This window comes from Argopecten irradians, chromosome 6, assembly GCF_041381155.1.
Source record: "Argopecten irradians isolate NY chromosome 6, Ai_NY, whole genome shotgun sequence".
NCBI lineage: Eukaryota > Metazoa > Mollusca > Bivalvia > Pectinida > Pectinidae > Argopecten > Argopecten irradians.
The window spans coordinates 8,372,763-8,502,565 of NC_091139.1; the positions used below are offsets into that span (position 1 = coordinate 8,372,763).

Sequence of the window (129,803 nt, forward strand, 5' to 3'; positions counted from 1 at the left end):
AGAAAATCACGTCTCAGCAATTTAAAATTTCCGCAATATGGATTTAAGTGTAGATATCGTTCAACTATTTTTCAATAATTCGCAAATCAAATTTTCTTGATTCTAGCAATGTCCCACGAAATCGTGAAAATATAATCTCCTCAAAAGTAACTAGCCAAAATGTAGCTTACAGAAATTAGTTATTCAATTTATCATACAATGATTTTCAGTATTTACATTATACAAAGTGATTTTCAGTATTTACATCATACAAAGTGATTTTCAGTATTTACATCATACAAAGTGATTTTCAGTATTTACATCATACAAAGTGATTTTCAGTATTTACATCATACAAAGTGATTTTAAGTATTTACATCAAACAAAGTGGAACTTTATGTACAAATTTCATTAGCTATTCATTTCTGGTTAAACAGTATTAAAATCATTATCTATTTTATGTACATATGGTACAAAGTTATCATAACTTCCACATTCACGAGCTTCCATACACAAAACCAAACTAGGGATGATATGGCAGATTTGTTGTGAATAGCCTTCACAGTATCCAGGATAAGGGAAAATATTATGCAATTTCAAGATTAAAAAGCACAATGACAGGTCAGCATTGAGTCTTGGATTCTGCACAGGGCCCACAATCCTATTTAAAAATTGGGCCATATTACAAAATTTGTAAAGTTGGTATGGTGTGTTTATCTAATTGCAAAAATATAAAATCTCATCACGAAGTCAAGGTAGGAAGACTAGAATGCTAAGATAAATTGTTTAACCACCTTCAATACTCCAGGGGTTCTGATCACTTACAATCTCTACACCCCTGAATTATCTTATAGTAAAAATGGAGGAAACAGAACAGAACATGGAGTACTGAGGACGTTGTTTAACCTGTATTGGATATTCTCTATAAGGCAAATAATTTATAAAAGATCAGAGATGATTTATCCCCCTATTGTAGCAATCAAACACTCTCTATCAGTCATTCAATACACACACCATTGCAATCACTCATATATCTGTATCACGTCGTCCCACTGGTCTTTAGGCCAGAAGCCGTTCTGTTTTACGTTAGTAGGACTATCTTTCCAGCTCCATTCCTTCACTGGAGTAGCCCATCCTTTACCATAGTTGGCCTCTATGTATGGTAATGTTGGACAAGGAACTCGTACATGAAGGTTCAGTAAGGTCGTCCAACACAGTCGGAACTTTGGAAAGACATACCTGACAAAGGCAAAATATCTGACATTGTACAAAACAGGAAAATCTACAAAGTTTTATTCTATTTTTATTTCTAATTAGTTTTCTAAATAATCACAAGAGTTTTACAGCCTGTAAGTTCAAAGTATTTCATTCTATAACTAAAATTAAAATTTTGTAATGTACAAAAGCATTTTGATTTTTAGGTGGACTGAACAGAATACAGTGGAACCGTTATAATCTGGACGCTGTTAGTCAATAAAACTCACAATCCAGAAGGAAATGTCTGGGAACGGATATGATTATTGACTTAGTTGACAGAATGGTTTGGCCAAGGAACATAAGTGTCCGGATTATCAGTGGTATACTGCAATTATAATTTTTGGTTTGATTAGTTTAACGTCCTATTAACAGCCAGGGTCATTTAAGGACGTGCCAGGTTTGTTGGTGGAGGAAAGCCGGAGTACCTGGAGAAAAACCACCGACCAGCGGCCAGTACCTGGCAACTGCTCCACATGGGATTCGAACTCGCGACCCAGAGGTGGAAGACATGTGGTCATATGTCGATACATCTTAACCACTCGGCCACCACAGCCCCCTGTACTTATAAAGACATATATCTCAATAGAATAAAATGCATCAGGACGAATCAAAGGTTTGAGTTAAATCAGGGAGTTATGTAAACTGTATCTATAACTTTGTTTCAATCAGGGGATAAAACCAAATTACCTTTCTTTCCTTACTTCAATCAGAAGATATAACTCTATGATAACTTATTTTGTTTCTTCAATCAGAGGACCTAATAATATGAGAACTTATTTTGTTACATCAATCGGGGGACATAATTATATGATAACTTATTTCCTTACTTCAATCAGGGGACATAATTATATGATAACTTATTTCCTTACTTCAATCAGGGGACATAACTATATGATAACTTATTTCCTTACTTCAATCAGGGGACATAATTATATGATAATTTATTTCCTTACTTCAATCAGGGACACAACTATATGATAACTTATTTCCTTACTTCAAACAGGGGACATAACTATATGATAACTTATTTCATTACTTCAAACAGGGACATAACTATATGATAACTTATTTCATTACTTCAATCAGGGGACATAAACTATATGATAACTTATTTCATTACTTCAATCAGGGGACATAACTATATGATAACTTATTTCATTACTTCAATCAGGGGACATAACTATATGATAACTTATTTCATTACTTCAATCAGGGACATAACTTATGATAACTTATTTTGTTACTTCAATCAAAGGACATAATTATATGATAACTTATTTTATTCTTCATATCAAGACAAATTATGAATATTTACTCATCAAGACTAACTTATGATAAACTTATTTTCTTACTTCAATCAAGGGACATAATTATGATAACTTATTTCTTACTTCAATCAAAGGACATAATTATATGATAACTTATTTCATTACTTCAGACAGGGGACATAACTCTATATGATAACTTATTTTCATTACTTCAATCAAAGGACATAATTATATGATAACTTATTTCATTACTTCTATCAGGGGACATAACTATATGATAACTTATTTCATTACTTCAATCAAAGGACATAATTTATATGATAACTTATTTCATTACTTCAAAAAGGGGACATAACTATATGATAACTTATTTCATTACTTCAATCAGGGGACATAACTATATGATAACTTATTTCATTACTTCAATCAAAGGACATAACTATATGATAACTTATTTCTTACTTCAACAGGGACATAACTATATGATAACTTATTTCATTACTTCAATCAAAGGACATAATTATATGATAACTTATTTCTTACTTCAATAAGGACATAATTATATGATAACTTATTTCATTACTTCAAACAGGGGACATAACTATATGATAACTTATTTATTACTTCAATCAGGGGACTTATGATAACTTATTTCAACTTCAACAGGACATAACTATATGATAACTTATTTCTTACTTCAATCAAAGGACATAACTATATGATAACTTATTTCATTACTTCAGGGGACTAACTATATGATAACTTATTTCTTACTTAAGGACATAACTATATGATAACTTATTTCATTACTTCAATCAGGGGACATAACTATATGATAACTTATTTCATTACTTTCAGGGACATACTATATATAAATTCATTACTTCAAACAGGGGACATAACTATATGATAACTTATTTCATTACTTCAATCAAAGGACATAACTATATGATAACTTATTTCATTACTTCAATCAGGGGACATAACTATATGATAACTTATTTCATTACTTCAACAGGGGACTTATTTTACTTCAATCAAGGATATATGATAACTTATTTCATTACTTCTATCAGGGACATAACTACCTATGATAACTTATTTGTTACTTCAATCAAAGGACATAATTATATGAAACTTATTTCATACTTGATAAATATGATATTATTTCCTTACTTCAATTAAAGGACATAATTATATGATACTTATTTCATTACTTCATCAGGGGACATAACTATATGATAACTTATTTCATTACTTCAATCAAAGGACTAAGGATGATAACTTATATGATAAGCATATTATATTTCATTACTTCAATCAAAGATATAACTATATGATTACTATTTCAATAATCAGGGGACATAACTATATGATAACTTATTTCATTACTTCAACAGGGACATAACTCTATGATAACTTATTTTGTTACTTCAATCAAAGGACATAATTATATGATAACTTATTTCATTACTTCAAACAGGGGACATAACTCTATGATAACTTATTTTGTTACTTCAATCAAAGGACATAATTATATGATAACTTATTTCATTACTTCAATCAGGGGACATAACTATATGATAACTTATTTCCTTACTTCAATAAAGGACATAATTATATGATAACTTATTTCATTACTTCTATCAGGGACATAATATATGATAACTTATTTCCTTACTTCAATCAAAGGACATAACTATATGAAACTTATTTCATTACTTCTATCAAGACATAACTATATGATAACTTATTTCATTACTTCAATCAGGGACATAACTATATGATAACTTATTTCATTACTTCTATCAGGAGACATAACTATATGATAACTTATTTCATTACTTCTATCAGGAGACATAACTCTATGATAACTTATTTTGTTACTTCAATCAAAGGACATAATATATATATTGATTTCATTACTTCTATCAGGAGACATAACTCTATGATAACTATATTTCATTACTTTCAATCTGGGGACATAACTATATGATAACTTATTTCATTACTTATCTGGGGACATACTATATGATAACTTATTTCATTACTTCAAACAGGGGACATAACTCTATGATAACTTATTTCATTACTTCAATCAGGGGACATAATTATATGATAACTTATTTCATTACTTCAATCAGGGGACATAACTATATGATAACTTATTTCATTACTTCAGACAGGGGACATAACTCTATGATAACTTTTTTCATTACTTCAATCAGGGGACATAATTATATGATAACTTATTTCATTACTTCAATCAGGGGACATAACTCTATGATAACTTATTTCCTTACTTCAATTAAAGGACATAATTATATGATAACTTATTTCATTACTTCAAACAGGGGACATAATATATGATAACTTATTTCCTTACTTCAATCAAGGGACATAACTATATGATAACTTATTTCCTTACTTCAATCAAAGGACATAATTATATGATAACTTATTTCATTACTTCTATCAGGGGACATAACTATATGATAACTTATTTCCTTACTTCAATCAAAGGACATAACTATATGATAACTTATTTCCTTACTTCAATCAAAGGACATAATATATGATAACTTATTTCCTTACTTCAATCAGGGGACATAACTATATGATAACTTATTTCCTTACTTCAATCAGGGGACATAACTATATGATAACTTATTTCCTTACTTCAATCAAAGGACATAATTATATGATAACTTATTTCATTACTTCAATCAGGGGACATAACTATATGATAACTTATTTCCTTACTTCAATCAGGGGACATAATTATATGATAACTTATTTCCTTACTTCAATCAGGGGACATAATTATATGATAACTTATTTCCTTACTTCAATCAGGGGACATAACTATATGATAACTTATTTCCTTACTTCAATCAGGGGACATAACTATATGATAACTTATTTTGTTACATCAATCAAAGGACATAATTATATGATAACTTATTTCATTACTTCAACAGGGGACATAACTATATGATAACTTATTTCCTTACTTCAATAAAGGACATAATTATATGATAACTTATTTCATTACTTCAATCAGGGGACATAACTATATATGATAACTTATTTCATTACTTCAATCAGGGGACATAATTATATGATAACTTATTTCCTTACTTCAATCAAGGGACATAACTATATGATAACTTATTTCCTTACTTCAATCAGGGGACATAATTATATGATAACTTATTTCCTTACTTCAATCAAGGGACATAACTATATGATAACTTATTTCCTTACTTCAATCAAGGGGACATAACTATATGATAACTTATTTCCTTACTTCAATCAAGGGACATAAACTATATGATAACTTATTTCATTACTTCAATCAGGGGACATAACTATATGATAACTTATTTCCTTACTTCAATCAGGGGACATAACTATATGATAACTTATTTCCTTACTTCAATCAGGGGACATAACTATATGATAACTTATTTCCTTACTTCAATCAGGGGACATAACTATATGATAACTTATTTCCTTACTTCAATCAAGGGACATAACTATATGATAATTTATTTCCTTACTTCAATCAGGGGACATAACTATATGATAACTTATTTCCTTACTTCAATCAGGGGACATAACTATATGATAACTTATTTCCTTACTTCAATCAGGGGACATAATTATATGATAACTTATTTCCTTACTTCAATCAGGGGACATAACTATATGATAACTTATTTCCTTACTTCAATCAAAGGACATAATTATATGATAACTTATTTCCTTACTTCAATCAGGGGACATAACTATATGATAACTTATTTCATTACTTCAATCAGGGGACATAACTATATGATAACTTATTTCATTACTTCAATCAGGGGACATAACTATATGATAACTTATTTCATTACTTCAATCAGGGGACATAACTATATGATAACTTATTTTGTTACATCAATTAAGCGACATAATTATATGATAACTTATTTCATTACTTCAATCAGAAGATATAACTATATGATAACTTACTAGGTTATAAGGTAAACTATTATGTTAGAACTCACTTGAGTTTTGCTCCATTTTTCACGTCTGTACCACCATTCCACATGTGGTCTGACTCTTCATAGAAAAAGAATAGGTCTAACTTTATGTCCCCGGCTTGAAACGACAACTCAAATGTGTCGTTTACCTGAGAGAAAACAAAATCATACCGTTTGATTATATTCAAGAATATCATTATGCTTGAAGACAAACATGAAAAAAGTTGAATACATTTTCATGACAAGAAAGGCAATTATAACAAAATTATTTGTTATAATATAATGCTGTGATTTCTTTTTAGAATAATCAGGTAAAAACAAGTGATTTATACATTATATAAGTATTTTGAACACTTATAAAATTGTCAGCATCTTGAGGTCTGGAATCAGGTCACAGATCTATCTTAGAGCAACATTGCATGGGTGATAAGTGAAGGACTGGCACAAGAATAAAGCCTACTTACTCTACCAAACAAATGTTTGAGTGGAAGACCAGCTTTCTCCATCTCTGGGATAAGTTGTGGGTTGTAGTCTTTAATCCACACACCAAAATCCACATCTGGCATGTGTGATGATGTCACACTGTCTATACCAACCTAAGTAGCCCCACACCTGGGGTGTGTGATGATGTCACACTGTCTATACCAACCTATAGTAACACACCACACATCACACATCTGACACACCACGATCTCTAACTTTATACTATAGCCCCACATCCTGGGTGTGTGTGATGATGTCACACTGTCTATACCAACCTAGAGTAACACACCACGATCTCATCACACATTTTATAACTGTATACTATAGCCCCACATCCTTGGTGTGTGTGATGATGTCACACATTTTATAACTGTATACTATAGCATCACACATTTTATAACTGTATACTATAGCCCCACATCCTTGGTGTGTGTGATGATGTCACACATTTTATAACTGTATACTATAGCCCCACATCCTGGGAGTGTGTGATGATGTCACACATTTTATAACTGTATACTATAGCCCCACATCCTGGGAGTGTGTGATGATGTCACACTGTCTATACCAACCTATAGTAACACACCACGATCTCATCACACATTTTATAACTGTATACTATAGCCCCACATCCTTGGTGTGTGTGATGATGTCACACATTTTATAACTGTATAAGATATTCCAACACATTTTGGTACATTAAAACAAACAAGTTAACTGCATATACTAATGAATTGCCACACACATACATTAACACCTGCCTCAGTGACCACCTCTGTATAACGACCACAGCTTAATAGACCAATTCCTTAGGGTTCCAAATGACGTTTTAAAAAAATTTGACACTTTGTACTTTGAGGTTTAATCTATCCTGATTTTATTGATTTACCAAAATAATTCTAGGAAGTACAGCAATTACAAATTAATTGTCACAGAGGAATTTCCAGATCTACATTTTAAACAACTGTTGTAAACAATAACATGAGCCAACATATTGATGTTGTTTTTTGTATTTGGTTGAATATTCTAGTCACAAGTGTACATAATTTTGTATTAGATATTTCTGCATTATAAGCATACAGAGCCTATCCCTGAAGACATACATAATTAACGTACCTAAAAGAGTGCCACTACTGATCCAGAAACGTATTCCAAGTTTATCAAAAACCTCTTTTCCTTGAGCGATAAGTTGCCTGGCCTTCCTCTGAAAGTGTTGGGCTTTGGTCGATACATCAGGAGGATAAGACTTATGGAAGTTGTCTGCCCTTACCTGATCACATTCAATGTATTTAGATTGTGGTACAGAATTCAGAAACTTATCCACAGGCTTAGGTATGTATAGAGATATACCGTCTATTACTGCAGGCTCCAGGTCAAAACTGTTAATCAAACAAAATACATGTAATGAAGATAACTTATTTTAGCAAAACGTAAATAAAATAATGAACTACATATATGTGCTAGTACCTTCAACGGGAGATTTTTGCTTGCATAGAAAGTATAAATAAGACAAATAAAGCAAAATATTATCCATTATCCATTTCCAAATTTGACATTATGAGTGTATGATAAATTCTGCAGTGATTTGAATCCACACTGCTATAATTATGTAGTGAGCTTAATACTGGAGGACAGGTATTTCAAATGTTTGGAACATCAGCATAAATTCACTAAAACCATCACTAAGATTTAGCTTGGTTATTTTTTTTCTCTGAGACAAGTCATCAATTTTAAGCTTTAAACTAAGGGGAGATAATCTGCCAGCGACAACTTTGATACTGGTGGCCGGTCTAGTTCTTTACTGTTATTAAATACACATTATTATGAGATACTTACTTTTTATACGAGCCAGCATCATATCCAAACGCGAGGTCACTAGAAGCCACCTGTATCTTGGAATGCCACAGAAATCCAGCGGCACGTTCGTACAGAACCAGTATATGTATGGTAGGCTCCGGATGTGTCATGTCCTGTAGAAACACATGTGATGTGACGTGGAACGAGGCATCATCAACTTTATCAGGAAACTCGTCAATAGAATCCACTACAGCAAAATTGTAGCTTCTTAGTCGGTGGAAAACAGGTCTCTGAAGAAAACAAAAGTTATTAAGATTAATTCAACAGGAGTTTGGTCTCTGAGTTTAGTGTAAATAGATAAATTAAGACCTCACAGACGAAGGGCTTTTCGAACAGCAAACATGAACGCGGCAATATTGTAGCTTTAAAGACTTTTTGATAGATATTGTTGTCATCTTTAGAACCTGGCTGAAACGTACTTACATATAGTAGGCCAGGTACGTATATTCATTCTACAAACATGATAGTTCATTCTTGATGAGATATAAATGACTTTTTCTATGACATCACTCTACATACCATGAGGCATCCAGATACGAGAATAAAAGCCACCAACTGAGAAATATACAGGTGTTGCTCCTATCCCTTTCACTATTTCACAACAATTTACAAATAGTTTTTTAATACTCAATATTTACAAAAACAAATTGAATTGTTTTACCAGACTTCTTTTAACGTTTCCCTTTACGCCAAAAGTGACCAGTTTTTTCTGACTCTGACAGAAACTGCCACATGTGTGTCCGTCTGCCTTGTCCTCCATATACTCCATCAGAATATCTGGATCCATCAGGAACAGTTTGGCATTGTTGTGGTCCCAGACATTCACTAACGCTTTTATCACATCCTGTAAGTGATCAATGATTTTTTAGGATTAAATATTTACAAAAAATATTAAAATGATTAAAATACGAGAAAAAAAATCCCTTTTTAAATGATACAACCAATAGTATATTCTACAGAAATTATGAAAATTCATAGGAACTTGGCACAAATTTCCAACCAACGATCAATATACAACTGTATATATTTTCATACATACCATTTATATCGACCCTTAGAAATTTGTGCCAAGGTCCCTGTGTGAAAATCTGTTACATGTGTTAAAGTTATTGCTTGAAAATTAAGCATGACAGAAAAAAATGCATGCCAGGTAGTACCATGTATTACTTATTTTATCAATAAACTGAAAACAATTCACCTTAACTCTGCTGTGATTTGGCTCTCCTATCTGAAAAAGTAAAACAAAAACATACTTGAAGCTTAAGTATATATAACACACATGTATTCTGGACAGGGTTCAAAATTTACACTCGCCAAATGGCCAAATGCAAGTTGATTTTTGAATTGTCGAGTTGAAAAATATTTCACTTGCAATTTTTTGCAAGCGGGTGTATCAGTTGTTATTCTCAATATATAGTTAGAGAACCAGATGTCCAAACACGGTAACATACGGACCTTGAGACAGTGACTTATTTCAGTTGTTATTCTCAATATATAGTCAGAGAACCAGATGTCCAAACACGGTAACATACGGACCTTGAGACAGTGACTTATTTCATGTCATTTAGTCTACTTTTAATACTATCATGCATTCCTGCTGTTCATTATGTGAGCTTAGACAAAAGCAAGTGATACTTTTATCATATGTAACTAGTTTTCATTTGCACAAAGTGTCACATGCTGAAAATAAATACACTACAATGACACTAAAAAATTTACTTTCAAAGCAGCAGGCTAATTTCTGGTTTGGCAAGATGAAATTTTACCAACTTGCCGAAAATGGATAGTGGCTTAATTAAAAATTAAATTCTACCCCAGCTGGACAGGGATGATCCTCATGCAGTAATCATGGGATATATAGCTTAGGTCATACAAAAAAATATTTGTGATTCCGGAAACCTGACCGACCCTATAAAATCAGTGCCGGCTCAAAAATGTTTTATCAGTTTTGCCCAATAGCAAACAAATAACAACCCTAATTTTTTTTTTTTTTTTTTTTTTTTGCACAAAATCAAGAATTTTAATTAGTAAAAATTCTGTAAATATAAGACACCAATAATCTACTGGGAATCAAATCCATAGTTATATAAGGTTGAATAAAGCCTATTTCATTTTTTCTGTGCAAGAAACTGAGATTAAGGGAAAAAATATTTCAAAAAAAGAAAAAAAACAAATCCCTACCTACCGACCTTTCATGTTTAGAGGGTGTTACCAGAAACAAGAATATTTTTTGTTTGGCCTTAATTGTCAATCCTGGGTCTGGCCGTGCTTTTATGCTCCACTTACAGTTATGTTATAACATGATACAGAACCATTAAACTCTTCTGTTTTTAGTAAATGTAAGAGGAATACACAACTAGACAGCTGGAATTATATCAATGAATTTTAAAAACTAGCCGGAATGTAATGGACGTCTGACTAAGCTTTCTGGTCATGGGTGATTGACACAATCCAAAACCATCATAGAACAAATCAAATAATTGACATTCAGTGAAATGGATTTGCTAATTAAATGAAACAATTACAGAATGACGAACCAATCTTAGCATACATTATCCAACATGGTATATATGAAACATGATTGTGCCTCTGTCATATTTTTTATATGAATTACAAATGAACACAAATAACACAGTCTCAAACCCTGAAAAACAATTGAGATTATCAAACCGGTAGCGAAATATTATCAGGTACATTTCACTGGGTTGAAATCCACTGAATTTATTCGGAATAACTGGAATGTTCCACTGAATAGGGCAGTTAAATTTTCTCCTTTCCTGTTTCAAAATTGGCAAGTTTGCCAACCCCTGTTTCAAGCATTGGTAGTACGCTTAGCAGGGTACATATGTAAATGAGAATTTGTAGGCTGTTGTATCTTTGACGGCAATTTAAGACTCAGCAAAAGGATTGAGTTAGGAAGACCATATAGGGAATTCATTGGAATGGATCAGTCATTGGTTACCAGTGTAGCGGGATTGGACTGGGTCGATCATCGGTAAACAGGTAGCTCAGTCAGTAGAGTACTCGGTTAGTGTTCGGAGGGTCCCCGGTTCGGAGGGTCCTATTACAGAATTGTTGCCCAACTAAATAACCGACAGTGGTGGTGTTTGGAAGGGTCTCTTATGTCTTCGAGGGCGAAGACTTCCAGAAATGAGGGAGGAGTGTAGCGGGATTGGACTCAGTCAATCATCGGTGACCAGGTAGCTCAGCCGGTAGAACATTCGGCTAGTGTTTGGAGGGTCCCTAGTTCGAATCCCGGTCTGGCCACTACATTTTCTTCTTTCCTGTTACACCAGATAGCTCAATCGTTTGAGTATCTGACTGGTGTTCGGAGGTTTTGGGTTCGAATCCTTGTCAGTCCATTACATTTCTCCTCTCCTGTTACATTAGTAAACATGTGATTTTACTACAAATCTTGTCTAAAGAAATATCAACAATACCCGTACGCGTACTCAGTAGGCCTATACTCAGCATGTGGTGAACCTAACTTATTAGCCACTTAATGTTACACTAGGCCTATATAGCTTAAGTGGGTCACTAGTGAATACATGGACCTAACAGTTAGCAGGTTAGGAGCCAAAATATAATTAGTCAATTTTATATAAATATAAAATATATGTAGCTTTCAAAATTCAGTAATATTCATAAACATACACGTACCTCTTTTGATGAGAATTTTGTCCATATCAATAACTGAATGAACATAAAAACTGATGAAAAAATCAGTACAATTTTCAGAAATGCCCATCTTTTCATCACGGTAGTGGTTTTGGATGGGCGCTGACATATTGCAGGACAGCAGAAAAAAAATAAACAAATTTAAAATTTATTCTATTGCATATAATGTAATGTTATGAAATTTTCTTAGAAGCAAACATTGTATTGATTTAAATTGTTAGTCTGTTTCAATATTTTATTTCACTTGTATTTTGTTTATGTTCTCATTTCTACAAATCAACCTCGTCTGAATATTCACTGCGGGCTTAAAAATTCGTCGGCAACAACGTGGACACCTGACAGACTTCGGTGATGGGGAGACATATGTCCTGTGGATGAGGCAGTGATATTGTGTGGAGACACAAGCTTCTCCAAAATGGATAACGCATCCATGAGAGACGCGGTGAAGCTAATAGTGATATGCTTATTGTGGTATACCACGAGTTCGGGTGGGAATATTGTAGGGAAGCTTGTCCTGAACGAGTTTCCATACCCAATGACAGTGACTATGGTGCAATTGTTGTCGGGAGCTTTATACCTCAAACCGATCATAAATCTCTTGTCAGTTCCTGACAGCGGTAACGTGCCGCGCTATTACTATTGGACGATGATATTACCTCTAGCACTGGGCAAGTTCCTGGCCTCCGTTTCTTCACATATCAGTATTTGGAAAGTTTCAGTCTCTTATGCTCATACAGGTGATTTGCATGATTTCTTAATTAATGGATTGGGTTTTTTGTTACAACAGCATTTCTTTCAATACTGACAAATTTATTTATTTACAATACAAACATTTAACTCCACAGTCCAATACATGTATCTATCACATGCACCTCGACCTGACAAATTCTAGTAGTACATGTATATACAATATATACCACTTCAAAAGGTTTTTCCCACTACAATGGTATAAAGACGTGTATAGTATATTGAGCCCAAATACATATTTTATGTATCATAATTTTAATATGATGACTTGGGTATTTTTAGACTGTCATAATTTATCAAAAGTTTAATCTACCAATTTGTGTTCATCATTTTCTTTCCTGTCTTCTCCACATATGACAGATTTGATGTAACTTTATTTATTCATGTATGGGGAGACAATATTTTCTTTTGATAGCACTGACAATCAAAAACAGATTTCTGTAATAGTAATTCTACCTGAAGGCTCTGCATTCACTGTGAAAAAATTCATTACCATTTGTTGATAACAGTTTAAGTGTACGATAATATTCTAGCAGTATGCCTTTGTAAATCTATATAACTAGGTGTGGTAAATTGCCAGAAGTTTCTCTTAAATCATTAGATGTGTCCGATTAATTAAAGCATTGAAAACCAGAAGCATTGTATCAGTGTAGGGTTAGATATTAGTAATTAAAGAGCAATTTGATTTACAGCTCATTAGAGACTGGTTGATATTTTATAATTAAACAGTTTCTGTTTCTTCTTTTGCAGTAAAAGCTACTTTGCCCCTTTTTACTGTTTTATTATCAAGAATCATTCTTGGGGAGAAACAAACATTCCCAGTAAGTAATTAGAGTCATGGCATGTAAAATAATTTCTGACAACTTTTCTTATTACAAATATCAATGAAATTTTATTTAAATCATTTAAATTTTCATTTGTTGCCATAAACAATTCAATTTTCTTTTCCCACTTGAGAGTTTTAATTTGGTACATGTGACAATTGTTAGAAACAAAGGAAGAAAACATGTATGAAAATATAATTTATATTTACTGGGAGAGATCAATTAGAACCTGGAATTTTGAGGTACTCATTAAAATGATGATGGATGATGTTTGTTACAGGTGTACCTTTCTCTAGTTCCAATCATCGGTGGAGTAATTATAGCAACTCTCACTGAACTCTCGTTCGACTATATTGGCCTGATCAGCGCTCTGTGTGCGACAGTTGGCTTTTCACTGCAGACTATATTCTCTAAAAAGGTAAGCATCATGCAACTTACATTACTGTATTACCACGATACTGCTGGAAAATGGCAGCCAAGCATCCGCCATCTTGGATTTCAATAGTTACCGCTATTTCTCAGAAATTACTGAAGGGATCTCTCTCAAATTCCATCTGTAGATTCCCCTTGGGCCCTATTTGTGCATAGTACCTTTTTGGATTGATCGGTCGACAAGATGGCCAACCGCCTGCCATCTTGGATTTCATCGTTGAAGTTTGTTACCGCTATTTTTCAGAAAGTACTCAAGTGATCTGTGTCAAATTTTATATGTAGTATTTTTTAAAAAGTTGAAAAGCAGGGAAAAGATCCCTCTTTCCAATGTCAGACATAGATCATTCTTTCAAGTTTGGTGGGTGCCAAGATCCCTCTGGTTATTATAAAGAATTGGAAATCAATAAGATTTATTTTCAAATAATAAAGAATAGCTAGCAGTATAGGATAAGGAGAGACTTATTTGAATTTTTATAATGTTAATAGCACCTGTTACCATTAGAAGCAGGTGGATGCCAGCTTAAATCATGCTTAGTGAATTCTAACATTCAGGAGCATAAAATCCATTATATCTGACTACCGGTATGTATAATCCAAAGTGTCAGCTTAAAAGAAGACAAAGTGCAACTGTATTAAAAATAGAAAAAAACATTGTGCTATTTCATTTTTCCCTGTATGGGATATTTTTTATCGAATTTCGTCTTGTAAAAGTTTCCATGTATAATAAACAAGTCTTAACATTTAAATCTAAAGATAAGTATTACAATAATACATGTACATAGTGTAAGCAACTGTAAAAAAAAGATACCTATAAGGACATTGTGCATTTCCATATTTTAATGAAAATACCTTGATGGAAACTGCCTTTGGTGATGAAATTTCCTGTACAGATTATACTTCGTATTGTTATATAATAAGCTATTGATCACTGCCAGGAATTCCAACAAAATATAGCCACTGGAATTTTATACCATTACAAAACCCCTGCTAGTCAGCCTAGTCTTGTAGTTCATTTTATGTCTTTAATGATTTGAAAGTTAAACTAACAAGTGACACTTTATCTTGCAGTGTTTAAAAGAGACGGGGCTCCACCATCTACGGCTGTATGTAACCATCTGTCGCCTGGCTGCCGGTTGTTTCCTGCCCATGTGGGCCTTGTTTGATCTACGCAGAATATATGCTCACCATGATTCAGTAAGTCTTCCATTATTAATGGCTGTCTTGTAAACTCATTGTTCGACTTAACATCCTGTTAGCGACCACGGTTGCTTAAAGACTGCCTCCCATGTATGCTATGTGTTGTGTGTGTGAATGTTGATTCTGTGAGAGGCTGAGGTATATTGGTGTTGTATCTCCTTGTGATAGAGGAATTCTCTCCATGTTTATAGTGCTATCACACTGAAGCGTACAGCCAAAGACACAGAACACCCTAACCCTTCCAGGTTTTGCCAATGGTAATTGCAACAAACTACTAAAAAAATTCTGACCTGAAAATAGACTTTATGGTTTAATCGATAATATGAATTTAAGGCAAAGCCTCGAAAGACTGCAGCTACATGTAAATACAGGATTATAACCTCAGAACTTTACATGTGCATTTTTCTACGGGATTAACAGTGTTTAAACTTGTCATCCAGTCATTGAACTTTTCGTTGCACTTTAAATACAATTCTTAAATCATTATTGACAGATATTTGGTGTCTAAGAATATCACTATTTATTACATTTTTCAGAGTGAAATGTAACGTTTTATGGTGAAAATATATGTGGTATTTTTCATCCGAGTGAAAATATCAGTTTTGATATTTTCACTCCATATTGACCAATCAGAGCAAATTTACTCAGTTACTCTCATATACATGTATGTTTATCATCCTAACAATATATTTGAAGGTTAACGAGGACAGGATGTTTTACTACCTATTCCTACTACTGGTCGATGGATTCTTCAGCATGTTACAGAATGTGTTCGCCTTCACCGTCATCGCTATGGTGGCTCCACTTAGTTACGCCGTCGCTAACGCCACAAAACGAATCATCATTATTGGGGCGTCGTTGTTCTTTCTACGTAATCCTGTTACTCCTATGAACTTACTAGGAATGTCGGTCGCTGTGTTTGGTGTTCTTATGTATAATAAGGTAAGGAAGGCAATGGCATCAGAGGGTGTTTTTTTTTATATTTTTTTTTTTTTTACTTTTGATTTATGGTTCATTAAAACAAATTTAAGATATAATCATTTAATAGAAAGTTTAAGATTTGTAGTTTTGTTCAAGATTATCAAAAAAAAATAAAGAAATAAATTGAAAAGATTTTCTTAAAAAAAATTAAAGAAATAAATAAAAAAAGATTTCAAACAATATTTATCAAGTATTATTTTCCCATTGTAGTCATATATGATCATAGACTCAATTGAAAATTATAGAATGTGGGAGCAGGGGTGTATTTGTTGTGATCATATTTTACATCAAATTGTTAGAAAGGAGATACCTTCATCATATGAATGTGTGATTTTTTTTCTTCAGGTGAAATATGACCAGAATGTCGCGATGCGTCATGCAGCAACCCTGCCTCTAGTCAAAAGTACATCTAATTTGGAGGTGATGGACAAAAATCATGTATCATTATCATTACATCATTCCCAAAGTGCCTCGGATTTACAACTACACTCCAACGGGGTGTCATCTAACTTAATGAACAACCACATACTGTTCAACAACAATCATTTCCAGACAAACCACGTGACTTTGATACCGGTGCAGGACACTGAACACAGCCAGTGGCAGCCAAACAGAGATCGTGGAAACGTACATTCCCGAATGGTCCATCATGTCTGATGATTCCTTGTGTGGCCAGTCTTCTTAAAATGTGATGTTGATTTCATATTATTTCATTTGTTTGGAGTAATTTACCATAGTTACTTTCACAAATTGATAATATTACTCCCATAAAATGATGAGGTAATTCTCATAAACTGATGATGTAACACCCATTAACTGATGATGTTTCATAAACTGATGATGTTTCATAAACTGATGATATTTCATAAACCGATGATGTTACTCTCATATAATGATGATGTTACTCTCATAAACTGATGATGTAACACTCATAAACTGAACTCATAAACTGATGATGTTAGTTTCATATAATGATGATGTAACACTCATAAACTGATGATGTAACGCTCATTAAACTGATAACACTCGTAAAATGATGATGTAACACTCAAACCAAAGACATCATCGAAAATGTTCACAATAGTATATAACTCTGTAACACCAAAACATTTATAGGCGATTCAAGCACCATTCTTAATTAATCAATGCTGAATTCAAGATTTAAGATTTCTTCATTTCAACATGAAAAGTTCATTGTTTAGAGCTATTGAATGGGTTTAATGTCTTATATTTACAGTTTGCACTGACATAGACTCAATAACCATCTTTTCTAGTATTATCATTATCAGTGCATAATGTTAGCACAACACGCCAGCAATTCTATTGTTACGCGAATAGCCGATGGCGTAGCAACGTGGGATCATGACCCCACTTTTGGCGGGAACATATGATTCCAATCAGCTGTTCAATCAAATTCGTTGACGATGAGGGGGGAGAAAAAAATGTGTATTTTAATAAAAAAAATATGCAACTGCTGCGGGAATTAATAATATTCATTTACTTGAAAAACTGTAAAAATAAGGAATATATGTTTATTTTGTTGAGGTTATGAGGGTATAATGATAATGGAGCCCGTGTAAATTTTATGTAACCCGGCTTTGCCGGGGTTACATAATTTACACTTGCTCCATTATCATTATACCCTCATAATCTCAACAAAATAAACATCTATTCCTTAAGTAAATACATGTAATAATATATAATAATGAATCAACGGAAGGTCATAGTATATCACTAGCATTTCATGTAAATTATAGGTGTATATAAACTGATATATGATCTGCTGTCATGAATACTTGGAATATACATGTTCGTTGTATATATCAAGGTTCTTAAGAGCCCCATAAACTTCCTGAAAATGATCATGAGATTTGACAGTATTTGTTATTTAAAGGAATCACATTTTTAAAATGTATTTCAAATGACTATTCATTGAGGACAGAAGTACATGTACGTTTTATGTAGTGAAATATGCTTTGTGACATATTGGAATCTCTTGGGATATATTGTTGAATTACAAAAATGTATTTATTTATCTACACAATTTTTCTAGTCAGATGATCTATGTAATGTTTACTTAGATAAACGGATACAATATTACGAGTGCCATTGAATATCTTTACCTGGATCGACACTTCAATTTATTGACAATGACTTACTTGGTAAATCAACATTTTTCATCTATTTCTGAAAAACTTCTGGACTTATTATAAAATTTTACAATTAATGTTAGTAAAGAGAAATACGCTTTACGGGGTATTTTTAGGTCAAAGAGGTTAAATTCTTTTATTATTTAAAAATCTTGAAGTAATATTAATGTTTTTGATTTCCTATTGCTTCACACAAGGTTGTTTTTAAAGCCTGAAACTTGGATGATTTTTGAGAGGCCTGATGAATTCAGGATTATCACCTTTGTTTTGTATTTCACTTTTGATAATCAGGTGATTGATGCAGGACCATGGGCCTTTTGTTATAGCCGTGTGTTCATAATTATATATGTTCTACGGTAATCATTTAAATTCAGTGAAATCTTAATTCTTATAAATGCAGGATTCATAATTATCTGTTGATAAATGATCAAATTATATTTACTGTGATTTTTACCATATTTCTGTGGAGTGATAATGTATCGCCTATTGAATGCGGTTTATATTGTTTTATTTTACATAATCAATATTGAAGGTTATGTATATGGAATTATTTTTTAAGAAATAAGAGCATGGTATATAGAGGCCCATATAGGCCTGTTGTTAATGTGTTTTCCTTAATGTTATAAATGTATGCAAGTTATTTTTGCACCAGTAATTTAAAAAAATGACTCTTTTTATGCAAATAAATAGGCTATAGCTCGATAGGTTCAATATGAGAAGGACTTCTGGGACTTTCGCACAATGTACAATTATTTTATGTGATACTTTTTTATCAACGTGAAATAAAAGTAATTTATATTAAAGTCAGAAAGGAAGAAAATGTTTGTCAAACAGTTTCATTTCATAGGCCAAAAATTGCATGCTGATTTATCATCAGATTTTCTGTAATATTTGGTATGTGATATTTGTTCAATAAATACTTATTTATTTATTTATTTGTTTTGTATCTTTGGCTTGTATAAATTTCACAAAATTACTTTAAAATTTGCCTACACTTGGTTGAGTACATATTGAAGACAGATTTGATCACTTCATTGGCTGGACTTGTATACAGGTTTGACTTCTTCATTAGTTGGGCTTGTAGATAGGTTTGATCGCTTCATTGTAGGCAGGTTTGACGGTTTTAACGATTGACCTTTTAGGCAGGTTTGACTTCTTCATTGGTTCATTGGTTTATCTTGTATATAGGTTTGACCACTTCAATGGATGGTTTTGTATACAGGCTAGACTTCATTGTGCCTTCAACATGTTTATTGGCTGGTTTTGAATACAGGTTTGACCTTTCAGACAGTTTCATTGGCTGGCCTTTCAGACATGTTTGACCACTTCATTGGCTGGCATGTGAGCATTGCTGAACATTTGTCCGCTCTGGTCAAAGAGGAGAACATCCCAGCGGTCATTTCCTTATGTAGTTACATCAGATAATTGTGCAGTATAGATAATTTTACTAGGCATTTAAAACTCGTTAGCGTATCGGTCATCTGCCAATGTGTTTGGTTGTGAAACAGTTTCACTCAAAGTCTTTTATGTAAAGTCTATTGAACAAAGCTCATGGATAGGATTGGAAATTTGTCTAGCATTTGTGCATTTGCAAAGTGAAAACCAAATGATATTATGATGATCACTCCGCTACGATGGATGTACAGCCTATGGTTTGTTTCTTCAGCAGAGTTGTATATCATGTAGAGTATTATACTGTTTGCTGCACTGTAGTTATGCAGTTAGATCGGAATGGTGGTTTGTCCACTTGTGGTTTCACCAGTTTGAGGTTCCACAAGCCGTATGCCCATCAGAATGATCCTGCAGCTTCCTCATGGATCCTTCCTTCCAGTGATGATTGTCTTCGACGGATCTAGCGTGACATGGGCCAGTGGGATATTCTGATTATTTGCATCATCGATTGTTTCGTGAGGTCTTGTTTAGAAAACCACGTTGACGAAAAAAATTCCTACGATCAAGAGATAAAATCATCCGAAGGTTTCTGATGTTAATATTATCTATAGTAATAACCCGCTATAGTTCCTTGCAAACTGTTGGGAAACAGTGTTTCCCGAGAGTTCATTGGCATTTTGCAATTGCCCTTCCGTAATAAAGATATCAGATTTCAAGTCTTCAGCAGAAATGGAAGACGCCCGAAGCTGTACCATGGTGTTCCCCATCCTTTACAGTGTCCTGCGGTAATCCGTAGTTGGTTCGTTGGCTTAATTTATGCACAGTGCAAATATGGACATAACAATTTTCAACAAGTTGGCGGTATTTTAAGCTTGAAAGACATCGAGTGTTACTTCACACACGAAACACTGAGGTATCCTTAATTTTAGAACGATATTCGATTATTTTTCGCTCATATTTCAAAGAGAAACGATGGTTTTTCTTCTAAAATGGTAGATATAATTTTATGAGTTTTCTTCATTAATTTTGTGGAATATGTGCTTGTAATATGAAGCCACAATTATGGGCATTCTGCATGCTTTTCCATTAGTAAAACCACATTACTTTTGTATAACAAAACCGGCCATTCAATTCAATATGGTTGGTTATTTCGGCTTTTATCGTTCGATGACGATTTTTGCCAGAGCCAAACTGAAACATTTTTACGTGCATGTAAAAGACAACCTATTTTTTAATTGGATGGTAGTCATCCGTCTTCTATTTATTTCTTCATTATGATTGGTAGCGGGTTTCAAATCTTGGTAATGGTTGGACCATAGATTATATTCCGTTTAATTTAAAGATTGCCAACTTGATAATTTGTCTTTTGTTTTATCCAATATGCTTTTCTGTTCAGTTTTGATAGTTCGAGTTGTGACTGGTGATAGGTCTGATTGTAAAATATATCCGCCTTTGATTATTACTTTTTCTTTGCTGTTTGACTTTCTTTTTAATCTTTTCAGGTTCTTGTCTTTGAGGTCAACCCTAACAGACGTATCTAGCATAACTTGAATGGCCAGAAGTAGCCGTTGTCATCTAGTACGCGTTTCTATATTATTGTTGGTTCTACTGGACACTTTCCCTTTCCACGCACTTGTCTTGGATGGTTCTACATAGGTGATTTCATACTTTCTTTCAACCTAACCCTGCTCGTTGGTAAAGATGCGTTACACACAATAATTAGGTTGTTGCTCCTCATTAAGTCCAGTGAAAATACACAATATTGTGTTGTTTAAGAACTCGATTTTCGGGTTCTCAAAATAAAACGCACTGGGATGAAATTCAGAAATTAAGATTGAAGAGTTGAATTGAAAACAGTCTCTGTATGGACATAACAGTCTGACTTTTGTTTTCAATTCATGCTCCAACAAACTTTCGCACAGAGATTTATGATTGATTAATTGTATGGCACACAGTACTCGAGATATAGAGAATTGTCTTTGTTAGAATAAGGAAAACAATCTCCTTTGTTTTCCGGTGTGACTTTTAGGATTTGTTGACTTTTTCTTGCCCAGGCAGTTCTGCTATTTTTCTTCGCGTGATTTTTTCTAAATTTGAATAAAAGGAGCCTAATAGAGAAGGAAGTGGGACAGCATTTTTGGTGTTGACATTACATTAAAATCATTTTCAAAGGAGCATCCATTTTCCTTCTTCGGGGGTTCCCAGAACTTCCAGTGTTGTCGACAAAGTGATTCTGCGAAACTAAACCTCCAGAAACCATCGGATAGTCTTCTAACTGCCATGTTGAGGGGTTGTTTGATAGGGCATTGTGTTACTTGTCTGTGAAGCAAGAGTGACCGTAAGTCATGTTTTGATACCATCACCGATTTCAACATTCGTTATTTTGGTTTTCTGTTTTCCCTTGTCCTCTTGTCAGTTTGAGGTTGCCTATTGGTCGATCATGTGGCGAATTGCGAATGATGAAGCATTTTTTTCAAACTTAGTCAGCAATATTCTATAACATTGGACGACCTTCCCCTTTCTGCTTATGCATACACTCGCAGCATGCTCGTGGAAGACATAAAGCCTAACACCCCATACGCCCTCTGTTACCGAACATCTACCCGTAACATGTTGGTAGTTAACAATGAGATCGTAGACTAACAAGGAATAGACAAAAGGCCACGCCTCCTGATATCGTCCATGCAGAAAGCATTGTGGTACATGGTAGTCAGTCATGATTGTTTGGAGAATTAGCGCATTTTGTGGATCGTGTTGCGTTACAGCTTGTATTACGTTCATTTAAAAATACACCCACAGCTGAGTCGCATACAAAAAGCTTGTCGGTTCCGCTTCAGCGGTCGGGTATAAACGTCAATACTACAGGTACGCGTCCATTTTGAAAGCTTTCCCACGGCGGTGACTAGGAACAGTCAACGTATATATCGGTACCCCTGTCAGAGCAGTCGATGGAAATGAAGCTTTAATCACTCGGACACGGACGGGCAAGGGATGATGGACACCCTATAACAGTGCGATGGGGGTAAACCGATGGAAGACGATTGTAACAGAGGTACAGTTATATATTCAAAAGGGGCTACGGGAATACAAAGCATTTAAATACAAAGCATAGCAATATATAGTGCATGTATATAATGGTGTTCTAAACGGGCAGTATGTTGCATTCGGATCTGGTATTCCCACATGTTTTTTAATTCAAATTATACAGACACCTCTGTATGTGGTACTGGGTCCGTATTGTAGGTCTAAAGGTGACTGACTGTCTGTATAATTAGGATACAAAACCCTTTAGTACTTCTGGAATTTATGTTTATTTGTAATTATCATGTAAAGATAAACTTATAATTATACATATGTGCGGGTGTGTACAATGACATTATATCATGTGTATAAGAAAGCCATGTAATTAAAAGGTGGTTACATATGTAAATCGTATAAAAGGAACGAAGGCAAAGTGTGATTTTACAGATATACCTTCATGCAATATAACAATGGCAGATATCGGGTGAAAGAGAGACATTTCTAAAATTTTCAAGGTTTTCCCCAACAACAAAACTTCTGACGCTCTTTAGCATAAATCAAATCAAAATTATACATGTGTATGTAGCGACTCAAACAAGACATAGTTATGTCTAGTAATAATACCACTGCACACCATTCTCTCATATCCTATTACAAACTCCCCGAATCCACCCAGCATAAGCGTCGCCATTAATTATTCAGCGTTTTCGTCTTGGCGAATCACATTGTATTCTATCTAAACTAACTTCACAATTTCACCTGCATCTGCATGGTTGAGTGTGCATTAGTAATATTTTTATTCATGTGATTGGGTGTAAATGATGTATAATGATGGCGTTCCCGTTCACCACAAAACATCAGAACACCGTATGAAGGCACTGGTGTGTTTCAGTCATGTTATACATGTACGTTACAAGGGTGAATATGGGTCAAAAGTTTCAAAATTAAAGTGTCATAAAATAACAAATCTGTGGTGTTGTCTTTGTTGTTGTAACCTATAGTAAATCTCAACGCACCTATTCTTCGCTTTCAATGAAAATGTTAAAATTCAATTGCTTGCTGATTTGTTGGGGCGGTTAGTTGGACGTTATCATTGAACCTACTTCCACGACTGCATTATCGTAAATTGTCGCATTTTATTTGACCTTCTCGTTCTTTATGTCTCTCTCGACAGTGGCTCACTCATTGTCCGCCGCTGTGAAGAATCTTCAGTTTGTTGGTAGTGCAATGACTGAATCTCACAGTCGTCAAGTTTCAGTGTGACTACGGGTGGGTGTTCTCTGTAGATATTGTTATGTTTTGCGTCAGTAAGGTAGCACTATAAAGAAGAATTCTGCCACAGACTCCCAAAATACACAGTTGCCATACTCATGCACTACAGGACCGCGTTTCGTTTCTTCCTTTAAGATCAAAGGTAATTCAGGATGGTTTTGTTTTTGTTTATGTCATGTAGTCATTCCAATTAACTCTCAATTGTCTCATTTTCTTACGTTGTAGATGAATCCCAGGATGATCCAGCTTTACCAGAACCCCGGCCGCTGGTCTGTCCTTGCTCTTTGTATACACGCGCTTAATTTGCTGTTCCACGTGATCGCGTACTGTTCCGACCAATGGGCGACGTGCACATACCAGAACAGTCACACGTGGTTTGGACTGTGGCGAGGTTGCTGGATTGATGACATCACTAAAGAGACCAAGTGTTCCACAAGCATTTTCAAACAATCTTCGTTTAACGCAGGTAAATGTAAGTTTTATTGAAGATATGCATGGTATGCTCTTTTCCCACAGGATAGTCAAGGTAAATGTTGTAGTACATTGCATTTTAACGCTGGATATCTTACAGAAAATTGCCAACAATGTCAGACATATTAACTGTGAATAGAAGGAACTGCAGATTGGTCCTGTGAAACTGGCGCCGTGATACTGTGAAACACAAATGAATCTGATAACGGTTACATGTCGGCATTGATGAAACTGTGATATTATTGACTTAATGGCAGATGTAGGATGTGTCAACATATTAGAAGATGAACGTTTTACCGCGTAATAAAATAGGAAAATTTGCCCCTTTTCATACATAATTCACATAGGCCTATCGAATTCGTTTTAACGAATTTCATTCTAGAAATTACAAAGTTCTGAAGAGGTTGTATAGACACCAGGTCACATGTCGGTCCATCTTGCTTCATTACAATGCGTTCCTTTCAGATACAGGCTGGCATGGCGGGGCACAAGTTTTGATGACCATTTCACTCCTCTTAATGCTGTTCACGGAAGTTGTTCTCATTGGTTACGCATGCGTATTGAAGTTGGAGCCCCACAAGCCGAGGATGACGGGAGCTCTTGTCGGGATGTTGATTCCAGAAGGTTTTTTTGTTTTACTAAAATGTTGTATATGAGCATTCCGAACTGAACAACTTAGAGAAGGGATTAATAAATTTATCAGCCATGTAGCCTTCAGTAATTATGTAACAATGAAAATGTGCATGTCCATAACTTAGAGCTGATTTGTACTTTGAGGGTTTGGTAGAGATATTAGATTTGATATGTCGCAGTCCAAAGAGAAGGATTGAAACACTAAAAGGACCCAACCACACAATTTATGTTGTGTGGAATTTGCGTATGCGTTAAGATGTAAGCCTATGTTGTGCATTACGAGAAACGTTAATAGTCGGCATCCGTTCTCATTGATAAAAAATTGATTTGATATGTATTTAATACTTGTCCACATAATACCCTCACTACCCGATCCCGATTGACTCCCTAAATGACTGACATGTAGATGCAAGTCACAGACATATAACTTTAGGATTGCTTGTTAAGGTAGTTCTCGCACATTTACTCATATTTTTGATCGTTTCGTCAACTATATAATAATCGTTTCGTCAACTATATAATAATGGCTTATTAAAATTCCATCAACACGTTTCGATTTCAGTTTAAATTTCCTTTATAATTTGTTTCTAATTTAATTCAGTTTGTGTGACTGCCATAGTGATGTTGATGGTAGGGACAGAAGTATCTAATTTGGAGGAAGGACATTTATCCTGGGGTTACGGAATCAAATTCGTCACCATTTTCCTAGGGATAGCCACTCTCGTTCTAGTCTACATGGACAAAGGTAAACTTTTCTTTGGGAGCAAAAGTGACCTTGTGAATCACAGTGAAAAGACGAGTGAGAAGAACGACTTTGACAATCCTGGATACTATGACAACATGAAGGGGTTTTCTGAACCAGAACTGACGTTACCGTATATTGGACTAGGAAACTTAGAACGAGGCTCGTCTCGCAGCCAATCATGTTCCGATATCCTCACTTTATCAACCGAAGTCAGTTTCTCTCAAACCTCACAGAGTTTGTCATCCAGGGGAAGATTAGGCGTCTCAGCTGACGATATAGCTAAAACTTCACAGGTGACGAATTTCCAGGAATTCAAACGAACGCTTCAAAATGGAACTGGCAGCAAGAAGAACAGAGATAATTCTAAAGACAGTATAACATCAAAAACCAAATCCGTAAATATGAATCCGGATCCTATTGATGTACATGTAATTACAGTTCCCGGGAATGGTCCAAGGAATAAACGTTTATCTTCAAGTAGTTCAATCGAAAGTGATGTATAATTTTAGAGTTAATTTTATGTTGTATTATTTTACCTGAATCACGAACCAGTCGACGTTATATCTTTTGAATGCGTCTGGTGTGAAAGCAGCGTTCGATTTTCTTTCGATATATCTTTATTTTCATAAGAACATTTTTTCCACAGCGCATTATTCGGAGAAGCGTATCCATTGATATTGTCCCTCAGTGACAAAATATATGTACTGATTACTGCGTAGTTGGTCATTGTTATATGATGTTTGGCGATCAATGGAACAATACTCAATTAATCCGGAAGAAGATAAAGCAGCGACAGACGTTTTTACAATTATTTGATAAAACCATCTTATACATATTCATAAGTATCCAAATAGGCGATTTGTATATTGTCAAGCGTTTTTAATATTGCGCTTCTGGCTCCAATTTCTCGAAACAAACTTAAGTCAACGAAACGTACTTAAGTCATAAATTTTCATATAAGTTACGCGTGCCCAGAAACAATCACGTGGCGGCACGTAAAACCCTTCAATTCATTCATATAAGTTACATAAGGAGAAATACTTAGGTTTTGACTTAAGTCTGTACTTTTGTTTCGAGAAATCGGGGCCTGGACTCGAGTGTTATCGTCATGTTTTCAACTTTGTGATACGTGTATATTGCTATATAAACTTACAAGGTTTTAATATGATAGGGAGGAGGTTACAATAGGCCACTTTTGCAATGGTCACTTATAGAGGTATGCAGTAGGTATTACTTGTCATTCATACTGCAGGGTAGGATCTGTATCTGTTGTATTTATAGGAAATTTTACACATGGGAAGGTTACAATATTACAGCACACGTAACGTCGTACAGTGATCGTGAACATTTGGTTCAAGTACCTTTCGTAATTCCAGAATAATAAGGGATTTTACAATAAGTGTAGATCTATATTAGACGAAATCATTTTCTCGTGACTGCCTCTGGTTTGAATATCGTTCTACCATTGTCACAATATCTGTTCTAATCGTTTCCGGGGAACTGTAAAACTCTGAACACGTACTTTTATGTGGTGTTATTTGGTAAATGATTGACGATTGACAACGATAATTTTACTAAAGTTTACAAAATATTTTTTGGTCTAGTTGATGATATTACGATTAATTTTAAGCTTAAGTTGTAGATAAAACTGGCCGATATCGAAGAATATCATTTATAGGAAAATTCAAATATTAGACATGATTTTGTAATAGATTAATGTAATAAGATAAAAAAAAAATCAAAAATTAGAAGTAAAATCGGAATTTGTTACGGATGTTGCATCATTGCCATTGTGTAATCTTTAAAATGTTCACGACAATACCCCTTTCCTTTCTTCCAAGAGTTCTTGAACCTTCCTGACAAAAGTACGATATAGATGTAACTCTTATTTCAACATTCAGTTTAATGACAATGCGCTACCGCCACAGTAGTGATTGGATTTATTCTTTTGGCCCTTAATCAGAAATCTCAAATAATATAAGACTCTTTCATAGGTAGATATGACCGATAGGAATATTCTTCCCGAGGATCTTACAACATTTTGTGATCCCGAGGGAAGAATATCCCTATCCTTAATATCCAGGTATGCAAAAGTTATTTTCCCTCATATCTCGACGTTTTATTACAATTTTACTACCATGATTTTCCGCCATTTTGAAATAAATTAGAAAAATCCGCAACTGCAAGTCAATTCTCCATATAAGAAAATTGTGTGATATTTTTAACGCAAATCCTGTTGTTTGTATCTTTTAAAGTAAACCCAGCCTAGTTTCTGGAAAAAAATTGTACCAATGAAATAGTTAATTTTGTTGACGCTTTAACGTCACGAGGCTTTATTGCATGGGTATAGCCCCAGACGACATGAGTGTATTGCCCGAGACCAGCCAGTATTACATATACACCAGTAGGTATGAGAGATATTGTGTTATTCTATTGTTAACCCGCCCAAGTGAGAGAAACATTTTGTTTATTTTTTCATCTTACCTGGAAATTATTTTATAACTTTGAAATACCAGAGGGATTATTTTATAACTTTGAAATACCAGAGAGATTATTTGAATAAATTGAAATAATGCTTACCATCAAAATTTCTTTCCTTGTTTTCAATGAGCAATAATAGAAATTCTAAGGTGTTGCCTACACCAGGATCAAATTTTACAATAAAAATTTCACATTGATAATTTAGAGGTGTCGATTGGAACCACTATGCATGTGTCATGTCGTGTAAATAAAGGAAATGAAAGTATCCAACAAAATAAACCACAACTCAGATGATATTTCACACTTGAATTGTTTGAATTTATTGACTTAAAAATATGCACTGTCATAAACAGCCGAATGCCCGTTTCAAAAGATACCACATGGTATATTTGTTTACCACTTATAAAATATTTTTAAGCAAAAATACATTAAGAGACACACGAAATATATTTTCTATATTAGGTCTATTTTTTTGAAAATGCATTAGAATAAAGAGTTCATGTCGAAAAACAATATCAACAGACTAGAATGGTGATTATTCATTAATTTTTCTTTCTAAAAGGAATCAATAAAATGAAGATTTCATCGAGAAAATGTTAAATGATAAAGCTGAGGTAAAATGATAAAGTTTGAATTAAAAAAACAATTTACATTCAGCAAATTTAAAAACAGTCTTTGCTATGTTACATGTTTTGAATCAAATTGCACCAAGTGAATTTGTCACAGCATTGAAGCAAACACTACTTCATAAACTAGCATTTACACAAGATCATTCCTGATACCTTCTCGCTAAATCTGATTATTTACATTGCATACAAATGTTCGTTCATAAACTGCTACATTTAACAACATGATTCTGTGTCTGTAACGATTTGATATTGGCAAAATAATCCATGCACAAAATTTGAATATAAAATTAAAAACCGATAATTCGTTCGCAGAAACTGATCTTGCACTGTTCCAAACAGTCAATTTTCTCTGAGACACATGAATTAATGAATAACTTTGATATCACTACCTTCCTCATATTACACAATACCAACTATATGCTCACCACTTCGTTCATAATAATCAGCATCCTGAACTCATCGTGGTAATATCTATTCCCCGAGGAGTTCCGAATGAACCACCAGAACACGAGCAGGCAAGAGTATTGGGCATAGCTAACTGAGCATTAATGTCTATCAAAATCTGCCGATATTACAACATAATCTCATCATGAAAACGACGCATGGTTAAAATGACATATTTAGGCACCATTAGCATTAGTGCACATTGCAAACATGTCAAAAAATTAAAACAGTAAAAAAATACTGCAATACAAGCGTTTCACAGATCTAACAATGAATGACCAACCACCGACATGACGTCATCAAGTTACATCACTTCCCAATCTGATTGAAATACATGACGTCATTTTGCATCACACTAAATTTAGACAGAGGCCAATAAGATTTCATGTTCAATTTATCAAATGTTAGCCAATCAAATTATAGCTTAGCCTTACCAAATCGAAAGTAAAGCTGTTTTACAATGATGACTCGGTATTTATCAGTTATTGCCTCTAACATGTGTAAAAATCGGCTTCTGATTGGCTAAATGAAACATTTTATGGTTAAAACTGAGGTCATCTAAATGTGACTGTATTTGAATCAGGTTGGTCATATGGAGAACTGTCATGGACGTCACCCTGTAGCGTTGATATAAACGGTAGTAGACGGAGTCAGTAACAATACCAACTCTTTCAAGGGTAATAAATCCAAGAATTGACGAATGAACGAAACACAAATCCGGAATGAAGCATATATGATACACTTTTAAAAAAATAATGTTCACAACATTAAATGAAAATATAATGAAATAAATAGAAGTTTAACTACGACGACAATACATATGAAGATAAACGATGATACATTCAACCACAATTTGACATCATCATTTTTCTGATATTGTCACTATCATGGCATCTTTTTGTAGCTAGCAGTATTTTGACTGGATGCGTCACACATATCAGTATATAAGCTTAGAAAAGGTATGGTATAATTTTATGTGGTACTTTCCTGCAGTACTCCGCCCAGAACTTTCCGTATTTCATTCCACACTTTGTATCGTCTCGGAAACTTCGGTGAGTGAGGAGAATGATAAGATAGAGCACGTAACTATACGGCATTATGTTCTCGGTCAGAGCTGGCAAACTCCAGCAAAACGCCAAAAGTATTTCCGGTATATAGTGGAAATGTCGTGACATGCCCCACCAACCGGAAGCTAGCAAGATGCTCTCCCTTTCTTGTCCGCTCTCCAGCATGTATTTGGCTCTAAGAATGCTAGGTTTCTTACCCCAGATGAGACAGTCTCCATTAGTTTGGCGGACTCTCTGTTTTTGCCAGTCAGCAATGTAGTTTATATAAATTGATGTGAGGCCACATAAGCAGATAAGGAGTGACGTCATGGGGCCCAAATGGACAGGTTTGGTGACGAGGTACAGGCTTACAGAAGCGTAAAAAGATGGGATGAAAACGAGGCATCCCCAGCAAATGTAGTACCCGGCTCTGTCCAGCATGATATCAATGGTGCGCATGTACCCTGCTTCCCACCAAAAGAACTTTGTGATGTAAGCCAGCTGGAGGAAGGCCGATACGAACATACTGTCTACGAATCCGTAAAGTTCATAACTTTTTAAGGCGAAGATGGCAACAAGAATTGCCCATACGGTCATTCCAAATCTGCAGTTTGTGAAAACTTTGACGTCGAAATTAAAGATACGAGGATAAAGTTCCGTACCCCAGTAATAATCGAATAGAGGATTGCCAGAGGTTCCGGAATCTGTTGAAGATGGAGCGTAAATTCCCTTCAAGTACAAAAACGCACAGAACAAGAAACTGAATACATTCAGGATCAAGAGAATTTCGTCGAAACGGTCATACACGACCGACGGACTCATACCGTACTGCTTCAAAACAACGGTTAATCCTGCCAATGTAGTCATGGTAACCACGTAATGCTTAAAACCGTTGTCTATGTAGATAGGGACGTTCCCTTTAGGAGTAACAGGGCCTTCCACTTTTTCGCCGGGAAGGAATGCCATCAGGAAAAGAGCCCAAACGGCGTAACCGATGAGGATGTAGAAACACAACCCATCTTGTGGCCAATGGAGGGTCCTCTGCCAGACTTCGTACATTCCGGGAAAGAATGATTTCTCAGCAAACATCATACCAAGCTTAGCGTAGCTCCCGCTACACTGACGGTGTGTGTACCAAAATAGGATACCGACATGTGGAGTAACTAGCATCAGGAACAATGGTACACAGGACCTGTCGAAGAACTGTCGGTACCATGATATGCTCTTACTCTCAGACTTCTCCTGGTGCTTGTGGAATCCGTTGGAGTAGGTCGTCCCGTTTTTATCCTCCATCGGACTTTTTCGTGACAGCTTCTTCCCAGAGCGCAACATACGTTCTTGTTCCATCCTGTAATGATACAAAAGCAAATGCATTTACAAAATGTCGACATTATTACTCAGAGTTTTAAAGAATATTTCTGTAAACGTCATATCACCATTTCTAACCTGTGATTTCGTTATAACCAATTTCATCTGGATTTCGATGGTGGATACGGGAGCAGCAAAAGACTTCAGCTCATACTTATACTTATCAGTGATGTCGTGACATCAATTTAAAATTCTATAACTGAGATGGCATTCTACTTTATGATATATATTCAATCAAATCTTCTATGATGCCTGGTTCGCTGGATAAAGTACATATTTTTATTTAAATATCTTCGAAAATTTATCACTAGAACATGGTGAATTATGCCACGTCCATTAATCAGTCTGGATTTATTTAGGACTGCACGGGGCGTTTCCGATAAGATATTTAAGAAAACAAGAAAAGAAAAGGCAACCAACCAAAACGGTACAAACATGATATCACTATGTCAAATAAGTTGGAAGCTCATATAGTGCAAATAGTATTGCAATACGCTGTTTGCTCTAATACGATACCAAAATGTATCCTAACCGGTTTTAAACTTGGAGTTATCTCCCTTATAATGATACATATATAATACATCAAACACAGATATAATACACAGTCAAACACAGAAAGTGATAATAGTAATTGGAGTGATCATATATTCTGGTTACGGCAATTTAGAAATATTTTACAGTCGTTAACACCATTACCTTAGTGAGATTAAGGCCACATTGTTTGTAGCTCACATTTAAAACTCGCCATGACTAGTTCCTTATAACATTTAGCTGCCCATGAAGCTAAGCACTTATACTCATCAGTAACCTTTGAGATTGATTAGCACGGTATGAGGAAGATTGTGTAGATATTCCAAAACAACAATTCATTGGTATAAAAGACTATAATTGGAGATATTTTATCTATTTTGCCGCAGAGTCCCCTGGGGCACAACGGAGTGGTCACCCATTCGAAAGGTGACCGCGCTATAAGGCTTTGAAGATAGGTATCCCACCACTGCCACCAAATGTAACGTACAGAGGCCGCGGTACACAATGGAGAAGTCAAATAACCAAGGGGTAATCAAGTAACCAGTCTTAAAGGCATGGGTTGGAATCCCACCGCTGTCACCAAAGTAACCACGAAACCAGTTTTAAAGCCATAGGTTGGAATCCCACTGCTGTCACCAAAGTAACCACGAAACCAGTCTTAAAGCCATAGATTGGAATCCCACCGCTGTCACCACCGAAGTAACAAGGAAACCAGTCTTAAAGCCATAGATTGAAATCCCACCGCTGTCACCAAAGTAACCACGAAACCAGTCTTAAAGCATAGATTGGCATCCCACCGCTGTCACCAAAGTAACCACGAAACCAGTCTTAAGGCATGGGTTAGAATCCCACCGCTGCCACCAAATGAAACGTGAAGAGGCCGGGGTAGACTATGAAGCGGTCAACTAACCATACAATGATCACACTTGACATTATGTATAACGATACATGGACCCGACACTCGACCGCTCAGCCACAAAAGTTAGTTAATGGACCATGCGATATACATGGCCATATCCACGAATCGTAATACCTTCTAGACTAACGCTATTTCTATATTAGCTAGCGTTCTAAGTTCGGTGTTTTCGATGTGGAAATTGGTAGTACACGTGGATCCCTAATAATTTAATGTGTATTTAAACATTAAAACATAGTTGATAAAGCAACATAGGGAACGATTTAATGTGTATTTAAACATTAAAACATAGTTGATAAAGCGAGTGATTTTAGATGTCACTATCCATGTATAAACAATATGTGCGAGACGTCCAAAACGAGGACAGTTTTACGTACTTCATAGTGCAATCTCACTGAAACACCTTGCTTAGACACCCAGCAGGACATACCGCCAGATCACATTTACTAATGATACTAGCAACTACCTGGTCTACCCACCTCCCTAAACCGCATTAACCAAGGGACACAACTACAGCAATAAACGTCATACACTCGTGTGCGTCACGGCCTATGGTTAAAGCTGCCCTTGAAATGGTGAATGCTCGACTTACAGAAAAACCTTAGGATGGTTATGCTCTGTGCTATCTAGTGTATTTTAGTACGTCTGTACTCTGTGGCCACAGGGGCGCGGGAATGGACCTGTGGACACAGGGACGCGGGGATCGACGTAGGGACGCGGGAATCAACAGTACATGTTAATCCTCGCGCCGAAGTCGACAATCTTATCTTTGCCTGTGTCGAGAGATTACTGACCCTCGCATCACTGTGTCGTCAGACATGGATTCCCACATTCCTGTGTTGAGAGAATACTTATTCCCGCGTCCCTGTGCTACACGCAAGTACACGGCCTCGTGGCGTGCCGCCTCGGTGTATAGATATTGTTTACTATTTATATACATCAGGCCATCCTCATATACACAAGAGGTCAGGTTCCTACTGGTATAATTTATTAGCTCAACAATGCTCTTCTTTCGTGAATATCCTAAAAGTTTTGCTTTAGACAGAGAGTTTTTCCAACATGATTGAGACCCTAATAATGAAGCGATAATACTGTAAGGTGAAATCATCGTCAAATGTTTTGCTACACTAAGAACAAAACTGGTCTTAATACATTTGTTAAGAGACATTGGAAAAAAAATGTTTCCTGACTTTACATCGAGCGTTCGGAGGATTTTTGATCCAACTATATAAGAACAACGTGATGTAGGCAGAGTCGAGATTGCACTAATGGGCCATACATAATAATTTATCATTTAACTGCTTTTTGCTTTTTGGTTGAGCGCTCGCCTCTGTGAGAAAAATTGTAATTTTACGACGAGATACATTGTGTGATTTACAGGCATCCTAGATAGTTTTAATGAGCAAAACATTTAGTTCAGGAGCAAGCGCATGGGTGTGCATATAATTGATACAATTATCAAATCTTTTAGAATAAGATTCCCACGTGAATTAGCTATTTATGGAAATCGTTCCGCTTCACTAAAATTAAAAAAGACTATACCTAGAGAGAGATAACATCTTTTTGCTTTGTCAGCATCGCAGTCACCAGAAAGTTTCTCGCTGTTCGGGGGGTCACAACAAGATTTGTAAAGGTGTATTCCCTTGTAGCCTCTTTATGGCGTATTGATTATCATAATAGCCAGATAAAGTATGGTTATCTTACATCGGTATACCGTGGATGTTCTATGGGTAAGGACACGGCCAAGAGTTTGACGTATACGCCAAATGATAATGTGAACCTTTAAGTTGCAATTGCTCGGAGAGCTACAAAATAATTTACAATTATTCTGAGCACTTCTATTAGGAATATATATCAGAAAAAATTCAACAGCTGAAACTCACCATTCTTATATGAAAAATATGCATACACATGTCATAAAGCAATATAAATTTTATTTTAATATGCAATGCACTCATGCATTCCGAAGAAAAGGGTAATTTTTTTTCTGTATTTATCTAAAAAAGCAAGAAGCTAACAAGACAAGATATATAGAATGTAGCCTACCTTGTGGTCAGAGCGGAGACAATACCCCGGGAGACACCAGCTGTTCCGACTCGTAGCGTCTGTCCGTCTGTTGTTGTCTGTGGACAGAGAGGAAGATAGGCTTTAATACAAAAAGTGTCACGTGACTAGATCGTCTGTATACCATTAGAATCGCGTGACTTCGTTACACACACAAGACACCAGGTATCACAAATGATGCCTACTCGCTTAATGACGCTCAGTCACCGGAAAGAATTTAAAGTTACTAATCCCTCCGAGATTTTATCTTTCGATTATGGTAATGTTTACGATCGATATGTACAGTCAAATGTTACAACATGGCTCGCTCAAAACACGTGCAGTGGAGAGTTTGAATACGAAACTAACGAGCTGGCTCAGTTTACACGTGTGCTGTCGAGTACAGCTGGCTTCTTCTGATGCACAGGATGCAAGTTCTCTTACTGTGTAATATTGATGTTTTAGTTACATAATTAACTTATTCAACACAGTACACGTGTTGTCATCAACTGTAACTAATAAACACCGGTTCATTTCCAATTAACTAACAGTAGTGTCACTTTAAAAAAACCCAACTTGTTCTAATAAGGATGCATGGGACCAAATTCATATTAATCTTATGTATTATAACAGAGATCAGAAAAGGGCTTTGTTGTTTTAGATAAAATGGAAAGAATCGAGATGTATTCTGAATATCACGGATTCACGATGAGTCACGATTGATCGATATTGAAATCTGCAAGAGATTGAATTCTGTCATACCGTTTACACGCGCCTGAGCTGAGGTAAGGGTCTAGCCACATTTCAGGCGTTTTAGGGCAATAAACTTTCGGTCTGGATTAAATTTTACAAAATTACACCTACGAAACAAATCATTGATTTTCTTTAATTGGAAATCACGAAAAAAGACAAAACCTCATAATAAAGAAAATAAATAGGAATTATGTATATTTACGTAAAACACGCATTCCTTAATATTAAGCTTTTCTAACTTAAGAACAAATTGACCAGCATTTAATCATCTAGATTTCAAGAGAAATTTACTTTGCCATTAGTTTTTAGAGTACAATTGTGGTTAAATCGCGGATATCAATTATTCGGTAAAGAATTGTGTGGATTTTCCAGTAAAGTTGATCACAAATGACAAATTCACAAATTCTTGTAGGACAAACTTGTAGGACATATAGATTGTTTATTGTCTCAAATCACACCAATACCGGACATGTCACAACCAAAGGAAATGTTGTCATAGTAACTATATACCGCATAAACACACATATCCTGGACAATGGTGATAGAATTCTGCAACTACCGACTAACTGTGACAGCTTGTATATCTTATATCGATAATGTGTCACAAATGCATTCATTATACAGTAAAACGCTATAGCCCTGGGTCTGTAATGGAATTCATATATATATATACAACAATATATATCATTATCGGAAATGCGACAGATGCCGTATTAATTGTGTTAGCTGTTACCGTAGTTTGCTAGTTAAACGAGCCTTCCGGCGACATATGACGGGTAGACAGATTAATTATACATAATGATACCTTCTGGGAGATCACACTATGAAAACACATTTATTTATAGAGGCTCTGGGTCGCCTCGTTCACAGATTTAAATTAGAATAAAATGAGGAAGGGAAAATGAGTGCAGTATTTTTTTATTTGCGCCGAAGATGATATATGTGTTATTATTGTTTTCTTTCCGGTGTCGCGTGTTAGTTACGTAATACACGTGGAACACGCAATATTGGATGAGTGGATACGGGGGTGGAGTAACTCGGTATCTGCAATATTATGATTTGAAAGATATACGGTGTCATCAACCAGTAATGGTAACCATGGCGATATGATAGAGGATATCAACAGCTAAGGTCAATGAAGGACGAATGTGAAAAAAACTAGCTACGGTTCGGGTCATTTGAGGACGGATATCACCAACAATGAATACAAGGACGAATGCCAAGGGAGCACCAACAATCAATTCAAGGAGGAATGCCAAGGGGGTACCAACAATAAATTCAAGGACGAATGCCAAGGGGGTACCAACAATAAATTCAAGGACGAATGCCAAGGGGGTACCAACAATCAATTCAAGGACGAATGCCAAGGGGGCACCAACAATAAATTCAAGGACGAATGCCAAGGGGGTACCAACAATAAATTCAAGGACGAATGCCAAGGGGGTACCAACAATCAATTCAAGGACGAATGCCAAGGGGCACCAACAATCGATTGAAGGACGAATGTCAAGGGGGCATCAACAATCAATTCAAGGACGAATGCCAAGGGGGCACCAACAATCAATTCAAGGACGAATGCCAAGGGGCACCAACAATAAATTCAAGGACGAATGCCAAGGGGCACCAACAATCGATTGAAGGACGAATGTCAAGGGGGTACCAACAATCAATTTAAGGACGAATGTCAAGGGGCACCAACAATGAATTCAATGACGAATGCCAAGGGGGCACCAACAGCAGTTTCTGGTGTGATTTCAACAGTCAGGATAATTTAGGACAGTTGATGCCACAACACCAATAGCTACATTTAGGGTATATCAGGACGATGACAATTGTAATTTTTGCCGTAATGTTTTATCTTTATTAGTAACGTCCCTTCGCCTCTGTAAGTATTAAATGTAATGATTGTGTGTTTTTTTAGCATTCCGCTTTGACAGAGTTACTTCCCTTCGTTTCACTCCGTCACAAAAAGGGAAGTAACTCTGACAGATTAGAATGGTTTTGAAAACGGTATAATCGTGATGTTGTAGTACAGTATAGTCTCGGTATAAGACTGCTAAAGACTTTGATCAGCACACCCCATCAGGCTACTCCAGATGAAAGTAATTAAAGAGATTACTCAAGATCAGTCAGCCGTAAACAAAGCTCAAGTACAAATCTCACGCACGAGTTGCAGGTCGAGGGGCTCACAAGGAAAACATTCCAGCCAGATCGAGATGTGTGTAAGGATGGAACATTTTAAACATGGGTTTTACAAGGAACTGATGACGTCATGATCACATGACGACATCTCACATCACATGTTTCTTTCTGTTACCTTAAGCACATCTATGGCCATCAATATTTATCCCATGGGCCCGGGGATAGCTGTGTCAAACAAGCAATCAATATTTTGCAGTGTTTTGTTGAGAGTAACAAAAACCGGAATTTCAAGTTCGGAAGTTCGTGGCAGTCACGGAACCTGAGGCTATATCCGGGAAGGATACGTAATACCAGCACCCAAGGCTACAATGGTGAACATACTTGTCTTATGTATCCGGATTCCATAAAATTAAAGTGTAAGTTAGGAGTCAACTATAACCTTTCAATAAAATACATGTAGTTGATATTGGGTTTTTTTCCAGAATAATCAAAATAACTAGAGAATTAGTACAAACGATATTACAACCTAATATGAGTTTAAGAAATGGCATAACTAATTGTGCCTAATCGCTTATGAGGAACCAAAATAAATAGTTTGCCAAGAGATAAAGTGTCAGAAATATGACGACGGGTTGGGTGTGCTGTTCTGTGACTTTAGCAGTACATGTTTTACAGTGACCACTGTCACATAGGCTCCCGTTTACAAAAACACAGCCTACCAAATCACAAACAGAGAAGAGGCCACCTTAATAACGTATGCTGCGCATTTATATAAAATATACATATATTACTAGGTCAAAATATACCACCACAGACTAAGCAGACAGAAAGTGCATAGTCTTAAACTTAAAGTATAGTCCGACATATACTTAAAGATGCTCCACATCTGACAAATGTTATTTTTTCACTATCAAAAACAGGAGCAGACGATTTGGTATTTTTCTTCAATTAAAAAAGTTACCTACTTTACACCATTATTACCATTGAAAAGTTTGAGCTTCTCATTTTACTTCAAGTTAAAAATATGAAAAATAATTAATTGCATCCCGAAAAAATTCCGTGTCACTATATCCTATATGGAATGAAGTACTGATTGCGCATGCACCAAAGGCGAAATAAATTATTTTATATTATTTTTTGTGTTAATTAGACATATATATACACGATTAAACACCAATTATTGTTCAAATGATGAATATCCTTTATGCTCTGTCGGCGGTGGAGCATCTTTAACACAAACCGCTTTCCCAGGGAATCTATGGTTACTTTAACACGATATGGTAGCCTTAAACACGCTTCTTAATAAATTGTCTAATATGATTCTTGTAATGTCACGATCGTGTGCGTGATGTTCGATGGTTTTCAAAAATGCATCGTCACGAGATAGGGCTACATTTGAATTTGTTGACATTTATAGTTGTTTTCAATGCTTTGCAATAAGACGTGTATTTTTAATCTATTTGATATTATTATTGCTATCAAACTTATATTTGTTTGGATGAACTGCATTAAAAGTTAGATTCATTGAATTTGATCTTAAAATAGTGAAATGTTTTTCTCCAGTGTCACTAAGAGACATACGCTTATTACTATATAATTCTATTTTGTTACGAGCATTTTCATTGGCTTCAAAATCAGCCCCAAAATGGCGTCGCTGTTTGTAACGTCGCTTCTGATTGGCTTAGATGACGGGATAATGATTTCATAGACAAGAGTCATAAAATGAATTTTGAACATTGAAGAGATTATTTTTTGAGTAAATTGAATTATAAGTATTAATTTGAATAGATTTTTTAATGTTATGGGGATATAACACCAAAATCTGAGTGCACTCCCATCATAAACCGCCTCGCGGTTTACTTAGAGTACACTCAGGTTATTGTATCATGTTATATCTCCAAAACAGGAAAAATGTAATCAAGTTAATGTTTAAATAAAGATCTAGGTGTTGATAGACGTGTTGTTTACAGAAAGGTGCGAACCAGTTTTAAGTACAAAAATGTGACTGTTAGAAGGCTCGAGCTTTGACCGAGACTCGTCCGTATATCAATAGGCATTTATTGCTTTGTATCATATGTCTAGGGACAACAATATTATTTTTATCAAACGAAACACTGAAATATAGGTTTTATAACAGCAGCTGTTACATCAAATAAACAAACATGATGGTGGGGTCCGTACTGAGTATAATGTAATGATGTTGTTCTGGGAAATGTACTCGCGTTCATTTCAAAATTATCACCGACACATAACGCATCCGAAGAATTCAAAACGTTTTAAACAAAACGATCGAAATTGTAAAATTATGTGCGTATTTATCTTGTCTCATGACGCTTACAATATAGGCAATCTAACTACAAGAATATAATGATGAAAGAAATCATCCATAGGCTGACTTAATTTACATGTCTGAATTTCTGTTTTACGGTATAAGATGCAGCACATCTACCCGGGTAAAAACTGTTTATTCTCCAGATAAACAGGATACATTACATATATCCCAGTTATATAATGTGTGCATATGAACATACATGTAGGTCCTTGTAGGCGATGCAGAGCAGTTTAATGTACGAAAACCGCAGATCTTGACAAATTTAAAGTGCGCCATCGAATTTCCTGTCTAATGTACCAAACGCAATTTAGAAATCTTCACAATAAGACAAGGCTAACAGTACACACTTACCTCGATTTGTGGAGAGTGGAAACTATCCTACCTAGGCTAAATCTCGATTTGACACACCAGCATGCGTATCTAGATACTTATACGAGTGCAGTGACAGCCCGGGGGTGATATGTCACTTCAAGGTCAAAGGTCACACGGTACATACCGTAGATATGTATTTCTCCGCGAAACCCATTAAGATGAAAAGATATGGCGATCTGTGTCTGTTGTATTCAATGTCAATTTTATCACAGTTCCCGTGTCACTTTTATGATAGTTTCAGAGGACGGAATTTTATTCATGAAGTTATTTTGAAACTTGAGTTAAACTGAAAATATTCATAGTTTTGGTTGACTATGCATGCATGATGGCACATTCTTGATTGTTATAACAGATGGAGAAGAGCGATATATTAGCTACATATGTAATTCACCTAAGAGTTATTGTATACAGGTAAACTATCAATATATGTAGTTAAAGTCCAGATGTACACATTTATCTTAAAGTTTTATGTGCCGTAACTGGGCGAAAATTATAATGATTTTGAGCAGTATTGCTAAAAATCATTTTCTACTCTTTGTTGTACTTGTAAAATTAAATCCAATGCATTGAAAGTACTGTAATTTTCTAAATGTTAGTAACTTTTGGTGATGAATAACATATTAAAAGCTCATCTTAATTCGTAGGTATCAAAAATACGGCACATATAACTTTAACAATTGGATTTGAAATATTCGATCCTTGTGAGCTTGAAGAGGTCATTTCATATGATACATTTCCAGTTGCTTTCCAAGAAACGAAAACGTGCATGTTGAACTCTAAATAGTTATAAACTACATGTACCATTGAGCAATGCTTTCCGGGGATGTATGCTACCCTTGAGTCTTTTATTAGAAAAATGTGACAACACATAGCCTCTGGCTGCGACCTTTGATAAAGGATTAGTATAATTTTAAAGTGATACCAATGATATTGGTGATGAACTCATTATCTATGAAGTGCCTGTTCTTAACCTTAGAAAGAAAATTCTATCAGAAATTAAGATAATAATAATATTAACTATCTAAATCTCTGACTTCTACACGAGGCTAAATATTTTTAAATTTTCATATCTAATGACTCTACGAATATAAAAATATTCACAGATTTATGTAAATTTATCAAAGTTATCTTTAAAAAGTTATACAATTTGTCCTCCTTCTTTAATGTTGCATTTGTTGAATGTTGTAAACATGTTTCCCTACACAATGTATTTTGTAATGATACTAATTAAGTTTGAAGTTTGACAGAAAATGATAATGCAAGATGTCCTCAACATTGCAGTCGTACCATGAATTTCAGTGTATTGGTTAATGAGAAGAAGTCTTTTAAACGACCAACCGGACAATATCCTCACCACCCAAAGACAGTTCACCAAGAATTTTCTTTTCTGTAGGCCAAGTCCATTTGAACGTAACCAAAATACTTCAAACATTGGTTACAAGAATTACGTAGCTTATTAATGAATCCCTTTTCACAACACGAAAGTTTCTGCAGTAGGACGTCTACAGAAGCTAATGATAATTTGTATTGGAAAAAGTCCTGGATAAATCGTGGTTGGTTAGATAACGTCTAGGGTGACGTGTTGCTAGATTGCAGTATGGTCGTAATATGACTATTCGTTAGACTACAGTTTATTCTTATTGTGACTATTTAGAAGACTGCAGTTTATTCGTAATGTGGCTATTTAGAAGACTGCAGTTTATTCATAATGTGACTATTTAGAAGACTTCAGTTTATTCGTAATGTGACTATTTAGAAGACTGCAGTTTATCGTAATGTGACTATTTAGAAGACTGCAGTTTATCGTAATGTGACTATTTAGAAGACTGCAGTTTATCGTAATGTGACTATTTATAAGACTGCACTTTATTCGTAATGCGACTATTTAGAAGACTCTTTGGGAGACTGCAGTATGCTTGTAATGTGACTATTTGGGAGACTACAGTATGTTCATAATACAGTTATTTGTGGGATGCAGTATGGTCGTAATGTGACTTTTTGGTAGACTGCAGTATGTTCGTAATGTGACTCTTTGATACAATTACATATGCACGTAGCTGTTCTGTAATAATGTTTCAAAACGTCACATCCGACAATAATTGTTTTAAAATTAAACGTACTAATAGTATAATTATTGTCAATTTGTCTTGTTACGCACTGTTTAGTGTGTCACTTGGGAAAAATGTAAGAATTTTTATGTATAACGATATTGTTACATGTTTAATAACCCAATTCGTCTTTATCACGAGAACAAATTGTACACGACCGCTGTCTTATTTCAGTGTTTGTCATCAGTAATGGGGTCAAGTATCATTGAATATTAGTGGAGCATCACGTTCTAAAGCGAAGAAATCAGACTGCTGTACCACAGGCGTTTGACTCTATAGACATTTTTCTCCCTATATATGCAATACTGTGTACATATATGGAGAGAAACATATCTATAGAGTCAAACGCCTGTGGCTGTACACCCAATAAATAACATAACTTTGACGATTTTTTTGTTATTTTCAAAAATATATATAATGCTAATATTTGGACATGAAAGCCAACAAATATATGCATTTCTTTAATTAGGTCTTGTCTGAAAAGTAAAAAGAGACGCTTAACTTGAAGCGAATTCGGCTCGGGTATGGATACAGCGTACATATTTTACCTTGTTGATCGTATATTTAAATTCAATTAAAAAGTGGTAAAAATACTGTGAATTTGTCAATGTTTTTGTTGGTTGTTTTATTTTTCCTAAGGGATGTAGAGCAATAGTTTGTGTACCACAAAAGGGATGTCATGTAATATATGTCTAATCCAACCATCCGAGACGATGTAATAAGAGCGTGATCACTGGAGCGTAAAGAGATGGTACAGCGATACAGTACGAAAGATTTTTAAATGGTGATTCCTCGACAGAAACCAACCATAGAATATTTATCAAATAGAAGATATATTTTTAGAAAACAAATCACACATGTAATAGCATACGGTCACTTGAGCAACCTCAGACGACAAAGTTTGTACGACAAGTTTCTACACATGTCAATGCTCATTAATTACTATCTGTACACAATACTATAAATTAGTCAATATTGACTAATCTATAAGTCATTAAGAAGTTGATTGCTTTCATATGTGAAAATTGAACGATCAACATCTATCGCCACAAGTCTATCTTATTGGTAGCTATAACGTGCAGTCTCCAAAGAAGATGTACTTTCTGACAAGTACTGTATGCGACATGCACGCACGGCACACGTGCAGATCACGTGTTTCGCTAATACCAAAGTTTTGTTATAATGTATCGTATAAATATCCTGTTTATACTGTAGGATTGGAGTGTCTACTTAGACTACGTATCCTGTTTATACTGTAGGATTGGAGTGTCTATCTAGACTACATATCCTGTTTATACTGTAGGATTGGAGTGTCTATCTAGACTACATATCCTGTTTATACAGAAGGATTGGAGTGTCTATCTAGACTATGTATCCTATTTATACTGTAGGATTGGAGTGTCTATCTAGACTACATATCCTGTTTATACTGTAGGATTGGAGTGTCTATCTAGACTACTATCCTGTTTATACTGTAGGATTGGAGTGTCTATCTAGACTACATATCCTGTTTATACTGTAGGATTGGAGTGTCTATCTAGACTACATATCCTGTTTATACTGTAGGATTGGAGTGTCTATCTAGACTACATATCCTGTTTATACTGTAGGATTGGAGTGTCTATCTAGACTACATATCCTGTTTATACTGTAGGATTGGAGTGTCTATCTAGACTACATATCCTGTTTATACTGTAGGATTGGAGTGTCTATCTAGACTACATATCCTGTTTATACTGTAGGATTGGAGTGTCTATCTAGACTACATATCCTGTTTATACTGTAGGATTGGAGTGTCTATCTAGACTACATATCCTGTTTATACTGTAGGATTGGAGTTCTATCTAGACTACGTATCCTGTTTATACTGTAGGATTGGAGTGTCTATCTAGACTACGTATCCTGTTTATACTGTAGGATTGGAGTGTCTATCTAGACTACGTATCCTGTTTATACTGTAGGATTGGAGTGTCTATCTAGACTACATATCCTGTTTATACTGTAGGATTGGAGTGTCTATCTAGACTACGTATCCTGTTTATACTGTAGGATTGGTGTCTATCTAGACTACTATCCTGTTTATACTGTAGGATTGAGTTCTATCCTTAGACTACATATCCTGTTTATACTGTAGGATTGGAGTGTCTATCTAGACTACGTATCCTGTTTATACTGTAGGATATGAGTACTGATTGGAGTTTATCTAGACTAATATCCTGTTTATACTGTAGGATTGGAGTGTCTACTAGACTATATCCTGTTTATACTGTAGGATTGGAGTGTCTATCTAGACTACATATCCTGTTTATACTGTAGGATTGGAGTGTCTATCTAGACTACATATCCTGTTTATACTGTAGGATTGGAGTGTCTATCTAGACTATATATCCTGTTTATACTGTAGGATTGGAGTGTCTATCTAGACTACTATCCTGTTTATACTGTAGGATTGGAGTGTCTACTAGACTACTATCCTGTTTATACTGTAGGATTGGAGTGTCTATCTAGACTACATATCCTGTTTATACTGTAGGATTGGAGTGTCTATCTAGACTACTATCCTGTTTATACTGTAGGATTGGAGTGTCTATCTAGACTACGTATCCTGTTTATACTGTAGGATTGGAGTGTCTATCTAGACTACATATCCTGTTTATACTGTAGGATTGGAGTGTCTATCTAGACTACATATCCTGTTTATACTGTAGGATTGGAGGATATAGATTGGAGTGTCTATCTAGACTACATATCCTGTTTATACTGTAGGATTGGAGTGTCTATCTAGACTACGTATCCTGTTTATACTGTAGGATTGGAGTGTCTATCTAGACTACGTATCCTGTTTATACTGTAGGATTGGAGTGTCTATCTAGACTACATATCCTGTTTATACTGTAGGATTGGAGTGTCTATCTAGACTACTATCCTGTTTATACTGTAGGATTGGAGTGTCTATCTAGACTACTATCCTGTTTATACTGTAGGATTGGAGTGTTTCTATCTAGACTACATATCCTGTTTATACTGTAGGATTGGAGTGTCTATCTAGACTACTATCCTGTTTATACTGTAGGATTGGAGTGTCTATCTAGACTACGTATCCTGTTTATACTGTAGGATTGGAGTGTCTACCTAGACTACTACGTATCCTGTTTCTACTGTAGGATTGGAGTGTCTACCTAGACTACGTATCCTGTTTATACTGTAGGATTGGATGTCTATCTAGACTATGTATCCTGTTTAAGACTACATATCCTGTTTATACTGTAGGATTGGAGTGTCTATCTAGACTACGTATCCTGTTTATACTGTAGGATTGGAGTGTCTATCTAGACTACGTATCCTGTTTATACTGTAGGATTGGAGTGTCTATCTAGACTACATATCCTGTTTATACTGTAGGATTGGAGTGTCTATCTAGACTACATATCCTGTTTATACTGTAGGATTGGAGTGTCTACCTAGACTACTATCATCTGTTTATACTGTAGGATTGGAGTGTCTACTAGACTACATATCCTGTTTATACTGTAGGATTGGAGTGTCTATCTAGACTACGTATCCTGTTTATACTGTAGGATTGGAGTGTCTACTAGACTACGTAATTCCTGTTTATACTGTAGGATTGGAGTGTCTATCTAGACTACATATCCTGTTTATACTGTAGGATTGGAGTGTCTATCTAGACTACATATCCTGTTTATACTGTAGGATTGGAGTGTCTACCTAGACTAAATATCCTGTTTATACTGTAGGATTGGAGTGTCTACCTAGACTACGTATCCTGTTTATACTGTAGGATTGGAGTGTCTATCTAGACTACGTATCCTGTTTATACTGTAGGATTGGAGTGTCTATCTAGACTACATATCCTGTTTATACTGTAGGATTGGAGTGTCTATCTAGACTACATATCCTGTTTATACTGTAGGATTGGAGTGTCTATCTAGACTACATATCCTGTTTATACTGTAGGATTGGAGTGTCTATCTAGACTACATATCCTGTTTATACTGTAGGATTGGAGTGTCTATCTAGACTACGTATCCTGTTTATACTGTAGGATTGGAGTGTCTACCTAGACTACGTATCCTGTTTATACTGTAGGATTGGAGGTGTGTCTATCTAGACTACATATCCTGTTTATACTGTAGGATTGGAGTGTCTATCTAGACTACATATCCTGTTTATACTGTAGGATTGGAGTGTCTATCTAGACTACATATCCTGTTTATACTGTAGGATTGGAGTGTCTACCTAGACTACTATCCTGTTTATACTGTAGGATTGGAGTGTCTATCTAGACTACGTATCCTGTTTATACTGTAGGATTGGAGTGTCTATCTAGACTACGTATCCTGTTTATACTGTAGGATTGGAGTGTCTATCTAGACTACGTATCCTGTTTATACTGTAGGATTGGAGTGTCTATCTAGACTACGTATCCTGTTTATACTGTAGGATTGGAGTGTCTATCTAGACTACATATCCTGTTTATACTGTAGGATTGGAGTGTCTATCTAGACTACGTATCCTGTTTATACTGTAGGATTGGAGTGTCTATCTAGACTACGTATCCTGTTTATACTGTAGGATTGGAGTGTCTATCTAGACTACGTATCCTGTTTATACTGTAGGATTGGAGTGTCTACCTAGACTACGTATCCTGTTTATACTGTAGGATTGGAGTGTCTATCTAGACTACGTATCCTGTTTATACTGTAGGATTGGAGTCATCTAACTACTATCTTTTATACTGTAGGATTGGATGTCCTAGACTACTATCCTGTTTATACTGTAGGATTGGAGTGTCTATCTATACTTGTTATAGATGGTGTAAGACTACTATCCTGTTTATACTGTAGGATTGGAGTGTCTATCTAGACTACATATCCTGTTTATACTGTAGGATTGGAGTGTCCACTAGACTACGTATCCTGTTTATACTGTAGGATTGGAGTGTCTATCTAGACTACGTATCCTGTTTATACTGTAGGATTGGAGTGTCTATCTAGACTACGTATCCTGTTTATACTGTAGGATTGGAGTGTCTATCTAGACTACGTATCCTGTTTATACTGTAGGATTGGAGTGTCTACCTAGACTACGTATCCTGTTTATACTGTAGGATTGGAGTGTCTATCTAGACTACGTATCCTGTTTATACTGTAGGATTGGAGTGTCTATCTAGACTACGTATCCTGTTTATACTGTAGGATTGGAGTGTCTACCTAGACTACACATCCTGTTTATACTGTAGGATTGGAGTGTCTACCTAGACTACACATCCTGTTTATACTGTAGGATTGGAGTGTCTATCTAGACTACATATCCTGTTTATACTGTAGGATTGGAGTGTCTATCTAGACTACGTATCCTGTTTATACTGTAGGATTGGAGTGTCTATCTAGACTACACATCCTGTTTATACTGTAGGATTGGAGTGTCTACCTAGACTACGTATCCTGTTTATACTGTAGGATTGGAGTGTCTATCTAGACTACATATCCTGTTTATACTGTAGGATTGGAGTGTCTATCTAGACTACATATCCTGTTTATACTGTAGGATTGGAGTGTCTATCTAGACTACATATCCTGTTTATACTGTAGGATTGGAGTGTCTACCTAGACTACGTATCCTGTTTATACTGTAGGATTGGAGTGTCTATCTAGACTACATATCCTGTTTATACTGTAGGATTGGAGTGTCTATCTAGACTACATATCCTGTTTATACTGTAGGATTGGAGTGTCTATCTAGACTACATATCCTATTTATACTGTAGGATTGGAGTGTCTACCTAGACTACGTATCCTGTTTATACTGTAGGATTGGAGTGTGTATCTAGACTACATATCCTGTTTATACTGTAGGATTGGAGTGTCTATCTAGACTACATATCCTGTTTATACTGTAGGATTGGAGTGTCTATCTAGACTACATATCCTGTTTATACTGTAGGATTGGAGTGTCTACCTAGACTACGTATCCTGTTTTTATACTGTAGGATTGGAGTGTATATCTAGACTACATATCCTGTTTATACTGTAGGATTGGAGTGTCTATCTAGACTACATATCCTGTTTATACTGTAGGATTGGAGTGTCTATCTAGACTACATATCCTGTTTATACTGTAGGATTGGAGTGTCTACCTAGACTACATATCCTGTTTATACTGTAGGATTGGAGTGTCTATCTAGACTACGTATCCTGTTTATACTGTAGGATTGGAGTGTCTATCTAGACTACATATCCTGTTTATACTGTAGGATTGGAGTGTCTATCTAGACTACATATCCTGTTTATACTGTAGGATTGGAGTGTCTATCTAGACTACATATCCTGTTTATACTGTAGGATTGGAGTGTCTATCTAGACTACATATCCTGTTTATACTGTAGGATTGGAGTGTCTATCTAGACTACGTATCCTGTTTATACTGTAGGATTGGAGTGTCTATCTAGACTACATATCCTGTTTATACTGTAGGATTGGAGTGTCTATGTAGACTACATATCCATTTATACTGTAGGGTTGGAGTGTCTATCTAGACTACGTATCCTGTTTATACTGTAGGATTGGAGTGTCTACCTAGACTACGTATCCTGTTTATACTGTAGGATTGGAGTGTCTATCTAGACTACATATCCTGTTTATACTGCAGTATTGGAGTGTCTACCTAGACTATATATCCTGATTATACTGTAGGATAGGAGTGTCTATCTAGACTACATATCCTGTTTATACTGTAGGATTGGAGTGTCTATCTAGACTACGTATCCTGTTTATACTGTAGGATTGGAGTGTCTACCTAGACTACATATCCTGTTTATACTGCAGGATTGGAGTGTCTACCTAGACTACGTATCCTGTTTATACTGTAGGATTGGAGTATCTATTTAGACTACGTTTCCTGTTTATACTGTAGGATTGGAGCGACTACCTAGACTACGTATCCTGTTTATACTGAAGGATTGGAGTGTCTATCTAGACTACGTTTCCTGTTTATACTGTAGGATTGGAGTGTCTATCTAGACTACGTATCCTGTTTATACTGAAGGATTGGAGTGTCTATCTAGACTACGTATCCTGTTTATACTGTAGGATTGGAGTGTCTATTTAGACTACGTTTCCTGTTTATACTGTAGGATTGGAGCGACTACCTAGACTACGTATCCTGTTTATACTGAAGGATTGGAGTGTCTATCTAGACTACGTATCCTGTTTATACTGTAGGATTGGAGCGTCTATCTAGACTACACATCCTGTTTATACTGTAGGATTGGAGTGTCTATCTAGACTACGTATCCTGTTTATACAGAAGGATTGGAGTGTCTATCTAGACTACGTATCTGTTTATACTGTAGGATTGGAGTGTCTATCTAGACTACGTATCCTGTTTATACTGTAGGATTGGAGTGTCTATCTAGACTACGTATCCTGTTTATACTGTAGGATTGGAGTGTCTATCTAGACTACATATCCTGATTATACTGTAGGATTGGAGTGTCTATCTAGACTACATATCCTGTTTATACTGTAGGATTGGTATATAGGATTGGAGTGTCTATCTAGACTATACATCCCTGTTTATACTGTAGGATTGGAGTGTCTATCTAGACTACGTATCCTGATTATACTGTAGGATTGGAGTGTCTACCTAGACTACGTATCCTGTTTATACTGTAGGATTGGAGCGTCTACCTAGACTACGTATCCTGTTTATACTGTAGGATTGGAGTGTCTACCTAGACTACATATCCTGTTTATACTGTAGGATTGGAGTGTCTATCTAGACTACATATCCTGTTTATACTGTAGGATTGGAGTGTATATCTAGACTATACATCCCGTTTATACTGTAGGATTGGAGTGTCTATCTGGACTAAACGCCACATCTTCGATAGATAAAAGATTCCCAAGCCCGCTGTAAAAAATCTATAAAAGTTCACTAAACTAATTCGAGGGGCAGATCTGTGTCTGAAACCTCTAACTTAACCATGGTTATCGTCCTAAGACACTGTCTAGGGTATCAACTTGACAAGAACCCAACCTACCCGGAACCATTGTTCTCTAGCCGACCACTCAAGGTGTACGTGTTCAACTGAGAGGACGATCACGTTTCTTATACGAATTTTATAGGGATATTCCACATACCTTAAATTCACTGTGTTCGTCTTTTGGAGCCGAATATCAATTATTAAACAATAAAAAATATAATTTAATTTATGCCATTTCAAAATTACCTTTTCGACAAACGTCTGTAAGATGCTACAATGCTAATTGCAACAAGAGTATTATAATAGTCAGTGTTAAACCTCTATTTATAGAATATTGCATTATAAAATCTTACAAGAATTCGAGGTAAAACTACGGAAATGAGTTCCCGGGAGGTCGTGTACACAAAAAGTAAAAAAAAATGCCGTACTTGAATTTTGATAATTTTGGTCGTGAATAGAACAAACGCCCAAGAACGGATTAAAGCATGATACGGACATGATATCTAACTAGATGAAGATAGTTTGATTGATCGTATTAATCGGCACTGAGACTCACAGAGAGAGGGACGCAGACCTAGAGTTCCTGAAGTTATAGCGTCCTCTGTTCTCTCTATTCAAACTTCGGTCAATGCACAACGTCGGGTAAAATAGGATTTCGTAGTTGATACAGTACAACAGGGAAAAAACAAACACGTAAAAATAGGATTCTGGCCAGTGTTATGTATCATCTACCAATTAAAAACGCGAACAAGTTGATGGCGACTATTGTAGTTTGTCCAAGTATAAAACAATAACGTAAGACAATGACTGTACCATAGGCGTGCGTTCTTCAGATAGAGAATGGTACTTACATTTATTATATGTATGTACATTCTGTATAATTTATTTGATATCATATATTTACTAGTATTCGGTGAATGTCAATTTATCATAATTCATTTCATAGTAGCAATTGGGTTTTCTAAACACAAGGTAAGTTCTGACCACGATTACGATTTGGGACCGAGGACAGACGAACAGATTATCGAATATAGAATATTTCCATATATGAGGACCGTTTACGAGCACACAGTATTGAACTAGAAATCGATATCCGCAGAGTAATGTCTTTACATAAACTAGACACCAACTTTGGTGAATACTGCCCATTTGTAATGAACCCACCCTGACCTTGACCGGCGCAGGACGGGGAACATCACGTGGTTTGTTGTAATTACCATTATGGAGAGATAAGGCAGGTTTGGTAACGGATCTATCAGACCAGTGTCATTAACTGACATGCGCATAGAACTCCTAGGTGGCGCCACATTGGCCGCGAGACGACAGTACCAATGTCATTAAAGCAACATTTTCGCACCATCAAGAGTGAAATCTCGGCAGAAAGATTGACAATTTCCTATATAATTAAACCTCAAATACCAACAAGAGATTTAATTTGATTTGTCGTTTCAAAGACACCTTACCAGTACCTTACATCTATCATGCCAGAATATCATGAAAGCATCATAACAAAAGAGTTACATATTTATGCAAAGCCTTTCTTATATAATACACAACAAAACCATAATACCGAAGTCCAATATCTCAGCGGGAAAGAACAGAAGTTTGGAGACAACTGGAAAACACAATGTGAATAAAATGTTATGTTCCTGCAGAGAAATCGAATCTTGTATGTATGTGTGTATCACGTACATCTGAAAGGATTCAATGTTTTTACTATCTCAGGTGGAAACTGAGTGATGGCGACTGGACCAATACATTTGTATCTCAAACAGAAAACAATGGCGTAATGTCAGACTGAAACATACCTTTCCATATCTGTAATGATCTGGAATAAGGAAATACTGTGGAAAACGGGGAATATTATTACCTAGAAATGAAAATTTATGGTTGGGGAAATGGCACCATCCATTTACTTGAACTTGTCTATTTAAATTGGTCTTATTTGTTCAGATTCTTGTTATTCATTCCCGCATTATATGAAAACTAGCTAATTGGGGAATCATTTCCTATGGGTATCTCATTAGCGTATTGAAAATTTTGGTTACATATTCTGTTATTCTGTATTCTAATCCCAAATAATGATTTCATACATTCGTTATGTGTTCGGTCCCGAAATCATAGTGCCTGATTAATGAGATGACAGTGAACAAATCAATATTGGGAAACACCCATGGTTCTTTAATCATAAATATCGCAGCTTGTAACATGGAACTACGAACTACTTCACACATCATCGTAATTATTTTGAAAATTAAATGGATCATATGTAATGTCATCTGGTTATTGTAATTACCGTCAAACCCGATGACAACGGCAAAACTTACTGGTCAATTTCAGGTCAAGATTTCTTGACCGGAAATTCAGCTTAGGAAGAATTTCCTCCTGTGTAAGGATACCAAAGGAACATGGTACAATTGCCCTTTACAGACAGGTACCTATACAGAGGTTAATTATGTAGTAAATTGCACCAAATGGGGTTGATTAGCTGCGATGACGTAGCTCTGAACGACGGACGGATGATTTTTGACAGATGGTCGCACGGAGTGAAGGCAAGGTATAATTATTCGTTCTAGGGGTTGATGAGGCCGTCCTTTATAGCCAGATATCCTTTATATAGAGGTGTCCTTTATAGCAGGTTTGACTGTACTGTCTCACGGTGCCCATTGACGTCATTAAATAAAGCATCGATGACCAATGGTCTGTACTAATTACTCAAAATGGATAATACGCATGTGTCAAAATATAATTCCAATAATGAGCCCTTCAAAATGTCACTTTTTAATTATGCATTTGACAGTTCCATTCCGTATCTGCAACGCTCCACTCCGGTGTTACAATATTGATAGAATATGTCTGAGAAATAAAAAAAGATGACCCGAGTTTATCGCGTTCACATCCAATTCCTAGGAGAGACGCGCGTGAAATCCCAGTCGTCAATAACTGCATTATTTACATTGATAGGCGTTACCATGGTAACACAGTTACGCATTCCCTGGTAACGACTAGCGTAAATGAAGAAATATATACGGTTCCTAAAAAAAATATATGATGCCCGTAAATTTGGGATTGGAAGCTCAGTATTACGCTAGGTCTGGTGCCATTCTCAAAACCTGTACAGACAACATACAATATATAAGTAATAAACATATCGTCCTAGTAATGGGGCAGTGCGTGCTGTTCATTCCTCCTAAAACTTCAAGGTCAATTGATGACAAAACGGAACCTTGAAATATACCCGCTTGAATGTCAAACATAAGATTCATAACAAAATCAGTTTGCAGGTCCAAAAGGGTTAGAAACCAAACATAAAATCAAGACGTCTGTTTACTGGAACAGTACTCGTCTTTCAGACTCATAACATATATCAATGCAAACAAGTTCCGAAATCCTTATAGAACATGGACGTATATTTATTCGGAAACAGTATCAATTATAAGAGTAAATAGCATAGAACATTCCATGGATAACATGCATACATTCAGCAAACCTAAAATAATTCAGGCCAAATCAGACGTCTGGTTGGGATTTCTAGATGTCAGAAATGTTTCTTTTATTATCGTAAATGTTCATAAGGATTCGTCAGTGATATTAAGGACACCAAACTCTATAACTTGTCAGTGATGTTAGGGACACCAAACTCTATAACTCTAAATTCTATAACTTGTCAGTGATGTTAGGGACACCAAACTCTATAACTCTAAATTCTATAACTTGTCAGTGATGTTAGGGACACCAAACTCTATAACTCTAAATTCTATAACTTGTCAGTGATGTTAGGGACACCAAACTCTATAACTTGTCAGTGATGTTAGGGACACCAAACTCTATAACTCTAAATTCTATAACTTGTCAGTGATGTTAGGGACACCAAACTCTATAACTCTAAATTCTATAACTTGTCAGTGATGTTAGGGACACCAAACTCTATAACTTGTCAGTGATGTTAGGGACACCAAACTCTATAACTCTAAATTCTATAACTTGTCAGTGATGTTAAGGACACCAAACTCTATAACTTGTCAGTGATGTTAGGGACACCAAACTCTATAACTCTAAATTCTATAACTTGTCAGTGATGTTAGGGACACCAAACTCTATAACTTGTCAGTGATGTTAGGGACACCAAACTCTATAACTCTAAATTCTATAACTTGTCAGTGATGTTAGGGACACCAAACTCTATAACTCTAAATTCTATAACTTGTCAGTGATGTTAAGGACACCAAACTCTATAACTTGTCAGTGATGTTAGGGACACCAAACTCTATAACTCTAAATTCTATAACTTGTCAGTGATGTTAGGGACACCAAACTATATAACTTGTCAGTGATGTTAGGAACACCAAACTCTATAACTCTAAACTATAACTTGTCAGTGATGTTAGGGACACCAAACTCTATAACTCTAAATTCTATAACTTGTCAGTGATGTTAGGGACACCAAACTCTATAACTTGTCAGTGATGTTAGGGACACCAAACTCTATAACTCTAAATTCTATAACTTGTCAGTGATGTTAGGGACACCAAACTATCTATAACTCTAACTCTATAACTTGTCAGTGATGTGTAAGTCATCATACAGCTGTTTCCTCTTTCAAGGACTCGATTTGAAACGCGAAAGGTGACAAAAGGTGATCAGACACAACATTTAAATATACTAAACGCTGCCATAATCAGATTAGTATTAACGAGCATGATTCATATCTCTTGCAAAGAACTCCGACCAGATTTGCATTTGAAAAGCATTACTTATGCTTGTACAATAGATTGGCACCAAACCATCATGTCATATTATAATGCGTTACATTGTCAACCATCAGGTCACAACAAACTATAAAACAAAATGGTCCTTAATGTGACAACAAAATACCAATTATGATTCTTACCCCTGGCCTGTCAGACATAGAAATCTCCCCAACGCTCGGACGTCTTACTCGTGCGAACTGACCAATACGTCGCGAGCGGTCATACTGTATGGTGAAACCCTAGAGAGCTGGTGATTTGGGAGACGGGCGTCGAGGGTGCAATGGTTCTTCCAGTCTAGGGATCGATATACACATTACGGTGAGCGAACTCAGCGTCTGAAGCAAACATCCATTACAGATCAGGTTCTGTGTCACAACTTATTGTGAGGAAAATAAACAGAAAAATCCCAGGAGTGTGTGCTCCTTAAGAAATGGCCAGAATTTCAAGAATTTTTATTATGATGATAAATACAAATCTAAAGAGTTACAAAATTGTTTGAATAATTTTTTTTCTGCATGATGATAATAAGGGCTTTGGCATTACATTACACTGTATAAGTTGTGTTTGCAATGTCGATGCAACGGCAACTTAATCTGTCGCTGTTTGTACGATTTGGGTCAATTTCCGGATCCGATTTTATATTCCACATACAATGCGAAAGCCATATGGTCAGCAAGAAAATTGGTCCGACGGGAGGTTGTAATACGACCATAAATAGTCGGAACCGGACTTAGTTGTCCGGAAGCTGGACATCGGATATTATCGGCTGTGTATCGCTCAGCCAGTCTCTCTTTTATTGGTTAATATATTCAGTAATTAGTGTTCCTAGACTCTGAGTGTTCTTTATGGTAAACTAACGAGGAATATTCGAATTGTGAAATTATCCGATTTGTGATATACATTATCAACACAATGGGAGTTTTGAGTTGAGGAAAAGAAGAATAAGTACCATATGTGGCATAAGTATTAGATAAAAATTGAATTCATCACGATATTTTGCACGTTTCTCTTACAACATTTACTTAAAACAACTGTATTTATTTGGGTTGTTTATAAAACTAATATGTTGGCGGACCTTTGGGATGTAAATTTCCTTGGCGATTGGTTCATTACAGATCATGTCACCTCTATCAACGTAATCCGTACTCAAGGTACAAATACACGTACGTTACGTTGTCCATGTCCACAGAAACCGTTCGTCGTGAACAATAACAATTCCGTCTCTCTTTCCAAAGCAATGGTATTTATAAAAACACGAAGAGATAATTAAGATATGAAATAAGATGACATTTAGTAGATTAGAAGTGATTTCGACTGATGTGAGTCAATTACTGTCGTAATGAGTTGAAGCCGGTATCAGTAGGTTGTCTCTAATGATGGGGAATTTAGTTACCGTCAACCGACACAAACTCCAGGGTCCGATCGATACGTCTCCGCCACGATACTGGTTAATAGGGCCTATATGCGGGATAACAAACCCGGTGATTTTGTATCACCGAACGTCCATTTATATACAGGCAATTCGACCTGAGAAGTTAATAAGTATCATTTATCAATGCCATTATTTCTAAAACTACAAGACCTTGTTCACATTCACCAGTGACAACGCGCGCTATGTCACGGTATTACGCCTGTTTGTCTAATGATTTGTATAAAATGGCGAATTGCACAACTCTGATACAATGGGATAATGTCTTATGTAATTTTCTGTTATTTCAGTATCCCACTTTTCCTCATCCACAGTAGGCCTGTTTCCCTCCCCCCCCCTCCCCCTCTTCAATCGTGTGGCATTCTGATCTATCAGTTACTTCCAATCACGGCACTCCTTCAGAGTGAAACTTCAAAGGGAAGTAACTCTGAAATAGGCGATTTATACTCTATGTGCCTACAACGCATGTATTCGATAGTTTGGGTCCCTGCTATCTGTTAGTTAAATCATAAGCCTATACAATATCACCAGGTCTTTGAGGATATTTAATAAAGACATGATGTATCTCATTTTTGTCGTATTCATTCAAACATTCTGATCTTTCAGAGTTACTTCCCCTAGTTTCAATTTAGACATTACTAATAACGAAGGGAAGTAACTCTGGTATATCGGAATTCCGCGTCTTCGCAGCGTCAGAATTGTCAACCTAATGATTTTTCGACGTACACACAAGAATACATAACCAGACGATCGACTGCCTGAATTTACTTAGATCAGCATATGTTTTTTTTTCTTTTACGGAAGTTGAAGTAATCATATGCACACATGTATGCTTTTACTTTTCCTTACATTCATTTGCAAATTTCGGTTCATAATCAGACACATGGTATACTCGGATATTAATTAATGCGACTAAATTGAAATATTTGATCAGCTATTGATAAGTCGATATATAAAGTTATTGGCTATAATCTACGCGATACCACGTATCAAATATTATACATTAATGATATGGATACAGATCTCTAACACTATCCGATTACAATATATATGCTATTATTAGGTTGGGCTCGGAGCTTTCATAACATCATCCTGGAATCACCATTTACGCGCGTGACAATCTGGTTTATTCTACAGACTACAGCGCAGCTAAAGTCGTATAATAATTTGATATATACTATATATAATGTTTGTATACCATTAACCGCCTGTGCACGGAGATACTGATGATGTTTTATAAAGGTTAATGGTCTGGGTATACATGTCGTCTGCCAGGGTCTACACAATGTCGCTCAACAAATAAATCTATAAAAATAGTTGAGTGCGTCTGTACTAAAGTGAACATGGTTGTTACAAGACGTTAATCTAATTATCAAAATCAAAATGATTTTTACGTAATATATGCATGTCTTTCTCCCATTGACATCATCGGTAACCCAGTGTCAGCAATGTATCAATGTATTTACGGATATTCACGTTAGTGTGTATATCGCCTTGGTTACTGACGACGTCCCATTGATAGTCAATTGTATATATGAAAAATACTGGTACAATTTGATGGAACTCACAAACATAGACTTATTTGTCATGAACCTTAATGTTTGAGCTCTTAATATTGAAATTCAAAAATCAAAACACTAAAAACATTGTGATGTGTTTGCCTTGGTAACAGAAATGACGGAAGAAAACAGTCCACGTTTATCATGTAACACATTTATTCAAAAGGTTAGAATTTAATTAATATATGAAATGGACAAGGAATATTGGCATTATTAGTAAAATTTACCCAAACAGTGAGAATAGAATACTGATAGGAATTTTTCACGGAAGTAGTATCCTATTCCTGTTTTGTAAGTAAAAATAACCTGTGTTGGCGGTGTTTAACACTTAAAGGGACAATTCAGTCTAAGAGAACATTAAAATTAGCAGGAGGATAATACTGGTCAAAGCCTCGGTATTTACCTTTAAAGGTATGTGTAATAAACATCCGGGGAGGTCATGAGGCGGTTGCGGATCTTTTAGACAGAAAACTTATATATAACCAACCTCTTTTAGCTGGTCTAACAAGTATCAAACCAGTGTATTAACTTTTTTCTCGATTATCATGAACCAATCAAGCTATAACACAGCACACACATTGAACTGCACATTTTCAAAAGCTAAGCCCCCAAAGAAAATTTATCGCTGATAATTCTATAAAAGATAAATATTTTATCATATCACAACATTCCAAACATTTCACGCCCGTGGTGAAAGCTTTGGCTCCTTCGCCAGTGGCTTACATGATGGGGTATGAGCCAAACGATGTTTAATCTGTATAGAACACGTGGAAAAAGCATGGCCAAATCGGCTAAAGTAACGGCCTTGACCTTTTAACCTATACTGACTGGTCAAGATAAATAAACGCGAAGAGATGTGTTAGCCGTCAAACCACGGGATACAAATGTATGCCCGAGGCTTCTACTGGAAACCTACATAAATGCCTACAATGATTGGCCACTGAGTCTAAGTAAATTGAAACACTTTCTTGAATTTATTCATCATAATGGATCGAACTTTGAACGAATAACGTTAATGCGCATGCACACGTATAGGATATACAGTAATACCATTACATAAACCAAACACAAGCAAACCTGTCTATAACGACCACCCAAAGAACAGAGAAAAGATGGTCTTTATAGCCAGGTGGTCCTTATACACAGGTTGGACGTTGTTGTTTGGTATCACAGAAAAGTGGTCTTGTTAAAGTGAACAGTCGGGCAAGGATGGCTAAAGTCGGTGAAAATGGTGTGAATGTATCCAGGATAATTTCTTATGAAATAAAAAAAATAAGATCTCTCGTAAAAAACCTGTCTGCGTACGCAGAAATTAATTTAAAGTATAGGAATTCTAAAACGTCCTCCCGGCTGACTATGTCCGTGGTTACATTTCCACGCAGCCTCGCTTTCAATGCTTTCAATTTTTCTTTATTTCAATGGTCAGAGCTGGGAAACGTAAGCAGAACTTGACCGTCGTATTAATATGTGAGAACTTTTGGAAGGCCAATGAACGCATTTAGACTGGTTTTCTTTGCCCGACTATTCACTTTAAGCAGGTGGTCTTTATACAGAGGTGATCGCTAACGCAGGTTATATTTTTCTCCTATTCCAGAGTCATTAATGGAGGTTTATATATCTACATAGTTACAGCATCCTTCAGCAGAATATATCGTATCTGATTACTATAAATTAATGTCTGTAAAATGAAAATGATACTCAAAGTCGTTTTGAAAAGTTTAAAATTGTCTAATGGAAAACTCCATACAAATCAAGGGGTGTAGAAGGAGTTGAATATCTCAGTGGACAAGCTTTGTTCGTCCATTATTCCTAACCAAGTGACTATATCCTTAGCCTAAAACGTCTTTAAGGAGCACAATCCCCGATACAACCCTAAGGTTTCTGGAAATAAATAGAGATGAGGGAGGGAATGGAAATATAAGTTCGCGGTTGATCATGTTGATAGAGAGTGTAAATTGCGTGGAGCCAGTCTTGTCAGTGTCGAGGAATGGTTAAAATATATTTGTTTTTCTTATCTCTCTCAATTACTTGATGTTTGGTGAGCGTACATTACTCGACATCCCCTGTATACCAGTGGAGAGAGCCTTAATACTCGGAATTCCATCATAGAATATTAAACTGACTTAACAGTGGGGCATCACTGCAGCTGTCAAGTGATTTCTACGTTTGTTGGGGCGCACATGGAGGGATATGATTAAAGTGCTGTCAGCTTAACACGCAGAAAAGAAAATAGATTTGATATAATAAATAACAGTTCATTATTGAATGGTTTGTTACGAAATTTTGTGCCGAATAAAAAATTTCATAAAGTACTGGTTGTTTGTTTTTCTGTGTTTATTTTGTCCCAAAAAATCACGGTGACGTAATGTATGCTAACCATACATGGCGAAATTATGCCGATGTTCATAACTCGTTCAGGCGAGCCATGGATGTGACGAGTTTCTTATTTCAAAGTGATACAGATGTTTAAGTCGATAACCAATTGATAACACTATCATTCACACCCAGTCTGTGCGTATGTACTGGTTTACACTGAACGGTTATCAAACAACTTCAATTACACGTAAGTAATTATTTCAAGTCTGAAATGAAAGTCGTCGTAATTGACGAGTAATTAAGAATTAATTCTACAAATTAGATTTACTGGCACAGAACCTGATAGCGAAGCAGGAATAATATGTGTTTCCAAGTCGCGTGCTCTGATTAATGATGCATGAACATTCGTACTTTTTATTTGGCGAAGATTATTGCAACTTGGTTCAGACGCAGTAAAACTTCCAGATGAGGTAGATCAAACAAGGAGGGAAATATATCTAAAACTGAAAGCTGATATATAATAAAAAGTAATCACTGATATGTTTGCCAGTGCTCGTCTAAAACGGATCATTAACTTCCGCGATCAGTAGCTATATATAGCCAACGAACACCCGAGTGTGATCCAGTTCAACCGATCGAACTGGGATAAGGAAGGCGATCCAAACTTGTTTTAGAAAGTAAACCATTTATTACAGTATATCGTAACGTATATTTTGACCTAAATCTCGAATAATAAATCAATAGATGTAAATATATTTTACAGCAAATTTGGGTTTGAGAAATCGGCCCGATTTCGAAATGTATGGTTACAAAGGGAAATAACTCATAAAAACTATTCAGACGTTTCATTGCATGGAGTTGTTCCGATAAGTATACATATCTCTAGGCAGACAGATAAGAGGGAAGCATCATATTTACATTATATACAAGTGTTCTAATTCGCATATCCGTTCTCGTTTGCAATACCGTCATTAAGATATTTCTATTTCAAGCAAGATGGGGTGAAACCTACAATTTAACTGAATATTATTTTGCTGCACCGAATAACTTACCGATTTATGTATTTACACGCTTTGTGACTTTCCGAGTTATGCATGAATTTATACATTCCAACTGTTGTCTAGTTAGTTGAAACACGGAATACTCTACATATCCTGAATATTGTAATAAGAGCCACATTGTAAAGGGTCACGTATAGCGGGTATACATTATCTGCACCAATCTATGAAACAAATATAGCACTTAGAACAATGGAGCGCACAACAAAAGCCCTGTAAATAGATCTGATTGTATTCCCTCTTTGTATCAGTGGTATAAAAGGGCACCACCAGATAATCACATCATATAGTTCATAATTGTATCGTCTTTGGTATAGTGTATTATCATCATGTTCAACACAGCGATATTAATACACTATGCTTTTAATTTACGCTACAGAGGACCAAGGGCTATTATGTGACTAGAATACATTATTCTGTACTAAGTTTTGCACTAAAATAACCCAAAAACGAAAATGTAAATATATGCTATAATATATGTATATCATCATGTATATTATGAAATGTAACACTCGTGGTATGCTTGAGTGATTTTAAGTATGTTAACATCAAAAAATAATTGCATGTATGCAAAAGAAAAAAAAGGAAAAAAATCAGGCGAAGGACGTACCCCGTGTGATGATTCCCTCCTTGATGCACTGTCTGCGCGTGAGCGTTGGAACGATGATATGTTGAACACGTGCGTCGACACTTGCAGTCTCTGGCGTACAACTGACTGGAGCAAGCTAAGGCAATGGGGCTCTTAATAGTATCACCACGCATGCGCATCACTTCCTTGTCGCGTATCTCAATATTTGTGTGAAAAGCAGTGAAAATACACAAATAAAGCCGAGGTGACGGAAGGGAGAGCTTTGGTACTGGGGTTGTTGGGGAAATTGATTGTGAAGAAAACCGACAAATGATATGATTAGTTGAACTGGCGTGCGCCACGAGGCGGGGTACGGGACACATCCACTGTGCTGTCTGGAGCAGCGCGCGGGTCTACAACAGTGACATCGCTACCTCTCATTAAGTACTGGGATTTTAATAAATATCATATGAGTTTTCATTGCTTTTTGGTTGTTTAACTTAACAATAGCACTTCACACAGTGATAATTTTAGTGTTTGACAATTAATCTTCTAATACCGTGTCAAAACTCTGTATTAGATTCTCAAATATCTTAGAAAGCCATTTTAACAAGGATTTTAATTCATTAAAAGTTTGTTCCTTCTTATCGCATTTAAACATTTAAAAATTCCTAGTATCACCATTGGTGCATGTCCATGTATTTTACATTTTGCGTTTCTTCCGATAGATGTATGCCAGGGTATAGTATCACAGAAGTCTTCAATCAATGTGGAAGAAACGATACACTGTATCGAACCAAAAACCGAAACTGAATTCTGGAAATCTGAGAATAATTTCTCTTTTACATTTTTCTGAAGTCCATATAAACTTCTTTACATTTTAATTAATTTCGTATTAAATCTATTTATTCTTTTACATTTCTATGAATTCCATGAAGTTATTCTTTTAAATCTTTATGAAATACTCGATTTTTTTTTCTTTTACATTTTTATTTCGTCGGTGAACTTTCCCATCTTTACGGAATTTAATTTGTTTTACTTTAGCTCTCTGGCTTGTTTTCATATAATCACAAATTGACATAACCTGCTAGCAATTTGTCTGGACCTTACTTATAATCGATTTTGAGTTGATGGTACCAAGGGGAGTAGTTCTGGTTGATTAAATCGTTTGTATCTGTAGAAAATGCTGAACACATGATAACAGGGACTTAGATAGACTTCCTAGCCAAGGGTATTAGTCCGATTCTCCGTAGTAAAAGAGAATTGGACTAATACCATTGGCTAGCGAATTTGAAATCTCTGATGATATGATAAAATAATCGTTTGGCATCAATCCTTAAGTATAAAACAGTGATACTTATATTGCTCAGTCACATTGTGAGGATGTCATTAATATGGCTTACCTTCAATTATCGTACTCCCTGGAGAAGTACGGGAAGTTTTGTTTCAGCTGACGTGAACTTTGATATATGCAATCAGTGCAGCAGTCTATCATTAGTGGCCGCCGCCATGTTACATGTAGGTTTTTAATTTACCGCGTTTCTTCGTTTTGATTAAAGAGGAATACCTTTAGAACCTATGATCAAGCGTTGGTGTTAGAAAGTGCGTATCATCCTTGTCGCCACATTAACATGTAACTAGCGTGATATGACAAAGATCATTTAAGAATCTTACGAAGGAACTTTTCTATTCCTTTTTAAAGTCCTAATGTCCGTATCTGTCTGGTTTTTTTTAATTAGAAGATCATGCAGAGATAGTACTAAATCGAAGTCAATAGTGAGCAATAATGATTCGGAAACTTTTGATAAAAAATCAAGTAAATATTGAACGTGGCTAAGTAGGTCCCACTTTTCAAACAAGCCGTCATTAGCCGACATTGTAACGTCGTTGCCGAGAACACCATGTGACACCTAAGTTCTACTAATAATTTTCCGAACTCTTCCAAGAACGGGCCATGAACTTTCAGACTCCCATTCGGCAACAAATCGTAACTTCTATGGCGACCAGTTTCAAATGAAGGCATGTTTGCATGCATCGACTTTCAACAACTGTCGTACCAAAGTTATATAGAAATCATTATAATATTCTTTAATATAGCTTAATTTTAACTACATCTACAAATACTAACAATATCGGGGTCGAATCTAACTTGACTTTTCGCTGTTAGTTACGTATAGTATGACTTTTAACAACGGATGTTTTGATTACCAACCCTTTTGCAGGAATTAGTCGTAACCATCATTATAATTATCATTAATGTATTAATATGTGATAAACTTCAAACCCAGATCACAGTTAACGTCATGAAGCCAATGACCTCTTAACGAAAAAAAAATATGTAATTTTCCTGTGTCATGTGGCGAACCTATCCTTCTTTCTACTGGCTCTCTATAAAATCTTCATAGCTAGCTAGGTACATATATATATGTATATAGAAAAATACGATGGAAGTTGGGAAAGACCCCATCAGTACATTCAGGTAACTACTTGTTGGTAAAAATTACAATTGTTTCCCAATCGGTTTCGAAATGCGATATGATTTTCTATAGGTGTAAAGGTAGAAACAAGCTATATGTATACATGTATATAACTTGGACAAAAACTATCAATGTTATCTGAGATATGGCGGTAACTATACTTCAATTGTCAAGATGTCCGTCTGTCCGCTGTGCTGTTGTTCGATTGGTTCCAGAATCGTAATAACGTAAACCGAGATATTTTTGGCGTCGTGATATTTGAGCGGAAAGGTATAAGAAAGGTGTTTTTATTTTGGTGTAATTTAGCGTTTGTGCTTCGAGTCACTTTAGAATCATCTTGGTTTCAAATCTGACGTGATACCTATTTCATACACACACCACTACAGATACTGGCGCAGTTAAACTTCGACGCTCTTGTTTTCAAGTGCAAAATTATATAAGCCAAATAAACCAATTTTGTTATGCAGTTATTAGGGACCATTCAACTTAAACAGCTCATTCAAAATGAGTATTGCAATATAATGTACACATGTATATTTATACAGTGTATAATATATTGTTTAAAGATGCTACACCGCCGACGAATGGTATTTTTTCTCTCTATCAGAAACAGGAGCAGACGAATTAGTATTTTTCATCATTTACAAAAGTTACTTACATTACATCATTACTACCATTAAGTTTGAGTTTCTTATTTTAATTCAAGATAAAAATGTTTTTAAAATATTTAATTGCGCCCCGAAAAAAAATCCATGGCACTATTTATGCACTGCATGTATATGGAATTACATGTACGTACTTATTGCGAATGCTCCAAAAGCAAAATAAATGATTTTATAAGCATTTTTGTGTTAACTAGACACATATAAACACGATTATACATCAATTATTCTTCAAATTAATGGGTATCGTTTATGCTCTGTCGACGGTAATCTTTTAAATAAACCAACATTACGTAAGTTCCACATTTCCACGTAGTTTTTGTCAACAACCCGTAGTTTCTTGAGCTGTGGATCATATCATCAGGACTTTTGTTTTAGTATCCATGGCAACCTCCATTATGCTATTGCCATAATCAGTATAATCGATAAAAACAGTAAATCGAAATGGCTAATGGAATGAAACTGGACGACACTTCGGCCATACATTGTATATCGGTCAAGAGTATATTTAGCTCTGGGGACGTACAGCACACAACGTTCATCAACATACTGTGTATGAAAATGGGTGAAAATAACTTTCATTTAACCATCAAACGCAAATTTCATAAAATATAAGTAACAAAACAAGTTAAACAAATGAATGCAAGACATTGAAAGTAAAGAACTTATCTACCATGCCTTAATTGTGCGTACTATACAATTATTTAATCAGTTGTCCTATCGACTAGATAGATTTTGGGGGCTTTTGATATCATTGTCATCAAAATTCTGATAAAAACTAAGATGGCTGTATATTCATTACCGTTGGCAGCATATGCAGTATATTGATAAGTATATGTGAGGTCAAAAGTAATACAAACTAGGCATCTGATCATGTGTGGTTTTCTATATATATGGAGAAAGTGCGGAATTTCTCCATCGGTATTAACACAGGGATCTCAGAATTATTTACAGTTCGTATAATTATGGACCCACAAGAGTGCGCTATAAGACCATTTTTAGGCGTTTTCGAGGTATAGATCAAAAATCATAAAAAAATCATCCAAATTTTGAGTGGGTGAGCTTTCCACCCTTTAAGTATAAAATATGATTTTTTTCGATTTTTTAAATTAACTGTAACTAATTCTCAGGGCACTCTGGTGGGTCCATGATTAGATATACTGTACCTAATTCTCAGACCCCTGTGTTATAAACCTGATTATCTATTATATTTTTCATCAACTAATATCATTAGGAAATGTATACTCTGTCATTAGGCAAATGTTGGTATTTTTACATTAAGAAATATTATAATTTTTTTTATCAAAATATTAAAACCGTAAATAACAATATATTTTCCTTTCGCAGAAGGGCTCTCTCACCAGGATGACTTTTTGGTTTTGGTCAACATGTGCAAAGGGAGATCACCCAAAGATATTACAAAGAATATATGAAATTTAATAAATGTTCATAAAAAATCTCAAGATGTAAAATGTACATGTACCTAAAAAGAAAAAAATTATGACTTTGAACTTTTATTTTTTAGCCAAATGTGCATTGCGCAGCACACAATTCTATATCAGTAACCTCAGGTCAAAGGTCACAGCGCATTTCGCTAATAATTTCTTATTTTGATAAGGTATAACTATTTAAAAAGTTAATATAAACAACTGCTTACAGTGTTTGAAATCAAAGTTATTCATGTATACTGGTAACTTTAACATAAGTCCTATATATTGAGAAAGGTCAAAGGTCAAATGAGAAGAACTATTAATGTTTTAGTATAATAATGGCATTGGTTTATACACTTGTACAGTTTGACGTCAGGTGGTGTATGTTCATGCAATCATGTATTTAATGATGTCCACTAAAACTGAGTTTGAACAAAATGGATAAAAAATCTAGCTATTTTACAAAGCCTATGTATAGTGACCTGGTTACCATGGCAACCAAATTCAGAGAATACAAAAAAAAAAAATTCTCACAGAAACACAATTCATTTTGTATCACATTTTATATTTCTGTACATTTAAAACTTGTGTATATCACAGTTAGCTAAACCAATAATGCCACAGTATTTCAGCATGTCCTTGTCAAACGACTTTGTCCCTGAGATTAGAACCCTTGTGTTGCTGACACCGAGAGTTTCCAGTTCACTGACCAGTAAGTCACGGTCCAATCGTCCTAAGTGTATCTTATCCGTGTACTTGTATCGGTCTTTCACTCCTGAAGGCTCCTATTTCAAAACAGAAAGGTCACAGGTCAGTTCACTGCGAGAAAATAACAAGCAAAGAAAGTTTTATGGTATTATTTTTCAGAACAATATCTAGTGAATTAATATGATAATTAGTCATTAATCATGAAGAAACTTTTATAATCTTGTCAAAAAGTATATTTCTTGACCAGGTCACTTCAAAACATAGAAATATGGAATTTCCTTTCTAATCATTTTTTTTTTTGGACATATTTATATAATAATTGTACTAAATTATCAAGTAAGGTATCGGGCACATCATCAACATGTATTTTACTAAAACTTTCAAGGTTTATTTAGGTTCATGTCCCTTTAAAAGTCTTACCTGAGGGTTGAGGTTTACCTAATATATTTCGAAAACTAAAATAAGATTTTTTCTCAGTGATTACAAAAATTTACCTTTGAACTTTACCTTGAAAACTTACATACCTGACTAAGCACATACAGAACTGAGAAATTCCAGAACTCGGCCCACTCATCAAGCTGGGACTTCATCAGAATGTCACTGTAACTGCGACAGGCGTAAAGTAAGCGAATCCTTGTGTCGTCCTCCTCGTTATTGAGTATTCCCTGTATAACTTGTGCCATCGGTGCTATCCCAGAGCCTGCAGCCAGCATCAAGATGTTCACATGCTGCGGAACAAAAGACGAACATGATTCTAACATCGCTATAAACAAGCACAATTAAATCAGATTAGGTCACTATTCAATTAAAATAAATAAAAGTTCACTATACAGAATAGAAATGTTTCTCTGGAAAAAATCATTCAAGGAACTTGTCAGTGATGTAACCGGGTAGGGTCCCATACAGCTGTTTATTTTTCAAAAACTGAATGGATTCTGATTTAGGTGTAAAATGTAGAAAAATTTATCCCAGGTTATTATGTTTGAAAATTTTCAGTGAATTTCAATATTGAACTGACGGCAGGTTTTTTTTTTTATATATGTATTATGATCTTTTTTACCTTGTTTTGTTTGTAGGAGAACTCTCCAAAAGGACCCCTCATATCTATCTTCATCCCCGGACTCCAAGTCTGAATAAACTGGGACATCCTTCCATCTTTATATAACTGAAAAATAGTCACATAAAATAACAACATCATCAAATTCTTTTTAAATAGCACCACCAGTTTCACATATATAGCTAGAGTGTGAAGCTAGGAAAACTTTACAAATTCTTAATTTTGCACAATTTATAAAGAAATATCAGACACAAAAGGGATAGCTATTGCCAAGTCTGAATTGAGACACATGATTTTGTACCGAACAGACCTTAAATAAGACATTCTTCACTATATAGATATTAACAGTAAATTGACTGACCTTGACTATTTACAGTACATTGTAAATGGACTGACCTTGATGAGTAGCTCAAAATAGTCTGTGACCTTGACATCAGAGATGGGCGTGTACTGCCGTGTGACTACATCCCCGTTCACATTGCCCCTGTTGAAGGTAACGATGTATATTGGTTTTATACACTATAACATAAACTCTCACTCACCACACATAAGTGTCCTGCAAAATTGTTGATAAATATGGCATTAAAGCACAATAACTAAAGAGACCAACCTGATAATGATGTGTTGTCCCAGCTTGAGACCCAGGGATCTACCAAAAGGGAGATTAAATCGGTACTGTCGTGTGGCGGAGGTTATCTCCTTTACACTGGCAATGGTGAACTGATGATAATCTGTTTCAGACAGAAGCTTGACACTCTCATCCTGAAACACAGACACAAAATAAGAAATGAAATCTCACATCGAGGAAAACTGGAGCTGCAGAGATCCTTAATGAAAGTTAATTACACTCTGAATATAACATATATAAATATTGTTTTGTAACGTTGTCTTGGTTCTTCCTATATCATTAAGGTAATCTAGTACATTTTATTTTACAAAGTCTTTGTCCTAATGTATATTGTATTAAATACTTGTACAGTGTATTGAACTACATATCAAGTTACCAAAATAATTATACAAATATATCTATGATGTTTTGAACAAATTTGGTATAGCCTATTAATTTTTTGGCAATTTCACCTAAAACCGAGAAAATCAAAAGTTATCGATTTTAGATTTTTTGTGATCTTGCTTTCAGGTTTTTAAGAATCAGGTATTTATCAATATTTTCACGATCACTGTAAAAATATCATCCCTGCAAAGATTACTGACAATACAGTATTCAAAGTTTCCTTATTTTACCTACCTCTCCATCATCCTTCCTACTTGTCTTCCTATGTTGGATTCGGGCACATTCTTTCTGCCAGATTTTCATCTCTTGTTCATAGATGTCAAACACACAGGGCACACAACCAGTTCCACAACAGTCACTGTCATGGGGTTTCTCCGGGGGTTGGGGAAGGAGCTCACTATCAAGAGGTTTCTCCAAGGGTAAGGAAAGAACCTCACTGTCAAGGGGTTTCTCCAGGGGTGGGGGAAGGAGCTCACTATCAAGAGGTTTCTCCAGGGGTAAGGAAAGAACCTCACTGTCAAGGGGTTTCTCCAGGGGTGGGGGAAGAACATCACTGTAAAGGGGTTTTCTCTAGCTCTAGCTTAATGTCATGGACGTCCTTTTCTAAGGGTGCAGAGCGGTCTTTAAGAACATCCTTTGTCCTACCAAAGTCAGTAATGAGTGGTATTTCAGTAGCCTGCTGAATCCCTCTGGTCTGGTCAATCCCTTGACCAGCACTAACATCCATTGACATGCTAGCATCCTGATCACAATTAAACACTGTAGCCATGGGTTCACTTTTAAAGCAAATGTTTTGGTTTTCATCACAAACAAAGAATTGTGGAGTGTATGTAAAAGGTGTCGGAAATAAATTCTGTTTTGTAAATGTAAATATCCAGTACACTTATATTCAAAACCTATTTCATCCTTTCAATAAGTCAAAACGCTATAAAATGAATTTGAGACGAAAAAATGTCTAGAATTTCTATGGTTTTCACCTATAACATGATGGCTGTTGAATACCAGTAATTATTTGTTATTTCCATTAACACGTCATAATTTAATTTATTTATCCTCCCTTCTCTTGCCTTTGTCCTCTTTATAAGTTATCTCCCCCTAGTTTCCTTCGTTTGGTCTAGCATGCGGCTTTGATTTATCGTATGGCATCCCATACATGGCACAAGTCCACCAAGAGAAACCCTCCTCTACTTGACACTTCCTTGGGGGTTGATTATTTCCCGGGGGTGGGGCGTTGGGTTGGGGAAACACTGAATGATTGTTCACTGCTTCCTCTTCTTCAAGATCGTCAATCTTTCTTTTGTTGGAAGATGGTGTGGACTGTGCTGCTTTAGAAAAAATGAAAGATGAAGCGTTAGATCACAAAATATAGCGGAAAACAAGATCTCATCATGATCACCAACTAAAAATCCTATCTATCATTCTTCTTTTCTAACACGTCAATATGTTAGACGTATATATATTTCTCATAAGAATGTAAAGATATTCATGTAATTAAAAATCAAACAGACCAAAAGGCACACAGTTTGAATATAACCTGAATTTTAAAGTACTTATAAGACTTTACCATATAATGTCCATCCTGATCCACCCCTATAGGGTGGAATCGAATGTCAAACAGAATAATATATCAATAATTCCTATCTATTAACAAAATGAATTGTGATCAATTGTTTAAACACAATAAATGTGTTATAATTAATTGTATATATCAATAAAACCTATTTCTATTCACTATGTGCATTATAATATTTTAACATAAAATAAAAATATATTGATTAAATGTCTCCTTGTAGATCTAGAGTGTAGAGTAATTTGAAGTCCTTCCCCAAGCTTAGGAAAAGTGAAGTTTTAAGGTTTTGGTTTTTATGGCTTAATGACCTATTACCAGCTAGAGTAATTTAAGGACATGCCAGGTTTATAGGTGAAAGAAAGCTGGAGTAACCAGAGCTAAAACCACTGACAAGTGGTCAGAACCTGGCAATTGCTCCAACACAAGGGATTTTAACTCATGACTCAGAGTTGGATGGCTTCTGAAATGCTGAGCCATCGTGATCTTTTTGCCACCCCTTTTTCACAGTCTCTGGTTTTTAAGCAAATTTTCAGCTTGTATACTTGAATTAAATTTAACTGCTGAGCCCTTTGCGATGCCATTCGCGACCACTTTTTCACAGCCTGCTGTTTTTTAAAGCAAATTTTCCTAAATTAAATTTCTGTTTTTTTGAATTTTACAGACACAAAATCAGTATGCACTGGCCTAATATTAAGAAGTGTGAGAGTCACAACAAATTATTTGATTTATTGACCACACACATGGGTACCCTTTGGTGTTTTAAAAAACAACAAAAACACATTGAAATGAAAATACTGATAAAATTTGATAAATATGAATACAATGTACCTTTGTAACTGGCAATTGCACTTATTTACACAAGGAAAGTTATATAAGTATTTGAATGAACTGATAACTCTAGATTTTAACTCTTTCTAGGTTGGATGATGATTTATTACAGACAATTTGGTATCTTACTTTTAACAGAGAGTGGAGCAGTATATCTATGAGCACATTTCAGGTGAGCTTTCAGACTCGACCTCCAGCGAAATGTCTTCTCACACATATTACACTCGAACTTAGCTCCTGTATGCATGCCCTTCATATGTGCTTGTAATCCACATTTAGTAGCGTAAGAGGAGCGGCATTCAGTACATATGTGTCTACCATCAGAAGATACATCTTCACTAGTTGATGTGCCTTTCTCCTTACAAATTTCACTGGTTGAGGTGTCTTTCTCCCTGTTACAAATTTCACTGGTTGACATGTCTTTCTCTTTACAAAATTCACCAGTTGATATGTCTCTTTCCTTACAAATTCTCATATGTCTTCTTAAACTTGATTCCACACAAAACTCAGCATTACATATAGGGCAGGTGTTCTCCAATACATCAACATGGCTGGAAAGATGAAGTTTGTACTGAACAGATTGGTTGAAACCTTTACCACAAACATCACAAATATGTTTAAAAATTTCTATATGTTTAGTTTTGATATGCAGTTCCAGACCAAATTTGGTCGCATACTTCCTTCCACATCTGTCGCACACGAGTCCTGGTGTCTTTGGTGTATCTGCTTTATTGTGTATCTTGCAGTGTTTATTGAAGTTACTCCTACAGAAGGTGGAATAACGACACTCACTACAGTTATATACTTTCCGGACTTTTTCCTTGGCATTTTCCTTGACTTTTTCCTTGGCATTTTCCTTGGCATTTTCATTGACTTTTTCCTTTGCTTTTTCCTTGACTTTTTCCTTTACTTTTTCCTTTACTTTTTCCTTTACTTTTTCCTTGGCTTTTTCCTTTGCTTTTTCCTTGACTTTTTCCTTTACTTTTTCCTTGACTTTTTCCTTTGCTTTTTCCTTGGCTTTTTCCTTTACAACTTCTTTTTGTGACTCCATCTTATGCTCTAAAAAAAAAATGAAAAGAAAATTGTAGTGACATCAATTAGATGGTGCTGCCAAGGTAAATCTATGTATATATATATGTGTCTTTAAATTATCATATTGATCTGTTTCTTTTGATATTTTTACTTCGATCATAATTATTCATTATACAGTAAAAATGAACATATATTTATGACTGCGCAAAGATGACCATATTAGTTGATCAATAAAGATCAAATCAATCTTATGATCATATTCCATTACCAAGCTACTGCCTGCCAGCACTTTTTATCATTACAACTGAGCGAAATAGTTCTAACATGTTGATTTTAGCTCATTTACTTGATATAGTATAAAAGTTACCTGAGTTTAAGAAAAAGATTGACATCCTCTATAGCCTCATCATCAATATTCATTGAATTTTGGAAAAGATTTGTATAGGCTTTGCCTGTTATCTAATCCAATTGTTAATACATGTACATTGTACTTTATTATATTTATTATCTATATTATAATTTTGTTTATATTTATTGTATTATCAATAAAATATTTTGAAATGAAATTCATTGAATTTCATTCAAAGTTCATTCGAGTTTTCTGACTATTGTTATTGTCTTCGCAAATGCATTTTCAATTATGTACATGTACTTATATATACATATATATATAATGCACAAAAAAGTAAATGCAATTGTCAAGGAAAAAATTCAGAATTCTGCTAGAAAAATAATTTAATGTACCTTTTATTAGATTTTATTTTGCTTTGATTAATAGGATTTTTTTAATAACAATTTTGTATCAATGTCAATGTTAAAGATACTGCATATGTAATCCTATTGGAATTTCTACTTGAGACTCTTTCATATTCTGACGTTTTTTAGATGTCTATCCAGAAACATGTATCAAACATCCAATATAAAAAGAGCCTTGAGAAGGAATTGTAATAGGGATTAAGTAATAGGGATTAATGACTATAAACATGTATACATCTGTAGCATGACCAGAGACTTTTCAAACATTACTTTTACATTGTCAAGTCAGCATAATAAAGTTCAATGAAATTGACTCCTCATATTATGTATACTCCATATTATGAGAGTCGGCTGATCAGGCGTTTTCTTATATATTTTATCGGACTTTATTTTGCTGACTGTCGAATTTGACACAAGGTATATACGATACGTAAGGCTTTAAAAGTGTCTCCTCGTTTCATACAGTACATCTAACTTTGTTGGATTAATGCTATAGAAGAATGATGAAATTTATTGTATGTAACATTTTTTTCAGCAGAATTTAGCTCATCTTTTTTATCTATGAGCGCAGTACAGCAGGATTACAATTATATTTCGTTTTCTTTTTGTTCTGACTTATAAGCAGATAAGAAATGTGGCGTTTTTAGTGTATAAAGGTTGAGTATAATTGTAGTTTTAAGTAGTTTTAATTGTTAGTCTCTATGATAGGTAGATTAGATCACTAGGATCATTAATTTGGTGTAACAATTAGCATGTCCAATTAGTTTGTAGTTATTGGTCAGCAGACCAGCAGGGGTTAAATAGAGATGGCAGTTATGGTCAACGACAGCTGTAAACCGAGCCATTTGTAGACTAGAAAGGGCTGTGGTCAGTCTGAGAGCGCTAATGATGTAGTAATGGTGGTGAGAACATTAGGGCACTGTAGTGGAGATGATATGTAAATAAAGGGGTCAGTTATTGTGTATCTATAGAGCCTAACTAATAAGCTGTCTGTAGTAAGGGTCAGTCATTGAGCTAAGAATGGATAGAGGATTTCCTTGTCTTAGTTTTGGAGTTATTTATATACTTCTGCTCTCTGGTAATTCCGACCGCCTATCTTTAGCAGCACATAGAGATGTGGTGCATGGGACAGTCTTTAATTTGCATATTCAGTATTGTTCTATCTTTAGTTATGGTATCTATGTGCTAGGTCTAATTTTGGCCAGGGTCACAAAGAGTTCAGGGGCCATTCTATTTTAGGTATGCATGTGTATTCATAGCCATCCTATAAATATATATCCTTAGTTTAGATTGTTTAGTTAAGAATAGCATTTTATTAATAAGTATCCTTAGAATAGAGTATCAAGCTAATAATAGTAGTCTAAGAATAGAGATGTAAATTAGAGTCGGTAAAAGGGAAGGGGACACTTGGAGTTGGGGAGTTAGGTTGGAGTTAGCCGAGGGGTATAGCTGTAGTTCTTTGGAGTTCTTTGGAGGTTTGCCGAGCAGTTAGTTGGGAGTTAGCCGAGAGGTATAGCTGTAGTTCTTTGGAGTTCTTTGGAGTTTTGCCGAGCAGTTAGTTGGCAGTTAGTTGAGAGTCAGCCAAGAGATACAGCTGTGTCATTGGACAGTCAGAGAGTAGTTTAGTGTTTGAGAAACGAAGATCATCACTCAGTGATACTTACTTCAAAGTTGGTGTCATCAGTCTGTAATAACAACGTATGGATTTCCTTGTCCGGACCAGTGGCAATGGCAGTATATGTTGGCCTACCTATCTTTAATCATACAGACCTGCAGGGCCGTTTACGTTAATTCGGAACAACCGGTTCGATCTTTTCTTAAAGTCATTATTTCAGGCATAAATCTTGACGGACCTGCAGTTTTTAATACAGGCCTATAAGGCCTTTGTCAGAGCTCGTATGAAAACAATATAAAATCGCCAAAGATCTGTCTTAATTCATAAACGAACAACTAGGTCCAACCAGACAGACCGTATAATCGAAAACGGCCCTGCAACCGTCTCTGACCAGCTGACTGTCTGGCGAAGCTCGCAATACGTACATTCTAGAACTGATAAATAGACACATTACTTACCATTAGCTTCCATTGAATGTTTCGGTTAATGTTGAAAATGAAAAGCAAATGAGGCTAGCGCATTAGCAGCAACAACATCAATAACACAGAAGCTGAGACTGTGAGAAGGACTCCGAGGATGTCGTCCCAACATCAGTGTCACCTTAACGCTATATGATATATACAAGACTTTCCTTACAAACACACCAATGATCAAGATTATAGATTGTTCTAATAAAAGACTCGAACTTCCTGTTTCTCACAACCCGGCACCAGACAAACAACTATTAACAAGGTAGGTAAGTCCGTGACACACGTTTTGTGCAACACATAGTTGTATACTAATTAGTTTCTCCTTATTTATCAAGGAAATCATTATTTTATCATAAATGTAAGCTGTTTTCAGTGGTATTTACATTGATACAGAGAGAGCATAATAAACACTGCAGTAAAACAGATACAGTGATTGCAATGACTGCAGCAATTGTAAAATAAAAAATCAGCTGAATATTCCCTACATTCATATGATATATTTTAATGCCATCTTTACATACCAAAGTTTTTAAACTAAATGTTTTCATATGTTGGCATACCATTTCAATTATTAATTAGAGGAGTGGTGGTAGATGTTTAAATATTTTAAAGTATAAAGAAAAATATTACTACACATGTTCCTTATTATTTCAGATAAAAAATTCTATGATGTTGTCTGGAAAAACAAGACAGATGTCGTTAGTGGCATGTTCAAGCCAAACATTCTTAAAACTCTGTCAGACACCAGCGGTTTGTTTAGCACAATGTAACATGTCAAGGTCACTCAATACAAGACAAACTAATAACAGCTCCCCCGAAGGATACTCCGGGAGGAAATATGTCAGCAAAATGTACCAGAACCTCGGAAATGTGTACCCAGAAAGTAGCAAATTAGTTTGTAAGAGCCACAAGGTAATATATAATACAAACCTTCCTTTTAATACTTGTTCATTCATTTACTTGAGGATTATTTAGAAGAAAAAAACAACATTTTGTAATAATAAAATATTCTTTTATGTTTCTTATATTGTTAAAAGCTTTGAAAAAATAGCTTTGTATCGAAAACAAATTTTATGTGATAATTTACTTACATGTACTTTTATGTCCTTACCTATGTTAAGGATGTAAATGAGACTTTTTGTAACTCTATTTTCAGCTTTTTCTATATGCCAGTATTGTACAGCAGTGCTACTTTGGAGGCTACAACCTTCTGCCTTTAGGTCAAAGAGTTCAAGATAAACTAATAAAAATCATTGACCAAGAGCTGGAAAGTATTGGATGTCAGAAAATGGCAATGACCACGCTTGCTCCGGCCAAATTGTGGAAGAAAACTGGTGAATATATAACCGTTCTTAATATTCCATCTATAACATCTGTAATCAGACTTTCAGAGAAAAGAAGACTTTTTAGAGTTATTCCCCTTTGTTGCAAAACAATTGACCGACTATAACTTCAAAACTATTTGAGGCATTTCAATGAAATTTAGTGGCAATTTATAATTCTTATAAAGTGAAGAATTGTGCATGATCTAAATTGAAACAAGATACTTCCACCATTTTCAGAGTTATGAGGGGGTTGGAGGACATTGTATAAGTTGGCCTCCAAGATGATAGTTCTTATTTTAAAATTTAAATCCTCATGACAATAATGGCTATATGTTATCACAGGGACCTGGCATGAAAATTTTTAACCAACAGTATACATATATATATTATAGTATCTAATATAGATATGTATACTGTTAGTTGAAAAAATTGTGCCAGGTCCCTGTGTATGTTATTGTATCATAATATTTCATAATATATATATCACTACATTTATTTTTATTTGTAGGACGTTGGGATAACATAGGACATGAACTTTTCCGTTTAACAGATAGAAAAAAGACAGACTTTTGTTTAGGACCAGTAAGTTTTATACACTCACTTATTTTTTTTAGTAATGTTGATTGAGGTGGTATACTTTGAACCTATAAACACAAGTTAACAGCTCTCCAATTCCAGAAAGTTCATTATCCGAGCAGAAATGTTTTAGAATTTTAGAGTTTTTTCATTAGTTTTGCGGAATAAAATACATATACACTGTTTATACAATAATTGATTCTAAATTTGATAATGAATTTATTTTAAAAGCAACATAAATGCAAGATCAAAATATGAAAGATCATACTGTAGACCTCAGTCTTGCATTTTCAACAAATAGAGGAATTGGCAGTAGATTTTAATTTTAGCATGGACAAAGTAAGCTACTCTGGTAGCACAGTATCAATAGACACTATTGGTGCCTGTAAATAATTAATGACATTTCATCATGCTAAACACAAATTTGTGTATCAGATCAAACGTTGGGGCCGCAGTCGCCGAGTGGTTAATATGTCTCAACATATGACCACAAGCCCTCCACCTCTGGGATGCGGGTTTGAATCCCATGTGGGGCAGTTGCCAGGTACTGATTGCTGGTCGGTGGTTTTTCTCCAGGTACTCCGGCTTTCCTCCACCAACAAACCTGGCACGTCCTTACATGACCCTGGCTGTTATAGGACGTTAAACTAATAAAACGAAAACGAATCAAACGTTGTATATGAAACTTACTATTCGTGGGTTCTAAATATACAAAACATACGTATGGTAATTGTTGTAGAGACATCACACACAGTTACTTTATCAGGCTTATTGGATTAACTTTCATGTGACATTTGGTTTATTTTCAGACTCATGAAGAAGTGATCACCAACATCCTCGCCTCCGGTCCAATGTTATCATACAAACGTTTACCCATCAAAATGTACCAGGTTAGTCTTGTGTGTAATGGTCCAATCACATCCCACAACTTCAACAACCTCAAATACCACAAGGACTTTACACTGACCACTGTTTAATGTGTACAATCTATGCAGATGAAATGTTCATCAGAGTCGTATGATTTACAAGAGTTACTTCCCTTAGTTGTTAACTGTACATCTAAGCTTAGTTTAAACAGTATTTATTCATATATTGATATATTCTGTATTTGCATATTACAGATTTATCTGCCCTTGTGTGTAGGTATTGAATGTGACGTCATGTGTTTATGAGTGTAACGTCATACTTTTCAGAGAAAACGACGTAAATTGCGCTTACAAAATAATGACATCACAGTGACATGGATACCTATTCACAAGGGAGCTAACTCTGCAAAGATGAAATATATACAAACAAAACATAGAATATTTAGGAATTGGAAAACAAGCTTTAAGCTTATATAAATTCTTTTCTTAGTAATCAGTGGCCAGAATAGTATCACGGCTGATATAGACTCACCACCAGTCTCTAGAATATTATAATCATTGCTAAAATTTGAAAACTTTTTTTTTTCTCATATGTGACATGTCTGCATGATTCCAAATGTCAAACTAGGGGGAGATAACCTAGAATTAGAATTCTGCTTAGAAAATCTTATTAACAAACTTATAAGTATAAATATTTCATAATTAGTCTTCATTCTGTTGTAAATCAATATTCTTTTCAGATAACTAAAAAGTTTCGAGATGAAAATTCTCCAAAATATGGCTTTCTGCGTGGGAGAGAGTTTGATATGAAAGGTAAGATGTATTTTTCTTTCATTTGTAATGATTAAATATTTAAATTAAACTAGACGTACTGATGCTTTAATCATCAAATTTACATTTTATTATTAATTTATTAAGTGATAAATACCACTCATTCTACAAAATAGTAAAAATAAAATTTAACTAGACGTACTGATGCTTTAATGGTTTCTTGAAAATTAATCAAAGGAAATTAGCTGCCCTTTGACATGGGGAAAACAAAGACTTAAATTTACCACAGAAAAAATGTGTTAAAAGTGTTTGTAGTTAAATATTTATAACGATGGTATTTGGTATTGCTTCTGAGCTAAGTACTTAATGAACCAGTAAATGTAGTGTGACCTAGAGAAACAATCATAAGGATTTGTTTCTACCTAGCTGTCTTTCAAAATTTTTGGACTGAAGAAGGCCCTATAGTGGCTGAATCGATATTCCATAGAAATGATTTTGATTTTACTTTGAGTTTATTTTGGCATTTTATTTTGGATTATTTATATACTAGCTTTATACCGTTTTTACCTCATTATGGTGTGTTCTTTGTTACCAGATTTGTACACGTTTGATGCTACGTTGGAGGATGCGACAGAAACATACAACTCTGTATGTCAAGCGTATTCTAGGATACTGGGACGACTAGGACTCGACTACCATCAAGGTACTGTTTATATTACTCATTGAAAGTTTGCATGAACCAAAAAGTTAAGAAAAAAATTAAAAATAAGAAAAAAAAATCTACCTAGCTGTCTATCAAGTCCTATATGGCAGCTCTTTTCAAAATGAGATGGACTAATTAAATAGCTATGATACTTTACATGTAACTTAAACAACTTAAACAAACAGTCCATATTCTTGTATAGATAAAATATACATACATATTTCTGATATTAGGTCAGTTAGTCCTTACAATTTGGCCATATGATGTTCATGAATATTTTTGTGTATGTTAAACATAAAATACAAGATGGCACTACCAGTATGAAATTAACTTATTTGACACAGTCGAAATTCGGTGCTAAAGTGAATTTGAACAGATTAGCACAGTAATTAATTAGCTCCTTTGTAGTAATTGCCATATACATTCAGAAAATGTAATCATCACAATTATATTTATGTGTGAAAAGTGCTAAACCATGGTTGGGCACAACAATGTACTTTGTACATACTTGTAATAATGCAGGATTTTATTTAAACATAATCATTGCCTCCGTTAGGGATCAATCTCTGGGTTACTCGTCTGACACTTAACTGATCGAGCTAAAGATAAGTTCTCTCTAGCCGAGAGGTACATGTATATTGCAGCTAGTATTGACCAGGGCTAGCGCTACAATCTGCTGAAATATATATGTTAATTGTAATTATCATGGAATACTACGTAATTGTTCTTCCAGTAATTGGTACCACAGGTAACATTGGAGGAAGCCTGTCCCACGAGTTCCAATTACAGGCGGACATCGGGGAGGACACTATTCATGTCTGCAAAAAGTTGGTTTTTCTCCTCTTCTGCTTGTAACAGTGGCTGAAGTTTCTCTTTTGTTTCTTAAAATAACTTTTCTTAGTATTTTTGAAATTGTTTCATACATTGACAATGGAAATGTCTGCATAACTGAAACATGAACTTGTTGTTAAATGTGTCATTTTTATAGCATCACCTTTCAATGTTTTAGGTGTGGATTTGCTGCTAATGCTGAAACAGAAGGTAAAATCAATTTCATGTACTTTTATAGAAATTCTAAAGAGCAACAGCCCTTCCTTTAACTTTAGCTTTCATTTTGTACTGTTTTTATGAAAAAGCATAAAAGCTAGATGTTTGAATAGCTTTGTTACATCAAAAACCCATTAATATTTAACTGTAAGCAGATGACACAATATTCTTGAATTTGCTTGTTTCATAGTACACTGGGTTACTTTACACAGATGAGATTTTGTTGAATTGTGTAATTATTGTTTTGTTTGACTATTTAGAGGCGCAGAACAAACATTGTACAGACAAATCCTGTGGGCTGTCCATTTCACCGTCAATAGAGGTAAATTACCACGATATCAACATCCTTCATATCAACATAGAGAAATATGGTATTACCTAGCTCAAAATAAAAAAGAGTATCGTATTCGACCCAATAAGCGCCAAGGGCGCTTAAAAAATGATAAAAATGAAAAGGTGCTAATAATTAAAAATTATTGCAAATCTATACCGTTTTATGTAGTTTTGGTCTTTATTTATGCCTGTGAAATTAAAATTGAGGTCTCAAAAAAGGGAGGGGCGCTTTTAGGGACATGGGCGCTTATTGGGTTGAATACGGTAAGTGTACAATAAAACATGTTTATAACGGACATTCTTAAAACAAATTCATGGTTATAATTTAGTAATTTTTGTTCCTGTTAGAGTTCCATTAAGATATCTGTAATATATGTATAACGAATTATGCTTATAACAAAATGATTTTGTTGGTCTCTGAGGTTTGTTATAACTGTGTTTTACCGTACAATATATGTATGTCATCTTATAACCTATATTTTGTATAAACAGTCAAACCTGTCTATAAAGAATACCAAAGGGACATAGTATAAATGTCCCTAGACACCTTTATAGAGGACAGGTGTCCTTTATACAGAGGACAATTATATAGTAAATTGCACCAAATGGGGTTGATGAGTCTGTTCTTTATATACAGGTGTCCTTTATACAGAGGACAATTATACAGTAAATTAAACCAAATGGATTTGATTAGTCTTTTCTTTATAGACAGATGACCTTTATAAAGAGGTATCCTTTATACCAGGTTTGACATACATGTACTTTACATTTGTATATGTATGTATACATTTGTATATCCATTTGAGTTGGAAGAAGTCGAGCTTAATATCAATACTTTTAGCGTTTTCTTGAATTTTGCGATTAACAGTTATACTAAGTAGTTGAATTTTTTTTGCAGCAGTTTATTTTGCAGGATTTTTATTGCTCGAAAAATACAAAAAAATTTGATTGTCCAAAAAAAATGTCGGTATACCGTAATTGAAAAGAGAATGTTGAAGGTTTAAGAGTTCAGGTATCAAACAAGATTCAACTGTTCATTTCTACTTCTCCATTTGTAGGTTGGCCATTCATTTCTGCTGGGAACAAAATATTCCAAACATTTTGATGCGAAATGTAAAGACAGACAAGCCAAAAATGGGTATGTAGTCTGACCATGCTAAACACTTAGATCTACCCATTTACATTACAAATGAATGCAAAGCACTCTTTATGCTACTGGTAGTGTCCCTTGTATTTGACATATGGTGAGCAGAGCATGTGTTCTTTCATACAGTAAGTTGGTGTTGTGTCTCCTTGTGATAGAATGATCACCTGCTAATTTTATATTGCTGTCCCTCTGAATTGTAATTCCATAGATATCCAGCTGGACACTCATCTCCGCCACTTTATAATAACTAGTCTCTGGTTTGTTTAAAGTGAATACTCGGACAAAGGGAGGTAAAGTGGCTAAAAATGGTGTTTACACTGTATATATCTAGTATAATATCTTATGAAAAAGAAAGATAAAATTTCAAAATCGCTCTGCATCCGAAGAAGTTAATTTATATGTGTCCTCCCGACTGGCTATGTCCATGTTGACATTTCCACGCAACCTCGCTTTCAAAGGGTAATTTTTAAAATTGTGCTAAATTTACATGGAGCTTTACGATATTTTCAGTGGTCAAATCTAGACAACGTAAGCAGAACTTGACCGTTGTTTTGATATGTAAGGACTTTTGGAAGGCCAATGAATGCATTTAGACTGGTTTTCTTTGCCCGACTATTTACTTTGATTTAAAGTCTAACAGCCAGGAATATTTAAGGATGTGCCAGGTTTAGGAGGTAGAAGAAAGCTAAAGTATCCAATGAAAAACCCCACTGATCTATGATCTACCTTTCTCCCACCATTCACTGATTTGTCACAAATTTTAGCAGTGAAAGATTTCTTGGTCAACTCCTAGGGTATGACAGATTGAACTTACTAAACTTTTTAACCTGAAGAAAATTAAGTGATGTCATGATTTCATGCAAGGTGACCGCGGCGTGCATCATCGATGACATCATCAATATTGAAGCGCAGACGACAGAACCATGTTCATGTCACGGTGAAAATGATTCTATTTAGACTATTAACTCTTCTTTTTTAGCTCACCTGGCTGAAGGGCCAGTGAGCTTATGTCATGGCGCGGCGTCCGTCGTCCGTCCGTCCGTCGTCCGTCCCGTCCTTCAACATTTCCTTTAAATCGCTACTAGTCATAGAGTTCTGCATGGATTGTAACCAAATTTGGCCACAAGCATCCTTGGGGGAGGGGAACAGAACTTGTATAAATTTTGGCTCTGACCCCCCGGGGGCAGGAGGGGCGGGGCCCAATAGGGGAAATAGAGGTAAATCCTTTAAATCGCTACTTGTCCTAGAGTTCTGCATGGATTGTAACCAAAATTAGCCACAAACATCCTTGGGGGAAGGGGAACAGAACTTGTATAAATTTTGGCTCTGACTCCCCAGGCAGGAGGGGCGGGGCCCAATAGGGGAAATAGAGGTAAATTCTTTAAATCGCTACTTGTCCTAGAGTTCTGCATGGATTGTAACCAAAATTAGCCATAAACATCCTTGGGGGAAGGGGAACAGAACTTGTATAAATTTTGGCTCTGATCCCCCAGGGGCAGGAGGGGCGGGGCCCAATAGGGGAAATAGAGGTAAATCCTTCAAATCGCTACTGGTCATAGAGTTCTGAATGGAATGTAACCAAATTTGGCCATAAACATCCTTGGGGGAAGGGGAACAGAACTTGTATAAATTTTGGCTCTGGTCCCCCGGGGGCAGAAGGGGCGGGGCCCAATAGGGGAATTAGAAGTAAATCATTTAAATTGCTACTAGTCATAGAGTTCTACATGGATTGTAACCAAATTTGGCCACAAACATCCTTGGGGGGAAGGGGAACAGAACTTGTATAAATTTTGGCTCTGGCCCCCTGGGGGCAGGACGGATGGGGTCCAATAGGGGAAATAGAGGTAAATCCTATAAATCGCTACTTGTCCTAGAGTTTTGCTTGGATTGTGACCAAATTTGGCCATAAACATCCTTGTGGGAAGGAGAACTGAACTTTGGCTCTGACCCCCTGGGGGCAGGAGGGGTGGGGCCCAATACGGGACTTAGAGGTTAATATTAAAATTCCTTCAGAAAAGAAACAATGAACCTGTATTCAGAACATTACTTGGCATTACAAACCAGGTGAGCGATACAGGCCCTCTGGGCCTCTTGTCTTTTGTATATGGGAGAAAAAGAATCATTCCCTAGCTGTGAGTGAGTGACAAAAAAATCACAACCCTTGGGGTATTCCTGAACTACCCCCCGTGTTGTGATTTCGTTGTCACACCCTCTAGGTAGGGAAAGATTCTATAAGTCAACTGCCCAAAATGGGATTTGAATTCAGAACCCTGCTACATGTTTAAAATTATTGTTTCTTTTAGACTCAATATGTTTTAGTATTAGGTCACTTACAAACTGTGTAATCAATTTATCTCCTCGAAGGTTCCTTGAAATAAATATATAATATGTGCAAAAATTATCAAAGAAAATGACTCTGATGTTCAGCACATTCAACCTCATCAATTGGTTAGAATAAATTGTGATTCATGGTCCATAATCCTAAATAATTCTTGCCAATTTCTCATTGCTTTTGATAGTGTCATCAGTGTTTACTGACATTTTGTTCCAATCTCTTTGAGGGTTGTCTGTGCAAAGTGTTTCTTGACATCTCATCGCTGATGAAGTGAGGAGCAAAAACAACTCAGTTGTCCAAACCAAATATGAGATTCTACTAATAACCTTATATGATTATAACTTGGATATCATGTGATGTCATATTTCAACCAATTTTGCATTTGCATATTACAGAGTTATCTGCCCTTGCAGTTAGGTATTGATTGTTACATCATGCGTTTGTGAGCATAACGTCATACTTTTTGGAGAAAACGACCTGAATTGAGCTCACAAAATAATGACAAATCAATCGATACCTACCCGCAAGGGAGCTAACTCTGTAATATGCAAAGACGGAATAGGTATAAAAGATTCTTGCCTAATAAATTTAAGGTAGACTTATATAGAAAATTAGAATAGACAGAATGTTGAATGTTTACGATGTTTCCTTTCAGGTTCTATCAGATGGGCTGCTATGGACTCGGTGTGTCGAGAATAATGCAGGCATGTGTAGAAGTCCTGTCTTCGGAGAAAAAAATTGTTTGGCCTCAGATCATAGCGCCGTACCAGTTCTGTATTATACCACTAGAAGTAAGTACTCACGAGGGAACGAAGGAAATGATTGGAAGTGTTTTGTCATTGTAATGTGTAAACGGCAGGATCGTTGAAGAAAATAATCACTTTCATAATTGATTTTTAAGTAAGATTTTAATGCTTCTGCCATGAAATGAGAGAGTTGGGGGGCAAACAGTTATGTAAACCATGTTCCTCCTGTTACATTGTTTTCCATTCAGTAATATTTTGCATTTTTCTTAATTTGAAAGTTTGAAATAACCTAATTACAGTTCATTTACACTAGAATCAAAGAATGCAACTTCGCTAGCCAATGGTATTCAGTACAATACTTTGGAGAGAATCGTACTAAATACCCATGGCTAGCAAAGTTACAAATACTGTCACTCTGTTATATTCGTGCTGAAGTTCATTTACTGTTAAAAATTTTCAAATTTCAGTCCAAGAAAGAGTGCCTGTCCATAGCAGAATCAATCAGTGATGATTTAAACACGAATCCTCGACTGTCAGGAGAAGTAGTTATAGACGATCGCGACAAACAAGTGACTTTCAGATTGTTTGAGGCCAAAGCTATTGGCTATCCCTATGTCATAACCATCAAAGACAAGGTATGACCTTCTGTAGAATTTTGAATGCTTGTTGACTGTAGACAAAATATTTTAACCCATAATTAAATTTTCTTTATTTTCTGAGTGATAAGAAATCTTGGAAATGAATTACCTTGAAAAAGATTCAAAATTCAAAGATTCATTTTTAGGTCATCTGACCCGAAGGGTCCGTCGTCATGCACCGTCCGTCGCTGTGCGCTGTGCACCGTGCGCCATCCGTCGTACAACGTGTGCCTTGTGCAGTGCATAAACTTTTCATTCACACGACATTTTCTCAATAACCAAAAGGCCCAGGGTACTGATATTTGGCCTGTAGCATGCTGAGATGAAGGGCTACCATGTTCGTTCAAATAAATGACCTTAAATTTCATTCTAGGTCACAGGGATTAAAAAGGCTAAAGTCTTTAAACGACTTCTTCTCAAGAACCAAAAGGCCCAGGGTAATCATATTGGACCTGCACATGCTGGGTGAAGGGCTACCAAGCTTGTTTAAATAAATGACCTTGACCTTCATTCAAGGTCACGGGGGTCAAATAGGCTAAAATCTTTTAACAACTTCTGGTGAATAACAAAGAGGCCGAGAGACCTGATATTGGGCCTGTGGCATGCTGGAATGAAGGGCTACCAAGTTTGTTCAAATGAATGACCTTGATCTTCATTCAAGGACACTGGGGTCAAAAAGGTCAAGTCTTTAAACGACTTCTTCTCAAGAACCAAAAGGCCCAGGGAACTCATATTTGGTCTGTAACATGCTGGGATAGGGGCTACAGGTTTGTTCAAATGAATGACTTTGACCTTCATTCAAGGTCACAGGGTTCAAATTGGCTAAAATCTTTTAACGACTACTTTGTATTGTGCCATTACTCAGATGACCGTTTTTGTATATCAAGGAATGAAGTCATTGGGTAAGAAAACACAAAATTAAGTTTAAGTACAATGTAACTCGATTGTTTTAAATATCATGGACAATATAATTCTTACTGCTTAATGGGTAGTTAAGATATGGTACTAATAATGACCATTTACACCAGGATATGATAACTAACACAGTTTTACAAATAAAGAAGAGAAGCTGATTTTAGGATAACTAATGCAGTTTTACAATGTAAGATGGATTTATTTAAGGAAAATATTTTCAATTTGTTAAGGTTATGAGGGTATCATGATAACGGAGCACATGTAAATTATGTAAACCTGGGAAGTAGTTTTATAGTGTACTTCAATAAAAGATATGGAGAGAAGCTTTTTTTTGTTAACTAATGTAGTTTTATGAAATATGTAGAGGGGGCTTATCTGAGTATAACTAATGTAGTTTTATAAAATAAGTAGAGTGAGGCTTACTTTAGTATAACTAATGTAGGTTTATAAAAAAGTAGAGGAGGCTTATTTTTAATATAACTAATGTCGCTTTATATAAAATAAGTAGAGGGAGCTTATTTTAATATAACTAATGCAGCTTCATAAAATGAGTATAGGGGACTATTTTTAGTATATCTAATGTTGCTTTATATGAATAAGGAGATTGGCTTATTTGAGTATAACTAATGTAGCTTTATAAAATAAGAAGAGGGGCTTATTTTAGAATAACTAATGTAGTTTATAAAATGTAGCTTTATAAAATAAGGAGAGGGGCTTATTTTAGAATAAGCATAGCAGCAGTATTAGGATTAATTATACAGGGAGGGTGAGAAATATTCTGCTGTAGAACTAGATGTTATAATTTGCTTGTCTTTTGAGAGACATGTATGATATAAATGTACAAATGTTTTTTTTTAAATGTCTGGGATAAAGTATTTACTCAATCATCCCTAAAATGTCATAATGGACTGGTCTTGTCTTCAATATTGAACAGCCTAAAATTGTTTTCAGGGATGAATCAGTTAAAGCAGAAAAATAGTTTGATTCAAATGTTATTATGCATTGAAGTTGAATTTTGTAATATATTTTCCAGGCTCTACAGGACCAACCAGAGTTTGAAGTGATAGATACCTGTAACAATGAGTCGAGGTTTATGACTCGAGAACAGATCCAGAACCTTTCAATGCTAATAGAGACAGTATGATTTTATGTGTGCATTAAAATGTAATAAAATATGAGGTAACATCTTTCTTGTTATTGTGACTAAACACTTTAAAGCCATTATTAGTTTCTCCCAGTTGCTATGGAGAAATATACAGTCAAACCTGCTCTAACGACTGCCTGTATATAACGACTGCCTGTATATAACGACTGCCTGTCGATAACAACGGTTTTTTAGACTATTAGAAAATTAAGTCACATCATTAATATCTTTGACCCCATTTTTGACAACAACATCAGTTTTGATGCAAGCCTTGTGTCTGTAGTACAGTGAAAATCTTACACTCTTGTTGAGATAGAGGAGCTGGATTCGAGGACCCTACTGTATAAAATTTCAGGATTTTATTTTTTTTAAAAACAACATTTTTTTTCAAGGGATTATTTCTATAGAGTATTGGTGTAAATTTTAGAAACAAATATTTGTATTTCTTCTTGCATAAATCAAAAGAAAATGAGTCCAGTATGTAAAACAAAAAAAAGTGAAAAAAATAAGTCGGCAAAACTGTATTTTAAAAAGGTGATAGATAGCATTGAAATAAATTTAAAGTATACAATATATTTATTGGTATTATTCATCTTCTAAATGTAATGTAAGCCTTAATTAACATTTAAAAAAAATGCAAAATGAGCCACCAAGGCCTATTGTGATAATCAAAGTAAAAACATAATTTGTTAACAAAATATCTTTTTAGGTCATCTGACCCGAAGGGTCAGGGATGACCCGAAGGGTCATGCTTCGTCCGTCGTCGTGCACCGTCCGCCGTCCGTAAACTTTTCACATTTCAATCTTCTTCTCAAGTTTGACCAGTGGGATTGAGCTGAAACTTACCTGAAATGATCCAGAGATGGTCCCGACAAAGTGTTCTTATTTTTCGGGTCGATCCGAAATCCAAGTTGGCCGCCACAGCCGTCATCTTGAAAACACATTTTTAACTTTTTCTCAAGTTCTACTGATGTGATTTGACTGAAACTTGCATGAAATGATCCTGACATGGTCCCCGAAAAGTGTTGTTATTTTTCGGGTTGATCCGAAAATCCAAGATGGCCGAACAGCCGCCATCTTGAAAACACATTTTGAACTTCTTCTCAAGTTCTACCGTTGCGATTTGACCGAAACTTGCATGAAATGATCCTGACATGGTCCTGACAAAGTGTTCTTATTTTTCGGGTTGATCTGAAATCCAAGATGACCGCCACAGCCGCCATCTTGAAAACACATTTTGAACTTCTTCTCAAGATCTGCCGGTGCGATTTGGCTGAAACTTGCATGAAATGATCCTGACATGGTCCTGACAAAGTGTTGTTACATCTCTGGTTGATACCAAATCGAAGATGGCTACCATTACATGATATCTAATTAATTTCCTATATGATTATTGCCAAGGTAATCAGATGACCGTTTTTTAGGCCCTTGGGCCTCTTGTTTTGTAATTATTTTGCATACTTTTGATATTTATATATCTCTGATACGCTGCGAAAAATGCCGCATGAAATGCTACCGCTTTTGAGTCAAAAATCTACCTCTTTTTGGTCACCTAAAGTTGACATGTCTGTGAGAATCTTTTTGGGATTCACAGCTATTCTAGGTTTGTAACTGGAATTATGGCATCTTCACAGTTTCATTTAGGCACCGTGATGAACAATCTGACTGACATACATGTAAAGTCTATGAGAGGTTTATTCCAACGTAATTGAGTGATTAAAAGTCTGTATGCCTAAGTAGATATCTTATAACCGAGAAAAGATAATAGTGTAATTAGAGCAAAGATATGATGAAGTACATGTAGAAACCATGTAATGGGTTAGGTAGATGTGTAAAAAAATATCTATTAATTGCGATTATCTCTTCCCTAACTTTTTACCTAACAGTTTCAGGGATGAGATAATGTGGCACGTGTTGTCACAAACGATCTGATAACACAAAGAGGTATTAATTAGATAGTGCCAAATCTTCGTTGCATCAGAGAAAGGAAGACATTATATTCAAAGGATGGAAATTGTAATCTAGATGATATCTTCTGCAGGAGGAAGGGAATCGGGCTCTTTGCAGGAGGGGCAGGTTGGTAAATTTAGTCGCGATAAATGGGTGATCTGTAGGAAGGACAAGCTGTCAAATTAGCTGGGATAGACCTAGAACTTGGTCTTCTGCAGGAGGAGGGAAGGCTTTGTTAAAGCACAGGAGTTTAACACGACAGCCATTTTTCTCTCTATATATTTGTTATACTGTGACACACTGTTACATATCAAAAATGTCTATAGAGTCAAACGCCTGTGGATAAATTAGTCGAACTCAATCTTCTCCAGGACAGGTTGTGTCAAAGTAGGCCTAATAACTGAACCTTCTGCTAGAAGGACAGACGGTGTCGGAGTCAAAGTGGGCGGAGTAACCTGAATTGTCTGCAGGAGAGAGAGACTGTGTCAAAAGAGATGAGATAACTGGGTCTTCTTCAAAAAGGACAGACTGTCAAAGGAGACGATAGAACGGCGATATAACGGGGTCTTCTGCAGCAGAAAGGCTGTACAAAAAAGGCACATGATAAACGGATCTTCTGCAGGAGACAGGCTGTGTTAAAAGAGGCGGGAAAAACTGAATCGTCTGCAGGCCATGCCGTGTCAAAAGAGGCGGGTAAACGGGACTTTTACAGGAGAGACAGGCTGTGTTAAAATACAATGTAGCTGGGATAAACTGAATCATCTGCAGGAGAGAGCTGTTGTGTTAAAAGAGGCGGATTACTGCGTGTTCTGCAAGAAGGAAATATTGTAACAGAGGCGATAGAACTCTTTTTTTCTGAGGTCTTCATTCCCGTGATGACCGAGACAGGCTGTGTCAAAACTGGGTCTTCTAAAGGAGAGTGAGGCTGTGTCAAAAAAAGTGGAATAACGGAGTTTTCTGCTGGAAGGACAGACTCTGTCAAAAAGGTAAGATAAACTGAATCGTCTGCAGGAGAGACAGACTGTGATAAAAGAGGTGTAATAACCAAGTCTTCTGCAGGAAGGACATCCTGTGTCAATAAAGGCGATACAGCTGGGTTTTCTGAGGGAGAGAGGCTGTGTCAAAGTGGGCGGGGTAAACTGAATTGTCTGCAGGAGAGAGACTGTCAAAAGAGATGGGATAAACTGAATCGTTGGCAGGAGAGAGAGGCTGCGTTAAAAAAGACGGAATAAACTTAACGGGTTTTCTGCAGGGCGGACAGACTGTCAAAAGAGACGATAACACATTGGCTTCTGTGGAAAAGACAGGCTGTGTCAAAAGAGGTGGAATAACCAGGTAGACTTCTTCAGGAGAGACAGACTGTGTTAAAAGAGACGGGATAAACGGGTCTTCTGCTGGAAGGACAGACTCTGATAAAAGAGATAAGATAAACTGAATCGTTTGCAGGAGAGAGAGATTGCATTAAAAGAGGCAGAATAACCAGGTTTTCTGCAGGTGGAAGAGGCAGGTGAGGTTACTGGAGGGTAATTTTATAGGCGGAGACTCATACGAGGCGTGATACACTGTTGCATTTCACAGTTCCTAGATTGATTGTGGTGGTCGAGGTTACCATTCCATAGAAAGTAGGACAGAGGAGAGAGAAACAGCAGCTGACATGTCGAATGATTGGCCAAAACTAGCGTAGAAGAGGCATTATATCACGTGATCAACCATTCAAATGACACAATGTAAGCTCTTTCAGAAAACGTGTTGGAATAGACTGAATGTTTTCCACCTATTTCAGTGTTTATTCTATATCCTGAGAGTTGAATATCATTCACTTTTATGGTAGAAAATGGAATAACAACCGATAGAATTTCAAAACAAATGTCATTTGCTTTGTTTCAAATTAATCCAAGGATATTTTATCAAAAGACTAACAGAAAAAAATTGCATTCTAAGTATACTGTATCGCGCTTAAAATTTGCGGAATCAAAATTTCGCAGTTTTCTTTATATAGCATATTTGCGTAGGTTAAATTTCATGGTTCACTGATTTCTATAATTCTTGGAACTATTGTTCTTATTTCGCTGTTGTTTAGAATTCACTGCTGTCAGTAAACGCGCGCAAAGAAATCAACTCTTTATCATAATAAATATTTTTATTGATAACCACGGACAAGATTGTAACATTCAAGTGGGAAATGCTTCACACAGTTGAGGTATAGAGAATTAATGACATTCGCAACTATTATATGTACCCATGTTTGGAGTCAAACTCTCGTGACCGTTACACGAGACTTCCTCCACAGTCACTTCCGGGTTGTTCCAACCCAGACGACCGACTTGACCACCGCCATTCTCAAGGTCAAAATGATAAGCGTAGCCGAAAGTGTTGGTACCGCCATCCCATGGCGCCTGACTCTGGGCACACCAGGCCATATTTGGATACACGGCCGGGCACAGGTTGGTCACCATAAAGATCTTGGATTGGCCTTCGCTTGTATATCCACCCTGACCGTCCACCCATCCACCTGTAATGAGATCGAGGCTAAACAAGGGAAGGATGGAACCATTCTATGTACAAAACGTATGTGTTTAAAAGGTAGTTGAAAACATGTCGCTGGAAGCTTTATCGCTGGAAGTAAAGCACTAACGTTGCCATTTTTCCTGGTAGGCTCAAACGAAACGATCCCGAAAGTTTAATTCATACAAAATTGATGTCTTTATACACAGTTTCAAAATGGCATGACGCGGTGTTTGTCGTCTGCTCCGTCCGTCATCTGTTCGTTTATCGTCTGTCAGCGTGTCCTTCAAATTGTTACTGGTCTTTAATCAATCTGAACATCCTTGATAGGAGAGAAATCAAGTGTAAAATGTGGATCAAGTCACCTGCGGGCTAGGTCGAGGCCAAGTATCAGAACTAAACTATATTATACGCCGTCTGTTCGGTGCAGTTAGAGGATATTTATGTATACATACATTTTGGCAGCAGAAGTAACTTTGAATAATTTAACAAATCCTTCAAAAATCTCTTCGTATGTAAGAATTGAGGTTTAGTTCATACAACAGTAAAAAGCCGGACCAAGATCTAGGCCAGGATAAACGGGATCCTTCCTTGATATTCCAGAGACTACTTTTACTGTCGTAATATTCACATAGACAATACGGTAGGGATAGTAACCTCTGGAATATCGAGGATTGGCGAAACTCAAAGTGAAAATCGGTATAATAAACTCCGTTTACAACTGGTCAACAGTGCGAGAACGTATTCGTTAGTGGTATTCTTGGTCTGGATTATTTATAGGTTAAGAAAGACCCCACTTTGCCCAAGGTCGAACTAAAAATAAATCTGACAAATACCTAAAAATCCCTCTCAAAATATAGGGTCACAACGATTGGTAAAATATTGTAAAATTCTTCATTTGCACGAAGGATATAATGAATAGAATATTTAACCTGAAGATGAATCTCAAATACATACCTGGTATAACTGGATCTGACCCATTGAAGTACGGGATATGTATGTTACTTTAAATGATTTTATTTGTCGAAAAAACTTTTAATTACCTGTAGTGGTCAGTCTCACACAATGTCCACACTTCGCTCCACACCACGTCTGGTGTCCAGAGTCAAAGAACATCTGATTGGCTGCCGCTACATAATGGTCTTGGTTCCAGCCGAAGGGCGTGTCACCATGACCACATCCACAGGCACCTTTGTGCGAGTCATGGTACCGGGTGGTCGAGCCACACAACTTGCCATTGTACCTACGGGGCGTACCTGTACATTTCGGACCCCCCTGGACGAAGCCTGAGTATAAAACAAAATCAAAGTACTGAAATCACTTCAGCGACTAATCTATCCTAAGCCATAACATGTAGTGTGGTGTATACAAAATAGAAAGTAGAGATATTAAGATGTCCCTAATATAAATATTTTCCTATCCATTGTAAAGACTACTTGTATGTATGTTCATTTAACCCACAACTCAGTGCTCTATCGTTTGTGTCATGGGTTACCGACAGTGCCATATAAAACGATCATTGGCCACTCCTGTATTTCTTTCATTGGAATTAAAATATGTGTAAAATTCTAGTGGAAACAAAATAATGGATATGTTACAAAGCCCAAAGTATCTAGTGATAATGAAATAGTCTTTGCTTGATGTCAAATCCCTTTTCTCTTTTTGTTCAATAGAATTTGTTAAAATTGAAATTGAATCTAGGGATATTTGGTGTGAATCAATACTCTGGCGAAGTTGAACAAAAGTAAATTCTGTCTGTTGTTACCACAGCTGATAATATTTGTCTTGCTGTCGACACAATAATGTTCAGTAGCCTGATATCTCCTGTAATTTACATTTTCACATATTTTGTAGGAATTTACAAGCCGCGGAACAAATAACATATTACCATTCATTAGATAAATGGTTCATTCATGATGCATAGTAACAATTGATAAAGATATGTTCCACTGAATGATAGGCTTTAAAAAAAATCACTGTTTACCCAAGTATTTCAGACCTCGTGCCCCCATGATGCAGAAATGTTCGAATAACTACCACGAAAATGCGATTTACATTATAGCCATATATTAATAAAATAATCATTAAAAATTATTTTGTCAAACGTTCTATATTAAGTATTAACAATAAATGTAACTTATCTCAATAAAAAATGATTTTTTTTTCGTTAAAGATTTTTTTTTGTCTCTACGTTGTAGTTTTTCTTCTATTCTTTTTGTATGCCTTGTTCTTATGTTGAACTTAACACACAAAAAACCTGATGATGATAAATATTTTTACAATTTAAAAATAAATTCGATTACGTCAAATCGTATTTCTAAAAATCCTTCATTGTCACATATTTAGAACTTATATGCTTTTTGAAAAAATCGAAGCAAAAAATCATAAGAAACAACGATTAAAAAAACGTTGATACATATGTATAACATTTTTGAGAATCACAAAAACGTTAAGCGCAAAATAAGAATAGAAATGTGTTTATTTCTTAAAAAGCGTTTTATCAAAGCTAAATTACGTTTCTAAAAACCGAATTAGAGAAAAGATTGAGAGAAAATATAAATAATGTCAATCAAAGGACTCCACCACCCACTGCCTTAACACTGTCTGACTTACATTCAATATTAATTGTGATAGACCAAACTCGTAAAATGTCAGAAAATATTTCCGTTTTTCGGCAGGAGCTGATTTTAGACTTTTGGAAGGTGGTGGCGATGTTGCCTCATTACACAATAAATCAATACTATCATATTGTTATGCGTGTGTGAACACCATTGGTGCATCGTGTGTACTTACCAACGAGAAGTAAGGAGGCGACCCACACACCCAGCATGATTATGACACAGCCAGACTCGACAGGTCTTTTATAGTCCCAAGTGTTGATAAAGTACGCCGACCAAGTTTCCTGTCCGACCCATATCGTATCACAAGTGTGTTAAGGTCATTGTCCTAACGTGTAATGGGAGACAGTTTCGCCTGAACTGTCAACATAACAGCAGTCCAGTGAGGTAACCTATCTATAACATTATTTAGTTTGATTGGATAAACGTCATATTCACAATTAATGATCTTTCAGGTATAGTAGGTGGAGGAAAGTCGGAGTACCAGGAGAAAAAAATAGAACATCGATAGCATTTTCGCTTACTAAGAGCTAAGATCCAGTGCCTCACTCTTCACTGTGAAAACTGTGAATAGTAAAGTATCGTATTGAAACTCTTGGCATACGAAGATAACGATAACTACTCCAGACGAGATCCCAACTCGCAACCCAGAGGAGAAAAAACTTACGAGTGTCGAGATAATTATTTGAGGAGTCTTTAAAGATGCTCCACCGCCGACAGAGCATAAATGACATTCATTCTTTGAACAATAATTGGTGTTTAATCGTGTATATATATGCCTGATTAACACAAAAAATAACACAAAATATTTTTTTTTCGCCTTTGGTGCATTCGCAATCATTACTTCATTCCATATAAGATAGTACCACGGAATTTTTTCGGGATGCAATTAATTATTTTTCATTTTTTTTTAACTTTAAGTAAAATTAAAAGCTAAAACTTTTCAATGGTGGTAATGGTGTAAAGTAAGTAACTTTTGTAACTGATGAAACATACTAAACCGTCTGCTCCTGTTTTTTATAGTGAAAAAATACCATTTGTCGGCGATGGAGCATCTTTAAGTAAAATAAAGATATAAGACTATTCAGAAGCAGTTCATATTTTGAAACACAAAAAATGTTTTACCAATCTAATTTAAATCATATCTTTTATGTCGCTCATCGTCGATCGAATGTTCATAGAAGCAAAAAAGCAAACGGTCTAGGAGGAGCTACATAGAAGATTTAATTTAAATTATGCTGATGTTTTAAGAGACGCTACTCCTCAGTGTATCAGTACGTGAAACTTAATATAAAAGTTTTGAACTTGGTGAATTATTTCTAACCCTCAAAGGAAAACCTTTACTTTCCACTAGATTTTCTCCTAAAACTTCTGGAAAATTTTCTTCTTCAGCCATTTGTAGTATACAGTGAATGTTGATACGACATACACGTTTCTACAGACGGTTTGTGATAACTTTTCTAGCGATGAAAAATGATAGCATGTATCTTGTTTCATGGATATATATAATGGGTTTTTTTTTTAAGAATTGACCGCTGATTTGATATACCAGATCTTGGGAAGATACTTGAATGAATATGTCTCATTTTGCACCTAACCTCATGGCATCAATGTACATGTACGAATTTGACCAATCGCCAGACGGTAAAGATGTAAATCAATCACAGAGTATAACCATCTTTATTTGAAAACCAAGAGAAAAAAATACATAAATACCCGACACTAATGGCATTCACAACTGTGATAGTAGCCATTGTTTGGAGTCAAGCCCTCGTGACCGTCACACGAGACTTCCTCCACAGTCACTTCCGGGTTGTTCCAACCCAGACGACCGACTTGACCTCCGCCATTTTCAAGGTCAAAATGATAAGCGTAGCCGAAAGTGTTGGTACCGCCATCCCATGGCGCCGCACTTTGAGCACACCAGGCCATATTTGGATCCACGGCTGGGCACAGGTTGGTCACCATGAAGACCTTGGATTGACCTTCTCTTGTGTTTCCACCCTGGCCATCCACATATCCACCTAAAGTGTCACGCAATGTATCAGAAAATATATCAACAGGTGTTAGCTGTATGTGTTTAGCTTACATTTCGATATTTTACATCAATGTTAATAGAGAAATCAGCAATCTGATTTAAGGATGTATTCTTCTGAGGTTTCAGTCCCGTTGAAGTCTCGTTTCGTCAAAGATCAAAGAAGTTATGAGATTTTCAAATACAATTCATCAATATCTGTAGCAAGTTGCCAGCTGCAAATTTTGTCGATAGATTACATTTCTATTTTTAGTAGATTTTTTTATATGGGGATTTTAAGAAATGGCCCATTTGGCAGCCATTTTGAAATTGTGTCTCTTTTCGCTTTGAGTAGAGCCACAGTTTTACCATTTTTAACTGAAATTGATTTTACTTAAATCGTCATCACTGCGCCAGCTTTTTTAGCTGTATCGAGCTAATGTTTGCTGTAAATCTTTACTAGGTTAGTAGTAATTAAAATATTGAGCATTAATGTGTGATATGATACACCTTTGTCACTTTATTTTTACATTTAATGGTAATTTGAGCACTTTTATTTTTACTCTAAATATTGAAAAGATAACAAATATTCAAATAGGGCAAAAAAGTAAGCAAACGGACCCCCAATTTTTCTGCCTGACTTAAAAAGAACAACCCTTCCCCTATTGATATGCAAAATATTAACAAAAGTTTAATACCAGAACTTTTTCTATTAAAGGTTAGATTTGGCAAAAATTGCTGAAAATTGTCAATTTTTTAGCTCAACATTAAGCGGTAGGGGTAGCATATGTTGTTATTCTGAGATGAAATATGAGTCTTATTACTTAAAACTGGTATATTTTCAAAGAAGACCACTTGGAAGTAAATTCTACAAACATTCATACTTATCAAACACATTATTAGGAAATTATGGCTTTAATCTCTTTTGTAGGTGGTCAAAACGGCAAAACTCATATAAAATCCAATATTTTGTGAACTAGGTATCTTTGAGCAACAATACATGTATCTCCAAAACGAGCACACGGACATATGTTTTCTTCCATTTTCTTATATGGTATGAACTCCTATTTCCAAAAATCTATACGAGAAAAAAATTGGATACAAGAAAATTTTGACTTCTCACATGAGTACATCCTTAATGTAAATCATTCCGTTGTATTAATGCATAAATGTTCTTTAAGAATCCTACATTCTCCTAATATGATGACTCTAACCATACTTTGTACTTTAATAGCAATGTCACAGTGCCATCAGATCATACCTGTGGTGGTCAGTTTTACACAGTGTCCACACTTAGATCCACACCACGTGCGGCGTCCAGAGTCAAAGTACATCTGATTGGCTGCCGCTACGTAATGGTCTTGGTTCCAGTGGAAGGGCGTGTCACCATGACCACATCCACAGGCACCTTTGTGCGAGTCATGGTACCGGGTGGTCGAGCCACACAACTTTCCGTTGTATCTACGAGGCCATCCCGTACATTTCTGATTACCCTGAACGCATCCTACGTCATAAAAGAACAAGAATAATATATCTTCTCTCGTAACTTAATGACCGATAGGGCTAACGCCAAGCTCTAATAATCTGGCAAATACCGAGTAGGGATATAGAGAAAAAGAAAAAAAAAGACAGTTAAAATGAAATTGAACGTTGAAGCGAAACACGCAAATGAAGCTAAGACTTGACTGTGAAATCAAAGAATCTTAGCTTGAATTGAGATAGAGTTAAGTTGGCATCGTATAAGACCATTTTGTCCATTTAATATACAGGATAGAAGAAGAACAAGAGAAACAAGAACATGTTCAAGAAGCAATAAAACGGGGTTTTTTTTCAAACGCAATCTTTTTTCATGTCAATTACATGTAAACACTGAATAAACAGTTTCTGAATTCTGAAAAACAGATTACCCAAAGAACACAATACTCCTGGATCCCTAAATAGGAGATGAAAAGAGAGACAGAATGCATATCTCAGGACATAGTGTGGACATCAGCAGATTGAGAGGAACGAAAAAAAGGTTCAGTGAAGATGACATATAAGAGCAATACTGACTTAGAAAATGTAGTCGCTAATCGACAAGTAGTTTTCTTCTTCAATAACTCATCTGTGTTATCAAAAGATAAATAAAATCATCTCTCTCCCTCGTTTATAATTTAAGCATAATATATCTACACATTATTATCAATATTTCCTCTAATCCGCCGATGGAATCATTCCATCATCCTTTGTAAGATCTGATATAATTTAGTATTCGCTAAAATTGAAATTCACCGATACGAAAGACTTGTCCTTTTGTACTTTTAATCAATATTTTGTGAGGAATTTGATTTCGCTCTAAATCGCAGAACATTTTTCATATCTAAATATCTCGTGTATATTTGAATAAAATGACAAGAATGCCTGATGTTCTTTGAAATAATGCAAATGCATTTCGCCTTCATTTTAAAAAAATGACCCTTGAAAACAAGATTTAATGGAACACTTCCATTTCCAAACAAACTTCATCAAACATGTTAAACTTACCGACCAGAAGTAGGACGGTGGCCAAAGTCGCGATCATGACTGCGGACCTAGAGGGTCAGCTGATCCATTTATAGTCGTTTGACCACTGACCATGATAACATTAATTCGCACTATCAGAGTGCAAAGTTTAAAGTGAACAGTCGGCCAAGGATGGCTAAAGTCGGTAAAAATGGTGTGAATGTATCCAGTATAATTTCTTATGAAATAGAAAAATAAAAGCTCTCGTCAAAATCTCTCTGCATACGAAGAAATTAATTTAAAGTATGGGAATCCTAAAACGTCCTCCCGGCTGACTATGTCCCTGGTTACATTTCCACGCAGCCTCGCTTTCAATGCTTTCAACTTTTCTTTATTTCAATGGTCAGAACTGGGAAACGTAAGCAGAACTTCGTATTAATATGTGAGAACTTTTGGAAGGCCAATGAAAGCATTTAGACTGGTTATCTTTGCCCGACTATTCACTTTAAGCAATTAAGTAATGCTGTCACTACTTTTTAATTTCATCAGGGTATAAAAGAAATTTGGTTTGCAAATTGTGTTAATCCGGAATCTCACAAAAGTTTGAAAAAAAATCAAATTCCGATGAAATTAAAAAACAGTGCTAATGCTAATATAATTAATTTCCAGACTACTAAGTTGAAAATGGTGAACTGAATGGAATCGTACATGAAAAAAAAAAAAAAAAAAAAAAAAAAAAAAGATTATTTTTTAAAAATCAATATGCAATGTCAATGTTTCTTTTGTTACGGCACGATTACGTCGGAATTTCGCGCTATTGTCGGATTTAATTGTCTATTCATAGTGGTATGGAAAAAAGAATCGGCTAATCAGAATGCCCGATTTAGTATGAAACCAAAGAAAAATTTATGGAAAAAACAATGGAAGAAATCTTCTTTTATTCTTTTCAATGAAAACATGTTCAACCTTTGAAATGACTATGACACTTATGTTTTAAATTAAATTTGCTGTCTTCAAAGAAAACGGTTTCTAAAGAAAGAAAAATGGTTAATTGAAAAACCCATGTCAGCTGTTGTCTGTTACCGTTTGATTTTTTTAAAGAAAATCATTACAAATAAATTCAAAAAATATTTATTATTCTAATTTGTAGTTTAATAATGTAAATCTTATTTTTTATTTTTATTTATTTACATGTTTTTATTTATTAATTTTTCATTTATTTTTATTTATTTGTTTGCTTATCCTTACTGGGCAGTTATAAAAACATTACTAGTACATAATTAGTATTCATAGACAGTATTACCGACATTATGTGTATATGTTTAGTTACCATTAACGGTAAAATGGCACATATTACTAGATTTTCACCCTAATAGTCCAACCAACCAGGTGTTACTTCCCAGACCTATATCAGTCTTTGACCTACACATTTAACTTTGATTATCTTTAAGTTTACTTTGCATAACGAATCGTATTTCTGACGGCCCATTGGACCAAAATCTTCTAGTGTTGTTCATCGACTTACACCCAAAACAGAATGTAACACCTTCTATTATACAACACTATTATAAATTGTTGCCTTATGGTACCTGACTGTTGACATGTGCGCAGGTTAAGATTGGAAACTTATGTAAAAAAATCATTCAAATACCAATTTTTTTTTATTCATTAAGTATGTTATATCGATTTAAGTAAACTATGACATCGAGTTAAAATCGAAAGCCACCAATAAACCCGCATGTTTTTTTATTCTGTGATTTGACTCGTGTCTATCCGATAAGGAAACATGGAAGTAGTTTTTTTAATCTAGTCCGAGTTTCACGAACATTAATTAAGCTGCCTTTTAACTTTATTTATTAAGTATGTTATATCGATTAAAGTAAACTATGACACCGAGTTAAAATCGAAAGCCACCAATAAACCTGCATGTTTTTTATTCTGTGATTTTAAATGTTGTTGACTCGTGTCTATCCGATAAGGAAACATGGAAGTAGTTTTTTTTATCCACTCCGAGTTTCACGAACATTAATTAAGCTGTCTTTTATCAACTAGAAAGCATTACAGAAGTTTGGTGAAAATTAAAGTTAAGGGACTTTACATTTCCTATGAAGAATTTTAGGTAAGGAATGAAAAATGTTCGTGAAACTTATAGCCCAGGCCTTATCAGAGGCAGATCTCGGTCGCGTTAAGGACATTTCCAAGGCAGTCCCAGACACGTCTTGACCAATTTATTCATACCATCGCACTCGATTACAAGGCAAAGACTGCACTACACCAACGCAGCAAAATACAATACAAAAATGACTCCAAATTATGTTACGTTAGCGTAGTTCGGTTAGTATAGAGTGAAACAATGCCATACCAAAATCGTCTGTCTAAACGATTTAATAAATTAAAAAAAAACAATAAAATGTTATATGAAACAGTAATAACATGATATGGAGTACGTGTAATTTAGTGTGTCATCCATCTATATCAATATCTAAAACACAAAATGTGAATAAACTATTTCAATCTTGTCATTATGGACATATATACCATTGATTGAGTTGGCGCGATATGCCATCTTTTTCTGTTTTATCTGTCCGTATATAGGTTATGTCCTTCTTTGTATAATTGCGTATTGACGACGTTGGTAATTATAGAAAGCGTTGCGATTTTATTTTCAAAATAATTGTATAGTAAATTGCTGCTACAAAAATCTTTGTTTTCCTGTCTCAATATTGATGCAACCAACATTATTATTTCCATGACACATGTCAGTTACCTTAGGGTAAACCTCCTGTTTTGATGGTTAAAGTGACATTATGTGACCGTGAATAACATGGTAACATTGCATTATGTAATATTTAAAGGTTTGGTAGTTATAAAATACATACTAAACAATGTATTCTGGTACAACTAAAGTTTGGTAGTAATAAAATGATAAACAATGTATTATGATACAGACTTAGTTACAGACTTAAGGTTTGATAGTAATAAAATGATAAACAAAGTATTATGGTACAGACTAAAGGTTTGATAGTAATAAAATGATAAACAATGTATTATGGTACAGACTAAAGGTTTGGTAGTAATAAAATGATAAACAATGTATTATGGTACAGACTAAGGTTTGGTAGTAATAAAATGATAAACAATGTATTATGGTACAGACTAAAGGTTTGGTAGTAATAAAATGATAAACAATGTATTATGGTACAGACTAAAGGTTTGGTAGTAATAAAATGATAAACAATGTATTATGGTACAGACTAAAGGTTTGGTAGTAATAAAATGATAAACAATGTATTATGGTACAGACTAAAGGTTTGGTAGTAATAAAATGATAAACAATGTATTATGGTACAGACTAAAGGTTTGGGTAGTAATAAAATGATAAACAATTTATTATTGTACAGACTAAAGGTTTGGTAGTAATAAAATGATAAACAATGTATTATGGTACAGACTTAAGGTTTGGTAGTAATAAAATGATAAACAATGTATTCTGGGGCAGACTAAAGGTTTGGTAGTAATAAAATGATAAACAATGTATTATGGTACAGACTTAAGGTTTGGTAGTAATAAAATGATAAACAATGTATTATGGTACAGACTAAAGGTTTGGTAGTAATAAAATGATAAACAATGTATTATGGTACAGACTAAAGGTTTGGTAGTAATAAAATGATAAACAATGTATTATGGTACAGACTAAAGGTTTGGTAGTAATAAAATGATAAACAATGTATTATGGTACAGACTTAAGGTTTGGTAGTAATAAAATGATAAACAATGTATTATGGTACAGACTAAAGGTTTGGTAGTAATAAAATGATAAACAATGTATTCTGGTACAGACTAAAGGTTTGGTAGTAATAAAATGATAAACAATGTATTCTGGTACAGACTAAAGGTTTGGTAGTAATAAAATGATAAACAATGTATTATGGGTACAGACTAAAGGTTTGGTAGTAATAAAATGATAAACAATGTATTATGGTACAGACTTAAGGTTTGGTAGTAATAAAATGATAAACAATGTATTATGGTACAGACTTAAGGTTTGGTAGTAATAAAATGATAAACAATGTATTATGGTACAGACTTAAGGTTTGGTAGTAATAAAATGATAAACAATGTATTCTGGGGCAGACTAAAGGTTTGGTAGTAATAAAATGATAAACAATGTATTATGGGGCAGACTAAAGGTTTGGTAGTAATAAAATGATAAACAATGTATTATGGTACAGACTTAAGGTTTGGTAGTAATAAAATGATAAACAATGTATTATGGTACAGACTAAAGGTTTGGTAGTAATAAAATGATAAACAATGTATTATGGTACAGACTTAAGGTTTGGTAGTAATAAAATGATAAACAATGTATTATGGTACAGACTAAAGGTTTGGTAGTAATAAAATGATAAACAATGTATTATGTACAGACTAGTTTGTATAATAAATGATAAACAATGTATTTGGTACAGACTAAAGGTTTGGTAGTAATAAAATGATAAACAATGTATTATGGTACAGACTAAAGGTTTGGTAGTAATAAAATGATAAACAATGTATTATGGTACAGACTAAAGGTTTGGTAGTAATAAAATGATAAACAATGTATTATGGTACAGACTAAAGGTTTGGTAGTAATAAAATGATAAACAATGTATTATGGTACAGACTTATTGTTTGGTAGTAATAAAATGATAAACAATGTATTATGGTACAGACTAAAGGTTTGGTAGTAATAAAATGATAAACAATGTATTATGGTACAGACTTAAGGTTTGGTAGTAATAAAATGATAAACAATGTATTATGGTACAGACTTAAGGTTTGGTAGTAATAAAATGATAAACAATGTATTATGGTACAGACTTAAGGTTTGGTAGTAATAAAATGATAAACAATGTATTATGGTACAGACTTAAGGTTTGGTAGTAATAAAATGATAAACAATGTATTATGGTACAGACTAAAGGTTTGGTAGTAATAAAATGATAAACAATGTATTATGGTACAGACTTAAAGGTTTGGTAGTAATAAAATGATAAACAATGTATTATGGTACAGACTAAAGGTTTGGTAGTAATAAAATGATAAACAATGTATTATGGTACAGACTAAAGGTTTGGTAGTAATAAAATGATAAACAATGTATTATGGTACAGACTTAAGGTTTGGTAGTAATAAAATGATAAACAATGTATTATGGTACAGACTTAAGGTTTGGTAGTAATAAAATGATAAACAATGTATTATGGTACAGACTAAAGGTTTGGTAGTAATAAAATGATAAACAATGTATTATGGTACAGACTTAAGGTTTGGTAGTAATAAAATGATAAACAATGTATTATGGTACAGACTAAAGGTTTGGTAGTAATAAAATGATAAACAATGTATTATGATACAGACTTATTGTTTGGTAGTAATAAAATGATAAACAATGTATTATGGTACAGACTTAAGGTTTGGTAGTAATAAAATGATAAACAATGTATTATGATACAGACTTATTGTTTGGTAGTAATAAAATGATAAACAATGTATTATGGTACAGACTTAAGGTTTGGTAGTAATAAAATGATAAACAATGTATTATGGTACAGACTAAAGGTTTGGTAGTAATAAAATGATAAACAATGTATTATGGTACAGACGAAAGGTTTGCTAGTAATAAAATGATAAACATTGTATTCTGGTACAGACTAAAGGATTGGTAGTAATAAAATGATAAACAATGTTTTATGGTACAGACTTATTGTTTGGTAGTAATAAAATGATAAACAATGTGTTATGGTACTGACTTATGGTTTACTAGTAATAAAATGATAAACAATGTATTATGGTACAGACTTAAGGTTTGATAGTAATAAAATGATAAACAATGTATTATGGTACAGACTAAAGGTTTGATAGTAATAAAATGATAAACAATGTATTATGGTACAGACTAAAGGTTTGGTAGTAATAAAATGATAAACAATGTATTATGGTACAGACCTAAGGTTTGGTAGTAATAAAATGATAAACAATGTATTATGGTACAGACTTAAGGTTTGGTAGTAATAAAATGATAAACAATGTATTATGATACAGACTTATTGTTTGGTAGTAATAAAATGATAAACAATGTATTATGGTACAGACTAAAGGTTTGGTAGTAATAAAATGATAAACAATGTATTCTGGGGCAGACTAAAGGTTTGGTAGTAATAAAATGATAAACAATGTATTATGGTACAGACTAAAGGTTTGGTAGTAATAAAATGATAAACAATGTATTATGGTACAGACTAAAGGTTTGGTAGTAATAAAATGATAAACAATGTATTATGGTACAGACTTAAGGTTTGGTAGTAATAAAATGATAAACAATGTATTCTGGTACAGACTAAAGGTTTGGTAGTAATAAAATGATAAACAATGTATTATGATACAGACTTGTTGTTTGGTAGTAATAAAATGATAAACAATGTATTATGGTACAGACTAAAGGTTTGGTAGTAATAAAATGATAAACAATGTATTATGGTACAGACTAAAGGTTTGGTAGTAATAAAATGATAAACAATGTATTATGGTACAGACTTAAGGTTTGGTAGTAATAAAATGATAAACAATGTATTATGGTACAGACTTAAGGTTTGGTAGTAATAAAATGATAAACAATGTATTCTGGGGCAGACTAAAGGTTTGGTAGTAATAAAATGATAAACAATGTATTATGGTACAGACTTAAGGTTTGGTAGTAATAAAATGATAAACAATGTATTATGGTACAGACTAAAGGTTTGGTAGTAATAAAATGATAAACAATGTTTTATGGTACAGACTTAAGGTTTGGTAGTAATAAAATGATAAACAATGTATTATGGTACAGACTAAAGGTTTGGTAGTAATAAAATGATAAACAATGTTTATGGTACAGACTAAAGGTTTGGTAGTAATAAAATGATAAACAATGTATTATGGTACAGACTAAAGGTTTGGTAGTAATAAAATGATAAACAATGTATTATGGTACAGACTAAAGGTTTGGTAGTAATAAAATGATAAACAATGTTTTATGGTACAGACTAAAGGTTTGGTAGTAATAAAATGATAAACAATGTATTATGGTACAGACTAAAGGTTTGGTAGTAATAAAATGATAAACAATGTATTATGGTACAGACTTGTTGTTTGGTAGTAATAAAATGATAAACAATGTATTATGGTACAGACTAAAGGTTTGGTAGTAATAAAATGATAAACAATGTATTATGGTACAGACTTAAGGTTTGGTAGTAATAAAATGATAAACAATGTATTATGGTACAGACTAAAGGTTTGGTATAAATAAAAATGATAAACAATGTATTATGGTACAGACTAAAGGTTTGGTAGTAATAAAATGATAAACAATGTATTATGGTACAGACTTAAGGTTTGGTAGTAATAAAATGATAAACAATGTATTATGGTAGACATGATAAAAGGTTTGGTAGTAATAAAATGATAAACAATGTATTATGGTACAGACTAAAGGTTTGGTAGTAATAAAATGATAAACAATGTATTATGGTACAGACTAAAGGTTTGGTAGTAATAAAATGATAAACAATGTATTATGGTACAGACTAAAGGTTTGGTAGTAATAAAATGATAAACAATGTATTATGGTACAGACTAAAGGTTTGGTAGTAATAAAATGATAAACAATGTATTATGGTACAGACTAAAGGTTTGGTAGTAATAAAATGATAAACAATGTATTATGGTACAGACTTAAGGTTTGGTAGTAATAAAATGATAAACAATGTATTATGGTACAGACTAAAGGTTTGGTAGTAATAAAATGATAAACAATGTATTATGGTACAGACTAAAGGTTTGGTAGTAATAAAATGATAAACAATGTATTATGGTACAGACTAAAGGTTTGGTAGTAATAAAATGATAAACAATGTATTATGGTACAGACTAAAGGTTTGGTAGTAATAAAATGATAAACAATGTATTATGGTACAGACTAAAGGTTTGGTAGTAATAAAATGATAAACAATGTATTCTGGTACAGACTAAAGGTTTGGTAGTAATAAAATGATAAACAATGTATTTATGGTACAGACTAAAGGTTTGGTAGTAATAAAATGATAAACAATGTATTATGGTACAGACTTAAGGTTTGGTAGTAATAAAATGATAAACAATGTACTGGTACAGACTAAAGGTTTGGTAGTAATAAAATGATAAACAATGTATTATGATACAGACTTAAAGGTTTGGTGGTAATAAAATGATTTGGTAGTAATAAAATGATTAAACAATGTATTATGGATACAGTCTTATTGTTTGGTAGTAATAAAATGATAAACAATGTATTATGTATAGACTAAAGGTTTGGTGTAATAAAATGATAAACAATGTATTATGGAGCAGACTTATTGTTTGGTAGTAATAAAATGATAACAATGTATTATGGAGCAGACTAAAGGTTTGGTAGTAATAAAATGATAAACAATGTTTTATTGGTACAGTCTAAAGTTTGGTAGTTTAATAAAAATGTAAACATATAATGTAAAACTAAATACATTTGACATACAATACATACAATGATAAACAATGTACATTACACTGATAAGGTTTGTTGGTATATATAAACTACATTAAAAATGATAAAGTTTTATAACTCATGAACACAGGTTTGGTAGTAACATGCGTAAGGAAACTACATACATGTACAAGGATACCTTTAATGATAAAATGTTAAAATGTTTTTGCAATTTACATACATGATGGGGCAACTACATACACTGTATATAGGTTTACATACATGATTTTTGGTAAACTAATACAATAATAAAAACTACATGGTACATGACAAACAATATAAACAATAATCATGAACACACAGACAGACCATGACGGGGTAATTAACATTATACATTGACAACTATGAACACCCTGTTGTGTAGTATTATGACTATGTTAATAAACAATGACAGTATTATATGGACTACATAACAATGATAAACAATTATACAATGACATAAAACACCTGACACTTGGTACAGATTAAAACAAATTAGTATATAAAAACAAAACTACTACAATGATAATACATTACAATTACGTAATGGTATGATAAAATACATACAAACAAACATTTAATAATGGTACACAGTACACTTTATTATTTTTGTTTATCATATCGAATGATGACTACATAAGGATGACAAAAATATTTAAATGATAAACAATACTTATGATGACAAACAACTATATACAATGGAACAAACAGACCACTACATGTAATGAAAACAAACACATATTATGGATGATCAAACAACTACTGTGATGATGGTACAACATAAATGTGTAAGTGATAAACATTTAACCAATGACAAACAATTACATATCAATGATGTACATACATCATTAAACACAGACAATATTATAATGTACAATTATACAATGACAAACAAACATACAATAAACTAAAGATAAACAATATTATATGGATAAACAGCTACATATAATGATGAAAATACTTAATACATGAAAACTGAACTATATAGTGATGATAAACAATACACTATAATATATACAGACTTATACATGATAAAGGATACAACAATGACATATAATACATCAATGATAAAACAAGATATAATGAGTTATGAGAAAAAAACATTTATACAATGGTACATAAAATGATAAACAATACATACATCAATACAAATACATACATGATAACAAAAATATCAATGATTAAAATAACTATGAACAATGGACAGAAACTACATGAAAGGATGACATTAAATTACAAATGATCCCCCTACATACAATGATAAACAAAGTTACATATTAATGACAAACAACTATTTGGTGATATATGACAAAAAATACAATATAATATATTCTTATGATACAATTAACTACATACAATGATAACATAGTAAAATGGTAAATGATAATTATATAGTTATGGTACAAACAACTATTACAATGATAAATAACTATATATAATGATAAACAATGTACTATTATGGTACAGACTAAAGGTTACAAAAACACCTAGTTTAAAATGATAAACAATGTATTATGTACAATAACTAAAGGTTTGGTAGTAATAAAATGATAAAAAAATATTATGGTACAGACAAAGGTTTACCATAGTAAAAACTATGATAACAAATAAACAATGTATATGGTAATGATACATTGATATATAATAATGATGATAAACAATACATATATTGATGTATACAGACTAAAGGTTTGGTAGTAATAAAATGATAAACAATGTATTTACCTGATACAACTAGGTACAATGATAAAACAAGTATATAAATGATAAACAAATAATGGTACAATGATTATTAACTATCTATATACAATGATAAAAAATGATAAACAATGTATTTATGGTTGATATACAGATAAACAGACATAATAAAATGATAAACAATGTACATTAAAACATTACATTATGATAAATAAACTGAAATGATAAACAATGTTATAAATGTACAGACTACATAGGTTTGGTAGTAATAAAATGATAAACAATGTATTGATGGTACAGACTATAAGGTACAATGATAAACAAATACAATGAATGATAAATAAACAATAACTTATGGTATGATAAATGTTTTATACCACATGAACAATACAAAATAAGGTTAAATGTATTAACAGGACTTAATGTAATGTATAAAAAATGATAAACAATACATAAATGATACAACTACAGACAAGATATAAAGGTTTGGTACAGACTTAATAAAATGAAAAACAATGTACAATTATGGTACAGACTATAAGGTTTGGTAGTGTAAAATGATAAACAATGTATTATGATACATACAACTAAAGGTTTGGTAGTAATAAAATGATAACCAATTAAGGATGACATAACAGACTAAAATACAATGGTAAATTATATAAATGTAAATGAACACAACATGATAACTGTACATGAAAATGAATAAAATTTGGTATAACTAATACAATTATGTAAATAAACAATGTTTATATACTACATACAAAAGGTTTGGTAGTAATAAAATGACATACAATGTATTAAATGGTAACAAATGATGTATAATCAATATTGGATAATACATAAAATGATAAACTATTTTATGGATACAGACTAAAGGTTTGGTATAAGTAATTAAATGATAAACAATGTATTATGGTATGACAGACTATAAGGTTTGGTAGTAAACAAATGATGAAAACAAATATATTATGATACAGATTAAATGTTTGGTAGTAATAAAATGATAAACAATGTATTATGGTACAGGTAAATGATAGTACATATAAAATGATAAACAATGTAAATGGTACAATACATAATGTATTTACAATGAACACAACAATAAAATAATGATAAACAATGATGGTACAGATAATAAGGTTATGGTAGTAATAAAATGATAAACAATGTATATAATGGTACAAGACATGTTTGGTAGTAATAAAATGAATAAACAATACATTAATGTACAGTTAATGTTCTGGTATAAAAATGATAAAAAATGTTATAACACTGGTAATGACTAACAAAGTATAATGATAAACAACTATTTATGATAAACAACTGTTTGGTAGTAATAAAATGATAAACAATGTATGATGGTACAGACTAAATGATTAAATAGATATAATAAAATGATAAACAATGTATTGGTACAGACAAGGTTTGGTAGTAACAACTTAAATGATGAAAACAATACATACAATATGTACAATGATTAGTACATAAAATGATAAACAATGTAAATGACATAAAGATTTTGGTAGTAATAAACAACTACAACATATTATGGTACAACTAATGTGAATGATAGTAATAAAAATGACAAACAATATGATATGGTACAAAGTTATATACCTCATGAAAGTTTGGTAAAACGTGAATATAATGACAATTAACATTAAACAACATATATGATACAGACTACAAGGTTTGGTAGTAATAAAATGATAAACAATGTATACAATGCAGACACAGACTCATACAATGTAAACAACTACATACAGATACAATAAAGGTTTGGTATGTAATAAACAATGATAAACAATGTATACCAATGGTACAGACTAAAGGTTAATGTATGATAACCCTACATAATGTGATGATAAACAATGTTATTATGGTACAACATGTACATGTTACAATGGTATGTAGTAATAAAATGATAAACAATGTATTATGGTTATGATAAAACTATACAATCAAAATGCAACTAGTACCAAAATGATAAACAATGATTATAGAACTACATATAATGATGTACTTACAAATGATAAAAATAACTACACATAATGAATAACACAACTACTACAATTTGAACAATGTATACAATACAACTACAATATGATCTGTACAATAAACAATGATAACAATTATGTACAACAAAAATGATAAACAATACATAGTAATAAAATGATCAAACAACTGGTACAATGATAAAACAATGTATTATGGTACAGAAAAGGTTTGTAAGTAATAAAATGATAAACAATGTATTATGTACAGACAAAGGTTACAATGATATTACATAAAATTTGATGACAAATTGTACATACACTTATAAATGATAAACAATGTATAAATACTAATAAAATGGACAAACAATGTATGACACAACTACATTTCACCCTTTCTCGTTATGATAAAACAATACATACAATGATAAACAACTTACATATTATGGTACAGACTAAATGTTTGAAAACAATTGATACAATGATAAAACAATGTATTATGGTACAGACTAAAGGTTTGGTAGTAATAAAATGATAAACAATGTATTATGGTACAGAAAAAGGTTTGGTATATAATAATAATGATACAACAATGTATTATGGTACACATGACTAAAGGTTTGGTATATAATAAATATTATAAATAAACATGTATTAATAATACAGACTTAAGGTTTGGTAGTACATAAAATGATAAAAATATTTGGTTTATGACTACATAATGTTTGGTATATAAAATGATAAATGGTACAACATACAATGATTAAATTAGTTATATTACAATGGTACAGACTAAAGGTTTGGTAGTAATAAAATGATAAACAATGTATTACTATGGTAAACAGACTAAAGGTTTGGTAGTACATAAAATGATAAACAATGTATATATGACAGACTAAAGGTTTGATGGTAATAAAATGATAATACATGATAAACAATGTACAATGGTACAACTACATACAAATGATAAATAACTAAAATGATAAACAATGTATTATGATGATAAATAAGTAATATAATGATAAAAATACATACAATGTAGAACAATTAACATTATATGTGATGTATAAAGATACTATACTATGGAGACAAGATTATTAAATGATAGTAAAAAATATAACAATGTAGCATGACAGTACATGACTAAAGGTTGATGTAGTAATAAAATACAATGATAAACTTATATTATGTATAAAGACTTAGGTTTAGTAATAAAATGACAAACAATGTATGAATGATACAGACTATATGTATGTAGTAATACTACATAAACAATGTATTAATGTAAAGTTACAAACAACTAATACCTCATATATGGTAGTAATAAAATGATGAAGGATGTATTAATGGTACAGACTTAAACATGGTAGGTACAAAAATGATAAACAATGCATACAATGTAAAGACTACATAGTTATATAGTTAAAATAAAAAATGGTAACACAACAATTTCTGGTAAATGATAAACATTACATACATTCACCAATGGTATAAATAAGGATTTTGATGATAAACAAATAAAAATGATAAACAATTATGGTACATGATTTTAATACATAATATAATACAAACAATGATGTATATGTTTGGATGATATACAACTGATACAATTATGAATGGTACAATGTTATATAACATGAACAAGAAAAAAATAAAATGTTAATGATGTACACTAACATTAATGGTGGTACTTTATAAGTTATAAATAATGTATGATAAACAGATTATTTACAATAATAATATATATCCTACTACAGACTAAATAATGATAAAACAACTACATACAAATGATATATACAATGATAAACAAAAATTACAATGTACAACTACATATAATGAAAACAATGGTTACAATGATGTACTGTACCCTTTATGGATAAACAATATATAATATATGATGATAAACAGACATTACAACATGACAATGAACATAGAAATAAAAATATTAAACATACATTAATGATAAACAACTACATATTTTTTACAATAATACAAAGTTAAATAATAACATGATAAACCAAAAGTACATGATTTAAATATAACAAAGGATGATGATAAAAAAAATATACAAAACAAACTCTGTATACAAGGAGGACAAACTAAATGTACATACATGATAAACTACTGTTATATACCAAACATTGTACATGACAGAACTAAATTGGATGACATTTCATTACACCACAATGATAAACAACTTATACAATAAACAATGATTAACTACATAATAAAATGATAAACAACTATTCAATGACAAACTATTACATACATACAATGATAATTTGATTGATATAATGATAAACAATGTTATGATACATCATAATGACAGACAGATAAATTGGTAATGATATAAATACAAATGATACAACTGGACAATGTACAACTATGGTATGTTATTAATGATAACTTAATACAACAGCTACTGGTAATGACATACAATGAAGACAATGTACAATGATAAACAATGTTATACATGTAAACAACTGACACTATTTGTGATGATAAAAAAATACAATCAAATATTGATGTTCATAACAACTATACAATGTATATGATACAAGACTAACAGGTTTACTACGCCAATAAAATGATACCTTTACATGTAATGATAAACAAGGTTTGGTACATAATAAATGATAAACAATATAATGAACAGACTAAACTTACATACACTGAACAAAATGACAATTAAATGTTTACATATAATGATTAATATACATGGTACAAGACATTAATGGTTTACAAGTACATAAATGATAAACAAAGTGTATATATGATAAACAAACACAACAATGTAATTAAAAATACATACAATGATTGAAACAACTATTACAATTGTTATATACAATGATAAACAATTACAATAATGATAAACAATAATTACATACAAAAAATTTGGTGTAATGAAAACAATGTATATAATACAAACTCATACAATGATGACAAAAAAACTATAAGGATGGTATAAATGACAAAAAAATATGATGTAACAACAAGGTTTGGTATAAACAAAAAATGTGATGATAAACAATGATAAAATGTATATGGTACATACATGATCTAAATAATATTAATGATATAAACAATGTAATGATGTACAAAGTATACAATGGTATTTATGATACAATGATAAATAAAATATAATAATGTAACCAATGGTACATAAAATTTAAATAGAAATGATAAACAACTGTACATGGTACAATGATAAATGTATTCAAATAGATATTTAAATGACAACAATGATAAAAAATTATAATGATACAGTATAATACAATGGTACATGTTTGGTAGATAAACAATGTACAATGACATGTATTAAAGTTTGTTAAACAATTACATAAATGATAAAAAATTATAAATGATTATTATGGTACAACACAGGTTTGGTTACTTAATAATGATATAAATGTATAAACAATGTATTATGGTACAGAAAATTTTAACTATAATAAAAATACAATGATAAAAAACTTATACAATGATATGGTACTGAATTATCATACAAATGGTAGTAATAATGTATGATAAACTTACATACAATGATTACAACTGTACAATGATAAAAATGCATATATTGTAATAAAATGATAAACAAATGTATACAATGGTAAATAATTACAGACAAATGATTGGTAGTAATAAATGATAAACAATTATATAATGATAAATAAATTACATACCAATGATAAACAATTACATACAATTTATAATAACTACATTAAAATGATAAATAAAATGATATGATAAACAATTATTATATGATTACAAATACAATGATAATAATACATACCAATGATAAAAAATTAATATGGATGATAAACAGGTTACATAAATAAATAATTACAAATATAAATATATAATGATAAATTAACAATGTAATGATAAACATTAAATACAATGATTATGACAATATACTATGTAAACAAACTAATAAAACAATGTATTTAAATACAAGGTTTGGATGTTACATTGATGATAAATTAAACAATGTAAACAATGTATTTATGGTACAGACTTAAGGTGTTTACAAAAACTACATAAAATGGAAAAACAATATATAAATGTACTACTTAAATGTATTAATAATAACAATGATAAATTACATTAATGATAAACAACTACATTAATGGTACAACTATTTATATGAACATAAAAAATACATACAAATAAACAACTACACTGTCATAAAATGATACATATATATATATACATGTATTATGGTAAATAATAAGGTAATGTTACATTACAACAATGAATAAACAATGTATACAATGATACAACTACATACAATGATGAAATAATGTATTAACAATTGTTATGATGATGTATATGTATGTATAACAATGTATTACATTTACAACTTAAGTTTATTATGAATGATGTACAACTAACAATGTTTGGTATATAAAATGATAAACTTAATACAATGTTTTATGGTATATATGACTATAACAGCCGTGAATACAATGATAAAAAACTAATCAATGATAAACAATTATGATATTTACAATGTATTGAAATGGACCAACAATGATAAAATGATAAAATACTATATTTATGTACAATAATGGTTTATGTATAAAAACACATGTACAATATAATGGTACAATGTTGATTGATGGTAATGTGTCTAATGTACAATGAAAATGGGTTTTAATTTATATAACATTTAAATGATAACATTTCAATGTAACATACAATGTTAAACCAATGAGTATTAGCATGAAGATTACTACGTGAAGGATACATAATACATACAATGTGATAATTATTTCTGTTATGATAAACAAAGTATGGTAATGAACAGCACATAATATAAATGATATTAATGATTATAAACAACCTGACTTTTATGATGTATAACTAATACAATTTTTTAAATAACTATACATTATTAATGATAAAAACAATGTTAATCTATGAAACATGAATACATACCAATGATAAACAATGTATTAATTACATACAAAATGATCATATGTTATATATAAAAAAGTTATATATACAATGTAATTTATAATACAATGATTAAGAAGTATTATGTAACATTAATTATAAAAAAAAAATGTAATTATGGTATAACTTTTAATGTTTGTAGTAATAAAATGATAAATAATGACTGTATGATGTAAAAAGTTATTTACTCATGAAATGTACATGGTACACTGGTACATGTAAATGACATTATATTAAAACATGCTAAAATAATATAACTAGTGAGTTTTACAATGAAAAGTACTACAGACACTGTTGTAAGGTTTGATGTAACATTAAAAAAATTGAAAAAAATAAATATAAAACAATGATTACAACTAATAGGTAATATTCTACAACCTCATACATGATAAACACTATGTAGGGATTATTATAATGTATAAATCAAATAAACAATGTATTATGGTTACAGTAAATGATCAATAATTACATAATGTAAACAAAATGAAACAGTAATAACATTGTAATGAAGTTTAATATGAAAATTAACAAAACAATGGTAGTTGGGTTATTCAAAAGATAACAAAAACCAATGTATGAAAATGTATTGGTACAGTTATTGTTTCAATAATACTTAATAATGGCAAAAACCATTTATATATATTTTACATATATTATTTGTGTAGTGTTAACAAATGATAATGTATAACAAATTCACAGGGTAGGTTAAAAATTGTATCCCTATAAATACAATGGAAGAAAAAATATTATGATACAGAGTCATTATTAAAAATTATGTTGTACTGAAAAATAACTGTTAATTACAAACAAATGATTGTTACAAATTTAGATTATTAATATGATAAATTTCTTTTAAAAACATCTACGTAATGTAATGCATTAAAAATATGTTTTATCTCTTAATTATATACTGTTTATAATAAAAAAAATGATGTTCCAAAAAATGCTTTTAAATAAATTATAAATATACAACTACAATATATGATAAAAAACTATCATATATGTATTAATTACATGTATGTATAAATTTGAAAAGACATTTATTGCGTACATTGACAAACATTTATTAAATGTCCGGTCTCCAATACAAATTACATAATATAATTTTAAAACATTTCATTATTAAAAAAAAAATAGTAATTTGTAAAAGTCTAATGAAATCTAAATTTTTGATTTACATTTCGATTAAGCAATTATTTATAAATACTAAATTGTTTAAAATGTACATTATATTATTTAAAAAATAAAATAAAATATATAACAAAAACATATTTCATGAAAAAAGTTATCTTATGTAGAAATCAATAAAAATAATGTATTTCTATCTATCATTCATTCAAAAATTTACAGTATAGTTAAGACAAATTAACAAATAAAAATACAGGAATAAATAATTTCAACACTATGATACTACGAAATCAGAAGTCTAATTTAGATTAGATTAAGTTATAAGTATATAACTAAATAAATAGCAACTCCTATTAATGACCTCCTATTGGATTTTTTTCTTATTTTTACTTAAAATCTCCCATCTAATATACATCAGGAGTGAACTTCATTTCTGATTAACTAAATAACGCATTACATATAATATTCTAGAGGCCATGGCTCTGTTGTGTAAAAGATGATTCTAATCACAGTTTACAATATTATTCAATGTCAAATAAAGATAAAAAAAAATCGCTTATAAAACGAACCTTTGAAAACAGATTTTACAAAATTTTGACCTATTTTATTGCCTTCTTATTACCAACTCGGCCATTTTAGATAGATAAGTTTTCCAGCAAATAATAAATGAAGATTTCACTAATCGTGTGATTAAACTAATCGGCCTGTTCAGGTAACCATTATCTAATTACTCGGCTTAATGCGGAAAAAAATAACGGCAACAATACCTTAAAATACATCTACCTCAAGTTTGTATGACAATGCCAAAAACACTCGATGTTTATGCTTTTGTAAAGTGGATATATAAAAAAAAACTTTAAAAGCTACACAACAATTTACGTGTCAACAATAATAGCTAATGTTAGTCCTGTGATACATTCACACTTTTTATGAAAATAGTTATGTCCAAGTACGTCTAAAAATTGAAATATAAGCATACACAATATCACTAGTTTAAGCAGGGGCTTATACATTTAAGACGTTAGTATAGCATATAGTCCACCTTTAAACTCCAAACATAACGAAATACCCATAATGTGTGCGGATTAGTAGCAAGTTTATGAAATAACACATAGATGTTTCCCTCTAACGTTATAATCATAATATAAACTAAAGTTGAAGGAGAAATGGCGATGATAATGTTGGCATCTTGCGCTCACTTCTCTATTTGTCCACGTGATGATTGTTTATCATCATGACTGACAAAAAAAAACCGACCAACATATTAATGCCAAAGCATGTTATTACAAAAGGAGACTATAAATGTGCTAAACACGAATATACATATACAAACGGTTCATGTGAATATCAATGATAATTCCTTTATTATCGAAATAATTTGGGGTATCTGGTTAACTTCTCATATGTATGTAGAACGAAGTGGTGATCGGCCTTGACATGGAGTTCGTGACATTCTAATTACATGTTAAATAAGGAGGACATATTATCATGAAAGATGCCAGGGTTGAGGGTGTCATATTCCAAAAATTATTATGGTAAAAATTACAATGTTAACTGATAACAGAAATATACCAATATGGATTGATGGGTAGAATTCTTTTCAGTAATAATAGGCTTTTACCTGTGGGTGAGCTCTGATTGCATACACTTCAAACAAAAGCATAAACATACATAAGTGAAAAGTTACGTGATTACATGGAACAAAATAGTATGAATTCACATAAAACACTAAGAACATTAAACTAGTAAAAGAGAAGGAGAAAGATAGAGATTATTCCCATTCACTTGGTTAAGAAATTGATTTGTACTCTTAGTATTCGTGTGATACCATTATAATATATAAAACAAGCGATGAAAAATGGTAAAAAAAAATCTTGACAACTTGTAATGATAAAGGAAAAAAGCAAGAGAGCGAAAGAGAGAGAGGGAGGGGGAGGAGAGAGAAAGTGTGACAGAGAGAGAGAGAGAGAGAGGGAGAGAGAGAGAGAGAGAGACAGAGAGAGAGAGTCGATCAATCGAATCTACCCGTTCTTGCCAGGAATTGCTGTACAGCTTTTGCAAAAAACACTCGATGTTTAAGCTTTTGTAAAGCGGAATATAAAAAAAAAAACTTTACAATCTACGCAATAATTTACGTGTCAACAATAATAGCTAAAATGTTAGTCCGTGATACATTCACACTTTTTATGAAAATAGTTATGTCCAAGTACGTCTAAAAATTGAAATATAAGCATACACAATATCTCTAGATTAAGCAGGGTCTTATACATTAAAGACGTTAGTATAGCATATAGTCCACCTTTTAACTCCAAACATAACGAAATACCTAAAATGTGTGCGGATTACTAGCAAGTTTATGAAATAACACATAGGTGTTTCCCTCTAACGTTATTCACCATTATATAAACTAAAGTTGAAGGAGAAATGGCAATGATAATGTTGTATTTTGCGCTCACTTCTCTATTTGTCCACGTGATGATTGTTGATCATCATGACTGACAAAAAAAAAGAACAACGCATTAATGCCAAAGCATGTTATTACAAAAGGAGACTATACACGTGCTAAACACGAATATACGTAAACAAACGGTTCATGTAAATAGCAATGATGATTCATTAATTATAAAATGATATGGGTATCTGGTTAACTTCTCATATGTATGTAAAACGAAGTGGTGATCGGCCTTGATATGGAGTCCGTGACATACTAATTACACGTTAAATAAGGAGGACATATTATCATGAAAGATGCCAGGGTTGAGGGTGTCATATTCCATAAATCATTATGGTAAACATTACAATGTAAACTGATAACAGAAATATACCGATATGGAATGACGGGTAGATTTCTTTTCAGTAATAATAGGCTTTTGCCTGTTTGTCCGCTCTGAAATCATACAGTTATTTAGTATTCTGACGAAGAGGTATTTCATTCCACCATGTTTACATATACGATGTAGGTCCATTTTGATAGATCTCATTATTATAAGTCACCATCATAATCAAGCGTCAAGGCTAAACAATATTGAATCATACATACTGTAAGTACGTAAATACAACTCATTTCATTTCAACAATAACATTTGTTTGTGAGGCGAAGCGTTTTGTAAGTTGGTAATTTCGGCATAGAGTTTGGCAGGGACATACCTGTAGACATGTTTAAATATTCATTTCGGGGTTTCCTTATTTTGTAGACTAAATCTATGAGTTGATATCCAAAATGGCTACCAAACCACAAACGGATACTCAAGTTAAATCTTATACATTAATACTGGGCTAAAAAGGGTGTTTTATTTTTTATTTTTTTATTTTTTGTGTGTGTCGTGTTAAAGAAGTCTACTAGTATATTGTATTTTTAAATAGACACTTTGTTCAAAATATTCAATAATTACAGATAATACAGCACAAATGGACCAGGAAAACGTCAATCTGGATGGACACCCAATACCACGTGACAAGCCCGTCATTCGGACGACCGGACGGAAATTGTTACGTACACCTAAATGCGCCCGCTGTCGGAACCACGGAGTAGTTTCCTGTCTGAAGGGCCACAAACGGTTCTGTAGATGGCGCGACTGTCAGTGTCCGAACTGCCTCCTGGTGGTAGAACGTCAACGTGTGATGGCTGCACAGGTGGCGCTGAGGAGGTAAACTTTTTGGGGGGAGCAATGCTTTCATTTTTTAACATAATTAGTTAATAATTCAGTTTACTTGTAACAAGCATTTCCATTGGTTTAAAATTCACGAAAAAATGGCGTCAACGTTTGTAACGTCACTTCTACTTGACTAAGATAACGGCGGAATGATTTCATAGAAAAAAAGAGTCCCAAAATGAATTGGAATGCTGAAGAGATTACCTATATTGGTCAATTGGATTATACGAGATTTTTTTACCTTATGGAGATATTGTAACACAAACATCTGAGTGTACCCACAACATAGAGCACTTCGCGGTTTATCTTATAGTATACACACAGATTTTTGAGTGATTCACATGTACATGTATGTATATCGCATGAATATATTCTCAAGCTAAATCCTTCAATACATCTAAATCTGCTGTTGGCATCACTGTGTCGTTTCGATGAATTCTTTACGGTAACAAAATAAAACAAATTCATGGATTTTTAATGGCATACATTACATCATATAAGAATCCCACATTGTCATGTGTTTCAATCAACTTTAGTGAAAATATCATTTTATATGAATTATCAGGTTCTCGCTCGCTGGAAGTAGAAAAGACTTTGTCTTGTGTGGCAATGTACTCTTTTCATTAACTTTTGACAAGATGTTTGGTCGACATTAAAGGAATTAGTTGTCCGCGTGCCGTACTTGTTGATATCAATTACATTTGATGTAACTTGGCACTATCTTGTTGCCGTATAAAACGCAGATCTGTTTACTGAGCATGCGCAATGTCGCGCCAGTCCCTCGGATTAATCAGCAGATATCGCCCGATCAACATAATTACACTTGTTAAGTTTACACATACATCCCTCTACAAATAAATATAGCCATTTTCTGTAAAGTCGCGTTTCAAGTTACACGACAAAGTTTACGCTACAGAAATCATATGCACGTGATAATCGAACAGTGTTCCGGACCACCATACCCGGTGCGGTCTGTTTTCTACACACGCCCCACCTGGGACATTAGCACAAATAAACACACGCCTACATCATACAGTGCAGAATCGCACGATCGTTTCTTTAGCTTTTGAAGAAAAAAAAAACGCGAAAAATAACAAAGCTTTTTACTAGATGTATTATACCGTAGATTATTTATGTATTTAGGAATACACATGTAGCCATATTGTTATCTTTATATTTGGGTTTAAATCTGACATGGAATCCCTCATTCCTCTCCCACCAAGATGCGCGGATCTGATACATGCTATCAATTAATGTATATTTACTTGTACATTAAGTTTCAATCATTATGGCTTGGTGAATCCGGCTCGGTGTTTAGATTTGACCGAACAAGAATTACAGATAGTAACGAGATCCAACTAAGCCTTAATCCGCGCCATATTGCATGCTAATCACTTACTAATCCCCGACAGCAGGTGCCCGCTGTCATCCACAGCGGGAACATTTATTTTATTTTACCGAAATGGACTCTGGAAGAACTTTATTTTCCGACAAATGTACTTTTAAATACTATGAACTCCTTAGAAATCACTGCATTAATTTCTTATGTTTAATGCGAGATATTGAAAATGGACTTATTCTACCTATTTAATTGCGTATAATGAACATTCCATTAATTCAACTTACTTCCCAATCAACTCATTTGTGTTAAGCTACAAAGAAAACGTTACCCAATTGATTCAAACACTAAATGTATAATTCAAACAAAAGACCCTTGGGCCTGTATCTGTATCAGTTACACTGCTATATCCCAAAACTGCTAATCATTCAGCGGCTAAGAGATAGCTCAGGAGGCGGTTTCACGGTCATCTGACAAGTTTTATTTGATGAAATACTAAAAGACAACTTAAGAAAAAACTTCAATAGAGCGTCAGCTTTTGGAACCCTCTCCATTGTCTATACGAGTCAGATCAGCCATATTTATTGATAATGTAGTTCAAATTAAATTTGGTTGTAATCCAAATTGATAGGAATTTCAAGCAAACTTCAGCAATGGCCCCGTCCATTCGTCCAAATGTATCGGTCTTGCTTCATTTACATAAGATATCATTGTCCTTTTCCAATGCTACTTCACAACAAAATCGGTGATAATCCATATTGGAGTTAAGGAGTAGTAGACTTTAATTAAATAAAATCGTCTCACACACGGCACATCACGACGGACGAAGCACGATGGCAATAGGTCATCATGACCCTTCGCGTCAGATGACTTAAATAACACAAAACAAATCCTTTTTCATGCTTAAAGGGACAATTCAGTCTAAGAGAACATTAAAATTTGTACATATATATCAGAAAACCCCAGTTCTAATGGAAATTAGATCAGTCGGTTTTACTGTGATATGCCTGAAAAGCCAATGGTGGTGACATGTGTGTGAAATGTCGAACTTCTTGTATGCCGAACCCTGTCCCTTGCTCGTAAAGTAATGCAACTTTTGGCTAGAACTGCTCAAATCGCTCTGACAGTAGTTTTATTATTATTTTATTACCTTCTCAGTGGTTATGTAGTTCATTTGTTTAACGTGCGTGACTTTGGCTCGGGTATGGGTACAGCGTCCATGTTGTACCTGCTCAATCGTATTGATCAACGATTTGATATTTCAACGATATTAATTAAAATACTTAACAATGTCGTGGACTTTGTCAATGTTTTACGTTAAATGTTTCATAAGAAATGTAGAACAATACATTAATGCTATGTTTTGCTTCTTGATTATGTAAAAGAATTTGCCTGAGTGAATTATCTCTTTAAGTCTGATTAATTAAGCGAGGACAGACACCACTGAAAACGTACAGAGACAGAATCAGGCGTTCCTTGAGAGGAGGCGTGTTCTTCTTCATCAATGCCGCCAAACATAAAAATATTCTTACTTGAAACGGGATGGTTAATGATCTACAGTCATGGCACATTAAATCATCTATTTAAACGAGTCGTAGGAAATTACTTTCGAAAAAAATTAAAACAATATTCATTGGTTGTATTGATAACTCTCACAATTAAGTTAACATATAGTCCATATAGATATATTTTCTCTTTCTAGACACCAGGCCTCGGATATGACAATCACTTTGAAGGACAAAGTCAAGACGGCAACCCAGATTCTCCAACACCGGAAGTTGTTACAGCGCAATCTCAGAAGCTTACAACAGCAATCAGTGTCACGTGATGTTCTAAGCAGTAAGTAATATTTGAATTGAAAAATAATAATTTGATAATTTTAGTCTGTAGAAGATCCCAAGATAAGCTCTAAAGAATATTTCTAAAAATTTTTTATTATATTTTCAGATATTAACAAAGTATTTAATATTTACAGAATGCCGACAGAAGCCTTCTTTTTATGACGTAGGTGAGAAGCACCTGCCGCCAATTTTCAATGAACGCATGCGCAAACGAAGATGTTTTGCAGATAAAGAGCTTGAACTTGCAATGTTTGAACGTGAGAGACAAAGCGAAATATTACAAACAAAAGTGAATCGCCATGGAAACGGAAGTTCCCTCACTGGCCTTGTCGGAACAGATACCTCGGATATGGCGTCAATAGTTCCAAGTATTCACCGCGAATTTCTGCAACAGTTATTCCCCTTACATAGCACGAGTGTGATAGAATTGGTTTGGCAGGGTTGCCAAGGTAACTTGCAAAAGGCAATACATCAAATCGCACACAATGTACCATACATCCAGCCGGGTCTGTCACAACTTCCGGTAGCGGAACTTATTCACCGGACCATGCATTCTAATATCAGTGAATTCAGTTACATGGGACTAGAGCACATGGAACCGGAAGTCTATGACTGCAGTCATCCCAACCGGAAAGAAACTAGTGATAGCAAAAGTAACACAGACAATGCTACTGGATTACCCCTCTCGAAATTAAAAGATACGAATATGGAGGGATCGCCAGATCGTAGTTCTAGCGAGAAAAAGGAAGTAAGGCCTTGCAGACTGAAATTTTCAGTAGCGGCAATTATCGGAGAACTTTAGTACATCGCTTTCTGAATCATATGCGTGTGAAAGACAGGGAAAGTTTGTTTTAGGATTACTGAAGTATGTTTTATACATGTTATATAGCGATATTAATTTACTTCTGTACTAAAGGGGTGATGACACAAGGTTCTGTATTTGGGCCACAGTTATTCTTTGTATAGTATCTTAGTAAAAGTTACATTTATCACCAGAATGTTTGTTGACATACTGTACTATTTATTTCATTTTATATCATTTTTTTTCTTGATTAAATACATACAAAAGTAATGAATGGAGAGATTTGTAAACAGTCATTATTTATATAATTTATAATTGATACGAAAACCAAACAAAGTGAGTATGTGTTGTAACCGTCCCAAGACAATAGAAATGTAACCGGCCAACCATGCCTGCAGTTTTACTATGAAACGTTAGTGATATTAACCAGAAACACATGCAAGAAATTATCATTGGACAAATTTACGGGCTTTCCTCCAACAAGGAATTTCGGCCAAGGTCATTCATATTAACAAACTTGGTAGCCTTTTATCTCAACATGCTACAGGTCAAATTTCAGGTCTCTAGGCCTTTCAGAACTTGACAAGAAGTATTTAAAGATTTTAGAATTTTTGGCCCCCGTGTCCTTGAATATAGGCCAAGTTCATTCATATTTTATTTACAAACTTGGTAGCCATTTATGTCAGCATGCTACAGACCTAATATTAGGTCTTCTCGGGGCCTTCTAGAACTTGTGAAGAAGATTTTTTAATGATTTTTTGTCGAAAAATTTCACTTTTGAAATTTGACCCTTATTTCCAACCGGAAGTTGACGTTTTACAGAAGAGTGTTGCATTAGTTATTTGCTTCAATTTTGATTCTACATTACTCATATCCAAAACAGAAAGAAATTCGTCAAGCCGTTAATGAGATGTTGACAAAAGTTTAAAACCGGAAGTGAGGTCATAGCGGCCATATTGGATTTTTGACCAACATAAAAACATTGCTGTCACACCTTAAACTCATGTCCTGCAATATGCTCACACGTTCATTGGCATGTCTCTTGCCATTTCGGAGATCCTTAATATACATTTTCTGTACAGAACAGAATAATAAAAAACAGGACAAAAACAATTGGCCTTAGCCCTAATTAGTTATAATCTGGCTGTATATATGTTTCTGTATTAACCCATGAAGTATCGAGGATGATGCATCCTTGGCCCAGCATTACTTTAAGAAGAATTACATATAATTATTCATGCATGAAGTATCTAAACACACAATAATGAGGATGGTATACGATTGGTTTGTCATTAATTCTATATTCTTATACGTATTGAAATCAGACACGACTGTTACAGTGTTAAACTATCTACTCCCTACAACAGCTGCTCGCTGTCCAACCCGAGACAGACACATGTAGAATATAAACCGGTGATTAAGTTCCACCGCATCAACAATCAAAGACATCTTTAGGCCTCAATTACAAAGCTCTGTGTTTATGTGAACGTCTCTATGTTTAAATTAACAGCCAGGCAAACGTAGTCAACAGAATCAAAGTATCGAGTTTCACCAGCACCGCCAAGATATTCACATCAACGCCTCCGATTGGCATTTTTTCAATATTTTCTTTGACAATTTACACTTTCTCTCTTATAGATAAGAGGAGCGGAGCGACGAGGTATGAGAATATCAGTAGCGCTCTGATCCGCATCTCTATAACGGATACCAAAGACACGGATCGCGGATTGAGTTTCCTTTATAGTTCAATTCCGTGTTATCATTTCCGAAGTGAGACGATCAAGCTGGATGGTTCTTTTCTAGAGCGACCTCCCTCGCGTAAAGCACGTGTAGTCAACCATTCCTGTCACTCACGGAGATAGAAATAACTTAGAATTAATCACAAACATGTACTTTATATCACACCCGGTATAATGTTACGATATCAAAGACATTCAAGGCAAGCGCAAGGACATCTATAGATTACATGGTATATCTATTTACATAAGATACAACATTACGATGTCGTGAGATATAATAATACCACGGGACTGCAAAAAGCCAAAGATAGAAAAGAACAAAGGAAAGAAAACATAGAAAGCCGAGGAAATAAGAGGAAAACACAGAAAGCACGACAAAGAAAATAAACAAAAGGGAAAAAAAGAATAAAGAAAATACACAAAAAGTAAGTCAAACAAAGATAACTACCATAAATACAAAGACGAACAAAATAATTTAGCCATGTAGATTAAACATAACCATGTAATGCGTTAGTCCGCTAAACCTGCTTTTATATACTAGGCAAAATTTTAAAATAGCCTATAATATAGACAGCTTTAGCAGACTATTAATGCCTGGGTTTGAATCTCGCATCCAAAGAAAAAAGGCATTGCGAAATGGAGTCATTTGTCTGACCACATGAGTTGTAATAAGTCTTAGTTACTTTGGACCAACTTAGCTTTTGTTTCGCAATTGTCGTAACTTCGCGCTATACTCGAAATGGAACGCTGCCCATATAGGAACACCACCCATATAGGAACACCACCCATATAAGAACACTTTAAAGGCCCACTACCTTTCCGAAACGGCTTTTAATTTTTAAAATGGGAATGTAAAACAAGATCGATAATTTTGTAGAGTCCTAAAAATTATTAACTTACCGTTAATACTACATTTATCATCACCTTCTGAACGATTTGATTAAAATAGATAAAATGTTTATTTTCATAACGCGGGTCGTATTATGTTTCCCGCCGTCGTCCTAAATACCGCGCGGTAATTGACTATCACTGCGCCAGACGGCAAAACAGTGAATTGACTCTCCACTGTTTTCATATATTACGC

General features: G+C 34.1%; 10 protein-coding genes across 17 annotated transcripts; 4 read left to right on the plus strand and 6 right to left on the minus strand.

The window, feature by feature from the left end:
* Positions 1-205: 205 nt before the first annotated feature.
* Positions 206-12,658, minus strand: LOC138324883 (ribitol-5-phosphate transferase FKTN-like). The gene is made up of 9 exons (XM_069270108.1): positions 12,533-12,658; positions 10,071-10,100; positions 9,534-9,716; positions 8,852-9,102; positions 8,132-8,394; positions 7,143-7,181; positions 6,997-7,091; positions 6,557-6,681; positions 206-1,218 (listed from the first exon to the last, which is right to left on the minus strand). Exons 1-9 carry the CDS (start codon positions 12,626-12,628, stop codon positions 1,002-1,004), a joined length of 1,299 nt encoding a protein of 432 aa, XP_069126209.1. The 5' UTR covers positions 12,629-12,658; the 3' UTR covers positions 206-1,001.
* A 182-nt stretch (positions 12,659-12,840) lies between these two features.
* Positions 12,841-17,740, plus strand: LOC138324884 (solute carrier family 35 member E1 homolog). The gene is made up of 6 exons (XM_069270109.1): positions 12,841-13,287; positions 14,048-14,118; positions 14,402-14,539; positions 15,622-15,747; positions 16,447-16,692; positions 17,077-17,740. Exons 1-6 carry the CDS (start codon positions 12,966-12,968, stop codon positions 17,386-17,388), a joined length of 1,215 nt encoding a protein of 404 aa, XP_069126210.1. The 5' UTR covers positions 12,841-12,965; the 3' UTR covers positions 17,389-17,740.
* Positions 17,741-22,694: 4,954 nt separating this feature from the next.
* LOC138324886 (uncharacterized) lies at positions 22,695-29,003 on the plus strand. Of its 2 annotated transcripts, none has more exons than XM_069270113.1 (4): positions 22,695-23,325; positions 24,792-25,038; positions 25,503-25,661; positions 26,272-29,003. In XM_069270113.1, the coding sequence occupies exons 1-4, from the start codon at positions 23,290-23,292 to the stop codon at positions 26,916-26,918; spliced, it is 1,089 nt and encodes a 362-aa protein (XP_069126214.1). In that variant the 5' UTR covers positions 22,695-23,289; the 3' UTR covers positions 26,919-29,003. The 2 variants fall into 2 exon arrangements, with proteins under 2 accessions (XP_069126214.1, XP_069126215.1); XM_069270114.1 differs by having other exon boundaries at positions 22,698-23,325; positions 24,792-25,032.
* A 184-nt stretch (positions 29,004-29,187) lies between these two features.
* LOC138324885 (uncharacterized) lies at positions 29,188-63,548 on the minus strand. Of its 3 annotated transcripts, none has more exons than XM_069270110.1 (3): positions 63,309-63,548; positions 35,877-35,953; positions 29,188-32,363 (listed from the first exon to the last, which is right to left on the minus strand). In XM_069270110.1, exon 3 carries the CDS (start codon positions 32,360-32,362, stop codon positions 30,920-30,922), a length of 1,443 nt encoding a protein of 480 aa, XP_069126211.1. In that variant the 5' UTR covers position 32,363; positions 35,877-35,953; positions 63,309-63,548; the 3' UTR covers positions 29,188-30,919. The 3 variants fall into 3 exon arrangements, with proteins under 3 accessions (XP_069126211.1, XP_069126212.1, XP_069126213.1); XM_069270111.1 differs by lacking the exon at positions 63,309-63,548 and adding an exon at positions 41,452-41,598; XM_069270112.1 differs by lacking the exon at positions 63,309-63,548 and adding an exon at positions 36,080-36,159.
* Positions 63,549-68,379: 4,831 nt separating this feature from the next.
* Positions 68,380-71,676, minus strand: LOC138324890 (NADH-cytochrome b5 reductase-like). The gene is given in 7 exon segments (XM_069270116.1): positions 68,380-68,620; positions 69,068-69,271; positions 69,604-69,708; positions 69,997-70,084; positions 70,211-70,362; positions 70,847-71,179; positions 71,181-71,676. Coding segments are annotated over 7 exon segments (1,290 nt in total). The 5' UTR covers positions 71,382-71,676; the 3' UTR covers positions 68,380-68,413.
* Positions 71,677-71,707: 31 nt separating this feature from the next.
* Positions 71,708-77,026, minus strand: LOC138324891 (zinc finger protein 718-like). 5 transcript variants are annotated; one of them, XM_069270118.1, is made up of 3 exons: positions 76,872-77,016; positions 73,140-74,069; positions 71,708-71,934 (listed from the first exon to the last, which is right to left on the minus strand). In XM_069270118.1, the coding sequence occupies exons 1-3, from the start codon at positions 76,882-76,884 to the stop codon at positions 71,708-71,710; spliced, it is 1,170 nt and encodes a 389-aa protein (XP_069126219.1). In that variant the 5' UTR covers positions 76,885-77,016. The 5 variants fall into 5 exon arrangements, 3 of the variants coding, with proteins under 3 accessions (XP_069126219.1, XP_069126218.1, XP_069126221.1); XM_069270117.1 differs by having other exon boundaries at positions 71,708-71,937; XM_069270120.1 differs by lacking the exon at positions 76,872-77,016 and adding an exon at positions 76,463-76,738 and having other exon boundaries at positions 71,708-71,937.
* On the plus strand, positions 77,024-89,468 carry LOC138324887 (probable proline--tRNA ligase, mitochondrial). The gene is made up of 14 exons (XM_069270115.1): positions 77,024-77,145; positions 77,538-77,795; positions 78,040-78,217; positions 78,717-78,790; positions 79,594-79,674; positions 80,391-80,463; positions 81,017-81,124; positions 81,858-81,951; positions 82,134-82,165; positions 82,432-82,493; positions 83,563-83,642; positions 86,642-86,777; positions 87,200-87,367; positions 89,319-89,468. The coding sequence occupies exons 2-14, from the start codon at positions 77,550-77,552 to the stop codon at positions 89,427-89,429; spliced, it is 1,443 nt and encodes a 480-aa protein (XP_069126216.1). The 5' UTR covers positions 77,024-77,145; positions 77,538-77,549; the 3' UTR covers positions 89,430-89,468.
* Positions 89,469-93,500: 4,032 nt separating this feature from the next.
* On the minus strand, positions 93,501-97,666 carry LOC138324892 (endoglucanase-like). The gene is made up of 3 exons (XM_069270121.1): positions 96,678-97,666; positions 94,928-95,170; positions 93,501-93,891 (listed from the first exon to the last, which is right to left on the minus strand). The coding sequence occupies exons 1-3, from the start codon at positions 96,712-96,714 to the stop codon at positions 93,590-93,592; spliced, it is 582 nt and encodes a 193-aa protein (XP_069126222.1). The 5' UTR covers positions 96,715-97,666; the 3' UTR covers positions 93,501-93,589.
* A 500-nt stretch (positions 97,667-98,166) lies between these two features.
* On the minus strand, positions 98,167-101,145 carry LOC138324893 (endoglucanase-like). The gene is made up of 3 exons (XM_069270122.1): positions 101,040-101,145; positions 99,778-100,020; positions 98,167-98,526 (listed from the first exon to the last, which is right to left on the minus strand). The coding sequence occupies exons 1-3, from the start codon at positions 101,074-101,076 to the stop codon at positions 98,225-98,227; spliced, it is 582 nt and encodes a 193-aa protein (XP_069126223.1). The 5' UTR covers positions 101,077-101,145; the 3' UTR covers positions 98,167-98,224.
* Positions 101,146-122,450: 21,305 nt separating this feature from the next.
* Positions 122,451-127,250, plus strand: LOC138326254 (doublesex- and mab-3-related transcription factor A2-like). Its single transcript, XM_069272375.1, has 3 exons — positions 122,451-122,992; positions 126,040-126,176; positions 126,313-127,250. Exons 1-3 carry the CDS (start codon positions 122,754-122,756, stop codon positions 126,978-126,980), a joined length of 1,044 nt encoding a protein of 347 aa, XP_069128476.1. The 5' UTR covers positions 122,451-122,753; the 3' UTR covers positions 126,981-127,250.
* Positions 127,251-129,803: the final 2,553 nt, after the last annotated feature.

Coding starts and splice junctions, on each gene's coding strand:
- LOC138324885 (XM_069270110.1), bottom strand. CDS start 32,362: ATGGAACAAGAACGTATGTTGCGCTCTGGGAAGAAGCTGTCACGAAAA.
- LOC138326254 (XM_069272375.1), top strand. CDS start 122,754: ATGGACCAGGAAAACGTCAATCTGGATGGACACCCAATACCACGTGAC. Junction 122,993..126,039: donor GCACAGGTGGCGCTGAGGAG/GTAAACTTTTTG, acceptor TTCTCTTTCTAG/ACACCAGGCCTCGGATATGA. Junction 126,177..126,312: donor GTCACGTGATGTTCTAAGCA/GTAAGTAATATT, acceptor TAATATTTACAG/AATGCCGACAGAAGCCTTCT.
- LOC138324884 (XM_069270109.1), top strand. CDS start 12,966: ATGGATAACGCATCCATGAGAGACGCGGTGAAGCTAATAGTGATATGC. Junction 13,288..14,047: donor AGTCTCTTATGCTCATACAG/GTGATTTGCATG, acceptor CTTCTTTTGCAG/TAAAAGCTACTTTGCCCCTT. Junction 15,748..16,446: donor TATATGCTCACCATGATTCA/GTAAGTCTTCCA, acceptor ATATATTTGAAG/GTTAACGAGGACAGGATGTT.
- LOC138324891 (XM_069270117.1), bottom strand. Junction 71,938..73,139: donor TGCTCCACTCTCTGTTAAAA/GTAAGATACCAA, acceptor TTTTTTCTAAAG/CAGCACAGTCCACACCATCT.
- LOC138324887 (XM_069270115.1), top strand. CDS start 77,550: ATGATGTTGTCTGGAAAAACAAGACAGATGTCGTTAGTGGCATGTTCA. Junction 78,791..79,593: donor CAGACTTTTGTTTAGGACCA/GTAAGTTTTATA, acceptor GTTTATTTTCAG/ACTCATGAAGAAGTGATCAC. Junction 87,368..89,318: donor TCATAACCATCAAAGACAAG/GTATGACCTTCT, acceptor TATATTTTCCAG/GCTCTACAGGACCAACCAGA.
- LOC138324893 (XM_069270122.1), bottom strand. CDS start 101,076: ATGATCGCGACTTTGGCCACCGTCCTACTTCTGGTCG. Junction 100,021..101,039: donor CACCGTCCTACTTCTGGTCG/GTAAGTTTAACA, acceptor TTTATGACGTAG/GATGCGTTCAGGGTAATCAG. Junction 98,527..99,777: donor TGTAAAACTGACCACCACAG/GTATGATCTGAT, acceptor GTGACACTTTAG/GTGGATATGTGGATGGCCAG.
- LOC138324892 (XM_069270121.1), bottom strand. CDS start 96,714: ATGCTGGGTGTGTGGGTCGCCTCCTTACTTCTCGTTG. Junction 95,171..96,677: donor CGCCTCCTTACTTCTCGTTG/GTAAGTACACAC, acceptor TTTTATACTCAG/GCTTCGTCCAGGGGGGTCCG. Junction 93,892..94,927: donor TGTGAGACTGACCACTACAG/GTAATTAAAAGT, acceptor ATCTCATTACAG/GTGGATGGGTGGACGGTCAG.
- LOC138324886 (XM_069270113.1), top strand. CDS start 23,290: ATGGGGGTAAACCGATGGAAGACGATTGTAACAGAG. Junction 25,039..25,502: donor TTCGTTTAACGCAGGTAAAT/GTAAGTTTTATT, acceptor CGTTCCTTTCAG/ATACAGGCTGGCATGGCGGG. Junction 25,662..26,271: donor CGGGATGTTGATTCCAGAAG/GTTTTTTTGTTT, acceptor AATTTAATTCAG/TTTGTGTGACTGCCATAGTG.
- LOC138324883 (XM_069270108.1), bottom strand. CDS start 12,628: ATGAAAAGATGGGCATTTCTGAAAATTGTACTGATTTTTTCATCAGTT. Junction 10,101..12,532: donor CAAAATTCTCATCAAAAGAG/GTACGTGTATGT, acceptor TTACTTTTTCAG/ATAGGAGAGCCAAATCACAG. Junction 1,219..6,556: donor AAAAATGGAGCAAAACTCAA/GTGAGTTCTAAC, acceptor TGCCTTTGTCAG/GTATGTCTTTCCAAAGTTCC.